The sequence below is a fragment of the Mauremys reevesii genome, linkage group 4, assembly GCF_016161935.1.
Source record: "Mauremys reevesii isolate NIE-2019 linkage group 4, ASM1616193v1, whole genome shotgun sequence".
Lineage (NCBI taxonomy): Eukaryota > Metazoa > Chordata > Testudines > Geoemydidae > Mauremys > Mauremys reevesii.
This window is the reverse complement of record NC_052626.1, coordinates 22,685,216-22,829,394: the sequence shown is the minus strand read 5'-3', so window position 1 is coordinate 22,829,394 and position 144,179 is coordinate 22,685,216. Positions and strand designations below refer to the sequence as shown.

The 144,179-nt window shown below is 42.4% G+C and overlaps 1 long non-coding RNA gene across 1 annotated transcript; it reads right to left on the bottom strand.

Annotated features, from left to right (window-relative positions):
• Positions 1 to 27,826: 27,826 nt before the first annotated feature.
• Positions 27,827 to 129,474, bottom strand: LOC120405234. Its single transcript, XR_005598451.1, has 4 exons — positions 129,142 to 129,474; positions 112,193 to 112,267; positions 29,515 to 29,601; positions 27,827 to 27,861 (listed from the first exon to the last, which is right to left on the bottom strand). It is a non-coding gene; the product is annotated as an uncharacterized LOC120405234 (long non-coding RNA).
• Between the last annotated feature and the right edge of the window lie 14,705 nt (positions 129,475 to 144,179).

The window sequence follows — 144,179 nt, the reverse complement described above, 5'->3', positions numbered from 1 at the left end:
GCATAGAATGGAACACACAGACAGGGGATATTTATACATACAGAGAACATGAAAAGGTGGAAGTATGCTTAATGGTAAGTGTTTGCAGGACTGGGCCTTGATCCTGCAACCCATACTCACACAAGGCGATCCAGGGATTTAAGTGGGGATACGCACATTAGCACTACCAAATATGAGTAAAGATTTCAGGATAAGGTCCTCAATAATGTGGCAGCGTTAGGACCTGGGAGGAAGCTAGTTCCTCAGATTAGCTCATGAAAAAATAAAGCTTACAAAACAGACAATGCTTTTTCATGAGCAGCCACGTTTCCTCTGTTCCATTTTCTACTTCACAAACATGAGTGCACTGAGACACTTGTCACTATGTAGAATTGACAAAATTGAATTACAACCAATAGCGCTTTCCAGATTTTTGAAGTTATGTTTTTTATAGGCTGTACTCAGTAGATCTGACATTCACATGCATTATAGTTATTATTATTATTATATTAGCACCTGCAGCCAAGATTGTGGCCCTATTTTTCTATGCATTGCATAAATCCATAGTAAGAGACAATCCCTGCCGTGAAACACTTACAATCAAGAAAAAAAAACAGACAGTTGGGGCCTCTATGCACTACCATAATTAATAATAAATAATAACTACTTCTTCCATTGGATAGGATCAATGAGATTTGGCCCATTATCTGAACTATGCTAACTGTGTCCCAAATGAATCTTCATGTCCTTTTTAAATTACCTATTTCAGACTCCCTTTAAAAACCATCTGTGCCTGTATTTCCTGAGATAAATATCCTGTCCTGAATGTTCCCTGTATTTCAGAAGAGTAAACTTGAACAAACCAGTTACTCTCAGTGTAAGGAGTTGAGGGATACTAATATCCTGTTGAATATCTGAAACTCACAGCCTTTCATGTCCTACAAGATTGTTATCTGGGAAATTGGCATCCTTGTTATGTCTTTGCTGGGTAGCCAGAGTTACTGTTTATCAGAATTTCAGAACACTGGATGAAAAAGACTGTCTGGATAGAAGATATTGCTAGATTCCTGTTGAAATACTCAAGCTTCTGCTACTCCCACCTGGAGTAATTTTTTGTTTGTTTGTTTGAGTTGGATAAAGATATGTGAGTTCTTTCACATTTAGGAGTTAAGTAAGGTGACCAAAACTTCAGAATTGTTCTGTCATATTATTTGTCTCTTCTGCAGATGATAAATCCTGTTACCTTAAAGACAATTAGAGCCTAGAGTGGCTCTCAAAGACATTCCCACATTTTCCAGCAGTATAGCTGTAATTCAGACTGTATCCAAAGAGAAGGGAGTAGCATTTGATCTTGAAAGCAGCCAGACAGTCTGGAGGAGATACATTTTGATGATTTTATTGATGGCCTTCTGACAAAGGAAGCTATGATCAAACTTTGAAGGCCAATAGGCACTTGGGTTGTGGGGGTTAAATCTAATTTGTATCCAGTGAGTTATTAGCCATAATATTTGAGAAATTGAAATTGCAGTATATTAATGATTACAGCAATCCTAGTTTTCTTATATTTCCCATTCCGAATGATGGCTTCTCACACTTCAACTATTGTTCCCATTTACCTGACAAAGGGAATTATGACTCAACTTTTAGGAAACACTAGACAAAGGCCTTCTGATCAAATGGGCACTGGAGCAAGGGCAAATGTGCCAGAAGGGCAAGGTTCCTGGAACAGGTATTAGTGAATCTGAGAACCTGTGTTATTACTAAGCAGTCTATTCAAACTCAAAGGGCCATACTCTGCCCTGACTCACAACCCATGGTGAAGTTCTACTGTGCTTAGAGCATTCAACGTGCCTTATTTGGATTGGCAGATTTCATCCTTTTTATATATGTACACACACACACACACACACACTAGACTGGTAGAGAATCAGGGAGTTGTAACCAGCTCAGCTCAGCTTCCCCTTCTGCTTCAGTGAACATAAACGTGGGGGAGAAGAAAATATGGCCTTCAGTTTTTACCTTGCCCATACCCAACGGTTGTACAAATGTAGCTAAGCCCTCACCAGGCCCCCTATATCTGGTGAGGTTGCCCACCTACACCACTGGCACTACCTCACACATAGCTTCTACTACATCAGGGCAATCCCTAGTTAGTTAATTACCCTACCAGGAGCCAGTATGTTCTGTTCAAAGTAATGGTATTCAAGCAGTTAAACACCATGACAGTCACCAGTAGGAAAGCTGGAGCCCAATCACAGAGTTCTATTATCTTTTTAAGAACCAATTTTATAATCTATTACAGTTAACTCTATTTCTCACATTGATAACTGCAAACCCAGTAGTTCTCACCAACAGCCTGGCAGTCAGTTCCCAATGATTCAGTAGCAGAATGTGTTATTGAGTCCTCATGTTATGAAAACGTATATGGGCCAGATTCCCTCCTGGTGTAAATTGGCATGGCTGAATTGACATAAGTGGAACTATTCTCATTTACACCTGCTGAGGATCTGCCCCTACCACTTTTGCAATGTAAACTAATGTTTATTTGGTAGGATACTAAAAAAGAGATGGGCCTGAATTGTAAAACAAAGACCTGGCTCTGAATTTCCACAAAGTGTGAGAGAGTGCAAATCCAGGGCTTTGGTTCAGCCTGTTGCAGAAGCTGCGGGCAGCCATAAAGTTGGTATCTTCCCCAACAGTCAAGTCTGTTCAGAGCCATCTCTGACATGAAGCAAATAATCAAAACTAACTGGCACTTGGTTCAGTCCTCCCAACCCCAGGGAGAGCTCAGCTAGCTGTGAAGGTAGTTGGCCTTGATACTTCACTTCCTGCACCTGCAGAACTCCCACTGGTTTCAATAGGAATTTTCAACATTTCAATCTGGACTACAAGACTGGAATGTTGGACCTTTTATCCGGAAGGCTGGAGCCACACTGAACATCAGTGTCTGCAGAAGGCAACACCCAGATGTAAGAGTGATTCATTCCCAGCCATGACATTTGAGGGACAAACAGAATGACTTTAATCAGACATTTCCATTTTGTTAACAATGCTCAGTAAAAACAGATGAGCCTCCTAGATTATAACAGTTGGTATTAATCTAATGAAAATAATGAGCCACTGCCATAGTTAGGAAGACAGAATGCATTGTTTTAGCTAATTTGTTTAGAGAACATAAGGTGGCATTGAAATTAATATTCCTGAGGCTAAACACAAAATAATTGTTTAAATGTTCCTGACTTTTATTAAATAGCAGTCTTTGAAAATACAGAGACACAGAAAATAGTTAGAATGGGTAACATTTTCAAAACTGCCTCAGTCCCACTTGCAAAGTAACTTAAGCACTTAGGAGCCACTCCCATTGACTTTGAAAATGGGAAATAGGTGCTGAAGTCATTTAGATGCTTGTAAAAATGTTCCCTGAAGTCTGTTTATTATGCTGTCAAATTATGAAAAGACACTGTGGCTGAGAATTTTCCAAGCTGCTATTAATTCTAATGGCAATTGGACATTTATGCAGCTTTGAAAATCTCAGTTTATAATGTCAAGATGCTACATAACCATCACCCATAAACTGTACAAACAGCATGATTATAATGTATTGTTTCCATGGCAATTGCATATAAGAGTCCCAAACAGGATCAGAGCCTCATTGTCCAAAGTACTGTATAACCAAGTAAAAAGAGACAATCTCTGTTTCAAAAAAGATCATATACTCCTTCCAGATATTAATATATATCATACTAAGATACACACACACATTCAGAGGCTAGTAAACACACAGGAGATCTCAATATTGCTTTGTCTTTGCTTTCTTTCTTGCTAAGTTCTTCACTTACTTAGTCAATGCTAAACAAATGGAGATGATCAAAGCAGAGGGACCTCAGAGTATCTGTGACACTATCATTTGTATTGTTCATGTCTCCCTCCACTGGCTGGACCAAGCACTACCCAGTCTATTACTACCTCCTGGCCCAAGGAGTTTTCTCTTAGTGGTGAAGGGCTGTGTCTTTGGAGCTGAATATCCCAAATACTGGCCCACATCTTGAAGACTGTGGTGTCAGTATGTGTGTCTAGCTATAGTATGTTTCATGTGGTATATTGTTTATGTGAGAGGTGGGTGACACATGATGCCTCCTACTTATTTTCATAACCAGAGCATAATGAATGTTATTCGGTATTCGGGGGATAATAGGACAGATGGAATTCATCACTGGGAAATGGGAGCAGTACATGAGCTATTTCTTCAGTCAGCTGCTTTCAGTGTTTTAGTGTTTGCTGCACATACACGCACACTCTCTGTCAATCAGAAGCCAGTGGAGTTGCTCCAGGTTTACAATGGTGAGACTTAGAGCAGAATTTGGCCCTCAATGCCTCACTGGCACAGATTTATTTATTTTTTGATTTATTAAAACTTCGTGCTTCATAATCTCTGGGAACATGCACAATCAGTATAAAACAGCAATTAAAACAACCCACAATTGACTAAATCAGCTCAGAAATTCCCTCCTGCTCACAAATAAAAGTCCACCCAAGCAAGCTACCAGCCTCAGACAAAAGCCTCAATGAATAGATAAATCCTTGCAATAGATCCTGAAGGTTAATGACTTTGGATTTGTCTTGAAGTGAATTGTAGTCCCACCCTCTGGAAAGGCCCTCTTACTAGTCATCCTCCTCTTCCATCACAGCATTCAAATCTGAAAACTGTTAGCAAGAATGCTTCTGTTGATCTCAACTGCTGGGAGATTTCTCCCCAGTCCAGTCTTGAGCCCATCTCATACACATGAAAATAAACTTTTGAAGTTAAAGATGCTAAGACTGATGTAAACACATTTCATGCTTCAGGGCATGGACCATTAACCTGCCAACGTCAGGAAGTAACACAAACACCATTGTACAATTGGTGAGGTGTACTTTGGGGTGTGGAATTTGAATGCCTCTAAGAAACATCAAGCATTGGCCATAACCAAATACCGTCTGCATGTCACAATGGACTAGTTATGATGCATTTGGTTTATTTTAAACAGTACCTTTCATTTCAGTCATTCGTAACATCTCAGGAGTCATAGCTATTTGAATCAGCCAGCTCCGTGCATCAGATGGCATTTTTATGGCTCTTCAGCATACCCCTGACTACATAATGTATTGTGATCCCGTTGGGTGCCACAGTTAGGCCTGCAGATTTATCAAGATGGGGAAAATGTCACAAATACCATAATTTTCCTGTTTGTCCGTGACTTGTCTTTTTGTCTGTGATTTTAATAAACTCATCCCATGAGGCTGGTCCGAGCTCCCTGCTCCAGGCATTGCAACCTGGCCCAGGTGATTTAAGTGCTGCTCAGGTTTGACCCATGACTGTTCCATGATTTGTGATTAAAAACTGCTGTGACAAATCTGCAGCCATAAACTTTTAGGGTACAGCTACACTGCACAAAAACAAATAATATGCCATGTCAGCGAGTCTCAGAGCCTGGCTCTACCATCTCAGGTTTGTGCTATGGCACTAAAATTAGCCGTGTATATGCACCTGCTTGGGCTGGAGCTTGGGCTTTGTCATCCATCCCCCCTGCTGGGTTTCAGAGCCCTAGTAGGAACATCTACACTGCTCTTTGTAGTGCCATAGCATGAGCCCCATGAGCCCAAGTCTGTAGACCCGGGCTCTGAGACTTGCTGCCATGGAATGTAGGGGGTTATGGTGTAGACATACCCTTAGCAGTCTGGACACCAGAGGTATAAAATGCTAAGGAGTAGCCACTATACACAGGAGAAACATTTTCTCAAAGCAAGGTGGAGACTTCTTAAAATATAATTCAAGGCTCAATGCTGCATTGCACTCAGCGAGAACACAAAGATCAAATGCACGACTAAAGATCAGTGGGAGCAACCCCCTGACAAGTTAAAAACTTCTCCACATGGTGAATCAGGACCTATTCCTACGTGCCCTGCTGCACAGCACTTAACAGGGTGAGGATTAGACATTCCTGGGGCCACGGACCTGAGCTGTGATCTGTAGTATGGTAATGAGTTGCTCAGTAGCCATTGCTCAGGAAAACCAGTGAGCCCAGCAGGAGCAAGAAAAGTGCTGTCCGCACTGCTCCACTGCCTACCTCCCAGAATGCTAAGCAGCACAGCACTGAACTGAGCACCCCTAGTGACTCTCCTCTCTATTCTCATGTAAGATGGAGCCCTGAATAGATAAAAAGAATAACTGAGCTTCCAGTTAGTTGATCCTGAACTCCTCAAGAATGTTAAGTTGGAGGATATTTTGTAGACTTCTAACTAACATTGGAAAGACCCAAATAACAATCCGATTAATCTCAACACAATAAAGCCTTTAATCTAACATATCAGCAAATTCCTATTTCTCCATTTTCTAACAAAAATAACAACACTTTTGTTGCCAGTGCATTAATAAGATCCTATTTCTGCTCAGGACTGAATCAAACCTTTGTTCTTCACAGCGAAGGATTAAGAAGGTTGCTATTTTGGTAATGAGATGGGGTAGAGGTTCTTACATTGCAGCTGAAAACCAGGCTGGGTGCCTGAGAAGGGAATAAACTCTGTTACCTCAAATGAACTTTATTCTTCTAATCAGTATATCAAACTCCGTTAGTGTGATGCATATAATTAACAATAAAAGAGTGACTGTTCATGAATAATTACAATTTGATAGAGTGTTTAAGCTCATTTGCAAAATGTGCCCTATGTTGTGTAGAAAGTCATGAATACAGATTACATGATGACAAAAAACAGAAGAGAGTTGCTTACTTTCTAGGTAGTTTATTGGTCAGCTTTTTTTTTTCATGCCAAACCTAATTTCTTCAGGATGTCTCACCTCATTAGGCATGTAATGGAAAAATTGTCAGAAGAACAGCACGGAAAAAAAGGGTGGCAGAAAAACAGCACATGGGCAAGGATACTCAGCAAACACTCCAGAAGGAATAGCAAATCATGGAGCATCGAGCCAAATCTTAGGGCACCTCCTAGATGCCCAAACTGATTGAGCAAACTTTGTGAGGCTGGAGAAGAAGGCAGTGACCTGTGAAAATGAAAGCAACTCTATGAAAACATTAGTCATGTCAAAAATATATTGTTTATAGTTATCATAACATTTTTGTGCTTGGTTAAACAAACATATTTGGTATATGAAATTGTTGCAAATAAAACATTTTCCAAAGGGTTGGGGTGCAACCATAGGTATGACAGTGTGGTTGGACGTTGGCACAAATTTAAAATTACATCAGGATTCACTTCTTGCACTTAGAAATGGAAATATTTAGTTGTGGGGTACACACTTCTAACTAAAATGTTGCAACAGAATCTGGGAGAAGCATCTTCTGAAATGACAAAAGCAGACAGGAGCAGATACCAGCCTCAATATTTTACTCATATTCTGCCTCTTGGTGGGCTGTTGTCATTACAACGGGCACTGTAAATACGATAGAAATGCAACAATTTGCTAAACTACATCCCGTATCTAATGGTGCAGTGCATTCTAATCATATTTTTAAAAGCCCTACATAATGAAAAGCAGCAATCCCAGAAATGGGCAGGATGTCAAAAGCAAATCGACCCACTGGTCATTTCTGACATCCGATGGAAGTTTTGCTTTATAGCTGTTGAAGTTCTCCCTCCTCTCTTAATCTGACAAAGTGCTGACCAACAACAAGGATAGGGCACCAAAAATGTTGTTATTTAGGTATCTGTAGCATTACTGGAATTGAGCTGCAGCATTCTTTTCTAAAGGAACCACAGAGTAGGGGAAGTTATGTTTACAAGCTTACAAGTTATGCTTTAGTCAGTCAGAGGATATTTGCCTCAGTACAGAGGTAGGTGGATGAAATGTAATGGCCTGTGATACAAAGAAGATCAGATAAGATGATCTTCTGGTCCCTTCTGTCCTTAAGCACTATGAATCTATAGAATATAGTTGGCACCGTAAGATTAGTACATGCCCATTCCCCATTTTGGTCTCTCTCTATTAAAATCCCTATAAAGGATTACTAAAAATAAAATCCACCTACAGTGTAGAATGCATGAATCTCTCCAGAAAGAGCAGTGTGTCAATGCAAATTTAGCATAAACAGCTTGGAACCACTACAGCATCACAATGTGTGGATGAGGTCTCATGGAAAACATTTCTAAACCCAGTTCTCCTTTTCTTTTCTCTGCAAAGAAAAGCGCGAGGGCATCTCCCTTGATTTTAATAGGTCTTCTACAGAAGCAGAATGCCTCTCAATCACATGAAGGGTAGCACCATCCAGCCCTGAGCATTTTATTATTTTTAAAAGATACAGCTCGAGTTTACATTAACTAAGTTTTTTTTCCCGAAACTTAACAGTATTTTTTCAGCCTTATGAAATAAAATTAGTTTCAAACTCAACTTAAATGTATTTTGATCTCATGCCCCGTACAGTAGGCACACAGTGAACTATGAATGAGGACAGTCCAAGCATCTTTGTGACACTCTCCCATTGTATTATAAATAACGATAACACCACAACCACTGCACAAGTGAGGATCTCAGTGCTTTACAACCATTCAAAGATTGAGCCACCCCATTGGGATGAAACAGTGACGTAAGAATTACAATCCCCATTTTACAGAGGGGCGGGGAGGTAGGGGAATGAGACAGTGTTTAAATAACCAAATTTCTGGATGCCCTACTTTGGCAGTTGAGGCCTGTTTTTAACCCTGAGCATGCACAACGCAGGTTAACATCAACAGGAGCTGCAAGTGCTCAAAACTGCTGAAAACGAAACCAGGGGAGTCTCAAGTTGGACACCCAAAATTAGAGGCCATTCTTAAAAACGGGGGTCCAAGTGGGAGTCAGGATGAGAACCCAGTTTTCCCAATGCTCAGATCTGCACCTTGACTCCAAAAGCCTCATTCCTCTTGCTTCCTATAGTGCTTTGTAGTAAGGTGGAGCCATAAGGGAGGAATTGGCAGCCTTCAGAGGTCCTTTATACTGTGTTAAAAGTATGGCTTCTTTAATGTTTCCTTTTTCAAAAGTGGCAGTATAAACTAACTGAGTGTGCTCTTAGGAGAGCTTTTGGCAGAAGTATCTGACAATCTGGTGCCAAACCTCTTCTTTGGCATGTAGGAAGAAACAGACTTTGGTTCTACATAAAGACAAGACTTTTGGAAAGGGTTTTGAATATTTCTCATAACAAGGAGAGGGGGAGAATTATCTTGAAATTCAGAATACCCTCCAGAATTGCAACCCAAACTGAAAATATCTTAACCTAATTTAATTGTGAACTGAGTTTCTTGATTAAAGTATTAAAAACATTTAAATAGTCAAGGCAGGATATGCCCCGATTCTAAACTATCATCCACATTAAGGTAATAATACATAGCATTTTCATACTACTTCATGTGTTCAGAGCAATGTACAGATATTAATAACTAATACTCAAAACACCCCTGTGTGAGGTACATATATAGGCACATGATTATTATCATATGGAGAAAATGAGAAAGAAAGACAAAGTGATTTGCCCAAGGAATAAGTGGCAGAACCAGAATTAGAACTCAGGACCTCCTGACTCCCCACCTTGTGCTCCTTGAGCATGCTGCCTTCCAACAAGAAACACACTATTCACATGGCTAGGAAAGAAAATTCAGTCCTGTATTTTATTTTTAAGACGAGTCCTTTAATGTTTAATTTAATGTATCATTAAAAAGGAGAAGCTACTCCAGATAATATTGATGATATAGAAGATTCAGGAGGAAATAGCCAGTGATGTGTAAGAGACACCGCAGTTAAAATTTAATGATGCTATCAGTTCTCAACTGCTTAGCAGTTCAGAAAAAGCTACAGCTAAATTCTGAAGTAAGAAGGGTTTCTCGTTGCCCAAAAAAGTGGCCTCTTAACATTGTTTTGGTTTATTAACTCAAACACTGCTGTGGCCTTATAAAATATTTGCATTTGCACAAGCTTAATAAATGACAATGCATTTTAGTTGTTATATATGATCTTCTCTGCCAATGTGCTTATGTGTGACAACATAGAGAGCAAACATCCAAAATGTGTGACTCTGCTTTTCTAATACACACAGAATGATCTGGCATTTACAAATTATAATTAGTATGATTAAAAGAAATTAAATGAATTATGAGAATAATTGTAATATTTTTTTTTGTTTTGGGGAGGGAAGGTGGTTATTCTTTTTCTCTGATTTGTTTTTAGGTTCCTGTTTGGTTTTATCTAACTCCTGATTTTTTTCCCCCCATTGATTCTGTTTCTCTTTAACTCTCTTGTTCTGTTCCCCTCTGGTTTGTTTTTTGTTCCTTTTTGCCTCCTTGCATTTGGCATGTCTTTTTGCCCCACAATGAAGAGAAGTCCTCTGATACCCAGAGTCCTCTGTGGGAGTGTCAGCAGGTTTCAGAGTTAACAACCCAGTAAGATGGATGAGGCAGTTCAAACCTCTCAGAGCTATTGCGTCAGGCTCTTTGATAACTCAGGCAGAAAACACTACAATAGTTACACTCCAGTCACATTTTCAAGTTTTTCTTCATAACCATGAAGACTAGAAACTTTTTTTAATAGAAACCAAAATACTGATATCATCATGTGACTAAAGGAACTAGAGTTTTGAGACTCAGGCTTCTGCCTTAATCCAGCCCTGGACACTAGCAATGTAGTCACTCTGAGAAGGAGGACATACCTCTGCTCAATTACTTGTTCCTCCAGCAAAACTGAATAGTTGAAAATTTTTCAAGAACATCACTGCAATTAACAGTGGTTAAACCCAAAGGGTACAGTATTTCACTAAAGAATGTACCACTATCCAGTTATATAAAGGACCTTGGTTAAAGTATACAGAAACTCCAAGTACTGTTTAGGTTCAGGAGATTGGATGTTTTGGTTTTGAGTTTGGGAATTTGAGTCCCAATCTGATTTTGAGAAAAAACAAAACAAAAACAAAACAAAAAAAGGTCTTGGTGCACTAAAAACTCTGTGCCACATCCTATCATGCCATAAAAGTAAATAGAAGTTATGTGTCTGAATCAAAAGGCAGGTTCTCTGGCCCCCAGTCATCAGTCAGCCATTTTGCTGCATTTCTCCAAATGGTTTTCCCAGCTTAAAATACACTGCAGTCTTTCTCAATGGTTACACCTCATTTTCCAAGTCTAAACCTAACAAGTAATCACAAAAAATAGTATTTCCTATCAAAGTTTCAATGATGTTGCCCAGAAAAGTTAAATCTCCTATTTGCAGGGGTGGGAAATATTTCTGCAAAGTTGGCAGAACACCTGCATAGATAGGATCCTCTACATTCTAGCTCATATACAATACATGAATGGAATGATAGTTCAGGCACAGGAAGCTGCAGAGACAGAGAAGAGATTTGCCAAAGAAGGCTTCATGGACTAAGTGCTCATTTGAAAGGGATTTAAAAGACAAGACAGAGAAATGAGAGGCTGTCCTACTGGTAGGTATAACAAGAAGAAGGCACAAAGCCAGAAGTGGGAGAAGGATGTGCGGGGTGTAGTTAGGAGGTAGAATATTGAGATAACATGGGGTTAAAGAATGAAACAAGTGCTGAGACAGGAGGAGGGGTAAAGCTGTAAAGAGATTGTAAGGTCAGGACAAGCAAACTGAATTTATTGTGGAAAAGGGGAAAGCCATTAAAATACATTCAGAGAGTGAAGCCAATGGAAAGACTCCTATTGACTTCCTGAGCTTTAGATCAGGCCCTAAATTCAGAAGAACTAAAAACAACGATCTAGGGGGAAATCCTGACTCCAATGAAGTTACTAGGAGAATTCTTGTTGTTTTTGGGGAGGCGTTTATGTACATATATAAATACAAACAAAAATGCAAGAGGGTATTTTAAAATCGCTACTTGAGAGGGAGGAGTTGCTTTTTATTAATGCTTCAATTTATGTTGTGACAATTAATTGAACACAACACTGTCATCATAAGCATTAATTTTCTCTATAGAACCACATAAAATACTGTTAGAAACACACAACTAAATATAGCCAACATGTGATTAATTTACATGTTCATGTAGGGGCAACCCTACTGTAAGCAGTGTAAGTGCAAAATGCCCACACTGGAGTATAGCTGGGTGAATCCTGCATTCACTCTAGGGATCCTGTTCTCCTGCGTCTACGTTTAATTTAGCCCACAGTAACATTTGAGTTTCTAATCCCTACACAGACTATTTAAATGGGGTTTGGGTTTTACTAATTTACCAAAGAAGGAACATTCACAATTTTTACAGGAGGAAAAAGGTTTATCCTCTTTTATGTAGACTTATTTTCTTAGCAGGGGATTAAAAACACATTTGAAAAAACTTTTGTCTTCTATTTAAAAAAAAAATCAGCAGATGTTTTTTGGATGAGCTACATTGTTTGTTGTTTTCCTAAGATGTCCAAAACACAAAACTCATTTAACCCCTAGAGAAGTGACATAGAATTGACAATGTTGTATACCACGCATCAAACAAATGGTCACTCCTGCTGCTCTTTAGACATCTGGGGCCTAATTTGCAATTATTTGCATTTGCAGAGCCCAGCTATACAACAGAGATGTGGGCTTTAATGGGAGCACATCTCCTAAGTTGATGCGGAAATAATTTTCAAAGGGTGACATGCACCATAAATCCTATTGCATGATTACTATAAACATACAAACAAAAGGAAGAGAAAGAGCGTTGTCTGCTAATGGATGTGAAGTTATGAATTTCAATTGTTACAACATGTGATTAATTTACATGTTCAAATTAAGTCTTCATTTTTGCATGTTTAATTATGAAGTTTTTGAAAGGGTGGGTGTGCTAGATCAGAAGCAGCAGTTGGGGAAAAGCTTGGCACTTGTAACTTGCTTGTCCTTGTTTAAAAGGTTCTCATTACATCATGGAACAAAAAAGTTAGAGGAAGAAAAGTCTCTTTTCCCAGCTAAACAGTGCGCACAAGTCAAAAACTCTCCTCTTTTTCACATTTCCTATGCACACGTGCATCAGAGGTATCTCTTTGACAAGCAAACTATATGGAAAATCTGTGAGGTCTAGAGTGAGGATTTGGAGAGCCCAAGGCTACACTTACTGTGGTGGTCAATATTTAAACACAGTTTTAGGATTTCTGCCATGAGAATCCTTTCCAACCACTTTCAAAAGACAGCCCCACTATTAGCTAAGGTGCCACTTCAGAATGTATTCATGGGTTTTGTTGATATGCTGCTCAAGAGTACTAATCAATCTGTTATAGTTTCCTCACAGAAAAGCGGCCCCAACTGCAAAAGAGGGACATATTGTTTGACACTAGAAATTGTACACCCATTTCCTTATTAGACAAGAGGTTCTGACTGAAAATCTTCACTTTTATTCAACAGACATGATGCCACAAAAGTAATAGTAAAGAGCTTCTCTTCTCTGTATTAGCAAGGAGGAACGGTTGTGTTTCTGTATAATTTCAGCCCAACCCTTGAGTTGTTTCACCTATCAATTGTGTTGTTCCTGTTCAGTTATGGGATCATCTGAAATCTGCAATATTTTTGACATTTTGGAACATTTCAAGTATTTTCAGATTAGATCTGTGGTGCATCACATGATGTGCAGCTGTGCTAACATATTTTGATTTCGGTTACTCATACATTCTTGCATTCTGGAGTATTATTTATCCACTCTTAAATATGAGGATTACTGATTGATTGATTTATTTTACCACAGAGTTAGAGGTTGTAGGGAAAAAAAGAAGAACTAAATAGGTACAGTGTCTCAACTTTGTTTTTCATGTGTTGCCTGCCAGCAGCAGGATTAGGGAAATAAAGCACGTTTTCTTCTATGAAATTGCAAATAGTCCAGTCACAAGCTCACAAACATGTCCAAGTCAGCTGCTCATTGTCCACACATGTGCTTTACACATCAAGGAAGATGCAAAAAACACATGGCAAAGAGCTCTAAATAGCCTCACTAGTGGACCATCAGGAGGGGCTTCCAAAGGACCTCTCCATCCCTACAGTGCTGAAAAACTTCCAAGAGAAACGTTCCCCTGATGGCCTGATTTTACTCAAGCAAAATTGTACCACTTTCCAGAAATGCTGATAAATACACAGCATAAACTAGACAGGTGATAGATGATAGATACTTCTCTCTGAAGATACATGAGAGCAACACTAAATAAATGAAATATGTTTCTTATATTTGAAACTCTACTGATTGTTATCTCAGCCGATTTGCATGGCCCTCCTCTGATTGATTTTTGTTTTAAAATAATGACATCGACTGAGATGATGTAATGTAATGAAATATGGTATAAATAAACTCTCAGGCAGGATAGATATTACATGAAAAATTGTAACACCGATTTCTTTTAGCATGAATCTGCAATGAGATCTATAAAGGAGACAGAATATACGATAGTAGTTAACTATATTAGGAACTATATCTAAAGTTATATTTGACAGCATATTACATTGGGATTTGTTCATAATGGTTGTTGAAAGTTAATCTTTTAACAAAAACAGGATGAGGGAGTTCGTTGGCTTTGCCTCAGGGGATAGTTCTTCACAGGTTATTTTGAGGAGTTTAGGACACTATCAGTATTGTCGGTTAGATACTCAGCTCACTTAACTTCAGTGAAGCCATGACAAGTTACACCAGCTGAAGCTCTGACCCAATGTGCCCATATCAAAAGATGAACAGGTCCCCTGATGATGATTACATTGCCATGACTGCCTCCCGGCAAAACGGCATCAGCATGACTTCAAAAGAGGAAAATGGCTCCTCTGTAGATGCCTCTCCTTGAAGTCTGGTAGTGTGACACAGGACATGAAGGACATTATTAAATCAAGTACATTTCCCCTGATTAGAAAAAGGAAGTTAGACTAAAATATAATTTCACCGACAAAGTATGTGCCTCTAAGGGGATGCAACATTGACTCTAACTTCAGTAAATCAAAGGGACCACAGAGTAATAAAAAAAATAGGATTGCCCTTTTAAACCAAATCTGAATTAAGAGAGTCATAAACAACACTGCTCCTATGGCCATATCTTCACTGATTTAAAAAAAAGCAAGATAATTTGCTCGATAACTAACCACTGATAACTAACACGTTAGCCATGCCCCTGTAAAAAACATGGTGAAGACAAGGCTTTTTAGTGTTACTGCTTTTTAGTGTTACTGAGGTAAAGTAGGTGAGATCAATCCCGGGGAAGGGGTGTAGTGCTGATTTTGCCTACCTGCCTTGTGGCAAATGCTGTAAGTGCCTTGTCTATACCTAGGATTGTTTTTCCAGCAAGATAACTATCGTGTTTGTTATCTCACTGTAAAAAACAACAAACAACAACAACAAGAAGAAGAAGAAGCCACCATTGTGTCAGTGAAGACAATGACAGAAAGAACTGAGGGTGAGACATCTTTGAGTAACTTCATTATGTCATTTTTCTTTTCTTTAACACTATTCAGATACCATAAGGACCTTGTCTGCTCATTTGTGAGATACTCACAGTAACGACTCTGCATTTTCTTCCATGTTGCCCCCTGAACTACACACCTACTGTACTATATCTCCTCCATACCCACCTCTGCTGTGATGCTGATCAGAAATCAGCCAATCAGGGACGGTTAGTTTGAGGGGTATATGGGGATTCCTGACTGTTGCTTTGTAACAAAATATGTTCAAAAGTATATAAAAGTTGTATATATTTGTTTCCTTCTCTCCACTTTCTCTTTGGTATGGCACTTCTTTTCTTGGATTATGAGCTCTTTGGGGAAGGAGGAGTGTATTCCTCCATTTTGTACAACACCAAGGGGGCCTTGATACCAGTTGTGGCTTCAGGGCACTACTGTAATAATAATAATAATAATAATAATAATGGAGGCATCTAGTAGAGACTCCATTGTAGGGTTGTGTTCTGAGCTCAAAATGGGGGGGAAATCCTGTTTTTCTTTCAAAGTACTTGGTCGATGGATGTAAAATTTCAGAGGTTTAGTTTTTATGGCCCTTGAATTTTCTATGTAGTATTTGTTTTGTTTCTCTTCGTAGATTTTTAAAAAGAAGCCTTTGAATTTGAACTCCAAGCTGAAGTTTCTCCTTGGGAGTCCTGGTATTTCATTGTTGCCCATTATCTCTTAAAAAAAATCTTTGTCTATCTACACAAAACTCAGTAGAGAGGTGGATCCTGCCCAGAACTGGTATAACTGGAAGCTTATTTTTTAATGGAGTTCGGGTACTTTTTGCCCATTATTCATATTATAAATGAAAGTTTATGGGCTGTGTCTGAATGCCTGTCTGGTTGATGGGGGGCCTGAAACACAAAAATGTCTCCATCAGGCTCTGTACTTTCTATCAGATTTTATACTACAACAAAGAAGGATTCATTACACAGCTGATGAGAGAGAAAATATTCTTCATCAGCAGCTGCACTTCTGCCCTTTCCCAAGTCTGACCCCAGTCAAACCTCCCCGCCCAATTAAGCATTAAAAACACCTGTGGAAATGAATACAAAAATGATTTGTTGAGAAGCCAGCAGGGCTGCTACACATGCAGCATGCCACACACAAACCCACCAAAGCAAGGAAATGAAAATGGAAACTACCTCACAGGACATACCCTCTGCTCCTCCACCCACAAGCACACACCTTATGATTAGCACAACTATCACACACCACAGACCATGCACTGGCTCTTTTCCATCTGGGAAATTCCCCTCACATGCTCAGAGAGCTGTTAAATTGACTGTCTGCTTTGCACTGCTCCTAGGGGTGTGAACATGTGAAGGAGACATGGCTGAGGAGTCCCTATGCCCTGGTAATGCCCAGCAGCTGGAAGGAAGAAGATAAAGCAGACCAAAGGCTGCTCTAATTTAGAAATGAACATCAGGGAGCAGAGCTATCAGCAGGACTCACCCTAACAGCAGGTGAGGAGCCAAGAATTGCCAGTGGGAGTGAAGTCATCAGCAGGAGAAGGAAACCAAGCTGCACCTGCTGGAGAGATGAGCAGAGGGGACCAGGCAGCAGAGACGCATGAGCCAGGGAGCAGCGGGAAAGAGGAACAGAACAGATGGGAGGAGATAAAATGAAGAGCAATGCTACAATGTGTGATTAAAAGAGCAATGTGTGATTAGCTTTCGTTCAGAAAGGACAAAACTTTCATACATTAAAGACTGCTAAAACCAACTTGATTTTCTAATATTCTGTCCCATGTTCATCACTGCTGTGGTTGACAAGAGGAAACCATGCAATTGGGAATGTATGGAGCAATCCCAGATGGGAAGGGAGGATGGGCCGTGCAATAGCATATAGGGGTGGGGGTTGTCTACAACATGGCCTTTTCATTTAGATGTGCTTCCCACTAGGAAAGTACATCTCTACCCCAATATAACGTACCCCGATATCACATGAATTCTGATATAACACGGTAAAGCAGCACTCCGGGGGGGGGGGGGTGGCTGCCCACTCTGGTGGATCAAAGCAAGTTCTATATAAAGCGGTTTCACCTATAATGCAGTAAGATTTTTTGGCTCCCGAGGACAGCGTTATATCAGGGTAGAGGTGTATTTGAGAAGCCTGGGCTACAGTATCAAACTGCAATAACTGCTTCTGCCTCTGATATCTAATGACTTCTGTACAGCAATGGACCTGCTGTTGCTACAGTATGTTATATAATATGCAGAAGGCCTTTTTAATCAGTCATCCTCACTTTTAATGAGTCCCTTTACAAATGGTCATCTCTATGATGTAAGAATTAGAATTCGCCGTTAGGACGCCAAAGCAGCATGACAAATGACATTGTGCTAGAACGCATCTAATCCCTTTACACACCATACTCTTGTCAAGTGGGGCCAAGTTACAAAATAGCATCAATAAATATAGGTGCATTATTGCCTGCAAATGACAAAAATGATCCTATGTTACTCATTACATGGCCATCACCAGTTTGTTTTGGATTGAGGAATGGCAACGTGTTAGAGTGAGCAGCCTGGAATAAATTGGTTTGGGTTTCACAGCCCACTACCCTGACTGTAAATTCAAAGTGTTTACAATGCAGTCATGTTTGGCAGTGATATTACCCTATAAAACCTATCTGTGTGCAATCATGTAAACCGCACCAACATTCACCTTCTCCTGCAAATGCAGGATTCATTCTTTCACTTGGAAGTCAAGGATATTAAGTTTTAACCATAGCAAATAAGGAAAGTCAGAACCATAAAGCACCATCTTGTGTTAACAGACTAGTTACACTAGTTCAGAGGCCAAGTACTGAACACTTCCATTGCACTGGAGGAATCAAATATCCAAGTCACAACAGCTGCTGGGGAAACCAGCCAGTACACTGGTAAATATACAGTTGGTGCTACATACTGCCCGAATACTTCTACTATACCACAGCTTCCTGCCTCTGTGCTACACTGTGTGCCCCTAGGAGGCACTAAAGCCATGAAAGTGCACGCCAGTGCATCTGGGACATTTGGAAAAGCAGCCACTCTCATAAATCTTGTCTTTCCATGTTGTTGTTCCTCTGCTCACTGTGGGAAGGTGATTTATGTTTGGAATGATGGCCTGCTAGAAAGAAAGCCTCAAAACATCTTGTCAAGGAGGAGAGTTACATATGTGTTATGTCATCTACTACCCACTGAGAAGGTCCGGTATCTAGAACTGACAGAGACAAGTAGTGTTTGTAAGACAGGCAAAGTACTGACACCCTCTCTGTCATTATGAAGGTCACTGTGGGCTAGGAAATACAGTTCCAACACAGCCTCTCTGTTTAGTTGAAACTTTCCAATGTATTCTTCCTTAGACACATGTTCAGAGGGCTATGATTCTCCACATCAATATTCTTCTTTCTGATCTGGCCCCTTTATGCCACTCGTGGTTTCCAAAGAGCTGGATTCAAGCCACATGAGAACCTTCCCCGCTCCCACTACCCTTCCCCAACACCAGCTCACAAAGCTGGGCTTTGCAGCATGTCCTGAAGGTCAACAAGTTCAGGCTTACTTGGATCGTGCCCAAAACCAAGCAGTTACCATGGCTTATCTCTCTTATCATATTGGGTGATATTAATTACAGGATAATTAAGCGATGAGACTGCCTTGCTTGGACAATTACCCCAACATCAGTTGATAAGCAGAAGGTGTGTATATATTCTGCTCTTCATTAAAGTTGACCAAATAATAGACTTTGAGGGTTGCTGACAATTTTGAAAAAAAAAAATCAAGGGACAAAAATCATGTCAGGTGGAACAAAATGTTTCATATTGATTTCGAGTATTTGTAGTGTTTCTAATTTTTTTTAAATAAAATTAAAGATAATTTCTATATAAATAGTCATTTCAAATCCAAAAATGTGAACTATTTCATTTGGGAAATGGTGCAACAAAACATTGTTTTTTTCCAGAACTTCTTTTAGGGTTTTTAGTTTTCCAAAACAATTCAGTGAAATCTACATGAATTTGCTAAATGTTTCAGTGTTGCCAAATCTGTATTTTTATCAAAAAAGAAGTTTGGGTCCAAGCAATTTTGCTCAGCTCTACTCTACATTGCCACTGAGCTAGTGTTCCTCAATACCCATCATGATAGGGAAAAAGATAACCAAGATCATCGGAATCTGAACCCTATTAATTTATCTTAAGTGGGGCTGGTCAAAAATGTTGCATCAACTTACGTTTTTGATGTAAAATTGGCTATTTGACAAAAATCTAAATTTTTGCCTGCTCCCCTAAACAAAAAAAAACCACTCATTTTTTTTGGTTGGAGAACTAAAAATGTTACAGCTCAAAATGTTCAGTTTTCCAGCAATTTTTGACTGAAATATTTTAAGTTTTTGGCAGTTTTCAAGTGATGACTTCTGGGTATTGATAGTTTTCAGCCAACAATTTTCAGCTTATACTTTTTCAAAAAAGGAATAAAATGTTCTGTGAGAGGGGAAACATTTTCCAAGGCGTTTTAGTGTGTAATACTATATTTTTAAGTTGATTTATGTTTCTTGCTCCATAGTCTTTCATTTGTAGCAGTGATAGGTTTTTATTGCACCAGGTTAGACAGACCACTCGCTAATAGGCTGCTCTCTCTTTCATGAATACTTTGGGTCTTATCAAAACACTGAGGGACAGATTCTGTGCTGTACCTCCTGAGAGGGAAGGCGCTGAAGCCATAATCCTGAGTGGTAGGGACCAAATGGAGCTTTGAGCCACCTCTATGCTGCCTAGATTCTGAACTACTGCAAAGGCTGAAACAGCCTCTGGCATAAATTTCTGCACTCTCCCTGTGCCTTTCCTGCAGCAGGAGTCTCCTCGGCCACTTATGGAACATGTATAGTGTGATAAACTCAGGACAGGCAGCTGCAAGGGAGGGGTAGGAGTCAGTCCCAAAGGGTTAAAAGGCCCTCCTCCTTATCAACTGGGAGGCAACTACAGGTCAATCAGGTTCAGCTGAGAAAGGGTTACCAAGGTAGCAAATTAGAATCAGCTGAGGGGGAGCTACCTGAGGTTAATTAGGATCAGCTGATTCCAACTTTGGGCTGCCTGAGACCTTTTTAAACCCCTTCCTGGGAGGAAGGAAGGGGGGAGAGCAGAGAGAGAAGGAGTCCTGCTGCCAGGAGTGTTGGAGCAGCAAGACAGCGAGTTTCACCAGGAGGAGAGGCAGTACTCTCTCCCACAAGGGAATAAAATACTTTAAACAGGACTGGTAGAGAGACGGGGAGCAGACTTCCCCTGTGTCCTAAGGGGGACCACGTTACCCAAGCCTGTCTCACCAGGGCTAAAAGCAGCAGAGGCTGGGGAGACTGAGACGGTGCCTTGCCACAATAGCTTCTATAAGCCATCAGACTGGGAGCTAGAATCAGTTCCTAAGATTTCCAGATAATAGTGTTTGATGGCTAATTATTGGAAGACTCATCACACCATCAAGTGGCCTAAGTGTAATTCTTTGCAATAAGATAAATCACTGTCCTGAGGCTCTTATTGCAAATAAAATATAAAGATAGCACTAAGGTGTGCAGTGTAATGTGTCTTATGGCTTGTAGTATTAATGAAGAGAAGTGAACAGTCAATACTGGCTGAGAAAGACTGTTCTGAGCTATAATAATGAATACATAGTTTGTTAAGCAACAGGATTAATGGTCTCATCTGTAGTGATTCTACACTAAACACATTTATATGGCAACTTGTTTCAATTTTCATATCAATAGTTATGTTATGCACTTCAAAACATCTTTCTGCCTGGTTTGGTGAATGTAAAGCCATCTTGTCTGTGGAAAGGATCACAAAAACAGATATAGGGACAAAATCAAAAAGGCTAAGGCACAAAATGAGTTACACTTAGCAAGGACATACACAGCAATAAGAAGTTTTATGAATATATTACGAGGAAGAGAAAGATGAAGGAAAGTGTAGGTCCACTACTTTGCAGGGAAGGAGAGCTATAATAATGGATGACATCAAGAAGACTGAGGTGTTTAATGCCTATTTTGCTTCAGTCTTCACTATACAGGTAAATTGTAACCAGATGTTTTACACAATATGAACAAGGGGGGAAGGAACACAAGACAGAATAGGGAAAGAACAGATTAAATAATAATTAGGTAAATTAGATGTTTTTAATCAGAAGGGCGTGGTGAAATTCACCCTAGGAACTTAAGGAACTAGCTGAAGCAATCTTGGAATCACTAGCAATTATTTTTGAGAAGTCATGGAGGGTGGGTGAGGTCCCAGAGGACTGGAGAAGGGCAAACATAGTATTTATCTTTAAAAAGGGAAACAGAGAGAACCCAAGAATTATAGACCAGTCACCCATACTTTAATTTCTGGAAAGATACTGGAAAGAATTATTAAACAATAAATGTGTAAGCACATAGAGAACGATGAAGAGATAAGTAATAATCAACATGGAATTGTGAAGAACAAATCAGGTCAAAGCAACTAAATTTCCTTCTTTGATAGGTTTATTGACCCAGTGGATAAGGGGGGAACCAAAAGATGTGATATATCTTGATTTTAGTAAGGCTTTTGGCACAGTCCTATATGACATTCTCATAAGCAAACTAAGGAAAAATCATTTAGATGAAATCACTACGAGGTGGGTGCACAACTGGGGCTGAAAAACCACACTCAAAGAGTAGCTATGAGTAGTTTGCTGTCAAACTGTGGGGAACATATCTAGTGGGGTCCTGTACAGGTTTGTTCTGGGTCAGAAACTATTCAATAGTTTAATTAATAACTTCAATAATGAAGTGGAGAGTATGCTTTTAAAATTTGTGGATGACACAAAGCTGGGATTGGATGTAAGCACTTTGGAGGACAGGATTAGAATTCAAAATGACCTGGACAAATTACAGAATTGTTCTGAAATCAACAAGAAGAAATTCAGTAAAGACAAGTGCAAAGTACTACACTTAGGAAAGAAAAATCAAATGCACAACTCCAAAATGGGATATAATTGGCTAGGAAGTAGTACTACAGAAAAGGATCTGGGGGTTGGAGTGGATCACAAATTGAATATGAGCCAACAATGTGATGCATTTATTTAAAAAAAGGTACTATTCTGGGGTGTATTAACAGGAGTGTTGTATGTAACACACAAGAGTTAATTTTTCCACTGTAGTTGGCACTGGTGAGGCCTCAGCTGGAGTATTGTGTCCAGTTTTTGGCACCACACTTTAAAAAAAGATGTGGACACTTTATTTAAAAAAAAAAAAAGAAGAGTCCAGAAGAGAGCAACAAAATGATAAAAAGTTTAGAAAACTTGACTTATGAGAAAAAGTTTTTTAAAACGGGCAAGTTTAATTTCGAGGCAAGAAGATTGAGGGGTGGGACCTGAAAGCAGTCTTCTCATATGTTAAGAGCTGTTATAAAGAGGACGGTGATCAACTGTTCTCCATGGTCACTGAAGATAGGACAAAAAGTAATCAGCCTAATCTGCAGTAAGGAAGATTTAGCCTGGATATTAGAAAAACTTTGTAACTATAACAATAGTTAAGTACTTGAATACTTTACCAAAGGAGATTGTAGAATTCCCATCATTGAAGGTTTATAAGAACAGCTTGGACAAACACCTATCAGGGATGGTCTAAGTATACTTGGTCCTGCCTGAGCATAGGGGGCTGAAAGTCCCCTCCAGCCCTACGTTTCTATAATTCTATGATTTATGGATCAGCTTTTGTTTTTCTGAAATTTTAGAGCCCAGTTTTGCAGGAGGTCAAACTAGATTATCATAATAGTCCCTTTTGGCCTTAACATCCAGGACTGTATGATTTTTATTGACCTCCCAATGCCAAACAAAAGTATCGTTGCAAAAAATACTACATATACTTTCTCCCAAAGCTTCTGAAATACACATAACGAAGACAGGCGTGAGCAGCCTGTGCATAGGTATGCAGAATATCATATTGCTGAAGGCATGCTGCCCACACTTTGTTGCATGTAATCTGATCCTCTTAACCGGTGATCCCCAAACTGTGGGGCGGGTCCCCTGGGAAGGGGTATGACGGGACATTCAGGGTGTGTGGCCCAGACTAGCCCCCATGTGGGGGCAGGGAGGGAACACCACACAACCCTGCTCTACACCTAGCTCCACTCTGGCCCTAGCCCCAACCGCAGCTCCAGCCCCACTCCTCACTGTGGCCCCCAGCTCCCGACTGTGGCTCTCACCCTGCTCCCACCTGTGGCTCCCGGAGGGTGGTAGTGGGCGCAGAACAGGTAAGGGGGGGGTGGGACACAACCAAAAAAGGTTGGGAATCAAGGTGGAAGGAATACTCTCAGCAGCAATTTGCACCACCAGACATGGCTAATGTGGCCACGTTGTTTTTCAAAGAAAAGAATCACATATCACTTGGATCCAAGGGTGTTTGTGGCTGGCCATTTGCAGAGGGTTGTTTGCAAGACTGCCATTTCATGTGGGACCTCAGGCACACGTCAGCCAGTCCTTAACTAAGCCAGCAAAGCTAAAAACCCTGCAATGCATTTGGGTGATTTTTTTTTCCTTCGGTGTTAAACAGCTACATGCTGCATGAGGTACTAACTAGCATATTTCCAACCTGACAGTGAAACTGCAATACAGGTGCCCAGGGTATTCGAGTAACTCCATTCTACCATTTCCATCTAAGTACATAATCACTCTGCTCTGTACAGTGCCATTAATACTGAGGATAGTCATATCCATTTCTGCTGTGCCCACTTAATGAAGATTTGCAGTAAGTCATCAAGTATAAACAACCTTAGCATTAAAGGTGAATGTGACTAGGGACCAATCTTGCAAGACTCTGGGTGCCTCCTGCAAGGTGACTGAACATCCCTGCCTCCCAAAACTGGGGTTCATAGGTGTTGTGGCTGCTCGTCATTTTGCAGTATCGGGGTCTGTACTGGGGTTCCCGCTTACCGGTCGATCGTCTCCTTATGTCCAGATTTGGGAAAGCAGCTCTCACAGCAACTAGTGCCCACTTCTGCTCTCTCTGAAATGTTCCCGTAATTCTGAACAAAATGTTATGAACATTCAAAAGTTTACAATAGAACATTGACTTAATACTGCTTTGAAACTTCACTGTGCAGAAGAAAAATGCTGCTTTCCATTTTTTTTAGTAGTTTACATTTAACATAGCACCGTACTGCATTTGCCTTTCTTATTTCTTTTGTCTCTGCTGCTGCCTGATTGTGTACTTTTGGTTCCAAATGAGGTATGTGGTTGACTGGTCAGTCCCTAACTCTGATGTTCATGTATCAGAGGGGTAGCCGTGTTAGTCTGGATCTGTAAAAGAAGCAAAGAGTCCTGTGGCACCTTATAGACTAAACAGATGTATTGGAGCATGAGCTTTCGTGGGTGAATACCCACTTCGTCGGATGCAATCTGATGTTCATAACTCTGAGGATCTACTGTACTTTGGCCACATCCTCAGTTAGTCCACTCCTTCCAGGGTTACAAAGTCCAACAGGACCACTTTCCAAATGCCTTCTCCGGACAGTGTTCAGCCCAGGTCAGGCCTCTGTGACACTACTCTAGTGACTGGCAGGGGAACCCGGGCCCCCTGACTATACCACCTCCAGCCCAGGTCTGCTGAGTCCCCATCCCTGTTTCCCTGGGCCCTTCCCACCAAGCCTTGCTCTCTTCCCTTGCCTGTTTCTGGGTTTACCAGAGAAATCTACTCTACTCCCCATGCCTACTTCACCCCCTCCTTGCCTCTTGCTAGACTCCTTATTCCAGGGCATGATCTCAGGGATTACTCACCCCCTGGACTTCCTCCTTGTCCCCAGGGCCAGTCTTATGGGTGGGCAACATGGGCGACCGCCCAGAGTGCCATGGTCAGAGGGGCATCGTGGTCAAGAGTCAAGGAGCAGAGAGGGCCTGGGGTGCATGGCCTCAGACAGGAGCTTGGGGCAATGCGGGGGGAGACAATGGGGCCCAGGGGTGATGGGCATGGTGGGGAGCCTGGGAAGCAGTGGGGCCAGAAGCAATGGGAGGACAGGTGGGGAACCCAGGGAGGCAGCAGGGGAACTGGGGGAATGGGTGGGAAGCCCAGGGAGGAAGCAGGGGCTGGGGGCAATGGGTGGAAAGGTAGCAAGGGCCAGGGACACCAAAATTCTTTCTGTGTAATTCTCCCTGCATTGCCACAGCAGATGTTCCACTGTTTCTTGGACTTTGCATGTGTCCCACAACCCATCTTTGTGCTTGTTTAGTAAATATAAATTACCATTCAGGACATAGTGACCTGTTAGCATTCTAAATATAGTTACTTTGCTTCTTCTGTCATCGCTATTAAGTATTCCATTATCCTCAAGTTAGGACATATTTCACAGAACCTTCATCCTTTTTTTCTCTTTGGTCCATCATTCTTGCCATTCTTTTTATGTTCTCTCTTAACCAAATTTTTTAAGTCCTCTTTACGCAGAGGAATCTTGATATCAGCATCCCAATTTTTAAGGCATATTTTGCTGTTTTATCTGCCATTTCATTGCCCGGTATCTGGACATGCACTAGAATCCACACTCTTACTGTAGGTATACCTAATTGTACTATCACCATAGTTCAAAACAATATTTCATTGATTAAGTCATTCCTGCTTTCTGACTCTCTTTCTAATTGCCATTATACCCAATAATGAATCAGACAGGATAGCAGCCATAGCAGGCACAGATCTGGATAAGGAATGTCTGCCCAACAGAATGCCCATCGTTTCATCCATCATAATGGCCACAAAATTGGATAGTCTCATAAATCTCCTCATTCCAAATTCAGGGATACAAAAAACTGTTCTCATTCTACCTGTGCTGTCATCTCGAGAGCCTGCAGTATAGATTTGGCAATGCTGACCCCATTTGCCATGTAAAAACTCATAAATCATAATCGTCATATTTGACTGTCCTGCTCTTCTCTTTGTTTTATCGTATAATTCCAAATCCACACTTGGAGAGACAACCATCCAGCTACAGTTCTATTTCTTCCAGACCTTCCTTTTCACCAATCTTTTACCCAGCTTTTGACCCTGCTAGCATGGGGGAATCTGAGGTGCTCAGTTGCTTCTTGTCTATTTAATTCCCAGCAGTCCTCATATATTTGTTTAGTGCTCTTATTTTCACTATTTCCATTAACTGTAGCCCAAAAGGTTAAATCTAACAATTTGGTCCTTAAATTTATAGGCATTTCTCCGGTTGCTACCTGCAGCACACACAACAGAGTTGTAATACTTGCACCACATACAAGTCAACCCCTTTCTGCTTTCAGCGTCCTGGCTTTATCATGCTGTCCCAGCCCCTTCCCAACTGGGCTTCATCTTAATTAACCCTGGTCCTTCATCTCGCAGGGGATGCCAGGTAACATAATTGTCTCTCAGGCCCTTGTTAACCTATCGGGCTTATGTGGGGTGCAGACACCATCACAGGGTCCTTAATTACTGGGGTGTGATTTGAAATTTTGAGTGAGTTCAGGAACCAAAAGTGAAGGATATGCTCATGCAAAGTGAATCCAGAAAGTTAACGTAGCTCTAGTGGATATATGTATCACCTTTTCAACACATGTGTGCGCTAGGGCATCCAGCTGACTCTGGTGTGCGGCTCCCCAGTGTGCACATGCAAACCCCAGCAGGGGTTCACATCTGCAAATATATCTGCATGCATCTGTTTGAAAATTTGGGTCTCCAGAGCCCTCAGGGATAGACTGAGATCAAACTCGTTTAACTGCTTATGTAAATCATAACTGAACCTTGATTTTCTTAGAGGCACAATGCTAGTGAATCAAGCCCTTGTGTTGCCTACTGCAGCCCCTTTATTGTCATGTTTTTAAATGTGGTTTTCTTTAAATTGCAGTTTAACTTCCTGAGATGACTGTTTATTGCTGTTCCTTTTCAGCCCTTATCCATTGAGTAACGCCATTGAAATCAGCTTGTATGATCTTTGCAACACTTGTAATAGTTCATCCTTTAGATGGGGTCTCAAACACATGCCCAGCAGGCCGCATGCAGCGTGCGGAGGTATTTGCTGTGGCCCGCCAAGCTCCCCGCATCTCCCCCCCATTCTCCCGAAGTTATTTCCTGCAGCCCCCCAAGCTCCCCTCACCTGCCCCCCCTCACCCCGGCATGCTGAGTCCCCGCTCCTCTGCCTATCTCCAGCAGCTTCCCGCCACCAGACAGGAGAGGAGAGATGGGAGAGGAGTGGGAAGCTGTGCACTCAGGGGAGGAGGTAGAGAAGAGGCGGGGCAGGGGCGAGGATTTGGGGGTTGAAATAGGGGCAGGGAGGGGGCGGAGCTGGGGTGGGAACTTTGAGGAAGGGGTTGGAATGGGGGTGGGGAAGGGGTAGGGCCTCATGAAAGGGGTGGAGTGGGGGCGGGGCTGGAGGAGGTTGTACCTTTATATGAAAAGGTGTCAGTGGTGTGGCCCTCGAGCCAACGTACTAGTCCTCATGTGGCCCTTGTGGTGATTTGAGTTTGAGATCCTTGCTTTAGATACTGAAATCGAATGAAAGAATGAAAACCTACATAAAAGACCAGCCTTTCCCATGCAGGTAGCCTCATTAGAGTCAATGAAACTACTCACATAACTGAGGTAAGAGCTTTTGGCTCAAACATTTTAGTAGAAGACCACAATGAAAAATAAATATAGCAAACTCTTGCTCAAGTACAAGATCTGAGATAGTTGAATACAATATTATATAACCATTAGAGCTGCAGGAGCAGACCAGTTAATGATATGCTCAAGTTTAATCACAAATTATCGAGCTTGATGCAGTATTACTGGATGAGTGTTATACAGGGATCAGACTAGATGATCACAAAGGTCCCTTCAGATGTCAGTATAGATGAATCTATTAAAATATTATGCCCAATTGTCTTTTTTTATATATATTAACAGCAGTTTGGTGTATTTCCTTTTAACTTCATTTCCCTCAAACTCTTTGTGCCAAATCCTATGTGACTGACTCAGGAAAATCATCCCCACTGATCTTAATGGGGGTAATCAAGGAAATAAGGCAAGCAGGATTTGGCCATTTATACAAGTGTCCATTCCACTTCAGTTTGTAGGAGGAAGGCTACTATAAATCTTGTGCTGACTGAGTTTAGGTTAAATTAGTGATGAAAATCAACTTGCTTTTGTCACAGTAAGTCTGACAGTGAATATTATTTTAACATAGAATTTTGGAATTTCATGGTTTTATATTTTCTCCTGGAAAACTGCTTTCTGTAAGACCATGGAATGATTTATTAATGGTGCTGCTTCTGTAGCAAAAAGAATAATGATTTATCACTGTTCCAAACTTTAGGATGGAGGAGAATACACTTTATTATAGGATATATAGAACCAAGTCTCAGATTAGACTTTTTCCAGTTAAGCAAATTTGGCCTAGAAAAAAATACAGGGAGAGTCAATGATGAGTAATAACCATACTACCTCCTCATTAGACCATGTTTGCAATGTTTTCTGGGATGCTCTACTTTGCTGTATTAGGACAATTTTCTTGCTTTTTTCCAGCTCCAAAACAGAACAATAATGACAGTATTGTCCAAAAAAAAGAGTTTCTTATAATTAACTAAGTTGTGTAACATGTTACCAAGATATCAGGAAAAAGGCCAAAGTATTTCACATTGTAAAACTGGGCATATCATCAGATATAGCAATTTTGATCACATCTTCAGACTAGCCTGATTTTATAAGTTTCCCCAACTCTCTTTCAGCCAAAAGGTTTTGGAATGCCATCTGGTTCTAATGATACAAAACTAAAATATTCAGTCTCCTTTTCACTACACTACATTAAAGTTTTAAAACATCAATAGAACAAAGTCCATTCTTTTTATATCATACCAGTGAAATTTTTATTATTTTGGCTAATTTAAAGTGTTTAATATTTTCTATAAATACTGATGGACATACAATACTTAAACGAGACTGTATTGCATGGCATAGTGGACTTGACCCTCGGCTCAGTTACTCCTGATTCACTGCCTATGGAAATTTATGGGAGTCTTTCCACCGACATCAATGGACTTTGGATCAGGCCCTTACTGTGTGTGAGACAGGAATTTGGCCCATAGAGCATAGTGTGTTAAGGAATTTATAAGATTCCAATACTTATCCCACAGGGGAAAGGTTCAAATTATACTTACAGTAGCTACTATTAACAACGAACAAGATCCAATCTTGCATTCCTTGCATACTCAATATCCAAACAGAAGTTAATTGGAGTTCTGGCTCTGTAAGAAATGCAACATCAAGATTTTGGTAAAGAAATACTTTAAAGTAAATAGGTTTCTATGAAACATACAATCTGTATCCACTACAGCTATCTGTAAATATGCTATTTCGGTACAATTTTCAAAAGTGCCTATATGAGTTAGTCTATGTCTACATGTCCCTGCAATTCAGACTGTGAGGAGGATGTGAATTCCAACACGCACTAGCATGCTGCACTGTAACTCCCCCACGTGTACACTGCATGGGCAAACTAAAAGGTACCTAAGTTTGTGTTAACATAGTCCTCTTTAAACAGGACTACGTTAATGAGAATTGGGTACTTTTTAGTTCATGCCTGCAGCATCCACACGGGGGAGTTAAAGCACAGCATGCTGCAATTCACACCCCCATAGTCTGAACTGCAGGGCCGCGTAGATAAGCCCTTAAGTTTTCCGCAGCAATTGAAAGTCATGGGAGTTGGACACCTAGGTTACCTACCTTTATGGACTTTTTAGAGTCTCATCCTCTAAATATAGTTCACCATTTCTGAACTCAGCAACTACACAGTTTTCAGCTCCTTAAGTTTCTTTGTTGATCTTATAAAGATGGCAGTTCTGCAGGTAGCAAAAGAGGCCAAGATATTAAAAAATGGATAACTAAAGTCAGGCTCTAAAGTCCACAAGTACCTAAATAAGAGGCCAGATTTTCAAAAGTGCTGAGCAACACTGATGTCAAGCCACACATTTAGGTGCATAAACATGGAGTTAGGAGTCCAGCTTTAGGCACCCACATTTGAAAATCTTGGCCAAAGTGCTATGTACTATACTGATATTTATGTAGCTTGCTAGATCATTATTTCAATATTTTATTAAGTATTATTATTATTATTATTATTCATTATGTTAGCTCCAAACAGAATCAGGACCCCATTGTGCTAGGCACTGTGTACACATAAAATAAAAAGTCAATCTCTGCATCAAAGAGCTAAAATGTACAACACCTAAGGAAGAGCAACAGAAAATACAACTTCCTATTTGTAAAAACAAGATTAGTTTTACTCCGGTGGGTGATCATTGCCTTCTGTATATCTACCTTAGTTTTCTCAATCGTTTCTACTGCTATACTGTAGGGGTGAAATCCTGACCCTACTGATATCACTAGCAAGACTCCCATTGGCTTCAAAGGGGCCAGAGGTATTTAAATAAGGTAACTGAGACCCATAAAGTATTCTCCAAAGTTGATTTCACAGTGTATTCTGCTCTGTACCTCCCCCAGGTTCTAAGAGTTCTTGTAGGATAGGTTTGCTTTTGTTTCTTGTTTTGTTTTTCCCCCTCCCTCTGCATGGTAGTTTTCCATCTTACTATTACAAAATGGTTAATATATAGTTACAAATCCTGCATTCCCTACTCAGTCCCTTTCAACAGGAGTTTTGCCTGAGTAAGAAAGGTCCGAGGGAGGACCGCAGGAATTGGCCCACACGGAGTTACATGCTAGCTGCTGTTGTTGTTCTCCAAGAGTGCATTTAAGGTTTTGGGAACAAACAATAAAACGAACAGCTGAACAACTTTAATCATGGCCCAGTTCCTAGTTACAATTATTTTTAAGCTATCCCACCATCAGCTAGTCTCTGAATTTCTTCCCAATGAAAAAAAAAAGCATGCAAAACTTAAAGGAATATTCTTGTTAAATAAATGGTTTTCAAATGTGACCTGCCATGGCATCTGATCTGAATTCAGGAGTAACTACTCCCTGCAATTTATGTGTTAGCTGCACATATACAGCCATAATTTTGAAGTTGTCACATGCTCCACATACTCCTCTGAAAGCAGGTTCTATAGGAAAACATATTTTATTTGGCAAGGAAAAAGAGCTGCCCCTGTACCAGGCTCAACAGTGACTGAATATAAGACTACTCAAATAGCCAACCCACTCAAATGGAGAGAGGTCTGAACACAAACAATTGTTTCTATTCTCATGAAAGGTATACACCATCCAGTCCACATTTCAGAATACTTGTAGTGTGTGGGGGGGGAGTATTCAGATAAGCTCTGAACTTTCCTAGATACCTCTCTGTAACTTGGCATTAAGGCACTACTCACAAAACGAATGATGTGCAGCTGTATGCAACTTAACCAGCATGCCTGCAGAGCTCCCCCGCCTCCCATCCCATTCCTTTCTTCACAACAGGTAAGTGAACACTAGAGATGGGATTGGCCCTAAGATGCTAGGACGTTAGGACAGACTGTGAATCAGGAAAAAAAATATTTTTCTCATAAGACCCCTTCTTCATTCAGGCCCTCATACAAAGCCCATTGAAGTCACTATGAAGACTACTGTGGAGTTTAACACTGATTGTTATTGTTGTTCATTATTTGTATTACACTAGCACCTAGAGGACTCAACCAAGATCATGGCCCATTGCGGTAGGCCCTGTTGTACATTTTAGCTCTTTGATGCAAACACAGGGTATGGGATAGTCCCTACACTAAACAGCTTACAATCTAAAAAGGCAATGCAGACATGGCAGAGGAAATAGAAAAGTGAAGGGACTAGTACAAGGTTGCAAAGCAGTCCAGTGGCAGAGGCAGGAAGAGAACCCAGGTGGGAAGGTATAAAGGATACCATTCTTCTGGCAGTGCTTCTATATCCTGGGAAATTCCCCAAAATCTGGGAATTTGTGAGTAAAATGTTTTGAATTAAAATTCCCAATTTCCCAAGATGAAACATTTTACTCACAAATTCCCAGGTTTTGGGAAATTTCCCATGATATAGAAGTACTGTAAAAAACTTTATCTGGGAATTTTTCACCAGATTTGGGAAATTTTTTGCGCTAGGTTGGGAAAAGTTGGCATCACGATATAGAAGCACTGTCTTCTGGGGTCAGAGGCCTGCAGCTGGATGATTAGCCCAGCCTTTTGCATCTGGGCAAAGAACTGGAACTTAATTGCCTGATCCTCATAAAAGAAGGCAACAGGGGAATGGAGGGAGGGAGATAGCAATAACCTCCGGAAAGCTGAGTGGCCTGTGGCTGTGTGCCTAATGGACTGCTGCTGAAGCAGCTGCAGAGAAGAATTGCTCCAGAACCAAATGGACAGAAAGGAGACTGTGTGAAGTCCTTTTATTATGGAGGCTCTGAGGTAAGAACCAGGGAATTTTGGGCTGCTGAGCTTACTGGTGTGAGGGACAGACTTGGGGAAGGGACTACTCAGCCTGCACAGACTTTAAGGGAAGAATCTGTGTGATTTTGATTTGTTTTGTTAAAGAGGCTTGAAATAAAAACAACTAATCCTGCTGGAAACTGCTTCCCTGTATTCTGTGAGGGAGCTTCAGTCAGAATTGCCCCAGGGAGTGAGCTGGCTCAGTAAGAGCAAAACCTGGTCTGGTAGGAGGAGGGTACTATAAGATAGATCCCAATCCTTTACACCAGGTCTCCTGATTCCTAGTCCAGAGCCCTATCCATCATGGTGCCTGCCAATGGACTCTAGGTCATACCGTCACTGTACAAGATGGATGATGTGTAGCGAATGAAGCCATGGTCCACTCACTGAGCAGTAATGAGCAACTACCTCAGTGATTTCATATCATCCAAACTGCACACCGTGGCTGAGGACCAGAACGAGGCCTATGAACAATTTACATCCTACTTAAGTGCTCACCCTGAATGATGAAGGAGTCCTGCAGAAAAAACAATGTAATCGTGTACATTCTGGCTATAGCAGAATGCAAATGCACCTGAGGGGGCAGATTTAAGGCCATGAGGGCAAACAACTCTGCTATTTCCTGACTTTTGAATGCTTCACTTTTCAATATTTTCCTTTTTAATTTATTCCTTTTATTTTTTTAATCACTGTTTCTTTGGCTAGCACCAACAGTGTGATAGATGCCTTAGAAACAAGTAGGAACATTAGGTCCCTGCTCTCACTGATTTTTTTCCCTTTAATAAAAATTACCTATGTTAAGTCACTGATAGTGGCTACAGAGTCAGTGGTCCTGCCATAAGGATGTATAAGTGTTCTGTGCAGACATCCCAAGATCCACACTTCAGACACAGATCATTGGGCTTCATGTTAGCACCCCTCCTCCATTCCACACCATCTGTCTGGCATATTCTTCAGTGGAATTGTTCCATTCCCCAGTATTTGCAATGCAAGGAGATGATTTACCCTCATGCCATTCTATTATTGGTATCCAAACCTCAACTCTGCACGACCCCCAACTCTTTGGGGTGTGGCGGCTGTGGACTGGTATTGCACTTAATTCATAGATTCATAAAGTTTAAGGCCAGAAGGTACCACTAGATTATCTGTTCTCCTGTATGTCACCTACCAGTTACCCTGGTATTGAGTCTAATAACTTGCATTTGGCTAAAGCATATTTTCCAGAATGGCATCCAATCTTGATTTGTCTACATCAAGAGATGGAAAATCCACCACTTCCCCAGGTATCTTGTTGCAATGGTTGATCATCCTCTCTGCTAAAAAACTGTGCCCAATTTCTACTTTGAATTTGCCTGGCTTCAGCTTCCTGCCATTGCATAGGCCATGGAGTGAGCACTGGGCTATGGCCCAATCACATTTTGGGCAGGCCAAACCTGAACAGGCACAGCGCTACTCACTCACATTTGGAGGGGGTGGGTGTATTGTATGGGCTCATGGGATGAGGAGGAGAAGGGGGCATCTGAGAAGAGAAGCGGAGGGGCAGGTAGAGAGGGGGTGAACAAATCTGTCCCCCCCCCAAACGTTAAATGGTGCTCCACAGCCCCTGCATCAGTTCTTGTTATGCCTTTCTCTGCTAGATGAAACAGCCCTTTTGCCCTGTTATATTCTTCCTCTGAAGATACTTAGGCACTAATCAAGTCACCTCTCAATCTTCTTTTTGATGAGATAAAAGACTGAGCTCTTTAAGGCATTTTCTCTAGCCCTTGAGTTATTTTTGTGGCTCTTTTCTTCAATTCTCCAATTTTTCAACATCCTTTTTAAAATGTTGACAACAAAACTGGATGGACTTTTCCAGAACTGATCTCACCAATCCCATATGCACTGGTAAAATCACTGTACTACCCCTGCTCAGCACTCCCCTGTTTATACATCCAAGGATGGCATTAGCCCTTTTTGTCAAAATATCACACTAAGAGCTTCTGTTGAGTTGCTTGTCCATTCTGATCCATTCTGCTTTCTAAGATACTGTCGCCCATTCAGTAGGTATGGTCTGCATTCCTCGTTCCTAGGCATATAACTAATGCTGAGGCTCTGAGCAGCAATAGCTGCCATGGAAATTTTCACTGGATGTTCTAGGGGACTGCCAGAGCACTCTGCTGCCTTAGGACTCAATCCTGCTCCTATTCTAATCACTGGGAAAACTCCAGTTAATTTCAATGGGAGCTGAATCAGGTCCTAAAACAGAGGCTCCCTCATCCACCATCACTCTCCAGCAGGCCAGAATAATGCAAAGGCCAAATACATACTATTCATGCAGAGAGGCTATTGCTGGCATTGGGCGGGATGTGGAGTTTGTCATGTAAGCTCTGCGGAGGAGTAGCTTTTACACTAGATCAACATGTGGCCAGTATTTGCACATTTTCTACCTTGTGACACAAAAATATTTATGCCCCTCTTATTAATATATCTCTTAGATTTTTAAACGTGAAAGAGTGTGGAACAATTTTAAACACAAGTGATTACAATTGTTTACAACTTTCACTCAGGCTGCTCAATTTTTTGCATTTCACTCAACTTGGAGAGAGAAATCTGACCATTTGGTTTTGCTTTTCTGTTTTTAGGTTGAAATTTTCAAAGCAGTCTAGGAGATATAGACATATCTCACTGTGAAAATTTCAACCAGTCACTACACTGCATAGTAAAGACACAGACGTGTAATATTTAAATAGAAATACCCATTTTCTTTTATTTTTAAATTATTCATAACACAGTTCTGTTCACAATAAGGTTTATAAATCTTTTCCCTACTGCACCTAGACCCCCAAAACTCTCTAATTACTTAATAATGTCCCTTTAACTACAATGTCCCTTTAACTACCTTTTAACTATTTGAAAATAAGAGATCATGAACTAAACTCTGGGCAACAGGACAAGCCCATAAACAATTCAGGCAGTTTCTTTATACAAAGTTTGCTTGGAATATTGAACAAACTGCCAAAAGTTATGCAGCCAACAGTAAAAGTAAGTTGTGTACTTTAATTCAAGAAAGACTTGGATGATGTTTTGGAAAAGAAGGAAATACTGTGTGGTACAGCAGTCACTAGCTCTATTTTGTTGTGATGGTGATGATTAGAGCATTTTAAGTATTTCATTAACACAACAAAATTAGCAAACTTTGTCTTCTCAATGAGTCTAACCCCGGAGAGTGATCCTTATGGGCATAAGAGTCAGACCAGACAAATCTATTTGCAAGACTGTGGCCATGTTTTTGTTCTCTCTCTGTCTCTCTCTCTCACCAGGAAAAACAGATTAGAAAGGTTAGATAATATAGGTAAAACATCTTAATGAATGGATGGATAATTAGATGGCTAATGGTGGAACAGAAATTCCAAGCTGAAGGCAGTTCTCACATGATCACCAACAATCACACACACACAACATGGAGGCTATTGCGGAGGATAAATAGTGAAGGAACGAAACAAAATAAAAAGGAAAGTACAAATTAACTTTGCACAAACAGACACGTGTGCCACAATAAAGCCAATACAAAGTGATTTATCTCAGGGTTGTTCTTGTTCGCAAGAGATACGGAAGGACAAAATGTTCACCCACAACTAAAGGGGAAAGGAGCAAAGAAAATATAATATGCTGAAATCTCAAACATTTCCTGTTTGAAACTGGAGAATCAAGGGGCTTGAGGATTTATGGCAGCAGTAACATTCCATCCCTCAGGTGAGCTGTCTTCCCCTTCTGCCATCATCTTGGTGTTCAGTGCCAAGAACAGAAGCAATGGTGCTGACAAATTTCATCATGCAATCAGAAAGACACTAGCAAATGGCTGTTGCTGTGACAGACAATAGTAGAATCACAGACGTTAGAGACGGGAAAGAGCTATTACCATCCAGTCCATTTCTCTACTGTGGCAGAGCTCTGACCTTGCCCCCGTGGGTCCTGCGCTTCTAGGCAGTTTATGCTAGCCTCAGTGGCTCACTGTGACCCTCCACTTAGCCCTTCTCTCTCTAGGGCCAGGGTTACAGTCTACTGAACCCTTTTCATCATAGGCCTGCAAGGAGGTTGGTGAGAGAACTCCCACAGTCTCTGTTGTCGCTGGGGGCTTATTTTAGAACAGTTTAGCCTCCTGTCCTGACAGGGGCCTGACTTCCCCCCTCCCAGGAGATGTTCCTGTAGTGGTGGGTTGGGGGAAACCCAGGCCTGCCCTCTACTCCGGATTCCAGCCCAGGGACCCTAATGGTAGCAGCTGTTGGCAACCAACCTTTCACTGCCAGAGTTGCTACATTTCCCTGGGCTACTTCCCCACAGGTCTCCTGCCTCTCCCTTCTTCACCCTTACCTTAGGGCTCCCTTACCGATGGTTTGAGGGTATCTTCATTAACCAGCCCTTCAGCCGCACTTCCTCTCCTCTGGATCCCTGGCTCTCTCCTGCCTGACTGGAGTGAGCCCTTTTTATAGTATCAGCGGGGCCTTAATTAGAATCAGGTGGTCACATTAGCTTAATGGCTTCAATTGACTCTTTGCAGGTTAATAAGAGTCAGGTGTTCTCATTAGCCTGGAGCAGCCCCTGCTCTGGTTAGTCAGGGAACAGAAAACTGTTAATCCAGTGGCCAGTATATCTGCCTTCTGCTATTCTGTGGTACCCAACTGGCCTGGGTCTATCACACTACCAATATGCGTTATTTCTCACAGCACATCTTTTTGGTGTTCTGTCCAATCTAGTTTTAAAAGTCTCAAGGGATACAGCTTCCACTACTATCTTTCTTGGGATACTTTTTGATGAAATAATAGAGCAATAGAAATGATATTGGCCAACAGCCAACATGGTTAAGAAGAAGGTGGCATAGCATTATGCATTGCTAACACCTTTGCATGAAAGTCCTCCTTTCCCTCAGAATTCAGTAGTAACTCCTGGGGAAAGAAAGAGGACAAAATTGAAGATGAAGCAAACAGAACTCTTTCCACCAGACCAAATAGCATGCAGTCAGTAGATAAACCAGAACCAGACAAAATCCAATATGCAACTGGACTGCTATATCATCAAATTATATGGCATATCCTGGAGGTAAAAATCATGATGTTTAAACTAAGTCATGAAGTGGATTTACCAGAAGATTTTTTTTCTCGATTCAAGTATTTATCGTCATTTTAGAATTAGGTGCTGAAGGTCATCCTACGTAATGATAAATTATGACTGGGTGACACTGGCCTGGGCTGCCTTTTATTTCACTAATAGCTGCAGTCACTTTATCTTTGAAGGAACAAGATTAAAATCAAATCAAGAAGTGATCTTACTGTGTGGCTTGTAAGAATGCAGGGTTATCATGGAACCAGTGGTTCTCAAACAGGGGTACACAGAGGTCTTCCAGGAGGTACATCAACTCATCTAGATATTTGCCTAGTTTTACAACAGGCTACATAAAAAGCACTAGCAAAGTCAGTACAACCTAAAAGTTCATACAATGACTTGTTTACACTGTTCTATATACTATACACTGAAATGCAAGTACAATATTTCTATTCCAATCGATATATTTTATAATTATATGGTAAAAATGAGAAAGCAAGCAATTTTTCAGTAATAGTGCGCTGTGACACTTTTGTATTTTTATGTCTGATTTTGTAAGTGAGTAGTTTAAGCGAGGTGAAACTTGGGGCATGCAAGACAAATCAGACTCCTGAAAGGGGTATAGTAGTCTGGAAAGGTTGAGAACCACTGCTCTAAACAATGGGCAGTAGAGCACCCCAATAACAACACTCTATACTCTTGGAGGAAAAGGACAAGAGCTATTAGGCCCGAAGGTACCTAAGGTCATACCAAAGGGGCTTGTGATGGGCTGAGGTCTCTGTGCACAAAGGTACCACAGATAACAAACTGAGATTCATGCTGGCTTAAGAATATGCTAATAGACCTTGGAAGTGCCAAGGAGCAAGGACTCAAGATATTATTAAAAGAAGCAGAGACCCAGAGGAAAATGGAGGTCACATATTAAACTGGGGGCAAGGATCACAGAAAGACAGCAAGCACATATAGCAGAAAGGCCCAGAGATAACATCTGTAAGTAGTGCTAGCGATGAGGGACAATGGGAGGAGGATGGTGCCTGCACACATTTATTTTTGCCAAATAGCCTGAAAAGAAAACCAACATCATTGCTATGGTATTTTCTTCACTAGATCTAAGGACGGCAGCAACTGAATCGGCTGTTTGTGTTAAAGTGTCAATAGAGGAAAGAACAAAGTCATGGGAACATCTGCTTTGAGAAGCCACTTGAAAAATAATTATGCAATAGCTTGTGAAAACCATCTGTTAAACATGCTGCTGTCCACCAGTCATGTAGAAAGGAGACAGAAAATAAAAATATAAGCAAGACCAGGCAACCATTGTGCAGGCTTACTTCTAGCAGACCAGCCGTTACCCCAATCTAAGCATGAAGCCAAGTGTACGATGAGCAGGGGAAGCATGTGATAGGAGCAGAAGAAAGCAGTATCATACAGTAAGCAAGTTACCCAATAGAAGGTATAACTACCACTTAATAATCAATAACAACTACACCAGAAACCATGCTTAGCCTGGGTACTCAACCTGAGTACAAACAAATGCTTCCTCTCATTGGGAGAAACAAAAGGTCATGGGGCCTTCTGTTCTAACCTGGCAATTCTATTGTTGCAGCAGACCCCAGTTGGCCACTACTCAGTGGAGTCCCAGATTTGTGTAAATCTCTTCACACAGCTGTATCCAATGCTCTGAGATTATGTGAACTAAGGAAAATACATTGAACCGTTAATATGGAGAATCCATGGCTGAAATCCTGGCTCCATTGACACCAATGGAGCCAGAATTTTACCCCATTACTAGAAGTCTGATCCTGCAAGGCACTGAACTCCTTCATCGCTCAAAGACTCCAGTATTGAGTACTCTCAGCTGCTATTGCCTCCTAGAATTGGGCCCCAAGGGTGTGTAATTATTCACCAAATGCTGCTGTTCATTTCCAGAGAATTTTGAAGTTTCAACCAAGCAACTCACTGATTCTGTATCCCTGTTTGTTTTTATGAACTCTAACTCAGCAATAAACAGTAAATTTCTCCTCTTCAAGCAGCATATTACTGACATCCTCTCTCCCATCTGACCTGGATTCATTGCCTCTAACAATGGGGTTAGCTTAGGGTGTGCTATCAAAGGGTGCTTACCCATGTGTTGTCATGTTTTGCTAAGTTCTCTGGTACTTACACATACATTCTGCATTCTCTTGTGCCCTTCCTTTGCCACTCCTCACATGCTAAGGGCATTGCTTGCACCATGTTACACAAAAGGAACCTTTTTGGTGCAACATTTCACTTTGGATAGGCACAGACAGCTTTTCACAAAGATGCAGAAAGGTGGGGAAGGGTCATTCCTAACTGGATACCTTTACAGTGACATCCTGTGATAAGCATGCATACCATTCAGAGACCATGCAGGGGACAGCATCATTCAGATCATCTTTCTAGAGGAAAGGAGCTTAAAAAAGAAAAAAATGGTTACTAACCTTCTTGTAACTGTTGCTCTTCGAGATATGTTGTTCATATCGATTCCAATCAGGTGTGCGAGCGCCGCATGCACAGTTGTTGGAAAGTTTTCCCTGAGCAACTCCCATCAGATAGGGTGTGGAGCCCCCTGGAGTGGCGACTTCATGGCACTCGATATATGACCTTGCCAACCCGACCCCCCTTCAGTTCCTTCTTTGCCGAGTATTCCAACACAGGGGAAGGAAGGTGGGTATTGGAATGGACATGAACAACACATCTCGAAGAACAACAGTTACGAGAAGGTGAGGAAACATTTTTTCTTCTTCTAGTGCTTGTTCATGTCGGTTTCAATCAGGTGATTCCCAAGCTCTATCCCAGAGGTGAGGTCAGAGTTAAGTAATCGCTGATTGGAGCACAGCTCTGCCGAATGCTACATCATCTTTGGTGTGTTGGGTGATAGCACAGTGAGAGGTAAACATATGTACCGATGACGAAGTTGCTGCTCTGCAGATCTCTTGTATCGGGACCTGGGCCAGGAACACAGCTGACAAAGCTTGTGCCCTTATGGAATGTGCCGTAAGAGTTGGGGCTGGGACCTTGGCCAACTCGTAACATGCAGATGCAGGATGTGATCCAGGAAGATATTCTTTGAGATGAGACTGGGAGTCCTTTCATCTGGTCTGCTACCACCACGAACAGTTGGTTCGACTTCCTGAATGGCTTTGTGCGCTCCATGTAGAATGCTAGCGCTCGCCAAACATCCAGTGAGTGCAGCCTCTGCTCTTGGGTACCAGTGTGAGTCTTAGGGTAGAAGACAGGTAGAAAAATGTCTGGACCAGTGTGGAATTGTGACACTACTTTGGGAAGGAAGGCTGAGTGAGGCCTGAGTTGCATCTTGTCCTTGTGAAAGACCATGTAGGGTGGGCCGGTGGTCAGAGCTTTTAACTCAGACACCCACCTGGCTTTGATGGCCACCTTCCATGACAAATAGAGCAGGGAGCAAGATGCCAGTGGTTCAAAAGGGGGCCCCATGAGCCTGGCAAGGACCAGGTTAAGGTCCCATGCAGGAACCGGTTGTCTAATCTGTGGATATAGACGTTCCAAGCCCTTGAGGAAACATCCTACCATAGGGTTAGCAAATATGGAGCGTAGAGACACTCCCGAGTGGAAGGCCAAGACAGCAGTGAGATGTACCTTGATGGATGCTACTGCTAGGCCCTGCTGTTTGAGATGCAGAAGGTACTCCAGGATAAGTGGTATAGATGCCTGGAGTGGAGTTGTGTGTTGCTGGGCACACCAGCAAGTGAATCTATTCCACTTGGCTAGATAAGTGGTCCTGGTGGATGGTTTCCTGCTGCCAAGTAGAACCTCCCTTACCGGCTCTGAGCATAGGAGCTCTATGGGGTTTAACCACAAAGTTTCCAAGCCATGAGGTTGAGTGACTGGAGGTCTGGGTGGTGGAGGTGACTATGGTCCTGAGTGATCAGATCGGGGTAGAGGGGTAGCATGATCAGGGTGTACACTGACAGCTCCAGAAACATGGTGTACCAATGTTGACAGGGCCACACTGGGGCCAGCAGAATCCCCTCTGCTCTGTCCCTGCAGATTTTGAGCAGCACCTTGTGTACAAGTGGGACCGATGGGAAGGCATATATGAGGTGGCCTCCCCGGGGTAGCAGAAATGCGTCTGTGATTGAACCTGGGCTGTGTTTCTGGAAGGAGCAGAACATTGGGCACTTCCTGTTGCTCTGGATGGTAAATAGGTCGACCTGGAGAAATCCCCACCTTTGGAAGACGGGACGAAGTACATCCGGATGGATGGACCATTTGTGGTTGCACAACGATCTGCTGAGGTGATTTGCTAGTTCGTTCTGTGCTCCTGGGATATAGGACACCTTCAGGTGAATGGAGTGGGCTATGCAGAACTCCCATAGCCGGAGGGTTTCTCGACAGAGAGGGGAGGAAAGGGCTCCACCCTGCTTGTTGATGTAAAACATAGCAGTGGTGTTTTCCGTCATCACTGCCATGCTTTGGCTTTGCAGCCAGGACTGGAAAGTTTGGCATGCCAGTCGCAATGCTCTGAGCTCCCTGATATTGATATGAAGGGAGAGCTCATCCTGCGACCACAGGCCCGGTGTTCGGAGATCTCCCAGATGTGCTCCCCAACCCAGATCTGACGTGTCCGTTACTAGGGACAAGGAGGGTTCTGGGTTGTTGAAGGGAACACCTTTGCATACCATCTGGGGGTTGAGCCACCAATTAGGAACTCGAGTATGTGTCCTGGCACCATCACTACCGAGTCCAGCCTGTCACACCCCGGGCGATATATCTGCGTGAGCCATGCTTGAAGGAGTCTGAGCCTTATTCTGGCATGCCTGACAACATAAGTGCAGGCCATCATGTGTCCGAGGAGACTCAGGCATCCCCTTGCGGTAGTGGCCGGGTATTGCCTGAGGCTTTGAATAATGTCTGTCATGGCCTGGAAACAGGTCTCTGGCAGGAACACCCTTGCTTGTACTGAGTACAGCACCGCTTCAATGAAATCTATTCTTTGGGTCGGTGATAAGGGTGACTTTTCACGTTGAGGAGAAGTCCCAATCTCTCAAAAGTGGATCTGACCAATCTGACATGAGACTCTACCTGCTCCCTGGTACAACCCCTAAGCAGCCAGTCGTCTACGTATGGGTATACCTGCACCTGCCTCTTTCAGAGGAAGGCTTCTACAACCGACATGCACTTGGTGAATACACGGGGGGGCTATCGACAGACCGAATGGCAGAACCATGAACTGATCGGTTTGTGGTCAACCACAAACACTGAGAAAACGTCTGTGCGCAGACCTAATGGCTATGTGAAAGTATGCATCTTTCATGCCAAGGGCAGCGTACCAGTCCCCTGGATCCAGGGAAGGGAGACCATGCAGAACTTCAACTTCACCATGAACTTGTTGAGTCCACGCAGGTCTAGATTGGATCTGAGATTCCACACAGGTCTAGATTGGGACTGAGATTCCTCTTTGCCTTGGGGATTAGGAAATAGTGAGAATAGAATCTCTTGCCCCTTAGCTCCTGAGGAACCTCCTCCACTGCTCCTATGGCGAGGAGTGCCTGCACCTCCTGGATAAGGAGTTGCTCGTGAGAAGAGTCCCTGAAGAGGGACGGGGAAAGGGGGTAGGAGGGAGGGAAGGATCATAATTGGAGAGAATATCCCACTTCTACTGTGCGAAGGACCCAGCAGTCCAATGTTATTTGGGACCAAGCACAGTAGAAGTGGGACAGATGATTTAGAAAACATGGAAAAAGAGCTGGTGGATAGCAGGTGCGCCGTCCTCGGGCATCCCTTCAAAAGGCCTGTTTAGAGCCTGATGAAGGTTTGGACGGCTTGCATCTGCCATTCCTGCTCCTTCATCTATAAAAATCCTGCCCTGGCCAAGGAGGATATGGACGCTATTGGTGAGGTTGGAGCTTGAAGTGCTTGTGTTGGGTTGCCGGTGTGTGCATTCCCAACAACCGCATTGTCACCCTGGAGTCTTTCAAGCTGTGCTTCTTGGAGTCTGTCTGCTCAGAAAACAGCCCCCATGCCCTCAAAAGGAAGGCCCTGTAGGGTTTGCTATAACTTCGGGGGTAGTCTGGATGCCTGAAGCCATGATGTCCTCCTCATCGCTATGCCTGAGGAGAGGGTACAGGTGGCCTAGTCCGCAGAGTCTAGGGAAGCCTGCAAGGAGGCAAAAAGGATGGACCTTTTTGGTAAGAAGGTCTATGCCACTGGGGGTCTTCAGCTGAGGATATCCAAGCTATCTGCAGCAGATATAACTTCAACTCATGGGCATCCATGTTGAAGTTTAAAGAGCTGATCCCTGCAGTCTCTACATCTGAATTCTCTGCCGTTGTTGAGGAAGGGAAGGCGGTGGGATGGATCTCATTGCAGGCTGTCCCTGTCACTTTCTCATTGACCACTGAGAGAACCAAAGAGCATGGTTGCAGATGTGAAAACAGATATTCATAGCCCTTGGAAGGGAAGAAGTATTTTCGTTCCACACCCCCTGGCAGTCGGCGGAATTGAGGCCGGGGTCTGCCATAGATTCTTGATGTTGGTCTGAACTGTCTTGATTAATGGCAGAGCTACCCGCGATGGACCCTCAGGAGTAAGAATGTCCACCATGGGGTCCTCAGCCTTGATCACCTCCTCCATGTTGCGGGCAATCTGCCTCAGAAGGTCCTGATGTGCCCTGTGGTCAATTGGCGGAGGGCCTGAAGCTGAGGTTCCGGCCACAACTTCATCAGGGGATGAGGACAAGGTGGCCAGAGGGGATACAAGTCTTCCTGTCCCTCCAGCTCCCTTACCTCCTCTTGGACAGTGTCTGTCCCTTTGGCGGCAATAGCCGACGCAGCTGAAGTCTGACCCTGTGGATGGTCCTGTGCCGGAGTAGCTTCCGCAGTGGCTTGAGGCTGAGGGGGCAGCTGGGACTGGGTGGCCTCGGATCCCTGAGGCATAGGCCTGCCCCTGGCAGAGTGACATGGTCGGTGTTCCAAGGTAACCGACCGTGAATCACTTGAAAGGGATCCCTGGGCCTGATGGTAAGCCCAGGGAGTTCAAAAGGGCCATCGTGCAGGGAGCTGCCAGGTCGGCTGCACCTCCCTTCACTGCCTGTGAGACCTATGCCGACTATGCCTGGAGTAATATGAGTCACCGTCAGAGTCCGAGGAAGTGGACCCTGAATGCAATGACCACGGTGGAGCCAAACTCCTCCACCCTTGTGGCAAGTTGCTGTGTGGCAAACTCAACGGTCCCGTCCGGGAAGCCGAAGTCAACAGCATGGGCTTGTGCTGTTTTGGCACCAATTCCATTCTGGGGTGCACTTGTGTATCCCCTGATGGTCCTGTGGCTTTTCTAGCCAGTGAGTGCCCCCATCAGTCTTCTTATGATGCTTATATGCCTCCGGTGAAGGGAGCAGTGCCGGGGCGCTGACCCTTGCTGCGGTGCCGGGGAAGCATCAGTGCCAAATGTCTCTTATACTAGAGTCCTTCCTCTGCGCCATGTCATGCACTGAATCCGGAGCGCTCTGTAATGACGCGCTCAGTGCCAAATCCTGGCCGTCTGCAGCAGGTTGGGAGTGCAGAGTGGATTCTATGAGCAGTTGTTTGAGGCAGAAATCTTGCTCCTTCTTGGTTCTCAGATGAAAAGCCCTGCAAATTTTGCACCTCTCAGAATGGTGCACCTCCCCCAGCCACTTTAAGTAAGAGTCGCAGGGGTCACTAATGGGCATGGCCTTGTTGCAAGCAATGCAGGGCTTTAAGCCCTGGGCTTGTGACATGCTCCGAAGCCCGAGATGGGGTTAGGGGTCGGGGAGAGAGCCCTCTCCCAACCCTTGGTATCTAACTATGAAAATTAAAACAGGTAACTGGAGTAAGGAGAGCACTTGCTGAGCAAGTGAACGCTGTTCCAATGGCCATCATGGATGGTAGGGTGACCAGATGTCCCGATTTTGGGGTCTTTTTCTTATATAGGCTCCTGTTACCCCCCACCCCCTGTCCCGATTTTTCACACTTGCTGTCTGGTCACCCTAATGGACGGTAAGAAGGAACTGAAGTGAGGTTGGGTAGGCAGGGTCATATATTGAGCGCCATGAAGGCATCACTCCAGGGGACTCCACAGCTGACCCGACAAGAGCTGCTAAGGGAAAACTTTCTGATGACTTTGCACGCAGTGCACGCACACCTGATTGGAATCAATGTGAACAAGCACTCGAAGAAGTAGTTTTAAATTCCTTTGTTGCAAGGAATTTAATGAATAGCATGTTAGCCACTGCAAAAGAGGGCCTTCATGTAAGGCTGTTTGAGAAAGTAGAGGAATTGCATGGACAAAAGCACACTTCTTGGTCCTTTCAAAGCTATCTAAGAAATATATAAACATTTTTAAATATGAAACTAAACAAACAGCAGGTCTACACAAACAGCAATGGAGCAATAGTCCTCTGGGGATATTTCAAACTGTGTCATCCCAGACCTGAATATTTATTGTAACTAATTCCTTCGGTTTCAATTGCATAAGATATTCTTCACTTCCTGCCAAAGTCTCATCTCTGAAATCAATGAGAGATGTCCCCATAGTCTTCCATGGACTTTAGAAAAGGCCTTTAAAACGTAAATATCATTGCTATGTGCTGCTAAATGGCTGCTGCATTTTGCCCCAGAGGTGGGCATATTTCAGTAGTGAGTGAAGTGATTCCTTTATATGCAGTATAGTTTGCAAAGTGCTTTGAGATCCCTCATGTTGAAGGATGCGATAAGAATTACAAGGATATTATATCCATAAAACAATAATCCAAAAATATTGGTGCTTCAGCTATCAACCGAAGAAATAAAGGAAAAACCAAAAGATTTTAAACAGTTTGAAAATAACTTAAAAGCAGCTTTTTTATTCGCTCTGAATGTCTCCGGAAATTGTCTTTTCAAAACAAAGGCTTGTTATAAGATTCATCTCTATTTCGCCTTTGCTTATTTTTTATAAATAAAGAATTCTTTATGAAACATTTCAGCCCACTGCTAGTCTCAGTTCTTTCCTGAAGTATCAACAGTGACTAATGTGGCTGATTTACCAAATGTTTTCTTTTCTTTGTGTACTTTTAAAGGATCATTTAAATGAGCAAAAAACTCAATCCCAATCATAAGGGTTTGGTAAAAGCCATACTTTGCCTTCTAAAACTGTTTTCAGATGAGAAGCAAAAACCCAAATCTATCAGACTTTATGGAATTTGTAGCAGGGGAGGGAGATGCAGGAGGGGAGGAGGAACATGAGTACGTCCCACATGTCCTCCTAAGGTGTTCCAAAAGAAGATCAGTGAGCCAAATCTTAAACCTTCTGTTGCTATAGCGTGCAGCAAAGCTCTCGCTTCAGCCTCAAGGAAGAAAATATGGCTAGAAGGTGGGAACATTAAAAATATCACAATAAAGGAAGTTCTTTGTACTATCTAGCTGTTCAAAGTGGTATAATGAGAGAGCTCTTCAGAAAATGGCTCCTTTGTGAAGACAGGAAGACATTGAACTACCTGGCTAGCTAAAAATTTTCTCAATTAAGGATTGCAAAATGAGGTCCAAATAACCCATATCTAGAGCTGTGCACCTTTTTCTTTTTTTAAGCAAACAGTTTATTCACCAAATATGCAGTTCCGGTCAACCCAATACTATGCAAATTCATATCGAGTTTGCCAAATGGTGAGGTCTGAATGGAAAGATTTAAACATTTCAGAGAGGTCAAAACAAAATACTTAATATGTTTTGATCCAATGAAAAACTATTCAACTCTGATTCACCAAAATTTTTTCAAAATTTTCATTTCAATTAAACTTTTTTTTTAATTTTCAGAATTGCCAGCGAACTGAAAAATCCATTATTCACCCAGTGCTAATCACTTCTGAATTCCTGTCTCTGAAGTTTGAATGGAGTGAAACCACCACAATGACAACCAAGCTAATGTTTTCACTAAATGAAATACATCTTTTCTGTGTGTGTGTTCAGAACTATCTATAAATCTATAGTATGAAATGGGATTGCAACAGGTTTGTCTCTGGCATCTGGTAAGTGCAGCCATTGGCATGAATATAGAATTTCCCCAACTAATACAGGTCACATAGGTCAGTCTGATTTCTGTGTCAATGGAGACAACTGTTACTTCATGCACATGCAAATGCAATATGGTTACTGCTTGTCTGTAAATGATCTAGTAACCATGTATTACAATGCCTGCCCCTTAATTTAATCACTGGTTAGTTCAGTCATCCATTTAACTTGATCAAAACCTTTGGAACCAAACAATTTATATTAAAACTGATCAATTTTGATTGTGTAACCCCCCTTCATTCCGCCTCCCCCCTGCCATGTTCCACCCTGGGTTACTCGGGAGCAGGTATCACTCACCTGTGTGGCTGGGCACCTGATGTTGCTGAGAGTAAAGGAGATCCTGAGTATTCCAATGGTAATATTGGATAGGTGGGAATGCTCTATCCGCCCCTCTGCTGCAGTCCTGTTATTTGTGAAGGACACTATAACTGGTAGAGCCTCCACCTGGCTAGGCCCTGAACACACTCACTGGCATGCCTTGGGAGCCTCCAGGAACAAACCTGAGCTAATCTAGGCAACAGGTCTAACTAAAAAGTACCAATTATAAACAATCTACACCCAATATACACTTAGATTAGAGTTAACACACCTTTATTTAACCATTTAAGAAAACATGATAAACTGAGATTAATCAACATCACAACCAATTTAAATCAGCAGTTCAATAAATCACATAATAAATTAAGTTTACAGTAGTAAATTAAACTTAACCAACTTGCATTTACACTGCCACCAGTTACCCCACCAGTTTGGACCACTACATCAATTAGTGCGAGCAGCTGAAACCCCTGGGTGAAATCCTGGCCCCAGTAAAGACAATCCTTGAGGAGGCCACTTAGGGATCTGGGGCAAAAAATTGGTCCTGCTAGTGAAGGCAGCGGGCTGGACTCAATGACCTTTCGAGGTCCCTTCCAGTTCTAGGAGATTGGTATAACTCCAATTATTATTATTAATGAGTGCTTTGCCGTTGACTTCAGTGGGGCCAGGATTTCAATCCCTGTATACCTGGTGTAAGGAAGACACTGCCCCCTGCTGTTTTGAAATGTAGAAGACTGACTAGCATAGGGGAACATACCGTAATTCACTTGGGGAACCTGCATCTGCAAATTAAAATAACAGCAGGGGCCACAGTAGGGGGATGTAATAGAAATAAATAAAATATTACATGAATGAGGCCAGATAAGTCAGTGCAGGACAAATGATATCTAGAGAGCTCTGACTCCTACTAGCCTCTGAGTAAAAACATCCCCTGTTAGTTTCCCAGTGTCTGCTTTTAGAAGGTGCAAGGAAGACCAATGGCAAGTTGAAGATAATCAGCCTTCAATTGTTATTATCCATTTCCACTCAAAAATCCTCTAGGAATTTCAAACTTGTCCAATTATCATGTTTTGACCTTTTCCAGCAGAGAGCAAGGAAAGAGCTCCATCAACCCCTTTGCCTGCCAAGAACAAACCCTTTGCCTGCCAAATTTTCATGTTGTGTCCTAGTCACCCAACCAATTTTCAGGCACCACTAAGAATAACTTACATTTCTTACAACTAATTCAACCGATGCAAGGGCAAATGTTGTAGCTCCTCACTTAGGGGAGTGGGCTGCTTATCTGGGGTATTGTAATGATCACTGCAGACAGCCTCCACATAGGTGGTGCTGTATCTTCATCTTAGCGTTACGTTGTCTTGTTCTGATATTATGTTGCTGTCTTGGTTGAGCGTTCTAGGCGGAAGTTAAGTCCTGCCAGTGTGTGCTGGAGTTGCTACTTGCCGTGTTCCAATAATACTTGATTTTCATATGCAAGTGTTACAACCGGTGGCAGCAGCTTCAACATGGCAAAAGCACTTTTGCCTGAGAAGAAATTTACTAGACAGGTAGCTGAGACTGGAATCTGTGAGTACTTGACAGACGTTGAGCTGTTGCTCTCTGTGAATGAGTGGACTGATGAGAAAGCAACACAGAACCTAGGGCAGGGGTCGGCAAACTTTTTGGCCTGAGGGCCACATCTGGGTATGGAAATTGTATGGCAGGCCATGAATGCTCACGAAATCGGAGGGGGTGAGGCCTCCAGCTGGGGGTGCGGGCTCTGGGGTAGAGCCAAAAATGAGGAGTTCAGGGTGTGGGAGGGGGCTCCAGGCTGGGGCAGAGGGGTGAGGGGGGGTGAGGGCTCCGTCTGGGGTGCGGTCTCTGGAGTGAGGCTGGGGATGAGGGGGTGGGGATGCAGGAGGGTGCTCTGGGCTGTGACTGAGGGGTTTGGAGGGTGGGAGGGGGATCTGGGGTGCAGGCTCCGGGTGGCGCTTACCTCAAGCAGCTCCCAGAAGCATTGGCATGTCCCTTCTCCGGCTCCTACGCAGAGGGGCAGTCAGGTGGCTCTGCGCACTGCCTCGTCCATAGGCGCCGCCCCTGCAGCTCCCATTGTCTGCGGTTCCAGGCCAATGCGAGTTGCAGGGGCGGCGCCTGGGGTGGGGGCAGCGTGCGGAGACCCCTGGCTGCCCCTATGCATAGAAGCGGGAGTGAGGACATGCTGTTGCTTCCGGAAGCTGTGCAGAGCCATGGCACGCGCAGAGCGGGGCAAGACCCCGACCCCACTCTCCAGCTGGAGCAGAGCAAGCCCTGGACCCTGATCCCCAGTGGGAGCTCAAGGGCTGGATTAAAACGTCTGAAGGGCTGGATGTGGCCCCTGGGCCATAGTTCACCCACCCCTGACCTAGAGGGTCTTTGGATGGTGATGCCAAAGCCTTTCACAAACAGCTTCTTGGTGTAGAAAGACAGTTGTGCAAAGATTTGTATGTCTGCTATAAGTAGGGATTGGCCTTTTAGAAATACAAGAAATATGTACACCCCATAACACTTCTTATATTTAAAATAATTACAGAATACTAAGATTGAATCCACTAGCACTGAAAATTCCAAGGGAAATCTTAAAAGTCATCTAAGTGCAGTTTTCAAAATTGTGGCATGTTTCACACATGCCATTTAAAAGCATCTTTCCATCACTATATTAGGATGCAAATTATTATTGCTAACTGTTGTTGTGGGCACAGACAAAGAATTTGACTAATAAATTTTGGTTGATTTGTGGCTGTAAACTGATCCCTGCCATTGGAAAAGACAATAACATTAAGACAATACAGTTAAATTGTATCCAGTTCCTGCACAGACAGTTCAACAACACTGATGCCCAAAGAGGCATTCCTCGCAAACTCACCCTCAAACCCCTTTCCTCATCAGTGGGGAATTAACTTGAGTTTTCAGCAACAAAAGTACAGGCCTCTGCCTCTGGACCTAAAGGAATAACTGCATTAATTAACAGAAGCAGCAGGCTCCTATCCTTTATGGACCAGACGATATGGCCCACTTCTCTAAATTCAGAGATTTTTAAGGACAGAAGGATCCATTATGATCATCTAGTCTGACCTCCTGCATATAGGGTGACCAGATGTCCCGATTTTGGGGGCTTTTTCTTATATAGGCTCCTATTACCCCCCACCTCCTGTCCCGATTTTTCACACTTGCTGTCTGGTCACCCTACCTGCATAGCACAGGCTACAGAATTTCACCCAGTAATTTCTGCATCACGCCTATAACTTTTGTTTTAGTTATAGCCTATCTTTTAGAGAACTATCCAGTCTTGATTTAAAGGCTTCAAGTTATGGAAAATCCAGCACTTCCCTAGTTAAGTTTTTCCACTGGTTAATTACTTTCACTGTTAAAATTTACACCTTATTTCTAGTCTGAATTTGTCTAGCTTCAGTTTCTAACCACTGTCTCTCAATATACCTTTTTCTGATAGATTAAGAGCTGATTACTATCAGCAATCTCTTCATGTAGGTACTTGTGGAATGTAATCAAGAGTCACACCTTAACTTTCCCTTGGGTAAACTAAATAGCTAGAGCTCACGGTCACTGGAACAGGGGGAGCCAGGAGGCCATGGCCCCATCACTTTTAAAAGGTAACATGGGAGTAGGGCCTCGGAGGAGGAGGTGGCACATGGGCGGGGCCTATGGAGAAGGGACAGCGTGAGGTCGGGGTCTTGGGGAAAATGGGCGGTGTGGGGATGGGGCTTCAGCCTCAGGAGGAAGAGGTGGCATGAGGGGGGCAGGGCCACGGTTCGGGCGCCAGTGGCTCCCCCACTTTCGAGCTTCCACCACTCCTGATAGACCTTCTTAAGTCTCTCACTGTAAATCACAGGTTTCAGAGTAGCAGCCGTGTTAGTCTGTATCCGCAAAAAGAACAGGAGTACTTGTGGCACCTTAGAGACTAACCCAATTTATTTGAGCATGTAAGGAACTGAGTGTGTGGGGGGGGGGAAATAAACACGGGGAAATAAATATTTCCTTACAGTTCCTTACATCTCCTTGTCAATTGCTGGAAATGGGCCATTTTCATTACCACTACAAACAGTTCTTCTTCTCTCCTGCTGATAATAGCTCACCTTAACTGATCACTCTCATTAGAGTATGTATGGTAACACCCATTGTTTCATGTTCTCTGTGTATATATCTATCTTCCTACTGTATTTTCCACTACATGCATCCAATGAAGTGGGCTGTAGCCCACGAAAGCTTATGCTCAAATAAATTTGTTAGTCTCTAAGGTGCCACAAGTACTCCTTTTCTTTCTACTGTAAATCACGTTTTCCAAACCTCATGTCATTCTTATAGCTCTTTTCTGAATCTCTTCCAACTTTTCAACATCCTTTCTGAAGTGTGGACATCCAGTAATGGTCTTAGCAATACCATATGCAGAGGTAACACCACTTTTCTACTCCTACTTGATATTCCGCTGCTTATACATCCACCAAGGATCATGTTAGCCCTTTTTAGCTATGACATCATACTCATGTTCAACTGCTTACCATTGTCCCTAAGTCCTTTTTAGTGCTAGTGCATTCCATGACACAGTCCCCCATCTTGTCAGTGTAACCGACATTCTTTGTTCCTGGATGTATGACCTCGCCTTCGACTGTGTTAAAATACGTGTTGTTCAAATGACTCCATTTTACTGATTTATCAGTCTGTACACTTGACCTGTTTCCGTCATTTACCACTCCACCTATTTTTGTGCTTTCTGCATATTTTACCAGTAATTATATTAGATCTCCTTCCCAAGCATTGGGCCAAAAATGGATTTCTCTGGGACTCCACTAGAAACACCCATATTCGTCATCTATCAATTAATTCATTTTTATTCCATTTAATAGAGGCTATCTTGATTTTGTATAGTTCTTTTATAAAAAAATCCTAATAGTATGTGGGGCTAAGTTCAATGCCTTACAGAAATCTAATTATGTAAACATTTATCAACCAAATCTAGTGTGCTACACATTCATCCCTTACAAGGCAAGTTCATCCTGAGTATCTGAGGGCCACAGAAATTCAAATTATTCTGTGACCCACCACTTTGTAACAAACCTCCACCACAGGTTGACAGCAGGAATACAACCCTAGATTTTCACTGCCAAAACCACAAGTCTCTGCAATGCGAGCTAAATGACTAGTCTGTACCATGTTTGTTTGTTAGAGAATATCTGCTTTCACTTCTTCATTGTTATAGAGTGTTTATTTGTAGTAAACTAATTTGATTAAGTAAAATATACAGCTGGACCCATGCATTGGGTAGGCTGCAATGAACTTATTCCATCTCATACAGTGCTAAGTCAGTTTTAAGAAGATCATATGGAGGCTATATTGTACAGTGGGTCAGTGACAGAAGTTTGTCTATTAATACCATATATTTGTAATATGTTGTAGGAGATGAGTATCATTTTATTACCCTCTGAATGCCTCTACTATTTTCCCAGTATCTCTCAGCACAGTGATTACCCCCCTACTATCCTGATTACCTCTGACTATACCTTTTTTTGTATTGATATTAAACTAAGATGATTCAAAGCTTTAATGGGATCACAGATAGTGTGGGTGGGCTCCACTAATTCATGTAAAAATGTTTGTCACGTGTAAGAACACCACATGCACAATTAATAAAGAACTCTGAAATGTTTCCCTTAAGTTTTGTGGTATCTGTCTATTTTTCTGAAAATGTATCTACTGTTGATGAGAAAAAGGCAGGCACCAGTGCAGATATTTTTATGAAAGATTTATTTCCCAGACATATTTGTGCCGGCTTCTCTCCTAAACCACTGAAAATAGGCTCAATTTTTATAAAATACCAGCATCCACAACAGTGAAAATGTAATAAGCCAAGGCTGCCCATAATTCTTCAGAGCAGACTCAACCGGCATTTTGCCATTTATAGAACACACACATTAATAAAGTTCTGAATCAAAAAGGTAGTTAAAGTCTGGCCCCAGCCTGCATCTCACATTTATTTTAGGACAACCAAGATTCATTATAGAACCACCTTACCTCACCCCAGAAAAATATGTAAGCAAAGCACTAACCATGGAGGAAACTCGGTCTCCCGTCTTCTAGGGAGAAAGGCTGGGAGCACCATGGATTGGGGGCTCTCATTACAGCAGTAAAGATAGGGGGTGCTTCACATCAATCCACAGTCTTCCTCCAGCTGTTCTGGAAGTGTGTTGATGGACTCTAGGGGGCTGATATCCATCCCTCTTTACCTAATTCAAGGATCTTGAGGATATGGCAGGGGAGATCAAAGGAAAAAGGGGAAGGGGACTTCATCAGCCTTTGAAATGAGCTCACAGAACTTCCTTCTGGGGGCTGAGGAAGTATGTCTTTTCTCACTATATAGAAACAAAAACCCAGATCCTCAAAGGTATTTAGGCATCTAACTTCCACCGATTTAAGTAGAAGTTAGGAGCCTAAATACTTCTGAGGATCTGGACCATTTTGCCTTTATAACTACCTGAACATGCTGAGTCAAATCCAAATCCCTGGCAGAACTGTATTGATTACTTCAGAGATTAATTTTATCCATTTTTTTCCCAGCTTGCTGTAAGAGGAAAAATTAATTTTGATTTTCGCAGCATTCTCTCTCTAAACCACCCCGGGGCTACATGTGGATGAACACAATAAGCAGAGTCCTCCTTGCAAAGGCTTAGGCTGTTAAAAATAAAACAGATTTAGAAGTTGAAGCTGGACGTAAGGGATGGTGAACCTGAACCTGGTTCTCTTCCCTCTTAAACCCACAGGAACAGGATAACTCAACTGATGCCAATGGAATTAAACTAGTGTAAATGAGAAGCAAGTCAGACTGGATCTTTCTTAGAGTTGGACCAGGCCCAGTTCTGATCTCAGTTTAGACGAGTGTAAATGAAGAATAATTCCACTGACTTCAATTAAATTACCCCAGATTTACACTGTTGTAACTGAGAACAGATTCACTCCCAGACAACACATTGAAAGAAAGGTAATCACTTTAAAAATCTTCTGTATCATCTTTTACCAGAGTTAAATTATACTACTGTAGCCAGCTATTTGAATGCAGAATCGCAGACACTATAGTTATTTAGATACAGATCTTTTCATTTCCAGTGCAGGCAACTAATCCAGTTCAAGCCCAGCTAATGAAGTCAACAATCCTGTGACAGCAGTTTGGCATCCCATGTCAAATTATCTGGTAATCTCAGTCCACAGCTGTATGGACAGGTAACCACTATTACAACAGGCAGTCTTACCAGTAGTCCAAATAGATATGCTAATTGTTCAATGGGCTGCAAGACTCTTACCCCCACAGGGTCTCTCCAAGGCAGTGTTGAGAAACTTGGTAAGTTACCATGAAGAAGGTTTCACTTCCAGTACCTTTTCTGTAAATAGGGTGATCAGACAGCAAGTGTGAAAAATCGGGCCACAGGGTGGGGGGTAATAAGAGCCTATATAAGAAAAAGACCCAAAAATAGGGACTAGCCCTATAAAATCAGGACATCTGGTCACCCTATCTGTAAATAAGCAGATTATTTCAGTATCCAGACTTGCTAATCTGATACCTTTCATAGGCAGTAAGGCCCTGATTCTCATTGGCATTTAGGCATTTAACTCCCATTGGGCCTAAATTCTTATTCAGTAGAACCCTTTCTTAGTACCTCCATGAGTTTATCCAGCAGCCATAAGACCATGAGCTGTTTTTGCTAATGAACAGGAAAGAAAAACAGTATTTGTGGGATTTTTAATAAATTGCAGAAGAAAACACATCTGCAAAGTGAACCTAATGCATTGAGCTGTCTGTGTGAGTAACAACTTTTTAATAAAATAAATATGTAGCCATTTCTAAGGTCTACTGACGCGGATCATAAAAAACATTGCATCATTATTGTTATTAACAAATGTGTAAATATACATCATTAAACAATTTACTGTGCATTAGCCTCAGTTGCCCTGCACCAGGGCATGGAAACGCTTTAAACGAAACTCAAAGCGCTTGCAAGGTCCTCCATGCCCAGTTTAAAACCCATGGTGAGGCAGTCCACATCCATATAGGGAAACCTTCACGCCTCCTGTGCACCATAACTAGGGTTTCTACAAGGGTAAAACAGAGGCTGCTTGGGATACTGGGAGAGGCACAGGACTGCAAAATAAGGGTTCTGATATGCCACTGATTCATTGTGTAGCCTTAGGAAAAACATTTAAATTCTTTGCTTCAGTTTTTACATCTGTAAAATGGAGGCAATAAGTGCCTTCCTCACAGGGTTGTTTGTAAAGTGCTATACAAACGATAAGAACTATCAGACTTGAATGTTGATGGGACGAGGGTGGGATGTGTCCATGGGATCCTGATATAATCTGTATAAAGAACCAGCCACTAGAGGGAGTAGGCAGATAGTTAAACAAGGAAATATGTTCCACAGTTGTGTTGTGCATTGTTGGCAACTGTGGAAAGTGTGGGTCTGTGGAGCTACTACCAAGTTGTATGCATGTTGCCTGAATAATACACTAAGAAGTTGGAGTATATCTGGTTTACGCTACAACATAGGGTGACAAGGTGGAGCTGAACTCACAAGAACAAAAAAGAGAAAGAAAGAAATGGGTCTGGGAATTTCTCTGTAAGTAAGGCCTACAAAATTATAAACACAGGGGAAATGGCTGCAACATTTGAGACTATTTCACCATTTAATCTGCAACACCAAACTTGGTAAGAATACCGCAAAATATTATTGTATTTTTTCATTGCTAATAATATTACAGATGAAGGTAAGAAGCACAGCAGCGTAGGGGCCAAGACTTACAGTTTAAAGAGATTAAGGCCATGCTACAAATGGCATCGTCCAGAATCCAGAGTTGGGAAGTGACATTAAGAGCCTGTAAATATACTGTTGTTTACAAAGCTGGTATGAAGTTGGGAAATGAAGACACTTTAAGCCATTTCCTTTACCACAGACATATAAAAAAGACAAAAGTGAAGAGAAAGTGTTCCTAAGCGACTACCTCAATACAGCTCCAGTGACAGCATTACAGGTAAAATCATGGATTGGTAAAAATCCAGTACTCACAAAGGTTAGAGAGTTTGTGCTAAGGGCATAGCCCCATCCCAAAGCTGATCAGGAACTCACACCTTACTATAAGTGACACAGTGAAGTTACTGCACAAGATGGGGGTGTATAATGGGGAGCACTAGTCATCAATCCAAAGCAAGGATGTAAAGTAATAATGGATGAACTCCATCAAACCCACCCAGGAACTATTGAAATGAAAGGGTTAGCCTGGAGTTACATGTGGTGGCCAAAGATAGATACTGATATTGAGAGTAAAATACAGTCCTGTTCTATCTACCAAGAGAGTTGCAAAGCTCTTACTGTGATTCTACTCCATCCTTGGGCATGGCCAAGAAGTATTGGAGGAGAGTACGTAGTGATTATGTTGGACCATTCCTGAGAAAAATGTTTTTAGCGCTTGTAGACGCATATTCAAAATGAGTAGACATCTATCCCATGAGTACATCCACTATTGAAGCCACTACAGAAAAATTAAGGACCAGTTCTAGTATCCATGGTTTAACTGAAATGCAGTATCAGATAATGGAAGTTCTTGTACTAGCATGGAATTCCAAAGGCAGATAGTTAAACAAGCAAATATTTTAAAGCAAAACAGCATCAGCACTTTACCATTCACCATCAAATGGGTTATCTGAATTTGCAATTTAGTCATTTAGATTAAAAGAATACCTGGGGGTACTACAGATAGGAAAATGTCTTATTGCCTTTTTAATTGTCAGATAACACCACAGTCAACTACAGGACTGTCCACAGCAGAGATGTTAATAGGAAGGAAACAAAGGTCAAGGTTAGGCCTTATCTATCCATACTTAATGGGAAAAATATAGCAAAAACAACAGAAGCAAAAGCAGCAACATGACAAACATGTTGACTATTGGAATGCCCAGTTGGGTTCAGCACCAATTTCTGGAAGTCTGGAGAGGCAGCCGCCAGACACAATACCAATTGTTACAGATAGACATCATGGACAGACTGTTCAAGTTGCCACATTGCAGAATGACAGTTTTGAACCAAATTTTGTTCCTGAAAATGCAACATTGCTGGCTGAATTACCTTTGGTAGAGGTTGAATTGAAGCATTTTATATGGGAGAAACGTCCATCTATCTATTGAAAAGATTATACTATGTAACAATAACTGAGGGCCTGTTTATTTTATTTTCATTATTACGTGCAATTTGAAATGCATTACTATTATTGTCGATTCGGAAAAGTGTGTAATTATTTAAAAGGGGGAAATGTTATGTGTATAAGAAACCATCCACTAGGGGGAGTAGGCAGATAGTTAGACATCAAAATGTGTTTCCTGGACATTCCAGGGTTTTGTTGTGCATTGTTGGCAACAGGGGGGGTCTGTGGAGCTACTGCCAAGTTATGTGTGTTGCCTGAATAACAAGACTGTTAATTCTCTAAAAAGTTGGAGTGTCTGGTTTACACTGCAACAGTCCATATTTACATGGTCCAGGTGACCCTTTATTAACTGACCCCCAGGAAACATAAGGAACCTGCTACTACCATTTCCTATGCTGCAAGATTCTCCATTTCTCAGAGAGTGGCTGTGCCCGTGTGAAATATGTATCTTGGGAAATCAAAGAGTTTGTTTCCATTCCACAGCCCACCCTGGCTGTCTCCTCCCTGCTGTGGTTTTCCTAAGGTTTCAAAACGTGTACTTTTTCAGACTGGAGGGAAGAATCAAGACAAACAGGGAAGCCAAGCCAAATTAAGATCACAAATTCATGCAGCCTTTGCAGGGGCTCGTTCATCTCCCAGGAAGCAGGATTTCAGACCTTACTTGGATTTCTTAATAAACAAACTCCCATGAGTTTTCAATGCATAAAGATTGCCAACTTTACTTTTTTAAAATGTTTCTTCAGAAAGGGAGCAGACTGATCCCTTGGAGAGATAGTGCTTTTTATCTACAGGGATTTTGTAAACAAATTGATCCAGATGTTTTGCTTTGGAAATCTCCAGACATAGTTAATTAATCTTCGCTACATCAACACTTCATTTCCTCCTTTGCAGCTAACACATCAAAACAGCCCATTTTTTAAAAGAGAAATAATTGAAATGTTACATTAGCATTAACAAGATCATTCCAAGGTTTTCCTTAATAAAAAATCTCCTTCTTATACATGCATAAATCCAGTGCCATACAACAGTTTCCAGAAAGGATAAAGGTCAAATATATTAAGAATGCATTTGGATTCTTTTTAGTAAGCCACTGAAAAGTTATCAAATAAATGTTCAGATTATCCTTTTTTCCCTTCCTTTATTATATGATTTGAAGCATTTTTTTAAACAACATACATATGGGATTGTAATGGACTCCAAGTTATATGTAAAAAAAACAAAATCTAGTCTGCCATTAAGGTAAAAATAAAAGGAAAGAGAGAGTTAGATGAGGTAGCAAAAAGCACTGGTCCCTACATCCATACATTTAAAAAATTGAGTAAGTAACACCTGAACCTTTCTCCCTGTGTTTATTATTATCATACCCAGTAAGATGGTTCTCAAAACTTAACAGTATGAAAAAGTATATAGTATAATTTTGTTAGCTGAGAGCCAGTGTTGAACAAAAACATCCATTAACTTTAAGGATGTAATGGGTTTTCAGACAGAAGGAGGAGACCGATATAGAGATCTGTAAAAGGAGAAGCCCTTGAGAAATATCATAATAAATTCTAAGTACATATAGTGCATTAAATGACATTTTAGCTGAGTTCAGCTGATTTTCTTTACATTTGTTGATTCCATTTTAAAATGTCATGCCCATAACCTGTCAGTTTCTCAGTGGTATCTAAGTAATCTGTCATAATTATAGGCTTGCTGAGGATCACATGCTGAGAAATATAGCAAAAGGTTTGCTCTCTACATTCCCTGAATTAAAATATGTGCTTTAAAATGAAGTTATCTAATACAGCTGTAGTTTTCCAGTTACTATAAGGACTGTGGGATCAACTGAGTGCACAGCAACAGCTTACAAAGCAGGTGGCTTGAGGCTAACTCTAAATAGTATCCTCATGTAGCTTTGTAAAGTGGGATACAGATAACTCCTCTAATGAGTTTGAAAGACTGTCTGGTCACTTGGTTGTACACAAGGTTTACCAGGTCAGGGTCTAGGATAAGAGCTTTTAATTACAATCTATTAAATAATCTTTAGTTGTTGAAGATGTAACCAGAACACCTACCAGGGCTATTGCATCTAATTATATAACAATTGTGCCCAAACCCTCTCCCTACGACCTGTGAAATCCATGATAAGACACTGCAAGAGGAGAAGAGACAGATGAAAAAGAGGTGAATCTGAGGACACAGTAGAAAAATCGAGGTCATTGTTGTATATCGCATTCCCCGTGTAAAACAAGAATTTGAACCTCTTAGCCTATTGAATCAACTGGCATTTGGCAGCAGCAGTTTTAACATTTAGCTAAACAATTTAGGAGGCAGATTTGGAAAAGGTTTAAATGCAAAATGAACGAATAATGAAATAAACATTTTGATTATTATTTCATGACCTGTATTTGTTGCAAACATGTCTCAGTGAGCAGTTACTCATCCCCTAAAAAACGCTAGTAAAAAAGGGAAAATAACATGACTGAAACCAGTTTGTGCTTTTTATTTCCCTGAAATAGAAGTTCACATAAAAGCCCTTGGGGTGTGGTGATACTGTGCTGTTGCTGACTGCCAGAGCAGGATTTGGAGAGGCACCCACACAGAGACGGGTTTACTGGTGCTCTGGGTACTGCCCTTTGTACTCCATTCTAGGCCACTAGCACAGAGAGCACCTCACAGTTGTGAGTTGCGTTATGACCAGAACTGAGCCAGCAGAGGTCCAAGTGTGTTGTAGGGAGATAACAGGCTCAGGCTCTGGCAGAAAGGCAATGGCCACCCACAAACAGCTTAAAACATCAGTACTGAACCGAGTCATGAGGTTTATGTTTCAGGGCAAGGAATAATAGAATGGGATGCTAAGTACTAAGCTAGCATAAATGGCACAATCCTACTCTGCAGAGTTAAGAGAGGGATTTCTGAGGTACCCTTTAAATATAACCCCAATGTGGTGGAATAACCCCAAGAGGCTTTAAGATTTTTTTCTCCCCACCTGAAGCGCCCCAAAACTCAGGTGCCCTCTGAAGCACAGTCAAACTTTTTGGATCCACAACCGGTTTTGGAGAATGAAAGTCTGTCAGTATCTACAAAAAGAACAGGATTTCTTGTGAGCTTTCTGATACATCTTGCTTGTTTCCAGCCCAAACATTACCTGGGCAACAACTGTTCCTGTAGTATTTTAGCATTGCTGCTTCCAGTCCAACAGGAACCAGGAAATGCATGGCCACAAAAATGCAAAATGAATTAATTAAACTTTTCTGAACCTCAAAAAGATTCAAGTTTTGGGCAAGGGTTTATGGAGAGAGATGATTTTATCTGAACCCAGTTGCCCATGCCTAGCTGACAGACAATTGAAGCATTTTCTTTATTCTCTTGATTTTCACCTGCTGGAACTGAAATTAAGTGATGAGGTTACAGGTACCATAGCCTCCTCCCCACTGCCTTCTTTGCAGGTTGATCATATTTTCAAAGCAACAAGCAAACACTGATCAGGGGTACCACATAGAATTATTTTGGTGGGGGGATAAGGGAAAGTGTGAAGGAAAAGGCTGCCCTCTTCCCGTTGTCACTCCTTTCCCCCTTTCAGGGTGAAAAACAAGGCTACTTTACAGTAAAGAGCAAAGTGAGAGAAAAATATTTTATCTCCATCTAGCTCTTACCCACCTGTCTTCCCACCACCAACACATAGCAGCTCACCTTCACCTTTATTCACTAATTGATTACCACCCAATATGCACAACCTCAGACCCCTACTCCCCATTTCTCAACACAGGCTCAGAAACTCCCCTCCTCCCAAACTTGTCTGTTTGGGGCCTGGTTAAGTAGCAGCAGAGGCCACAGGAAGGGACTGTAGCAGGGAGCATGTGCAAGTGGAAACTATACCCAGTCTCTGTGGAGCAAAAGTAGCCCCACAGACCTCTGTGACTGCTACTGTTACCTAGTCTCTCTACTGCCTGGGGCCACTGTGCGGCAGGGTGTTCAGGGGTGGGAAGCAGCATGGAAGATGTTCCCACTTCCTATTCTCTGGTTCTGTGGGTCTAATCGGAATTAGCCCTATAGAGGCTGGTATTCATGGCAGTGTGTCTGCTGCCTATGTGCTTCAGGTGAGGACTTCTGTTGGGACCAGTACTCCAGTCACACCACAAGTCCCCTGGTGGCAACAGATGCTTCAGTCTGGAGTACATCAGCAACACTGCAGACCCTACATCATCTCTAATGTAGCTACCTGCTGGGGCATGTTGGTGCGACCTAATCCTGTCATCCAGGAATGACCGCTTGACCCTGCTCCCCACTATACCATGTCCTTGTTCTTTCATACCTGAGCAGCTTCATTTTCTGTTCCATAACTCCCTTGTACACCTTTGCACTAAGGGACACAGAGCTGGGTTTGCAATATGCCCACTAACCAAGAACGGAGGTGAAGGGACATGTCAGGAGAAAAATGGAGCTCTTAATCCATTGGTTGTTGCTCACTAATTAGGATTTATGCACTGGAAAAATCCAATTCCCAGCACTGAGGAGTTAATAAAGACATCCTGAGAAATGTCTGGAAAATTGGAAAAACTGGTATAATTGTCCAAGTAAGAAAACTAGGACAGCTGGTCGTTTCCCCAGGGATTGTTATTATACACCACAATCATTTCAGCAGGAGGCAAGCTGGGGAAGAAGGAAGGCAGTAGTAAAATGAAGGAAAGCAGTAGAAGAATAACACTGTTTTCAAGTTCCCAACGTTCTGGTGCTGACTCCTGAGAGAAAGCAGACTCGCTTCAGGGCAGGCTAGACAACTTTACTGTGCACTTCTTAAAAGTGTGATTTATAATGATTAAACTGAGGCTGACTAAATCCACGAAGGCTGCTATAGCTGCAATGCTAAAATATCAGTGCTCTGGTTCTATTTTGCATAGTCATTCACACCAGTGTAAAGTGGATGTAAAATACTACCATTCTGACTTGGTTGCATTTTACACCCGCCTGGCAGTGGAGTACATGGGTACACAAGGTGAGGGCAAGAGAGAATCAGCCTCCAGGACTGCAGTGCATATAACACATAGGTGTACAGAAGAGGAGGATTCCCCAATGTATTTGTGTCACCTAGACAATCTCCAGAGCACACCAGGGAATCGACGAGCCACTTGTCCTCTTTCACTGGCAATTGTATGAGATGTGGAAGAAAAAATTCTCAGCAAGTGAGGTATCCGTTAACATTTGTATTTTGTTTGTTTCATGTTGTGGTTTTTGTTTGTGTATTTTTGCATGGTGATATTTTGTGATGTTGGCATTTGGATAATTTTATGGGGTAGTTTTTGTTTTGTTATGGACAGTGATCGTTCATGACGTTTGGATGCAGCAGTTGTTAACTTGTTGATAATTGATGTTATAGCCTTTCTCATATGCAAAGTGCCTGCAATGATCAGATACACCTCATAACACATCAACTACGGTGTAGTCACATAGGGTGGGCTAGATTCACAAAGGGACTTAAGTGCCTGTCACTTTAGACAGCTAAATCCCTGGATCAGGCACCGGTAGAGTTCACAAAACCCCCATGCAGTTGCTGCTAAACCCTGTAGGTGCCTACATTTCTGCTGTGAAAGTTCCATACACACCTGTGTTTGTGTCTCCAAGCCATTTGTGCTCCACTCTAGGCCTCCAGACACCTAAGCCCCAGTGCAATGGACAAACCAGTGGAAGATAGGCATACCTCTGCCTAACTTGCTTATGGAACCCAATCCAGTAGGCAAGCTCAGAGCCCACTTACTACATTGGGGCGTGGGGAGGGCCCCACAGCATAACTTTCAGCCCAGCAGTTAGAGTATTCACCTAGGATGTCAGAGACACCAATTTGAGACCCCACTCTGCGTGAGAGGGAAGAAGGGACTTGATCAGGGATCATCCACCTCTCCAGTGTGTGCCCTAGCCACGGGGCTATGGTACAGTCTGATATTGGTCTCTCCCCATTGAAGCTGTTCCATTTTGGATTTCATAATTAAAGAGTCATTGGGCCAAAGAGAGAGAGAGAACAAGCCTGTGAATGACTCTAGACTACAGACTGCAGCACTCACCCAGGATGTGGGTGACCCCAGATCCAGTCCTCCTGCTCCAGTGACTCTTCAGTTAGTTACCCAAAGAGGAACAGCTTCAACAGAAGAGAGTGAGAGGGGCCCAATGTCAGGATATCCCATAGCACGGTGGTTAAGGGCAATTACCTCAGAGATGGCAGATCCCTATTCAAAATCCTTCTTCCCTCGCCCATGTGAAGGCGGGGTTTTAACTGGGGGTCTCCTACATAACAGTGGAGTACCCTAATCACTAGGCTAAAAGTTATGAGGCAGGTGGTCCTCCTCCTGGGTTCACAGATCGCAATCCCAAGCAGGAATAGGTGCCTCCTTCCAGTTTAGGCTCTTAACTTCCTGAGAGGGGTGGGGCTTAGGACATCACTCTTTCCTGGATGGCTCTCTGCCTAGTGTGCTGGCTAGCTTTTGTGAATCCCATTTTAGGCTCCTGTTCCCTCTATTCATTGTGTAAGAAGCGCTTTGTGAATTCCAGTGATTTCCTAGGTGTTAGAGCAATCAGAATCACAGCGCCTAAGCTGCTTTGTGAATCTAGCCCACTGTAATTACAGTAATGTTCTAATATTTATATTAATAATTACTACTAAATCATATAACGAGAAGCCTAACTTAATGCTTGAATTAATTAGAACTAACCCCTTGGTCTCAGATTTAATTCAGGTGTTGTTTTTTTTAGAAACCTAGTACATTAACCACATGGTAGTTATACTAGAATTATTCTGAAGTTAAACTATGTGATATATATATATATATATTACTACTAAATCCTGAGATCAAAAACTTACCTATATTGCTGAATTACCATATTTCAACATGAAATCTTGCTGTGTTACTCCTAATTGATCCCTGTACTCACATCTGCAATGGGGCTATATGGCCAAGATATTAAAAAATGACTAGTAACATGAGATGCCTCAGCTTTTGGATGCACAACCTGAGACACCTGCATCTCCCATCTCTTTAGTACTCTGTGAAAAGAAGCAGTGTGAAGGGATAATGCTCTCATTACAGAATCTTTTTAATCCCTCATTTGTGTTACTAATAACAATTTAGATTACAATAACTGGCAGCATTTTAAACATCTAATTCCTCACTCACTTTGGCTAGTGAAAACTGATGAGATATGTTCCACTTTTGCTTACAGACAGAGGCAAATCCTGCTTGCCTGATTCACAGGAGATTAGTAATGCCTAGCACTTTTCATCCATCCATCTCAGTGCACTTGACAAAGGAAAGTAGGTATCATTATCCACATTTTACATATGGTAAAACAGGCTTAAAGAGGTGAGGTGACTCACCGAAGTCACAAAGCAAGTCATTTGCAAAGCTGGGTATATAAACCTTGTCTCCCGGTTCCCAATCCAGTGCCCTATCGACTAAGTTTTCCCTGTCTCCTCTTTTTCTTCTTGTTTTTAACATTAAAAATTCCTGTCTTATCTACCCTAGATGACTCTCTGGTGACTAGTTAGTCAAATGATATCATAACAGTCAAGAGAGTGAAAGCTAAACAATCGAGAGAGAAAAGGATCCATACTCAGGATATTTAAAATCCTTTGCTTTTATTTATTAGGGTTTTTTTGTTTATTTTTAATGCCAATTTTCCTTCAATGACTAAGGAAAGCTTTGAATAAAAACTGTCATTGTTAAAAGATTCAACATCTTCACCCCTTCAATTACGGTGTGAGAAAAATCAACACACATCCTCTGAGATGTGCAGGAAGTCCTCCAAGAAAACTATAACAAAGCAGATTTGGCATTCCTGATATTACTAAACTCAAGCAAAAAATCAAAGTTAAAAAACTGTTACTCATTATTTACATAAAAAAAAACAAGAGTACTTGTGGCACCTTAAAGACTAACAAATTTATTTTAGCATGAGCTAAAACAAGTACTCTTGTTTTTTTTGCGGATACAGACTAACACGGTTGCTACTCTGAAACCTGTTATTATTTACATGTTGTACAACAGCAAAAAGGGGCACTTGGCAAATTAAAAAAAAACTTTGCAAGTCTCCTTTAATGGGGCATCATTAACTTGCAATCTAGTTAGGTTTGTTTGTTTTTGTTCTTTTTAAGGACTAAAAGTACTTGACCTCATGAACAGTTTTGTGGTTTTACATGACATTTAATTGTTGGGGTGGTTTTTTCTTTTGTAAGTTCTTATCTCTTCCCTAGTATCACGAGATGGATTGAATGAATGGACTGTAAGGTGGATAGAAAGCTGGCTAGATCATCAGGCTCAACGGGTAGTGATCAATGGCTCCATGTCTAGTTGGCAGCCGGTATCAAGCTGAGTGCCCCAACGGTCAGTCCTGGGGCCGGTTTTGTTCAATATCTTCATTAATGATCTGGAGGATGGGATGCATTACACCCTCAGCAAGTTCGCGAATGACACGAAGATAGGGGGGAGGTAGATACACTGGATAGGATCCAGACTGACCTAGACAAATTTGAGGATTGGGCCAAAAGAAATCTGATGAGGTTCAACAAGGACAAGTGCAGAGTCCTGCACTTAGGACGGAAGAATCCCATGCATCGCTACAGGCTGGGGACCGACTGGCTTAGCAGCAGTTCTGCAGAAAAGGACCCGGGGATTACAGTGAACGAGAAGCTGGATATGAGTCAACAGTGTGCCCTTGTTGCCAAGAAGGCTAACAGCATATTGGGCTGCATTAGTAGGAGCATTGCCAGCAGATTGAGGGAAATGATTATTCCCCCCCATTCGGCACTGGTGAGGCCAATCTGGAGTATTGCATCCAGTTTTGCACACACCCCCACTACAGAAAGGATGTGAACAAATTGGAGAGTCCAGCAGAGGACAATGAAAATGATCAGGGGGCTGGGGCACATGACTTATGAGGAGAGGCTCAGGGAACTGGGCTTATTTAGTCTGCAGAAGAGACGAGTGAGGGGGTATTTGATAGCAGCCTTCAACTACCTGAAGGGGGGTTGGTTCCAAAGAGGATGGAGCTAGGCTGTTCTCAGTGGTGGCAGATGACAGAACAGGGAGCAATGGTCTCAAGCTGCAGTGGGGGAGGTCTAGATTGGATATTAGGAAACATTATTTCCCTAGGAGGGTGGTGAAGCACTGGAATGAGTTACCTAGGGAGGTGGTGGAAACTCCATCCTTAATGGTTTTTAAGGCCTGGCTTTACAAAGCCCTGGCTGGGATGATTTAGTTGGGGTTGATCCTGGCTTGAGCAGGGGGTGAGACTAGATGACCTCCTGAGGTCCCTTCCAACCCTAATCCTCTATGATTCTATGATCATGTACAAGACCTGCATTATCAACAAGGAAAACCAATGATACAGGGCATATAGTGAAACTCACTGTTCACGCTGGATGTAATTCACTCCTCCCACAAAAAACCCTATGTATGAGGAGTGCTGAGCGGTTGAAGAACTGGAATCCATGCTCAACAGTTGTGCTTATACATTGTGTAGGTGTTAATATGGATCCACAATCCCCCTTGCCCCACACCTCACTACAGTCTTCTGTGCCTGCCTATGTGAGGCTAGCACAGAGAACCCATCAATGACGTGTAGGTGGTGTGCAGATACCCATGTGACCACTCTTTTTGCAGTGCCCAAAATACCCTGCCCCTTCTCTAACACAACCCCTATCCAGGGCTCAAGCAGTGCAGAGGTCACCATACCAAGAGGGAATTTCCCCCAAGTGCAGTTAAATGCATAAAGTAACAAGCTGGGGGGGGGGGGGGGAATCCAAGTATTTGTTTCTTATCTCCTCCCTTTCACTTATCGTTATGCTGGTGTTACAAGCACAGCAGGTAAAACATTTCCAGAAAGAAGTGAGATGTACAAATTGCTCCTGTCCTTTTAGAACTGGCTTATATGCATGTTTACCACTGCCCTCTACTGGACAGAACCAGGCCTGTTTGTGAGTATCAGTTTGTAAATGACTTCTGCTCTGGTTCCTAATAGCGACAGTTAGTAGTAGGGTGACCAGTCAGCAAATGTGAAAAATTGGGCAGGGGTGGGGGGTAATAGGATTCTATATAATAAAAAGACCCTAAAATAGGGACATCTGGTCACCCTAGCTAGTAGGGAACTTGCAGCAATAAGGGCCTGTGTTTTTGACACAGCAGTCTGTGAGTCCAGCACCCTACAATGCGGGGAGGGGAGAGATATTGAGTTCAGTATTAATGGGTTTTTGTTCTTAAAATCCTTAGAAAGAGACAAAGGTTTTTTTGGTGGACTTTTCGAGCCCCTGAAGTGATAGCTGCTAATGTGTGAAGTCTTGGCTTGTTTCACAGTAGGGGAGAGGAGCCCATCTCTTCCTTAGTCTTATTATTTTATAACTTGGTTTGCAGTTTTCTGTACAGCTACCTACAGGAGTCTGAAATGAAGGGCTAACTTGTCCCTGACCCTGGTGTAGGTGTGCATTTGGGAGGGGAAGGTGAAAGGAGCTTTCCCTCTACCCCTTACCTATACTCCCGACACAGGAGCCAATTAGGATCACAGATCACTCTGGAGACCATCAGGGACAGGGAGGAAAGAAGTGGGGCACTAACTCAACCCCCTCTTTCTACATCAGTTCACAGACCTGGCTAGACACACAGGTGTGAACACACTGCACACTCCCTCTGTGCATTGGGAAGCTCAGAGATAGTATGATCAAGCCCCAGAACAACCCCTGGGGCAATGTGATTCAATACTACCCTTCATTCAGGGCTGTATAATTACAATCCCTAGCTTGTATCTAGTACTTTTCATCAGCGGGTCTCAAAGGGCTTTAGGAAGGAAGTCGGTATGTAAAGTACACATTCTAACTGAAGTGTGGAAACCGTCACACCATTGGGTAGAGTCTGAATTGCTGACAGTTTCCAGTAAGATTCCATTTTTTTTTTAAGGATACTAATAAAGCATTTTTCAGCCTAAGGGTCTGAGCCTTCTGGGTGCTGAGCACTCTAAGCCCCCAAAAAAGAAACTCAGCCCCTCTCAGAAGCTGCTTGGGCCCTAAGGTTCTCTCAGTGAAGTGACAAGCTAGGGCAAGCTGTATCATCAGCATTGTTTGTGCTTTCCATACTCAAGGAGGGATCTAACTAAGGGCTTTCCTATACTGCCTCACAGTTCAGACCACAGGGGGTGTAAATTGCAGTGCACACCAATGCGCTGCGCTGTAACTCCCTTGTGTGGATGCTGCGGGCACAAACTAAAAGGTTCCTAGTTCACATTAATGTAGTACATTCATTTATGTAGTACAGCAATTTATAAATCACTCTTCTTTCTGGAAGTGTACTATATTAATGTGAACTAGGAACCTTTCAGTTCGTGCCCACAGCATCCACACGGGGGAGTTACAATGCAGCACTTTGGCGCTCAGTGCTATTCACACCCCAAACTACAAGGCAATGTAGACATAGCCTTAGATGAACACAGTTTGCAAAGAATTAGTTGTTTTCTAACATGCCTGTTTACCCCTCAAGGCCACGAAGAAATTTATGACGCTAATAAAAACTGAGTGAAAATAAATAAAAGAAGCTTTAAATTAAAGGAGCTTAAGTTTTATAAATGTGTTATAAACCAGATAAACATGTACAGGCTTTGCAAGTTCAGGTTTAGGGTATCCTTCTTCCATATTTTACAGTATTCTTAATGTTTTTTTAAATGTAAGCAATCTGTTTTATTCTTAAACATTATGCTCTTTGTTCCACAATTTGGTAAAACAAATTCCCCTTTAAGCCGTTGCTTTTCCTGACCACAAAAAAATAAAGACAGAAAAACCATTAATTTCAGGTTCATGTCCATGCAGTAGTATATGCTGCTGTGCTCTGAACTATAGTATGTCACTGCTTAGCAACCTGCCTGTATATTTTGTACCTGGATGTAGAAATGGGGAAATCCTTAGGGATTTTGCCCTGAAAAACTAAGGTTAAGTAAAGGAGAATGGGGATGACTTGCAGTAATTTATCCGTATCACAAAATCATCACTGTGCCATTTGACACATATCAATAGGACATTTGAAGAGCAAAATACGGCCAGACCCCTTCCCCGTCTTTCATCATCATCCATCTCCTGTCTGGCATTGGCTCCCTTCCCTCTGCATTCAGGCCTTCTGTTGTATCTCCTCTCCTCAAGAAACTATCACTAATGGCACCTGTCTTTCTCTAACTACTGTCCTATCGCCCTTCTTCCTTTCATCTCAGTACCCCTTGGTCATGCTCTTTATTATCAGTGTTTCAGTATCCTCTCCTCTACTTCACTCCTTGATCCCATTCAGTCTGCTGACACCCTCTCCACTTCACCAAATTTGGCTGCACTGAAATAAATATAAACTCCTTGGCATCAATTTGCTCCCCACTCATTCAGTGGAGAGCTTTTATGCACATGTGGGCACATGGTGGATTGGTGCAGAGTTGTTAAACTTGGCTAGGGATGCAGGTATAATTTATTCAGTATAGGCAAAATCCTGAAGTCCATACTGAGACAAAATTCCCATTTGTAGATTTAATTGGAGTTCTGCCTGCATAAGCGAGTGAGTGCTTTAAGATTTGGTGCCATATAATTAAAAGATTGACATCTTCCTAGATTTAGTGCAACGTAACTTGAGCTTCCTGTTTACCTTTGTTCCTGGCATGGTACAAGCTTCTCATTGGCTAAATAACAGGATTGTCTAATCCTAATTGTAATCTGTTCTGTCTCATATTTGTTTATACGTTTTAGCCACGTTGTTTTGGAGGCTCTCTCTTTTAATGCTGTGGTGGCTGCTGCTGTTCATATTATCCCTGCTGTTTTGTAATTTGAAGTCAATGTCTCCTACAGGGCCCACAACATAATAGGCTGGGATTTCATCAAAATGTGTCTCAAAAAGTGTTTTGTAAGCTTTTGTGGGTACGTCTACAGTGAAAAAAAAAGCCACAGCCCATCAACATGCGGGACTTACTTTACAGGGCTAAAAATAGTAGTGGAGCTGTTTCGTCTGCTCAGGGTGGAGCTCAGGCTTGAGACCCACTGCACACACCAGGTTTCAGAGCCCAAACTCCAGGCTGAGCGGGAACATCTACAATGGTATTTTTAGCCCTGGAGAACAAGCCATCTGACACTGAGTCTGTAGACCCAAGTTCTGAGACTCACTGCCCTGGGGTTTTTTGCAGTATAGATACACTCTTTGTATGTTTCTCCAAAAAGTTTAGATCTGAAGATAGCCTCATAAAACTGTTGTGGTGACCTACTTCCTCACACCCTCTCTTGCAGAAGTTGAGGCTGTTTGAGTGCATTCTATTGATGTTCACTGGAATTCTCTCCCAGCTGAGGAGAAGGCAGTGGGTGATATGTGCTTTCTGAAGGACAGCTGCTCAGAAATTGTCTTCTTTGTTGCCCTGAAATTTTTTGAGGTGCTGTGATTTATATTAATTAAATACTACTATTATTAATTATTTGTACTGCTATAGCACAGAGGTGCCTTAGTCATGGACCAGAACCCCATTGTGCTAGGTGCTGCACAAACACAGAACTAAAAGACAGCCCCGATGCAAAGAGGTAGATCTGGGAGTTATCGGCATAGAAATGGTAGTTTAATTCAATGATATACAGGGAATAGCAACTTGTACTTTAGATCTGAATTTTTACAGTTATTTAATATATACAATTCTAAAATTGCCATTATCATTGTTCATTTTCAAATTTGTATTAGTTTCCATCTAGCTGTGGTTTCCAGGAAGATGCAAAGGGGTGAAGTCTGCTGCAAGGAAGGTTTTGTAGACTAGACAGGGACATTTTGATATCCAAAACCAGAGCCTTAGCTGATGTAAATCAGCAGATCTCCACTGACTTGAGTGAAGCACTTCCAATTTATGCCAGACGAGGCGCTGACCCTCAATTTCTTTACATGTTTCCAAATAAATACAGTAATTCTAACATAAAGGTTATCTGGGGTTTGTGCTTTGATCTTTGCAGAATCCATAAAAATTATTGATTTCATGCTTTTCTCCATGCTCAGCAATGTGTGTGGAATCAGATAACCATGTATTATAGACATTTAGCAGACTGCCTGACAGTATGTGGAGAAATGTGGCTGAACTAGAAGCTTACATTTCATTCTTCTTCTCTCCTCCAAATACCTGTCATGTTGTAGAGTAAGATCTAGGGCCTGCTTAAAGCAATATAGAAAATGGGCACAAAATAAAGGGGAAATTAGATTATTTTATCTTTGAATTTCTACTAGTTCTGTAGTGATCAAAAGGTGTTCTATTCTGGAGTAAACTTAAAAAAAACAGTAAGGAAGAAGTTACAGTTCCTGGCTCTACTACTGGTTTCTCCAAGTATCTGTGAAGTCCTCTCAGATTGTTTGGCCTTTTCAGACCTTCATCTTCTGAATGCCTAGCAGAAATTCTCTTAAATGTAGAGTTTGGGACAAAAAGCATGAAAGCGATCCTTGGGCAGTGCATGTATATTGAGTAAAGAAATCTATTTCCCTTCTGTTTCTTTCAGCATTAATATTCTTCTACTCAAATCATCCAACCAAGTCCTGAACTAATTGAGGGGTGTATTCCATTCATTTCCCCAGATACGTGGCCGAGTCCAGAGAACTCCCTGCAGTGTTCACAGTGATTTTTGAAGGAACATGGTTGAATTACATCTCTAGCCAAAAGTAATGTGCTGGCATAGCATCTACGGGATTGAAAATAATAAGAGTAACCAAAAAAAGAAAGTGTATTATAGCACAGATTACCAGGAACTCTACAAACACTATGGACCTGATACTCCAGAGCCCTGCACTTTGTGCAGTCATTTACACCTGTACAAAAAGAATGTCAAGTTTTCCAATCAGACCAGTAGAAATTTACAACCACTTTGCACAAAAGCAAATTACTACACAGGGGTTGGAGGCAGTAGAGAATCAAGCCTCCGTTCTCCAAGTCACCCTACTTGACTGACCAGTTGATGTTTAACGCAGGACACTCTCCCTACAAGTCCACTGCACTTGTAAGAGGACAATATGAAAAACACATTCCCTGATGACATTTTACTTTAAAAGGCTCAAAACAAATAAATCAACTTAGTATGTTATGAAAGAATTTTAAAAAAGTACCAACAGATTTTATTGTTTTCATTACGACTATTTTTTTCCTTATTGGCCTGTTTTATTTGCTTTTTGCCAAAATTAAAGATGGCCCCAGAAAGCAGCACAATAAATCCTCTAATTATTTATGTGAATGATAATTATCATTTCCAAGCAAATGATTGGTGGAGGCCACTTTGCTAATGAACAATCAGAAGCAAAACTCTAATTTTTTTTAAAATAAATATTTCTTTAACAAACATTAAAATTCTTGTTATGATTGTTTAGCCGTTTTTTTAAAAATGAGCAACTTAAAAAGGAAGATTTTATTACCCACTAAGGCTTTGAGGGGCTTCTACTCTATATAAGCTTAGAGAATAGTAAAAGGCTATTTTTAAGTCACTGTGGTGATTTGTTACGCATTTAAGAGCACTCTCAGCACTACCACATATTTTTGGGATAGCTCTGAGTTTGTGTCCCCTGGAGAGGAAACATAGGTTCTGAGTCGCACCTGGAATCATGCCTGTTGAATTCTTATTCTAAAAGCACAAGCCTGGTTGTTTTCTAAAGCCCAGGTCCTACAATGAGCTCTGCATGAGTGGACTTTTGTCCCCACATGGAGCCCCACTGAAGACAACTTGGCTTTACCGCAGGTGCCGAGGTTTGCATGCATAGCACTGATTGCAGGACTAGGTCCTAAACCAGTAGTAAAACAATCTGGAAATACATTGGGTGAAATCCTGGGCCCACTGACGTGGCAAAACTCTTAGTGACTTTAATAGGGTCAGGATTTCATTCATTAAATGATCTCCTCCATAGGGGTGCCACTTTGCTAGAATCACCACTTTTTTGGTAAGCTGTTCCACCTGATTTACCAGCTCAGAATGGCTAATCCATTAGATAGTAGATTAAAGAGGCTTCTGACCTTTTGAATTTTCCTGCACTGAGTAAAATGGGTGCGCAAATTGGTTTTAAAGAAGCAGAAAATGGATTGGCTTGGAACTGCAGAACCAGTATAGTATATTGATGGGAATCTGAATCAGTCAAAGAAATGCACTAGAGTGTTTTTGGATTTGTGTTTTGTTTTTTTTCCACTGAGCAGGCCCACACCGTGCGCCTTTTACAACAGAGTTCCATCAGTGTGTAGTGAAATGTGAACTGTCCGACGGAAATACTAGTTGCAAATACATTTGTACTTTGTTCTCCAATTACACTTCAGTTCATCTCTTGTGTCATTGAGAAAAGACAGCCTTGACATTATAGTTAATATTTTACCCAGGATGACTCTGGTAAACAGAAGGCTGGGTATAATTGTTCCTTTGAGAACAACATCAGAGTTATATTTGTAGTCTAATAAATATACAGTAATCATTTTTCTCAGAACCACAGGAAATTAATTGTTCTTTTTTCCTGGCATACTAGGAGTGCGGATACTACATTTTCTTACTCTGATTAAAGACAAGAGTTGTTGCCCACAGTCAAGTACAAATGAGGATACAAAGAAAAATAAAGTATTATTGGAAAAGGGTAATAGCATGGGTTGATGCATGCGTCTGGTAGCTCATGAGAACAAAATTGAGTCTTTGTACTGGTAAAAACTTATTCCAGGATAATGTTTACATGGGCCAAATTCTTCTTTCATTACCTTGTGTTCCTACTGAGGGTAAAAAATGCTACAGTGGTGTTACTAATAGGGGAAATAGAGCCAGTGTATTAAATCTATAGTTGTAACAGTCTGCCTTTGTGTTTTTATTGTACAGGACGCACAATGATGATTGGATACAAATAAATACATGAAACAGAAGGGAGAATATCCTCAAAAGAAGACCTGCATTTGTTTAACTTGAATATATTTGAGACAGTTCTACAACATAATGCCAATAATATTAAATATGTTTGCTATGCAATAAAAAGATTCATTCATAAAGCAAACCCCTTGTGACAACACATTATGTAGTTACAAACTCACATTTCAAGGGAAAAAATCAATTTTAAAATATCCAACATTTTTTGTTCAGTGTAAGAGTGAAATTAATTGTGTAAAACCAAAGAACTTGGCCAAGCATTGTATCAGTAATGAAATTCAGTTTTCTTTTAGGTGCAACTCCTACTTTGACAAAATAAGTTAAAAAACTCATTGCACTTACTTTCCTACATCAGGAGCTTCTTAGCTTATTCTTCAAATTTTTTAGGTTTTATCCTATTTTATTTTGATTTCTCCCAGAACAGGATCCTAAGATCCTAACTGCTTCTAATACCTAAATTTAATCCAGTTTTTAGTGTTAGCGATCCAAGTCAGATCCAAAACTGGGAAAGGTCTATTTTTCAGTTCTGGTCTGGAGATGAATGAACTTCCATGAAAATGGCAGAAATGGGTATAAAGCACATTGGCCATCACTTCAGAGGAACACATACAGGGAAAGTCATATCATAGATCATAAGCCCAGAAGGGACCATTGTGATCATCTAGTGTGACATCCTGTATAACACAGATCATACATCCCTGAATTAAATCCTGTTTCAAGCCCAAAACCAGTGGTTGAACTAGATTATATCTTTTAAAAAAAATCAAATCTTGATTTTCAAATTGCTAGTGACTGAGAATCCACCTTGGAGAGTTGTTCCAAGAACAATTAGTAGATACTGTTTAGCATCCTCCTGAATTACTGTTGGAATGCAATATATTTCATCAGCACATGTTGACTATATCATGTGGCTTTTACCCAAATACAGAACACAAATATTTATTGAACACTTTTGCCTTTTCTGCATTACAGACAATTCTACCATTTCCACCTCGTAATAGACCAATGCCATTGTTAGGATTATTTTTGTTCCTAATATACTTTTAAAAACCTCTTTTTATTGCCTTTAATGCTGCAGGCCATAAATTGTTGCTTGTGACCTTTTGTTTCCCTTATCTATTTTCTACTATTCCTAGTTTCTGAGTTATATTCATTAATCTCAACTTCCCCTTTCTTCCATCTGTTATATCAATTATGTTTATAGCCACTTTGGTTAATAACCAACCTGCCTGAGAGGGAAAACAAATGTGGCCTTCTTTCTCTATTATGAAGTTATGATGAGTTCCTTCTTGCCCCACCCTTTATGTGTTGTTTATGTGCTTATCTTCTGAGGTCTTCAGACCTAGCACTGTGGGCCTGGTCTACACTACAAAGTTAGTGTAGACCTATCAACCTAGTAGAGCATGTACCTACACTTAATTTGTCTCCCACTGAAGTAAGTGCCCCCTTACACTAATGCAGTAGCACCATCTGCCTGAGTGGCATTGAGCCATGGTCAATGTATTGAGTCAACACAGCGTGACTGTAAAAACTGTGTTGCCTATGTTGACCTCAACAGTCCTCCAGCAGCTTTCCCACAATGCCTAACGCTGACTGCTCTGGTTACAGAACTCCACTGCAAAGGGGTCACAAATATTGGAAGGCCTCCTTCACATTTAAATCCCTGCACATTTTTTACGTGTCTTTTTCTGATTGTCGAGCATGGAGAGCACACCTAGCAGCTCTCCATTGTTGTGTGCAACTGTCCAGCTGATCATGCCACCTACAGACTCCAGACATGCTCCAGCTTGGAGTAGACAGGAGATAGATCTCCTGGGCCTGTGGGGAGCAGATGTTGTGCTAGCACTGCTACAGACCAGCCATAGAAACATAGACATCTACAAGCAGATTGCACAGGGGATGGGGATGGGGTATGCAGGAAAAGGGGTACGACAGGGACCAGCAGCAATGCAACATAAAAGCAAAGGAACTGGAGCAGGCATACCACAAAGACAAGGAGGCCAACAGTCAATCTGGTGCCAAGCTGCAAATCTTTCACTTTTACAAAGAGCTGCATGCCATATTTGAAGGAGACTCCAATGCCACCCTGCAGACCACTGTCGATACCACTGAGAAGTCTGAGCCATAGGCACCTGGCTTGAACAGCGAGGATAAAGAAGAGGTAGAGAAGGATGGGTAACCGGGTCCAGCTATGCCATCAGCCAGCCACCTCTTTGAGACTCCACCGCATCCAGTCAGTCCCAGCAGTTGAGCACGGGTGAGCCTGATGCAGGGGAAGGATCCTCAGGAAAGTGTATAAATTTATTTCCCATTACAGTGACAGTGCCCTCAACTTAACAGGACAGAATTATAGACTTTTCATTAATTTACTTGTTTTAGAAGAGGTAGTGGTGCAACAAGGAGAGGCAGAGATGCTATCAGCTTTTCATTCCACTGTAGATTTAGGCAAGGAAAGCCAGGCGGAGCAATTTGTTTATGTGCAGTGGGATGTCCCTTGAATCCTGATGAGAGATCTCAATGAAACTCTCATGGACGTGCTCTGCAATCCTCTGCTGAAGGTTTCTAGGGATGGGAGCCTCATTTCTTCCTCCGCGCTAGGATATTTCCTGTGCCAGTCAGTGATAACATTGGCAGGCATCATTGCAGTACACAAGCTAGCAGCATACAGGCCCAGGCAGCTTCAGGATGCCAGCAGCAGTTGTGCTTGCTCTGCTTTTGTCTCTGCCTCAGGAGTGAGATACCAGCTAAAATCACCACTGTCTGTGGAAAATGGGGCTGGTTTTCACTGCCATTGCCCTATACTCATAGTTTCATGCAACCGAGCAATTCCCTCCTCATTTCCCTCATCACTGGCAGGCCATACTCACCATGGCGGGTGCTGTGAGTGTCACCGTGCAGAAGCACTCCTAAGCAGACATGTCAATAAGCAGGTCTTGTTTAAAACTTTAGGGGAGCAAGGGAAGGGAGTTCTGAATCATGATTTTCACTTTCTCTTGTGACTGTACTGACCATGGCACCTCAGTGTGTTTTATCTGCACCTGCTGCCATTGCAGCCTGAAGGGATTCCCCCTTCACACCCGCCAAACCCAGAGCCAGATGTGGAGGAGAAAGAAGAGGACTTGGGATGACTTGTTCAATAAAAGCCTTCAGGCCAGTGCTGCATCAGACCATGAGCATGGAACCTGTAGGGTGTATTTGCAAACAATCTCGAGAAGGAAAGAGTGGAGAGGAGAAAAGTGAAGGAAAAGGAGAGTGAGATGCACCAAGACATAGTGGGGCTTCTCCAGAAGCAAACACAGATGCTGAAGACTCTTGTGGACATACAGGCTCAACAATCCCAGGCTCACCTCCCTCTACAGGTCCCTGGAGAACTCCACTTCAGTGCCACCTTACACCCCTCCCCCGCCCCCTCCCATCAGTATTCTACCTGGCATCAGGGTCCTCATCCCTACCACTACCACTCTAGCCCAGGGGACATTAAAAACATCCACAGCTTCACATACTCAGACCTGTGAAAGCCAGGGCTGGTGTATGTGTAGCTAAAATGGACACAAATGTTCTTTACCCTTCATAAGTTCTGTTCTATTCATTTATTACATTTTAATGTATTTGCTTTAAAATTGCACTGATTTTTCTTTTCACTGCTTTCATCACAGAACAAAATTCCATTATTTGGAACATAATTCATCTTTATTAGATCACAACCTATGCTGCAGAGTGCCTAGCAGTTCTGAAAGCAACCAATTACTTGTTACTGTACAATGTCACACAATTTATAAGATCTGTGACAAACACAGTGTAATAATCATACATGTACAGCAAGCACCACAAAATTAATAGGTGCATTGACAGTGTTATAGTCATATATGCACACCAAGCACCACACAATTCTTAACAGGCTCCAAAACAGCCAGGCCAGCCAGAGCACAGTACACAACAATGCATTACTGTGGCTCACTGTTAAAGTGCTCTTTCAAAACCTCCCTGAACTGTATAGCTCCACACTGTTAGACCCTGTGTCTGGCTGTTCAAATTCAGCAGACAGCCACTCCACCTCCACCCCAGCAACTTTTCCCCCTTTGCTTCACAGATCTTATGGGAGGACACAGCAGGCAGCTATAACCATTGGGATATTTTTCTCACTGAGGTCCAATCTTGTGAGTAAACAACGCCAGCGTCCCTTCAATCAACCAAGAGCACGTTCAACTATCATTCTGCTGAGCTGGTAATTGAATCTTTCCTTGATGCTGTTGAGGTGGCCGGTGTACGGTTTCATGAGCCAAGGAATCAAAGGGTAGACTGGTTCCCCTAGGATCACTACTGGCATTTCAATATTGCCAATGGTAATCCGCCAATCAGGAAAGAAAGTCCCTGCTTGCAGCATTCAGAACACTCCTGTGTTCTTAAAGATGTGAGCATCATGCACCTTCCCTTACCAGCCCCCACTAATGTCAGTGAAGCATCCTCAGTGATCCACCAATGCTTGCATAACCACAGAATAGTAGCCCTTTCTCATGATGTGGTCTGGTGCCAAAATAGGGATATGCATGCTGTCTATTGCTCCGCTGTAGAACCCCATTGCTGCAGCTTCATCCGCTATGCCCTGCACAGTGCCCAGAGTTACAGTCCTGCATAGCAGGAGGCAAATAACAGCCCTGCACACTTGCATGACAACAGCCTTTGCAGTGGATTTCCAACTCCAAAATGATTTTCCACCAACTGGCAGCGAACTGACATTGTAAGTTTCCACAGTAGAATCGATACTCACTTCTCCACTGTCAGTGCAGCTCTCATTTTGGTGTCCCTGCTGGGGTGAGCTCAGCACACAGACCCAGGAATGTGCCCTTGAATCATAGAATATCAGGGTTGGAAGGGACCTCAGGAGGGCATCTAGTCCAACCCCCTGCTCAAAGCAGGACTAATCCCCAACTAAATCATCCCAGCCAGGGCTTTGTCAAGCCTGACCTTAAAAACCTCTAAGGAAGGAGATTCCACCACCTCCCTAGGTAACCCATTCCAGTGTTTCACCACACTCCTAGAGAAAAAGTTTATCCTAATATCCAACCTAAACCTCCCCCACTGCAACTTGAGACCATTACTCCTTGTTCTGTCAACTGCTACCACTGAGAACAGTCAAGATCCATCCTCTTTGGAACCCCCTTTCAGGTCGTTGAAAGAAGCTATCAAATCCCCTCTCATTCTTCATTTCTGCAGACTAAACAATCCCAGTTCCCTCAGCCTCGCCTCATAAGTCATGTGCTCCAGCCCCCTAATCATTTTTGTTGCCCTCCGCTGGACTCTTTCCAATTTTTCCACATCCTTCTTGTAGTGTGGGGCCCAAAACTGGACACAGTTCTCCAGATGAGGCCTCACCAGTGCCGAACAGAAGGGAATGATCACGTTCCTCGATCTACATTTTAAAAAGTCATTGGACAGGATAGATATACAAATAATTGGCTAGACATAAAACTGTAGTAGATATGGCTGCATAATGGAAGCCAGCTTTTTCTAGGAAAAAGAAAGCAAAAGTGAGCAATGTAGTGTGTCTCATATACATGCCATTCATTGCAGTCAAGTTCCAGTTCAAAGACTATCAGCATCACTTTCCTCCCCAAGGCTCATCTAGGTCATTATAACCTTTGCTAAGCAGAAGTACTACAGCTTAGATAAAAAGAAGATTACAAGTATATTTGTTGCACAGAGTTTAGAATGAAAGGAATAAAAATTTTCCAGGGCTATAACCATGATTGCAGTTAATTTAATTTATTGTTCAGAGCCATTCTTCTTTGGTCTAGACAGGTGATTTGTATGATTCATACCAAAAACTAAGTTACATTTTGTAGAGACTACACCCATTACATTACAGAATCTGGAACATCAGTCACCCATTTACCAAACTAAAAGTCCTGGGAAAATTGCACCTAATTCTGCAAACTTGTCCTCATTTGACCAAACTTTCTGTGTGACACAATGGATCAATGCACTAGCCCTTCACATATAAAGAGCCTGGTTTAAATCTGGCTTCAGAGACATGAGTTTGATGGTCTAAATTTAGCCTCTAGTAAAAGTCTATCCACATAAAAAAATCCTCAGCACACAATTATGCATTTGTCAATGTAACTGGCAGACTCTGCTCAATAGAACACGAGACTGGAATAACAGGGGTGCTGCAGGTCAGTATGAGGGGAACTGGCAGACTAAAGTGGGAAACATACACAGTGCCTGTACTGTGCCTGCTTCTCACCAGTGTCATCACCCTTCCCTCACTTTCAGAAACACTTACCCCTACATTTTCAAAGCAGTGCATGCGGATTTAGCCTCATAACACCACCTCTGGGTACTCTCTTTGAACAGTGCTGGAGTAACCGCCGTGAAACATTTGTCTGTTCAAACAAAAAAAAAATGCAGCTTATCGTCAACCAAAATTATAAAGCAAAGCATGGGCTTTATCCACTTAATCCAAAGGTCAAAGGATATAGAAAGTACAGGGTGAAAATAATGAGACTGTAAAAGGAGCCTTAGTGTTTGGCTCAATCAAAGATATTGATAACACTTAATTTATGTTACAAAGAGGAAGCCGTGCTAGTTATTGAGAGCTGTGATTTTCAGGTGTCATTACTCATGTTTAGTCATGGTTTATTGTCAGTGTTATTTATGCTCTGAAATACTCTCAGATTTTGCTTGGTCTTCATTCAGGAAAAGCCCATGGATTTCAGTGGAAGTTTTGCCTGCGTAAGGACAGAGTATACACAGAAGGCCATCTTCTGAAAACTTTTCTCACATTGGGTAGCACCACGAGTGGTCCCACTGAAATCAATTTGACTATTCATGGAGTAAAGCGCTCTTCAGAGGGCTGGACCAGCACTTCGCAATGCAGTCCAAGTAAGCAGTAAGCAGAGCTGTCTCAAGAGCAGGGCAGGGACCCAACCGTGATTCAGCATCACAGTTCAGCTCTTGCTTCCCTCTTGTCACATGAGGGAACTAATCTGCCCCAGTCCTTTCCATGGCATAGCCTACTTTCCCATCTACAATAGCTCAGCTCTGCTGGTCAGCAAAGGATGTGGGGATGAGGTGGAGAGAGTCATCATAGCAGCCCACCAACAATTTCTGCCCCCACCACACCGGGTCTAGCAAGGTGGGCAGCCTAGGCTGAGGAGTAAAGGAGTTCCTTATTCCTTTGTGTGGGTATGCGGTGAGGTCACAACTGAGCCTGCAACAAGAAAGGCATTCAGAATCTCATGTCACTGTAATTTCCCAGTTGCATGGTTTCTGTTGTCCATGTCACCCATTTCCAGATGCTGGTGTTACTTATGACACTTCTACGTGCAATTGCCACCAACTCTGTCCATTTCTATCTTTCATTATTTCTATTGTTACTTGCACTTATACTATTTCTCTTGTCCATAAAGATACTCTAGGTTCTGTTATTTTTGCAGTTGGTGTCTATGTCCTCTTTACATTCTGTTGTTTCAAGATACGTCTATCTCTCGGTGCAGTTTCTATTGTCCATGTCAGTATCCTTTCTAGGTTGCATTGTTTCTACTTTAGCTACTATGGCACAGGACTGAAACAATCAAGTTCTGCCTGACACCAGAGAAAAAGATGTAAGAAACCGATAAGTGGGTATAATTTTTCTATCACAAAATGAGGTTTTAACAATAACAAATGTTTTGCAAAGTTTTTATTTTCACCAAAATTTGTCAGTTTGTGATGGTGTGTTAAATGAAAAAAATCCCCAAATAATTTCAAAATTTTCCCTTTTGGAATTGTGAGGAAAATCCCACTTTTCAATATTTTACTTTTCACCCAATAAAGTAGAGGGGGGAGGAGAAGAGAAGGAGAGGGTTTTTTTTTAAAGTGAGAGACAGTGGGATTTTTACCATCAACAGTAAACAAAAAAAACAGAATGTATTTCATTTAGAATTTTTTTCCTTCAAAAAAACAAAAAAGGTCACTAAATATTTCAATTGAAATGAAAAGCTTTTAAAAAATTATGAAACAAATTTACTTTTTTACCTGCTCTACCTAGTGTATCAATGCATAGAAATGTTAATAAGTGTTACATATTACAAGTGGAATAGCATAACAGATTATCAAAATTGCATAGTATATATGCATTTTACTTGGGTGGCAGCCATGTATGTTGAGTATAGGCACAAACATACCGTTAATCCTGAAAGAAAAGATTTATAAAGATATTACCCTTAATACATGTACACACACACTCCTATGTGCACACACAACCTGGAAAGGAGCTATAGAAAAAAGCAGGAGCAGCTTCCAAAGAATTTTGTTCTTTAATCTACTTAAAGAACAATTGTTAAAAAATATGACTGCGTCTCTTTGAAAATAATCAACTGCTGCCAAGGCAAACTGCCAACTCCATAGAATTCAAAATGTGTCCAGGAACAAACGTGATGGAGAGGGGAGTAAAGAATTACTTTTTGCACAGGGAATAATCTGCAGAATCTGCCCCATTTTTGTGGTGACTAGTCAAGTAACAATATATTAAAATATTTTTTTTTCATTAATATACTTATTGTCTGCAAACAGCACGAAGTATTGACTGAAAAAAAGTCATCTACTTACTATATTCCTACACTGGGAAACAATGTTCATTAAAAAAAATTGTGGAGCTAATGATAAACTAGGTCTTCAAAGGAGCATGTGAAGAAGAAATCCATAAATACAGACATAAATTAATTTCAGATTTTTTGACAATATTAGATTTGTGTAAAAGATATTTGCTAATAAATTTTCAGTTCAAAGTTGCGTTACTGAAGCTGTTGCTACATCTTTAAACGCTTGGAGAGAAGTTTGTTCTTGGCTAACAATTTGAATCATACATCATACCAGAGCTTTGCATAAACAATGATCAAAACAGACTGGAGAGTAATCAAGAAATGACTAAACAACAGAAAGAAAGGATAATGATGAAATGTTGATTTGCCCCTGTGTGGCAAGCTTAAGGAACCTGTACAGAGCGGATGTCACATTATTTTTATCAATGCATGTACCAGAATTTGCTTTTGGCAAACATTGCTTAACTGCTGCTGTTTTTTATGAAGTCAATGAAGACTGAGTTAGATAATGAGCTGGCATGCACTTTTGAAATGTTTACTGTGTTCTTTAAAGTAAGGGGACATGCTGGTGCTTAAACTAATTTGGGTTTTTGTTGTTGGCTCCCCCGGCCACTACCCCCCCTTCTCCCTTTTCTTTGGAATAAACAAAAAATATTTTTAAATGTATCAAAAGATTCAGTTATACAATTGTATACTCAGTAGATTCCAAATGGCAGACAATTGGTTCATGTCAATAGCCATATTAATTTCATCTGTTTTCTCTGTAGTTAACACTGAAAGAAAAAATAAAAATAAAATCTGTCTACTCGGGGTAAACATAGCAGAAATATATTGCCGGAACAACAAGAGATTCCACAGACAATGTAGCCTTTTACTTCTGTTTTTTTTTTTTTTTTTGAGGGGGAAAAGATGGTAGCAGCAATTCCTCGTAAAGGGAAGCTGCGCCCACCTTTCTCAATGCAGCGTTCAGGAAGGTTATATATGGGAATTTCCCACCCTTTGTTAACTAGGAATTTGATTTGAAAATGCAGTTTTTAATTAAAATTGGCATTTCCCGGCTTCACGCTGGCATTCACTACCTTGTTAAAGAGTGAGCTCATTTGTGATTCCAGCAGTGTCCAATCGCATTATCAGAGGTGATAAACCAGTTCCCATCCCACTTCCTTTGTGCCAAATCATGCAATCTGTACTCAAGATTTGAGCCTGATCCCTTTGTAGCAAATGGGAGATTTGCCTGTATGAGGACTAAGCAAGGGCTGCAGGAGTTGGCCTTGTTCTGAGAAGAATCTATAGGATTCAATCTTAAATATTTTTAAAGTTTTATTTAGAGATCAAAGTTCCTGTAAAAAATTCTTGCCAAACTCTACTCTTTGTCGCTTGACTTCAATGTATCTACACATGTGAGTATATCAGATAGTATGCCAGAGTATACCAGACAGTGGTAGGCATGGTATGAGAACCTACAATGGTTGCACTTTAAAAATCCATTCTGTTTTTGAAAGGTTCTACCATTTCCTGAGAATATGCTGCTGGAAACAGGAATCGCTCTAACACCAGAATGAGCTTTGTAAGTGCAACCATTGTAGATGGATAGATATACATAGTTAATTAAGCAAGATTTTCCCATGGTATTAACAGATCTTACGTAACTAACAGTGTTGCTTGATTCATTTACTTATACACCCATTATTTTAATAAAAATCCCTTTGAGATATAATTAAGATGCCATTTTATTCCGGTTTGGGGGGTTCAGAGCTAAGCATACACTCAAACTCACATTTAAGAGAATGGTAAAATTCACATTGACTTCATTAGGTGGGAAATCAGACCCTATGGCTGAAAGAGGTTTGCACAATTAGCTCTATTTTGATTTTTTTTTTTCCCTTTTTTTAGGATGGTGCTTTAGAGAAAAGAAAAATCAACAGTTGCTTACAATTCCACATAATCTGATAGCTTTTGTTTAAAAAAAAAGCACTGCTGCCTTTTAAAAATCAACTGAGGTTATGTGCCATGCATGGAATTCTAAATAAGAATTCATTCCATCTGCCAATATAAGTAAGAGAAGATGCAAAACATGTAGAGATTTTGATGAAAATGCTGAATTCAGGTTAATCACTATTTAGCCAATTAAGCAGTTGTTGGCTTTTGAAAGCTAGTGAACAATCAACTTTATCAAAAGGAATTTCACAAGCTACATCTCCAATAAATGGCCAGCCAGGGCCCAAACACAGTAGGATAAATTCATGTATTCATACAAAATAAAATTCTATGTATAAATTAAAAGTAGTTACCAAAGCTAACCCATTTTTTATTAAAAATCTGCTGCATGGGAGTAATCCTAGTGCAGGACTTCAGTACTCCTAAATCATTGCAGTTTGGTGCCTTTTGCAGACTGATGTTTCAGCATCAGTAAATCAGTGTTTCTGGCCTTCTAATGTTATTCCAAGAAATACTTTCTTTCAAAGGCTACATTTAAGGGAATGAAATGTATCTAGAGACAACTGCACTAGGTTGCTGTATTCTGCCTTGTGTCTCCTACTGTCCTGAACAGAACCATGTCACTTCCGCTGTGTTCAAAGCACTCTGTGGCCCTTCTTGGGGCTGAAGGACTTTGTCCTAAGAACAAAACTGAAATACTTCTCTGATGTATTTACTGAGGGACAACCTACCCTAAATTCTCAATTAATGAAGGACAATCTACAATCATTGTTATATTTGCTTTCCAAAAGCTACTCTTAGTATAACCTTTCATGAGTGATGTACCTGAATATTTGGATGCTAATACTTTAACTGTATTGCTGAATCTATTAACTTTATTTGGGGATATTGCAGATTACATACTATATGTATTTTATTACTTTCAAACCAAACTTTGTACTTTTGGATAATTTAAGCATTATACCCAGCATGTACATCTCTCCTTAACTTGTGCATTATATAATTTTGACATTAGCTTTACTAAAAAAAATTAAATCTCAAGTTACTGAGATCTTCTTGAATTCTTCCAAATCTTGATACTGAGGGAAGCAACTCACAGCTTTACTGAGCATATCTACATTGCATGGGTTAACAATACTAGCTAAACTTTGAACGTCTTGTCCCAAGGTACAACAGAACTCAGTGCAAAACCTGGATGCATTCTTTTGGGAGCTGTCTCTTCTTCAGTTTCCCCCAAAGTGCTGGTCAGCAATTTGAAGATGAACTCTTCAAGAAATTACAAGCTTGATTATGGACATTCTTTTTTCAGTGAACTCCTTGCTCATTTGATTAATACTCCAGCTTATTCAGAACTGTACACCTCAATACATTGGACCAGACTTGATTCACCATATGTGCCCTGTTCTGGAGACTTTAAACTGGCTTCTTCCAGTAAAGATTTAGTGTTGATTTTAGAAGATCCTGGTAGTGACTTTAAAGGCAGGTTCATGGATTCATATCCTGCATTACTTCTGTGCTTGGCTCTCACTTCCTCCCTCGGCTCTGAGCAGTTGTTGTTACCCGTTTCATTATTTAACTTCATCTTATAGGAACAGGCCTTTTTAGGATCCTTACTTGTGCTCCTGTACTGGGAAGTCATGCACTAGGATTACTGAAATACCGCAGATTTTAACTCTTTGCCTTCTGATCTCAGGAAATTCGAAAGTCTCTGCTTTCAAGTACGGATTAAGGATTTCTCTCTAGTTTCACACTCCATTAATCCTTTCATTTTGGTCTGTGAGACACTTTGTGTGAACAGCACTATATCAATTTTCATTGCATGGCTCTGTATTTATTAAAAGAAAACATTGGGGCTTCTCGGAATCCCACCACACTACCCTGCACAAGAAGATATCTTACTCAGCTGCTGTTGTCTGCTGTCTTTTACATCTCAGCAAACAAAACATATGTATTGCAAGGGTGAGTGGGGAAACCTGTTAAAATGGAATTAAGATTGAGAAAATGTATCAGAAACTTATAAACACTACAGGGATGTTGTGTTTATCTCCAATTTTCTGGGTTTAATTTAAAAGAAATCCAAACATGTTAAAGTAAGGAAATGTACAGATAAGGAACCCAAATAACATTAATTCCACCCTTTAGTGACACCATGCAATCACCGTACAATTAAGATTAATATTCATAGTCCCAAATTAGATAAATGGATTTATAAAGGCAGTTTTCTTTCATATCCCTCTTCCCCTTAGTGTAACTATACAAAGCATCACAAGCCAAGCATAAAATTAGAGAGGTGCATGCAGCCCATCAGAAGCCATGGAGATCCATATTGCTCAGGGAAAAATTATAACAGATGCTAGACAGGCAATTTCTACTGTGGCATGTTATGCTGGATGATGGGTAGTCTGATCTATAGGCAGTCACAAACTTTCTTGAAACTGGTGAGCATGAGAACCTCCTTTCATTCAGACTACACGACGGAGCAGTTAAATATCCCTCTGTTTAATGACAATTATAGAAACCACAGCTCAACAACAGAAGCCACCATCCAAATCGTGGATTAGCATGGGAAGCCTGGTAGGAGCTGGACCATGCAATCTGAGGGGTTTTCCCTTGGGCCTGAATTCACATGCAGGGGCTGGATAGTGTTTGGTGGAACTGTGTGTGTCTGTGAGTCAGAAGCTACCAGAAGCAAACAGCCAACTGGAAAGCCAATAGGCAACAAGTGAAGCCCTGAGAGAAAGCCAAAAGATCTTTTTGGGCAGAGTGTTGGCTGGAAAGAAGCCTGGAATTGTGAGCAAAGACACTGACTTCTGTTTGATTTCTGCTGTGTTCAGGGAGTCAGGAATTTGTTTTCATTATTTGTAAATGTAGCAGGGTGGACCTGCGGGTTCAATGTCAAGTAACGAATACAGCCAAACCTGGACAATATAAAAGAGTTCTAAGTTACAGTAAACAGCAAACTTTGTGATCCAGAAAGCAGAGGATTCAACCAAAGAAGAAGCCATTGACTGCCATCTCAGGGTAATAGAAGCTTGGTGGATAATTATGATGCAAAATTTCAAATCAACCTACTGAAAAGTAGGTTCATAAAACACAGCAGTACAATGATAGCAGATTTCAACCAAACACCTATTGAACTTTAGGACAAAATTTTAAAACATAACTATGGATTCTGAGTGTTCAACCTGACCCAACTTAAAGGGGCCTGATTCTCAGAGGATCGATGCTTTCTGCAAACCAGGCTCCTCTAAGGTGACCTCAAGGTGGGCACTCACTAGATATTTTTCAGAAGTCTGTCTCTCCTGGGTATTCAGCAAGTGGAGTAGTATTACAATTCCTGAAGGAGGAAGAAGGCTGGAGCGGAGAAGGTAAGTGATTTCTACTAGGTCACTCAACCAGTGGATGACAGACCTAGAAATCGAACCCTGGAGCATGACTGTGGTCTGCTATAACCACTAGTCAACATACCCTCCCATTTAATTTAACATTCTACAGCACCAAGTATATTTTTAAACATTTAATTGTGTGCTGAATAATACTTTCCTCAGATCCAAGCATAATTAATCTTTTGAATATTGGGTCTATCTCTTTCATAAGCTCCTCTTAAGACAGCTGCAAAATATTGCTAATAATTTTGAGTTAATAGTGTGTTTAGAAGGTCATGTAAGGCTATTGCCGGGAGGATTAAAAGATTTTCTTTCATCCAGAGCCCCCTTTGTTGTAAGAAACCAAGGTAATTTAAATCATGGATTTAGTCAGTCGAACTGGGACAAATGAATGGAGTAGGGCTGTGAGAACTTGAAGCAAGAACACATCAGGCCAGCAAGTTTACAAAGAAAAGGTTCTCCAAACTCACCAGGCCACTGAGCCAAAGTTAAGCTGAATGTTTAAAATTCTCCATTCTTTTAAATTAAGGGCAACAGTGGACATCTTGTTTCTTAATTATTGAGCTGGCATTCTCTTATGGATACCCTCCTAAAGCATCATGGGTAAAGTATGGTAGCTGGCAAGTCACTTGAGTCACTAACACCTGTAGGTGTTTGTGACACACACATGCTTGATTTTGTAATTAATAACTAGCCAGATTTTGAGGGGGATGAACGAGAGAGATTTCACATGATTATTGCACAGAAATAGTTGTCCATTGGTATTAAGGACAGAATTAATTCTTCCCTCTAACAAGTGTTTGTTAATTATTTGTGTGTGGGAATACATATGAAAGCCACACAATATGGTTCTCTGTCCTCCTTAGAGCTGAGTGAATAATTGATTTTTCTATTCAGGGACCAAGCCAAAAAAAAATCCCTCCCCCCCAAAAAAATTTGTTTTCGTCTGAACCAAAACTGATTTTTCCCTCTTACCAAAACAATCGAAAAATTGTAAAAATTTCATCTTGGGTTTTTTGTTTTGTTTTGGGTTGCTTTCAGGTGTTTTTCACCCTTTTTGTTTTGTTTTGTTTTTAAACAAATTAGCTAAATTTCACAATGAAAAATCAAAACATTTCGAAACAAAATAGCCAAAATGAACAGTTCTGACATTCTCAAAAAAGTTTCCATTTTTTTCTTTTAGAATTTTTCACTGAATTCAACCCCATTTTGTGAATAGTTTAGGTGCCCTGAAAAATACATTTGTCAGTGAATTTACTATTTACACACACAAAAATGCACCCAGTTCTCCTCTAGTAGCCAGAACAGAGGTTTATGCTGCTGGTTTTGAGCTGACAAAGTTGGGTCTTTTAGCTCAAGCAGTAGGGCCCTACTTACAGAGCCAGAGGTCCTAGCTTCCATTTCTGCTGCCAACAACCCACCCAGAGGTGTCACATTTCAAGAGGTGGCCTGGAGGGAGGATTAAGCTGTGATGGAATTTGAAATTTCTGAAATGTAAGACTCACCCAGGGGCACCACATTATACGTACATGCATAGGGCTTAATCCTGTCCTGGCTGGGTTAGTAAAAGGGACTGAGGATACTGCTCAGTGTGTCCTGTGAACAGGGCAGGCTGGGGAGTATGCACTGTGATGCACCTACGGCTGCTTGCACCTGAGCACAGAATACACACTAACTGCAGATCATGCCCGCTTGGGGAAGAAGTGAATTGGCATGTGTATTAACTGCCTTCTCTCCTAACTCTCTCTCAAGTGCTATGGACAGGTCTTTCCCGGTTTGCTTGGGAAGAAAAGGCTCCCCGCTTGTGCAGCCCATAGCAGGACTTTATATTGCATGATGTGCAGAGTAGAACATATATGCACATTTTAAAACATATATGCAAATTCCAACCAACGTGATAAACATCTCAAGGATTCCTGAACTGAAGTTCTCCTAAATTCATGCAATTACAAGTGACCATAAAAGCCTACTGCGTCAATAATCCACAAACAAGTTTATAATACACCTCATTAGAATCATCATAGCATCCTGTGCTAAAAGCATTGCTAGAATCCTTGTACCAACGATCCGCAGGGACCTCTAGACTTTCAGTTACATTTTTAATCATTGTCTGGAAAAAATGCAAAATAATTTGACATATTAAAGTCTATATTAATGTAAAGTGTGACAATGAGGTTCAATTTAGAGCCCTAGCCCGCAGTCATTCCATGTATTTAATTCCCACTGATATCAGTGAAATGTAAGTGTGAACCGGTTGCTGATCCCAAAATGCTCAACTATTAAGAAGTTCAACATTTAGGTCTCCTATCCATCTTTGTGTCTAGATCACACCCCCATACATTGATCACAAACCCCAGTAGTACCTAAAGACAGTGGATATTATGAAGACTGAAGGGAATCTATTAACCTGGTGTGGCTCTAAGTCAGGTCCTAATTGTTATTTGTGTGTAGTTTGTGTGTTAGTAAGTTACTGCTGTCGGGAATAGTATTAAAGATAACAGGGTGAACTGAATATCAACCAAATGATATTGCCCTTTGAACTAGTCACATTAAAATTAGAATAAGGCAGCATCAACTCTGTGACTGTATATGTTCCAAAGTTCATTGCTAAAAATAAAACTTATATTGGAATAAATCAAAACCTAATAAATCTTGTCCTTAATATAGGCTTCAGTACTGTGACATTTTCCGTTGCTCTCAATCCTTAAAACTGACCTCTAAAATATACAAATTGCAGCTTTTTTTCTGTATGCCCCCCAGTCTAGCAAAGCACTTAAGCATATGAGCAGTCCCATTGAACAAGGATTATTAAAGCTAACTCAGTGGGGTCTTCAAATGCTACAGCAAAATGTCATTTGAACAAGTGAAGTCAATGGGAGTATTCACATGCTTAAACTTAAGTACATACTTAAGTGGTTTGCTGGATCAAGGACTATATATTTAGATCATTTCCAAATGAGTTTGCTTTGCCATAATGAAACTGCTGGAAAAAAACGGAAGCAAATCTCTGTACAGTGCCTATAACCACAGTGAAAGAGATTCAGAAATTGGATCTAGGCAATGTGTGGCTTTACCCTAGTAAACCATAGTGCCAGCTTAGATACTGCAACTTTCTGAACAGATGTTTTGAAGCATCATCAATAGGATTACTGTAGAATTTACTCATCATAAATCAGCATATTGCAGTGGCATTCCTACTGGGCAGCTAATATATCCTGCTCCTAATGTTCAGTCCGTACTGTAGTTCACATGAGGATGAGTGTGCTCACCACTCTTTGACATGACAGTTTGATGCAGCCTTTCAAGGCCACGTTGGCTTAGCCTAATTTGCCCTTGTTCAAGGTCACACACCAACCAGTCCCAGAGAGTTGTGAGTCTTGCATACACGGAACACTGGAACAATCAGAAGACATGTTTGTTAGACACAATTTAAAACCATTTTATCACTTGCATTAAAATAATAATCATTATCTATCAAGTACCAATACTGTGTTCAGTGCGGTGCAGGCATATAAAATGATGCAGTCCCTGCATATATAATGATGGCCTAGATCAGTCATAGACAGAACACCTAAGACATAATACTAACAGAACAAGCTTGAAGTAGTGGGGGGGAATCTCAATGTCAAGATTGTTAGCCAAGTTGTTCTCATTTTTACCCTGTACTGTACTTTAGAGCCTGTTTGGTACCATATACCTCCACTAAGAAATGAGCCTCAGCCATACCAAATCTACTAACATCCACTAGAACAGCTGGCACAAAATGATATTAGATGGGCTCACTAGCAGCGTCTTCCAGAGAGTGGTTATATAACCACAGGTATTGTAAACAAGAAATGCTTCGGAGAGGGAGTGAAGTGGTGAGATGGAAGATAACTGGGTGAATTCCAGCAAACAAAAAAGCATTTGTGTGCATCCACTTCTTATTGTAACTAGTTCCCTGTGGAGAAAGAGCTCTAACTTCAGGTTGAAATTTCCCCTTGGTTATGTAAGCTTTCCCCTTTTCAATCATTCTCCACAGCAGAAATTGTGTCAGTTTACATCAACCAGATATTTCCCAGAAACTCAGAGCAACCAATCTTGATGACCTCTCCATTACAAGGTTTCTTTCTTTCTTTAAATCATAATCATAATCATGAACAGAGAATCCCAAGCCAAGCAACTGTCTGCACACCCTCTGCGACACTGAGGCACTCATGGACAGATTGTCAAAAGAGGTCATCATGTTCTGAGTGCTGAGTGCTTAGGAAAATCTGGCCCATGCCCAGGTTCTTAGAATGGAGTTGTTCTGACTCAATTATAGAAAAGCTTTTTGACTTTCAGTGCAAGAGCTTGAAAATTTGGGGTTCTCTCCCAAAGATCAAGGGCAAGCAAGGTGGATAGGGTGACCAGATGTCCCATTTTTAAAGGGACAGTCCCTTTTTTGGGGACTTTTTCTTATATAGGCGCCTATTACCGCTCACCCCCTGTCCAGTTTTTTCACAGTTGCTGTCTGGTCACCCTAAAGGTGGAAGGGCACCAACATTCCAAACATCTCATCAGGAACCCAGCTGAAGAACCTAGTGGCTTTTTCACTCTCATGGAAAATATGGTCCACTTTGAATTGCATCTGTATGGCACATGGCAGATGTATCTACCTTCTCCATAAATGGGGACTAAGACAAACTCCTATTTGAGACTGGGGAGACAGACTTCAAATTATGGAACGCCTCATCAATCAATGTCCTAAACAATCATATCCTGCAAATATCCTGCCATCTATTCTGTGTCACCTGAAGCAGTTAACTGGATTGCCAGCCTAGACTTGGACATCTGACATTGCTGTTTCTAGGCCACATGAAAGAAGGTGAGTGGGAGCGGAACTCTTCTGAAAAATTTGACCCTTAGTTACAAAGTTCTAATACCCTCGTTATTAAAGGGAATAAATTGTCATGGCTCCACTGAAGTCAACATATCTGACAGTTTACATCAGCTGAGGATCTACCCCCAGATGGCATGCATCTGCACAGGTATACAAAAGAAAGGAGAAGACACAACCTGCCATTCTTTCCAGCACCTTTCTTTCCCTGTGCAGGGACTAGTTACATCTGCAGTCCCATTGCTCTCCTAATTTCAGAGACTGTTCCCTGCTAGTGCCCACTGGGCACTAACCCCCAACAAAAGGAATTCCAGGGACATAGTCCATCGTCCGTGCTGGCTAGATGCACTGGGAAGCAAATACATGCTGTGTCCTGATGAGGGGTAATGTAGCAGGCACATTCCCCAGCATGCTGCGGTGCCTCGCCGAGGGTTTGTGCTTTGTTGAGACACAATGTTGCTAAAAGCCCCTGAGGTGATTGAACACTACCCACACCAAGCAGTATGGTTCAGTTCAGGTAATGTCCCCACAAGTTCACATACTTATAGAAATGTATGGAGGATTCACCCATCCCTTCTTCCCGTTCTATGCACTGATAACTTCTATTCTCTGGATGAAATCAGCAGCTGTGAGAGCCAGAGAAGACAGGAGCAACATTTTTTCTATTGTGAAACTCCCTTCTCTTCATGCCGTTGGGCAGCTGCGAGAATAATACCCCTCTCCATCACCAGTCAGCTTTTGCAGTTGCTGTGTCTTACTCTTTGGAACCACACATTATATACAATGTAAAAGTTAACCAAAGTCTACAAATTCTAAATTAAAGCACTTCAAACAGATGTGTGTACTTAGAAACAGAGCTACAATCATGTACTGTACTTTGTGTGCTTAAATAGTGCACGTAATATAGTTCAGTGTAATAACTACTCAATACTCAGGTTTCTAGCACGTTTAGAGGATATAGACAGGAATTAAATTTCAGTCCTGGAGCTAGTACTGGAATACAGCCAGTCCCATGTGATTCATAAAAATTCCCCTGTCAGAATGATGTGTCCTGCTGTCTTGATGCCTTGACCAAGTTTCCTAAGGTTCTTGTTATTATTAAGGTCCTGAGTGTTAACAAACTTAATCTGAAAGTATTTTAATCTAGCACCATCCATACTGAAGCTCCAATTAGAACCTTTGAAGTTCTTTCTCCATCATGCATATCATTTAATGTCATCTCTGTTTGTATATTTAGTTTTCTGCCATATAAAACTGAATAAGGCAATTTTAAAATAGATAACAGAAAAGTACTAATGTATAGCAGAATGGCAACCATTACCATCCCATCAAATTACACTTGTTAACTGTAACCCATTGTCGAGAACCACAATTGGGTAACTATTATTTTTAGCCTACTTCTAAATAGTCTTCAATTCTACAGTTCTCTAAAAAAAAAAAAAACCACAGTTCTCTACAAATTATATTAACTTCCCTCAATATACATATTCAAGCTTCACTGTTTCCATTCATGTTTCCCAGCTGTCCTTGAAACTGAACTGAGGTCATCCATGTTTGTTCTTATTTATGGATTTGCTGGGTTTTGTGTGTTTGTTTTTTAGTTTCCCCTAGTTATTCTGTGTGGGAGTATCAGAGTGACAATATGTCAGAGCATTTGGAATAAAGACGGTCAGAAAAAGTGGAATTTTTGACTGTTTTGCATTTTCATAAAGTCCCTTCTAATTTTCTAGAGAGCTATTGAAAGAATAAGAAAATTAATCCCTATTATAAAGTAATAAATTTTTTTAGGATTATTAAGTAGCCTCTACACTCTCATGGAAATATTGGTCCCCCTTACTTCAGCCATAAGCTTTAGCCAGCAGATGGTGAATGCACCCCTCACTCAGACAATCTGCAAAGTACATTACACAGCATGGTTCTCCTGTTGCCCCCATATAATATAGTCCTATCCTGGCAGGATTCTTGTGGAAGAGGATGCACCAGGCAGCATCTGTGATTTCCCCTTGCTGCACTGACAGAGCAGGATTTGGTCCAGGAAAAGGGAAACACGTGTTCGGAGACCCTACATACTTAGGGTATGTCTACACTGCACTTAAAGACCCGAGGCTGGCCCGTGTCAGCTGACTCAGGCTTGCGGGGCTCAGGCTACTGGGCTGTTTAATTCTGGTGTAGATGTTTGGGCTCAGGCTGGAGTCCGAGCTCTGGGACTCCATGGTGGGAAAGGGCAGGGGGGAAGTCCCAGAGCCCAGGCTCCAGCCAAAGTCCTAATGTCTACACTGCAATTAAACAGCCCCATAACCCAAACCCCACAAGCCTGAGTCAGCTGACATGGTGTTTATGTGCACTGTAGATATACCCTTTGAGACTGAATGCATCATAGATGTGAGGGCTGATATTTTCAAAGCCAGGGCTGATATTTTCAAAGCCATTCTTAAATTATTTGAATGACTAATTCCCCTTAAAAGCAGTATCAACAGGGTGTACCAATCCCTTAATAAGTGTCCAACCAAACCTGCCCCTCCTATCCCCACCCCATTGGCTAGCACTGCTGGTGCAATTTTTGAGAGGGATATGTTGCAAGAAGAGGGGCACTTACTGGAAGAAGACCAGAACTTAGTGTTGTGTCTCTGCAGTCTGAAATAATTCTAGTTTAAAGGTCAAGTTCTTCAATAAGCTCCAAAGATGTAAAACAGCAATAAAATCACCTTAACCAGTTAAACCAGGTGGATGGCTGTTTTGTGTCTCCAAAGTGGCTCAAAGAAGGCAACTTTACCAATGCATCTGGCCCAAAAAGTCTAGAGAAAAATCCACATTTTCATTAATAAATTTTTTATTTCTCCAAAGCCTCATTTATTGTTTCAGAGACGCAATCATGCTTCACTCTGGCAATAATGTCTTTTACTCAGGCAATAATAAAAATGATCTAATCTGATTTTATGATTGCTCTTTTTTTGATGTATTTAAGCGACACCAAACAACCACACAGACACTATAAAATCAAGCTGTTTTTCCATGGGGTCTTTTATTCCACTTTACAGCTGAATTGACTGAGATACAAGGAAGACAAGTTACTTGCCCTGGACCATGCAGGGCGAGGTTCACATCTGTGCACAGGGGTGAATTCTTAGTGCACATTTGGGACCAGATACTGTACTCCTTGCACAACCAGTTGTCCCACAGACTTCACTGTGTGTTTAACTGGTATGACTTTAGTGGGAGACCTGTGGGCTTTCCAGGAATGAAAGATCAGGTCTTCAAAGACAGACCTCTCTTGCAGCTTTCATTATTAGAAAGCATGCTGCCTCTTGCATAAGCCACTCTTCTTAGGAGTTTAAAAAGTCATACTTGACTGAAATATTGCATTTAAGTTCTCTGTCCTGAAGCCAAATTTTTCATATTTGAATCCTTACTACTATAAAAATAAAAATAATAACATTAAACCAGGGCAAATAAATTAAAATGAACATTTTCCAATGTTTCCTAATGTGGAAAAAGTCCAGTCTTTTCATGCCAAAAATCTGTAATGTGAACCAGAGGATTTGGATGCATTCAGAGAAGGCTGGTGACATGTGCAAGCAGGTAAGTAAAACAGTCATGGGATCGTCAGATCAGACCCAAATCATGGCAGTGGCTGAGGCCATACTGTCTTTTGAGTTACATTCTGTCCGCTGGATGTCATTGGAGGCCATTGGATCTTTTGACCATAAAAACGAATACCTGCCAAGTTATTTTCTTTAGGAAATTCCATCTAGCTTGCTCTTCAAAATTAACTTTGCAGGAGGGTGTTTTAACCTATGAACCTGGGCACAACTGGATGCATTTCAACAATTTGAATTGCAAAGAGTCCTTGAACACTTACTTTCTTGAAAGGCTGTTGTGAAGATCAACTATTATGGCCCAGATTGTAGCCAGCCCTTGTATGGGTGCACGGTGAGGGGGAGGGTGCAATGAACATTCATCCATTGTTATTAATTGCCATTAATGAAGAACAGATTATAGGCTCCCAGGCACAGGGACATCTTGTACAGCACCTAGCACAATGGAGCTAGCCACAGATCCAGACTGCGCCCTCCACAGAGCAAAAAAAGAGACTGCTCCCCTATCAGTCTGTGGAGTGCAAGTGGCCCCAAAAGTGGTGGGGGAGTAGGTATTCCAAGGAGAGCAGAGCCAGCTGGCTGTGGTGGGGAGCACAAGTTGTATCTTCCTAGGGAATTGCACAAGTTCTCTCTGCCCCACATGCCAGGAAGCTCCTGAATGCATAAGGACTGCTAGAATCCCCCCTGGGGTGATGCAACCACATGCTGTGGTCCCTTAATGATATTGCCTGCCCTTAATGGGTTGTGTTTGAACTAAGTCGTAATTTAGGTGCTATCATAAAATACTTATTATCTTGCTTATTACTGGATAACTAAATGAAAGAGTCAGACTGTCAGCTGGTGTAAACGGGCATAGCTCCTGTGAGGACAACTGAGCTGCTCCAATTTGCCCTAGCTGAGAATCTGGCCTAAGTCTCTATAGACTCAATACACAGCACTGGCTCCATAGAAGCCCTTCACAGTCTATTAGATTAGACCTTCTAATATCTGAAGGTGAGATGTTCAAAGGCTCTTAAATTAATTAAGACTTGGGCTCCTAAATCACTTTGGTTCTTTAAAATCACATCTTTATAGGAAATTAAGTCCATATGTCAGTCAATGATTGTAAGATTAAAAAAAATACATATTTGAATAGTCCCTAAAAATGTCTGAACTATATATTTACATAAGAGAATACAGTGGCAGCATATACTTGTCAGATAAAGTATTTATTATGGCTGTTTCATCTCTGATAAATAAAATTTCCATAAAAGAATTGCTTAAATAGTTAAACTAATTTGTTAAGGTCCCATTCAGGAAAGCACTTACACACATGCTTATCTTTAAACATGTGTTTAAATGCCATTTACTTCAGTGGGACTCAAGCAGTTGTTTAACTGTTGTTCTGAACAGAGAGGTTTCCATGAATTGGAAATTCACGGGACTATCTGAAAATAATTTTGGAGAATGAGGCCCTACATACAAGAATATCTGTAAAAGGGAAAAGTATAGCTAATGAGCTGAAAGACAGTCAGCTTTCTTAATGCAGGGATTAATAAAAGAGGAAGATTTTTTTTACAAAAAAGTCCTGGTATAGGACATTTTTGTACATATATATTGTCTGTTTCTTAATAGGGGTCTCAATCCTGCATTCCTTGCACAGCAAAAACTCCCACTGATCTCTTTAGGAGATTTAGCTGCAGTAGTGAGGTAGGACTGGAACTAACGGGGAAAAAATGGTTAGTAGTGTGTTAGAAACATTTTAAGGTTTATTAATGAACACAACACAAACCTCAGAGTCAGAACTAAGTGAACGTTCTGAGAAACTCCTGCTGGGGAGTGGTGTTCTGGTGATGGCATGCAGAAAAAAATATATAGTGCAGGAAATCCTGACCCCAATGAGAGTTTTCCCATTGACTTCAGTGGAGCCAGGATTTCACCCAGCAAGAGGTTTGAAAGCCTGTTCTTGGAAAGGATGGAAGGAAACAGTTCAAGAGAGATATGGAAAGGAAGGGTACAGATGGAGGAAATAAAAGCCAATCGCAAAGGCTTAAGGCAACATTTAAGAAAAGGCAGAATAGGTTGCGATAGAACCGGCTAACAAAATTTTAACACCTCCCAACCAAAAGGCAATGTGCGTATAGGCAGCAGCGAAAGAGTCAGTCAAAATGGCATCGTTCGCAATATTTTCTATTATCTGTGTTTAGCTAAGATAACCTTTTATCTTGTGTCTCGATTACTGCAACATCCTTCTCTCTGGCCTTGACAAATACAAACTTGCCCCACTCATATCCCTTCACAACGTTGCTGCAAAGATCGTTTTCCTAACCTGTCCCTTTGACCACGGCACCCCTCTCTTTGCATCCCTTCACTGGAACCCTTTCTCTATTGCATCAATCATAAGCTACTTGATTCACTTCCAAGGCCCATCATGACTTAGCCCCACCCTACTTATCATTTCTTGTTCAATATCAAAAGGTCGACTCTCACCTCCAATATCCCACCCTCCATCATCCCTTGTTAAATTGTCAAACAGGCACCCTAATATTTTCTCCCATGCCACCCCTTGTGCCTGAGAGAAGCGTCCTGTAAGCATCCTCAAAGCTATCTCAGTGCCCTCCTTCACATCACTCCATAAAACTCTCCTTTGCCGTGAGGTGTACAAAAACTTGACAATAGTTAGGCTGCTGGTGTGCTGATGCCATAGCATGCTAACCAATGCAGTCTCATCACTTCCTTGTACTCCTCCATCCATCTGTCTGTAACCACCTGTTGTCTCTTGTCTTATACTCAGATTGTCAGCAATTTGGGACAGAGAATGTCCTTTTGTTGTGTGTTTGTACAGCTCCTAGCACAATGGGGTCCTGGTCCATGACTAGGGATCCTAGGTGCTACTATAACATAAATAAAGAAGAAGAAGAAGAATGCTCGGTTTGCAGCCCACACTAAGGGCTTGTCTACACTGGCAATTAACAGCGCTGCAACTTTCTCGCTCAGATGTGAAATAACACCCCCCTGAGCGCAGTAAAGCGCCAGTGTAACAGTGCCCCAGCGCTGGGAGCCGCGCTCCCAGTACTCGTAGCTACGCCTCTCGTTGAGGTGGGTTTTTTAGCGCGCGTTAGCATGCCAGTGTAGACTAGCCCTTATGCAACAACCATGTACATTAAATTATCTTAACATTCCCTCAACACACATATGCTAAGGCATAGGCGAGCGCTAGTTTTAGAAGGATTAGCTTTTTATCTGTAAATGTTAGTAGATGTAGATTTCACTGTGTACACACAAACCAATGACAAAATAGAAATTTACAGATAGGCAAGGTAAGAAAAAGGCACTTGAGAACTTACTAGACTCTAGAGTTTAATTTAAGAATAATTGACTTTGTATATTTTGAAACTGAATGTTGACAATTTGTGTTGTAATGGTTATAAAACTTTAATTTTTTGATTCTCAATGTCCACTGTCATTGAATTATTGTCTGAACACCCCTCCCCATAATTCCCTGCAACTGTGAAAATTTAAATTGATAAAAAATGAAAAAATACTTAAAAATAAGCATCAATGTTATCCATTGACATTATAAAAATCTGCTAAACCTAACTGCAGCCATCTCTAAACCAGCTCGGGGTGCCCCTGTGCCAGAGGTCAGCTAGGCCTGTTTTCCCCAGCTGGAGAGGGACAGAGTAGACAATGCATGAGGAATCAGGATCTGGCCCTCAGCATTTTCCACCAGTTACCATGCAGCAACCTGTGAAATTATGCCAGGTTTCTCCCTTAATTAAAACAAGAAATAGTAAGAAAATGTGTGGTAGCTAAACCTGGCTGAGAAATAGCTTTTGTTCCCACAAAAAAACAACAAACATGAAAAAGGTTTTCTTTGGATCAAAATTTTTCTTCAAAAATTTTTAGCCAAAAACTGAACAATTTTCAGTTTTCTTTTGGATAAAAACCTGAAATTGAATTTGAATATTTGACACTTCCTGTGGAAATATCTGTTTTGGCAAAAAGCAATTTTACATGGAAAGATACCAACCAACTCCAGTGACAGTTATTGCCCACAGCTGACTTTTTACTTTGGACCACTCTGCTTTGCTACAAGTTTTTCAGACTGACGTCCTTCTTCACCTTTAATGGTCCCCAGCGAATATGTCACCAGTGCTAGCCCTTCTCCAGTCATGCTCCCACCTTTATCTGATATTGGAGTGGGTCCCCAAATGGACCACTAGGCTGATCCAGTACAGCAATTCCTATTGTATCCTTTTCCCTGTTGCTTCGTAATTGTGTGTTCTGAGCTATTCATCCTTTCTTATCCACCTTTATTAGCATTAGTTGTCCTAGAGCAGAGCATATCTCAAGGATAGGAGTGAAGAATTCTGAAAACCCTCCAAGTTCTCTATTGAACAGTTTTGTATCCAAGGGAACCAAGTACTGAAATTAGAAGTTTAATTTCATTGTGGAGGAAGGGGAGAATGGAAACTACATCATGCATCAGAAACCCAACTTTGACAGTTCTCAATGCAACACTTTATTAGCTAAATACTATATTATTATGACTCATGTCACAATAATCATTATTAAATCTGGGTCAAAAACTAAATGAACCATCTTAAAATTACTTAACTTCAAAATCTCTACAGAAAACAAAATAAGCCAAGATACTTATATTTCAGCAGTCTTGGCCTCTGAAGTATTTTTATGCTTGATTTCCCTTTGCCAACAAGATAATTTTTTGGACCATCTTTTTTCAATACAAGTGTTGATTCACTTCTGCCAGGGAGTGAAGAGGAGAATCTTGCCCTCTTCTTTCCTGTTTTTGCCCTGTTCCTTTCTGATGTTTCCTTCAGCCGTCTCAAATTTAAAGTTTACAAAGAATTATGCAACCAAAGTGGAACTTCTCATGCTTAGTGTTTGATTCCAATTTGTTTTTGAAGGAGGAATGTGACCTCAAAATCTGTAGCGTGTTTATGTTAGGACTTCCATAAACATTTTAGCAAAGCATTGTTTGCTGATATTCTGTAACCCAAAAGTGTTAATTGAGCCTGCAAACACAAGTATATACAGACCTTTATTCACAAGTAGTACCCGTGAAGTTAGTGTCAGACTACTTGTGCAGAAGCATTTGCAGGACTGGGTCCTTACTGGTTACTGGACACCCATGGGAGGGTGAACTTATTACTGAAAGGAAACATCAGAAAGGAACTGGGCAAAAACAGGAAAGAAGAGGGCAAGATTCTCCTCTTCTTTTCCTTTCCCATCCCTTTCTCGCCTCTCCTTCCTACTTTGCCCTTAATTTACTCAAAGATTTATATCATTGACTTGCCAGACAGGAATTCATAAGATCAGTCTACTCTATAGCCACAACTAGTATTACTTCTAGATCAGAAATACGATGGGGTTGCATGGGCTTCTCCCCAGAAAACATTTTGCTCTTATTAATGTGAGCTATCAACTACGGATGAAAGGGCAATTGTATTTTTGTGGGGGAGGGTCTTGGTGGCCTACTGACCTTTGTGTTTTAAACGTAAGCTCTACTTCCCACTCTGAGGTAAACCCCGTGCTACGGTAGCATTGACATTGTTTACTGTCTGGCTGTATAGATGTCTGGCACAGATTGCAAAGTACAGTAGCACAAAAAAAACTGTGTTCTATGCATGCTCCCCTGGTGGATTTCATCATACAATCTGCATCTGAAATTAAAATAATGGCTTTAATGCCTTTTGCACTATTCATGGTTTGCAAGAGGCAGGTAAACAGTGTTACTATCTGAATAAATATCTCATGGTTGATTCTGATCTCACATTAGTATAACTCCACTGGCTACCATGGATTTATTTCACATTTACACCATATATATGAGATTGGAATTTTTTTTCTTTCTACATAGTACATAAAAATTGCCTTACCAGATCAGGGCACTGATCTGTCTAACCCAGCATCCTGTCTCTGACAGCAGGTGCTTCAGCAGCCATGCAAGAAATTCCATAGTGGACTATTATTGAACCATTTCTCCCACATTTTGCAAAAGAACGGCACAGCCATATACATCACACAGAGCTCACAAACACACTAAAAAAAGCAAACATTTATTCTTAACTGAACAAATGTATTGTCAAGTCCAGAGCAATGAGAAAGCGACGTTCCATTAGCTTACTGTCTCTCCAGACAAAAGCAGGGAGATCATTTACTGTTTTTGCTGTAATGGGCTGCACTGCATTTGCTGATGTCAGGAATTTAAGCTATATTTAGTTTAGATAACCTAGTGATATAGAATCACAGTTTAATTACACAAGCTAACAAATCCAGATACGATACAGCACAGAGGGCAAGCTTCAGTGTTACCATTGAGGACATTCCCAGTACAGTGCCAAAGGAATACTACTATTACTCTTGCCATCACATACATAACTAGTGCCCAGTTTGGGTTTTTCTGTAGATTTTAAACCCTGAGCCACCGCCCACTTTGCTGCCAAAGCCAATCAGATAAAGCAAAATAGGTGCAATACAGCAGTAGTAACTACTTCCCTGTGCTACCATTGCAAATGCCACATTATGGCATCCGAGGATCTTTTACAGAAAGACAGACATGTTTCCCAACTTGTTGGAAAGGTGCAAATAATGTCTTTGTGCCTACTCACTGCATACTGACTTAGGTTTTGTGCTAAAAGACTCCTTTCTGCAAACATTTTCTAATCCATTTTTTTACCTACCGGAAAGAACTCAAACTACATTTCCTAGAGCTGCCTCTGCAAACGGAAGGCGTTCTCTCCATGTCCAGCTCCGGAAAGAGCAGCACATGACTGCTCCTACGAGAGTGCCTTAAAGTATGGAAATCCTCATGACAGGCTTTAAACAGAGGGCCATTTCTTCAGCTTGGGTCAATCTGGGTCATGCCATTACAGATAATTACGCTACACCAATTTATAGCAGTTGAATATCTGGCCCAAAGATTAAAGAGAGAGATTGGGAGGGTGTTTAGAATTACTGCAGGCCTCCTCATGCTCAGCTGCACACCGTATACCAGGGTGTGAATGAGAATGTATCTAACACTTCATCATTTGTTTGCCATAAAAGCATTTCAATCTCTGGCCTGCTGACAACAAACATGGTACCTAAAGTTATTTTCTCTTAGATGGTGCAACTGTACCGTAGCAGGTAAATTCTAGAGTAATTTGCTAGAGACAATCTCTGGGCCTATCTTGCGAACACTTACTACCAAGTAGGGTGACCAGATACCAAGTGTGAAAAATCGGGATGGGGGAAGCGGTAACAGTTGCCTATATAAGATAAAGCCGATAATATCGGGACATCTGGTCACCTTACTACCAAATATAGTGCTTACTATCATGAACAGCCCTGCTGGAGTTGCTCACTGTAATAAGCAGAACACTCGGTGAGTATTTGCAGGATCAGATCCTGTAACATTTTGAGCCAGATAATAGCCTTTGCTCCTGCTGAGTAGCACTTTACTCCACAAGTGGCCCCACTGACACTCTCCATCAGGAGTTTTAGAATCTGACCCTAAACAAATAGAGGCACATTGATACCCAAGCTTGTTCAGCTAGGAACCACACAGAAGAGTCTATTGTTAAATTCATTTAGTATGAGCTAGCAAAAGTGCAGTAGCAGGGCTGGTAAAGATCTTTTATCACCTTAAAACACTGGGTGAAGGGTTAAGCAGAGTCACAGACTTGCTGCCAAACAAACGCTATGGTTCTCGTAACAATGAACTTTCTTTGTAACAGGATGGGTAAAAAGTTAATCAACTGTGTATTATGATCATTGCAAGATTAAAATCTCACCATTTAACAGCAATCCATAAAGAACAAACAGATTGACAGGAAACAGCAAAGTTGTGTTAACATTTTTTTTCAAGAGCACATATTTAGGAAATGCCAGACCTCAGTGTAAAATGGACAGTTTGTGGAAACTATAGGATACAATGACCTACAAATACATATTTTCCCCTCCTTGCTGCTCATTGCTCCCTTTGGCTTTTTGATTGAGACCATCCTCTCCTACAACATCAATCTCACTTACTCAGGTGGGCACTTCCTGAAGTCAATGGAACCCTTTCCTGGCGGTAAAAGAAGCCAGATTTAATTCTGGGTGTCACACTGTCTGGAGTGGCTCACGACCATGAGTGTCAACTTCAAGGCAGACTGTCAAAAGGCAGGGCAGAAACCCCAAACTGGTTGTATGTTCTATAATTAGATTTTACCAACCCAGCAACAAGTGTGAACTCCTAAAGCACTAGCACAGTGTTACCATGGAGTCACAGACAGACATTCCCCTTGCACATTCCAGTCTATTGTGCTACCCAGGCAAATTGCATTATGTGATAGATAGTCACTTTATACCAAAAATCACAAATAATATTCAGGTTACTCCCAGTTCCAAAGAATCAGTCACTTACCCCAGGTTAATTGTACTCGGATCTCAAACCAAAGACAGTGGCTGAAGCCAATCCTCTAATTAACTCCTATTTCTTTTCTTAGTTAATAAATCTTTAGTTAGTTTTTTACAAGGTCAAAACAGGAAACATACACACACCAAAATGAGTTACAGTCTTAGATTTTAAAATGTAATATAAGCTTCTATAATAAGCAGCTCTATATGTTCTTTAAGGCTGACCCATGCCAAGCAGCATGTGGACCTTTTGCTTATGTTTAGGAATCTTTACCCCTCAGAGTGTCCAGACAGCGTAAAAGATCCAGTTTCTCCTTGTCAAAGATTTTATCCCCCCCACACCCAGAATCCAAGCTGATGGGACAAGCATTCCTGCATGTAACCTCTTCGTGGTGGGGGGCGGGAGGGGGGCGGGAAGAGCAATCGACAAAGTCTTTGTTCTACAATGGACCATCTGGATTCAATAGTCCTTCCTGATGAGCAGGAGATCACGCCTCTTGGGGTACACTAATATTTCACACTTGGTGATGCTTCTCCCCTGACTGTGGGGAATTTACAGTCTTAAACCTTTTTTCTAGTTACAGAGATAACATTAAACATTATAACATGGGATACAGAGATTATAAGTAGGATTAATACAGGCAGCATCCTGCAAGCATTCCATAAAGCACACCAAACAAATTGTTATAACTCTAATATTTATTCTGATAATGCTAACGCACAGGTAAGCCTGACTCATTTCCATCTATGCATTTGTAAGTGTTCAATGAGGCCTAGGAACCTTTGCATGAGCTGGGACCTGGTCTGCCAGCGTCGCAGTGGGATGCTGCCTCCTGCCTAATAAGAACTACTCTTACACTGAATTAGTAACACCATAGCAAGCAGTAAGGATTGGATCCAAAACCCATTGAAATAAATGAGTCATTCCAATTACTTCAGTGGCTTTGGAATAGGCTCTAAAAGACTATTTGTATGCAGTCCCTGGTGTTTCCCTTGGTTTATTTAAAGAATCATTTCTCTGAAATCCAAACAGCAAAGCTCTATTTTTTTTTAAACATTGTATCAGGATGATAGTTCTGGTTTGGTTCAATGTTCCTGTTAACTAGGGTCAACACATGCCTCAAAATTGCACCTGAGGAGAAATCCATCACAGCGTAAATAATCACTGACACAAGGAAGAAAAGAGAGCAGGAGAATATGGACCCTGGACTTCAGAAAAGCAGACTTTGACTCCCTCAGGGAACTGATGGGCAGATCCCCCGGGAGAACAACATGATGGGGAAAAGTAGTTCAGGAGAGCTGGCTGTATTTTAAAGAATCCTTACTGAGGTTGCAGGAACGAACCATCCCCATGTGCAGAAAGAATAGTAAATATGGCAGGCGACCAGCTTGGCTTAACAGTGAAATCCTTGCTGATCTTAAAAACAAAAAATAAGCTTACAAGAAGTGGAAGATTGGACAAATGACCAGGGAGGAATATAAAAATATTGCTCAGGCATGCAGGAGTGAAATCAGGAAGGCCAAAACACACTTGGAGTTGCAGCTAGCAAGAGATGTTAAGAGTAACAAGAAGGGTTTCTTCAGGTGTGTTAGCAACAAGAAGTCAAGGAAAGTGTGGGCCCCTTACTGAATGAGGGAGGCAACCTAGTGAGAGAGGATGTGGAAAAAGCTAATGTACACAATGCTTTTTTTGCCTCTGTCTTCATGAACAAGGTCAGCTCCCAGAATACTGCACTGGGCAGCAGAGCATGGGGAGGAGGTAACCAGCCCTCTGTGGAGAAAGAAGAGGTTCAGGACTATTTAGAAAAGCTGGACGACAGATGACAGAACAAGGAGTAATGGTCTCAAGTTGCAGTGGGGGTGGTTTAGGTTGGATATTAGGAAACACTTTTTCACTAAGAGGGTGGTGAAGCACTGGAATGGGTTACCTAGGGAGGTGGTGAAATCTCCTTCCTTAGAGGTTTTTAAGGTCAGGCTTGACAAAGCCCTGGCTGGGATGATTTAGTTGGGAATTGGTCCTGCTCTAAGCAGAGGGTTGGACTAGATGACCTCCTGAGGTCCCTTCCAACCCTGATATTCTATGATTCTATGAATAAAAACTCCTAGACTATGGAAGAGTGAGCTGCCAAACCCTTTCAACAGCCAGCACTCTGGCTCTACAATATGTACCTAATAGCTTGTTGCTCCTTTTTGACCTGAGCAATTAGTCAAATTTCAGGGCCCTGGGATGGTCCAGTTGGGAGCAGACATTGGTGACAGGTATTTCTTTGATATGGTTTTATTTACAAAGATATAGAAAATTCTGTGTCTTTGAATGCAGGAGGAACCAAGAACAAAAGGAGAAATTTCTTAGCTTACAGTCCCAAGCCTCTTTAGCCAACACCAGACCTAAAAGCTCACTCTTTAGCTTTTCACAGGGTCTAGGGTGACCAGACAGCAAATGTGAAAAATTGGGACCGGGGGGAGGGGTAATAGGAGCCTATATAAGAAAAACACCCAAAAATCAGGACTGTCCCTATAAAATCAGGACATCTGGTCACCCTGGCAGGGTCACACTGTGTTCATGGGCTACTGCTAGGCTTTCTTGCTTTTAGCCTCTGTGTCTCCCCGTTCTTGACTGTTCTAAGTTTGGGTGTGTTCTCTCAGGGCTTGTCTTCATGTACAGCACTACAACGGCCCGGCTGCACCAGTACCGCTGTGCCACTGTAGTGCTTTAGTGAAGACGCTACTACACCCACAGGAGAGCTTCTCCCATCTGCATAGTTAATCCACCTCCCCAAGAGACGGTAGCTATGTCAATGGTAGGGCAGGGCCAGTGCTACCATTAAGGCAAACTAGGCGGTTGCCTAGGGCGCCAAGATTTGGGGGCGCCAAAAAGCAGTGCCCCTAATTTTTTTTTTTACACCGTTCCTGGGCTGCGCTGGCGGAGGCACGCTGACACGTGCGGCTCAGACTCCCTCTCCCAGCGCAGCATCCACTCCACTTCTCCCGCCTCCCAGGTTTGCGGCGCAAATCAACTGTTTGGCGCCGCAAGCCTGGGAGGGGAGGAGAATTAGAGCAGGGGCGGTGTGCTTGGGGAGGAGGTGGAGCAGAGGTGAGCTGGGGTGGGGAGCTGCCATGGGGGGGGCACCTCAAGGCGGGGAGGGCGAGGAGCTGCCACAGGGCTGTGGGGGGCACAAGGTGGAAGTTTCATCTAGGGCGTGAAACTTCCTTGCACCAGCCCTGGGTAGGGGTGCCAATTAGGGGGAGCAGGGGAGTAGCAGTGGGATGGGAGCCCACCCCCAAGTTTCATACAGGAGGTGTGTGAGCTCCCAGGTGGAGCTCTTAACTACAGCACAGCATTAGTGTGAAATGTAAGTTCTGCAGAGGAGACGTGTCCTTGGGTAGGGAGTCAGTATTTTGTTTACAAACAGAGGCAGAGTGATTTAGATAAGAAAAGGCTGGTGATTAAATTAAGGCTCTGGAAGTCTAGCCTGTAAAACAAGAATCCCTGGGGATGGGGTCGGGGGTTGTTTTAGAGGGAACACAGGGGACTCCGAAAAAAATACAGCCAAGCCCTCTGAGCCAAGGTTACATTCAGAAAAGGGGGAGATTTGGGGGGCATAGGCGAAAAGGGGTCAAAACCAGGGAAATGGATAGCAGTGGTATAGAGAAGCTCCCATTCTACCTGTGGTACTTACGTGGTCCCATCACCATAGTATCTGAGCACCTCACAGGGTCTAACCTATTTCTCCTCATAGCCCCTCGGTGAGGTAGAGCAGTGCTGTTAACCCCATTGTACAGATGGGACACTGAGACACAGAGAGACTAAAGGCCAGATTTTCAAAGGTATTTGGGCACCTAGTAGGATTTTCAAAAGCGCCGAGTTTAGGTGCTTTGTAAACGCCACTAGATGCCTAGCTGCATCCTTGGGTGCCTAAAAAACCTTTGAAACTCTGCCCCTAAGGCACTGGCCTGAGGTCATACACAGGGGAAGAGTAAAACTGGGGACGAGTAGAACATTCCACAGGGGAAGAGTAGAACTGCCAGATCTTTGAGGGCTAGCTCCCTATCCAGCAAATTAGCCTCTCTCTCTGCTGCAGGCTGCAAAAAAAGAGGACTCTGACAGATTGGAGCAAAACCAAGGTGGCCAGTTCTCTGAGACTCCAGCAAACGGTCCCAGGAGGTTGGGATGGATGTCATGGTTGACAGCATGAAAAGCAGCACGGAGGTCAGGAAGGATGGAGAATGAGAGTCAGATGAGAGATCACTTAACTTTCAAGAGGTGGCAGATTTTGCCCCCAGCTCCTGGAGTCAAGCAGATATGTGATAATTTCAGCCTTCATTCTGAAAGGAAAATGAAGTGTCTAGTCCTCATGGCTTTGGGAAAAAGCTTCAAAATGTGACCCCAGTGCACCCTAACGGCTCAAAAAGCAGAAGGCAAATAAAAAGAACACCAAATCTATTATTTTTACATAATCTCATTATTTTAAAGCCAATCTCATAATTTTTCGTGAGCCTGATTCATGATTTTTGAACATTTGGGATTGGCAATACTATGAAAGTGACTGGAAAGTGTCAGTTTTACTTCTGTTTAAAGTCAGTTTCTAGTCTATTATTTGTAGTGAAGTAACACCCCTAGAGCTCCTGCAGGTGCAGTATAAACTCACAGGGCCTTGCCCTCGGAGGATGTTTCCAAAATTAAATGATCTATTCCAAGCTCAGTGAACTGGAAAAATGTGACAGAACATAATCTAGATTTTTCTACAATTGTTTCAATTGCTGCATTCAAGAGTTAGTAACAAAGAATATACATTACAATTTTAAACCTAACCAGTGTACCTTAAGTGACTTGTCACAAGATGTGAGAACATGTTAGTATTAGAACTTAGTGGGTCTAATATTTATTTAATTCTCTTTTTTTATATAGGCATTAGATACAGTGCTCCTATCAGCTAGTTTCTAAATTATTATCTGCAAAATACCCCTAGAGTTTCCAGGTGCCTAAGTAGTCCCTGGAATCACGGTTAAAGTTGCCCCCCGCCCCCCCCAACCAAAATCTGAAATGGCACCCCTGGTCAATGGGAAAAGCCCTCCTGTGAGACATTAACACTGTCTACACTGGGAGTTAGGTTGGTATAACTACATCGCCCAGGGGTATGGATTTTTCATATCCGAGTAACGCAGTTCTACCGATATAAGTCTGTAGACTAGACCTGGCCGTACATATACTCATCTGGCCAACACCTAGTTGAACTCTCTACTCACATGGTGCTAGTTTCTGGGCAAACTCTATGAGGCTTTGAGGTGTGGCCCCTTAACTGTCTCTTGTAAATATCTTAAAGGAAGGGCTTGTTCCCACATCAGTTTGAACAAGGTTTTAACTCTAAAAAGGTTTCCCCCAGCTCATAACAATATATACACACATACACACACTCAGTATTTTCCCTAGTTGTCTATAAATGCATTCAGTTTTGTGGATTGTTTTAGCCTCTAACATAACATAACAAGGTAAAAATATCACCTTGCGTCCTCCCAGCATAGATACAGCTAATTTTACCAGCTCTCTGTATGAAATTGCAGTATTAGCAGGAGGGAGAGTTGTGACTTTTTAAAGTGATGCAGCCTTACTGATCAATTCTCATAGTTTTCCACCCTAACTATAATGATGTTTCACTTGGGTTTGGTGTCTTGTATTCCCTTCCAATTAATGAACATACGTTCCCATGAGACCATAAAATCTGTGAGAAGACAGAAGAGAAGTGTTCTGACAGAAACCAGTTTGACTGTGCTTCTTGAGGAGTGGGAGAAGTGGTGAATAAATGTTAGGCGGGCCATTTACTCATAGACTTTAAGGTCAGAAGGGACCATTATGATCATCTAGTCTGACCTCCTGCACAATGCAGGCCAACAGTGTCATTTCCTTACTCAGGCAAAATTTCTGTTGCTCTCAGGAGGAGTTTCGCCCAAGAGTAACAGATGCTATTCTGCCATTGAACCAAGGACCTCTAAAGCTAAAAGCATGAGCTGCCACGACTTGACCTGAAGAGTCATACACCACTCGGTGGGCCTGCAATAGGCTCATATCCTCAGAGGATCAGGCACAGAGGGAGAGCAATGGCGGTTACAGATTTACTGCAAGATGAGACGTATGTGTGTAAGTGATCTTAGGAGATGTCCTACCTTAGACATGCTGGAAACAAGCAGCCCACATGGAGTACCAAGGAAGACTGTAATTTCAAGATGCAACGATGCCACCTAAAATAAATAAATAAATAATCGTTTCATCACCTTTCATATAATAACCTTTGGACTAATTCATTTCAAATTGAGAAATTGTTTGGGACCTGAAAAAGCAGGAAAGCTAGTTTTTCTTTTCCAGATTATGAACAAATAGGAAAATGAAGGTGAAGACAACTGAGTTAGCTGCACAAGCCAATATTTTAAATTTCTCATGTTGACCTGACTTAGTTAATTTAATTTTTGTTTTGTTTTTTTTAAATATTTCATTTAACTATTTTAGTTAAAAACAATTTTAACAAAAACAACCCGATTTTAAAAAACTTGAATGTTTAACTAAATTAAAAAATTCATATGCTTGTTTTGTTAAAATATTATAGGTTTGCTGTTGAAGAAAAAAATCCAGAATACATAACATTGTTGTTTTAGTTAAATAAAACAATTTAAATGTTTGTCTGGTGATATTCTCTTCTTAATACAGCATGGCAAGAAAATCCTCCAAATATTAATGATTAACCTGTTGAATTGGAGACAGTTCACCTCCCAATGACTTCATAAATATCTGCTTCAATTACCTTTGGTAAATGAAATAACCAAACATCCATTTTCTGATATAGCTGTAAAACTAATCTGAAACGTTTTCAAAATAAATCACTTTAAAAATGTATAGTGTGTACCTTCTAAAAATGAAACCTACATCTATCTGAGAGTTATGAAGAATATGTATTAAGGTTATAACAACCAACAAGAATGTAGAAATCCGTGATTAAATCGAGTCTTCCTGACTAGTGATTAAATCAAATCCACCCTGCAAGCGTGTCACAGTTTTCAAACAGTCACCATTTAAAAAGAATAAATAATGTCCCACAAAAGTTTTTCCTTTTTTTTCTAAAATAAGGATGGGGGCAGAGGGAGGAACAGGTCTTTCAAGTCACACTACACCAAGATCCAGGAGCAGCAACATTCAAAATTAGGCCATAGACAAGTCTGAGAATCAAATCTCCCATGGCTTGCCAGGACTAGAAACCCATACATTAGAATTCTAGGCTTCTCTGCATTCACTGTTACCCATGGCAGGCCACAAGATAGAACATCCTAAACTGGTTACATCCAAGAGATGTTTATTTTATTAAGTTCTCAGTGAAAATTAAGGACTTGAAGCAGGACTCTATTGTGTGGACATTCATATTGCACTAACCAAATTTTTAAAGGCCCATAACCCTGACTGTTTCTTTTGTTCTGTTTCTTTGGGTTTAAAGTCAGATTTGACCAGGAGGTTTTTCCTGCCATCTTCTTGTCTAGTTTCATTTTGAAAACGGACAGCAACCAGGAAGTTTTTAACTGTTTTTATCCACTTCAAACTCATTCGTACTTAGCTAGAGGCATGATTTAATCAGTTACAGGTTTTTTCTCTAGAGAAACTCAGCTTTACCACAGTTTACAATTGCGGCCTACATTACTAAATTCCAATGGCATTTAGCTTTTCAAGGCCCTTCTTTAGAGTGGTAACCCTGTGCTATAGGTGATAGGCAGAGAAGGTTTTAGGACATGCCAGGTGGTGTTTCTGAAAGGATTCATTGATGGACTTCAATACCACTAACGGAAAATTGCAGAATGCTTTTAATCTCCAAATGATGCCAAGAGTTAGGATTTCCCACTACCAATTCATGGAAAATACTTTCATGCTAACTTGGAAGTTCAAGAAAGACCCCAATTAGGGTGACCAGATGTCCTGATTTTATAGGGACAGTCCCGATTTTTGGGTCTTTTTCTTATATGGGCTCCTATTACCCCCCACCCCTGTCCTGATTTTTCACATTTGCTGTCTGGTCACCCTAACTTCAATCCAGCATTGCCAAAACTCCCATTGCTCTCAATTGAAGTTCTGAGATGTGCAAGTGTAACCCTCTATCCAACATACATTTATCATACCCTTCTGCCTGAGCTCAGACTGTCAAAGTCTTATCCTTCAGCGCTGGAGATTCCAAACACTTTTAAACCTCTTAATGTAAGTGGACACCTCAGTCCTGACTAGGAGAGGCATAAAAAAGGCGAAAGCAGCCAAAAAGTATTCCAAAGCATTATCATCAAAAAATCTTATGGAAAAATATTCTGATAGGAGATCTAGATCAATAGTAATCAGTTGTATATCCAGAAACTCCACATACCATTTAGAAACTATTACCTGTGCTAAAAAAATAGCAATCACCACATTTACAACAGCCTTGCAAAATTCTACTGCCTATTCACTCAGGCGGAGTAATTTTCTTTTACGTGTATACAATTGTAATCATCATGGCACACATCAAGCAAGCAGATTTTGTATCGGAGCTAGAAAGTTTTCATAACAATTTGGCAACGCTGCCTTATAGAATACATTAGAGAGAAAAGGTGGGTAAGGTCATATCTTTTATTGGACCAACTTCTGTTGGTATGAAAGACAAGCTTTCAGAAGCTGGGCCAACAAAAGAGATTACCTCACCCCCTCTTCTCTCTAATATCCTAAAACCAATATAGCTACACCACCACTCAGGTAGTACCTGTGAGAACTGTGAGATGGTGAGTCAGAGAAGAACAGGATATTACGTGTGTATTTGCAGCTTGTGTTTGTTTTAAGTGGAGAAACACATTCTGTGAAAAGGTGCCATCTCCTGAAGACTAGGGGCTTGTCTTCACTCCTGGGAGACTGACGCTACTGATGCAGTGGGTGTCGATTTAGCAGGTGTAGTGAAGATCCACTAAATCAATGGCAGAGCACTCTCCAGCCAACTCCAGTTCTCCAGTTCCCAAAGAAGAGTAAGGTAAGTTGACTCGAGAGTGTCCCTCATCGACACAGTCCAGTGAAGACACCGGGGTAAGTCGACCTAAACTATGTCGACTCCAGCTATGTTATTCATGTAGCTGGAGTAGCGTAACTTAGGTCAACTTACCCCGGTAGTGAAGACAAACCCTAAGAAAAAGAAAACATAGCAGGAATTAAGGATACTTACTGCTGAGAAGAAAGAAGCAATGCAATAAAAAGCAACAAATTGCATTATGACCCTGCTGGAGCTGCAGCACCACCTCTCTGTCCAATTAAAGGGCCCATCCCCCAGAAAGGCATACTGAGGAAATGTTCCTGTAAAAAGCTGTAATGGGCTATTAGGATAGTCAATAAGGAAGATGCTTGTGAGAAAGGGGCTGTGGCTGTTTCTTTGCACCATCACTTTGATCATAGATTCTATGGTTGGTAACGCTCTTTTCCTAATTTACTGAAGGTCATTTTACTTTTCTTTTAGCGCTCATGCTCGCTACATTTCAAATATGGGGCTAAATCTAGCTTATCTCCAGGAAGGCCACTGTGCAAGCAGGGCAACCAGATTTTGGCTTTTGATCTTGCTTTCTGCACCATTCTCCAATATAACGGCTAATTAAGGCCCAAATCCGGGAATCCCATATGTGCGCAGTTTTAAGCATATGAGATGTTCAATTGAAGTCAATGGTGCTACTCATATGCTTAAAGTTAAGCACCTATATGTACGTGTTTGCAGGATCAGGGCCTAAAAGTGCTCTCTCAGGTTGCCCAATGCACATACACTCATCATGCACAGCATTTTAGTTGTAACAGGACACTTAGATGCCCAGGTGAAAAGTACCTTTGAAATGCAACAGACAGACAAATAACCCCTCTGCTTTTGCTATGCAGTTATAAAGACAGCTCCAGAGATTAGGAGCGACTCATATTGTGTAGACCAGGGGTCGGCAACCTTTCAGAAGTGCTGTGCCGAGTCTTCATTCATTCACTCTAATTTAAGGTTTCGTGTGCCAGTAATACATTTTAACGTTTTTAGAAAGTCTCTTTCTATAAGTCTATAATATATAACTAAACTATTGTTGTATGTAAAGTAAATAAGGTTTTTTAAATGTTTAAGAAGCTTCATTCAAAATTAAATTAAAATATAGAGCCCCCCGGACCGGTGGCCAGGACCCGGGCAGTGTGAGTGCCACTGAACATCAGCTCGCGTGCCGCCTTTGGCGCCCATGCCATAGGTTGCCTACCCCTGGTGTAGACTGACTTTCTTCTGCCACTGCCCTTATATGCCCTCAAATGATATGTAGGGGTCTAATGTTCACAAACTACATTTCTTTTCTATTGTAAAGAACTTGTACAGATTGCTAAACGAGTATTATTGCAGCATGTAAATTGGTTACAATCTCTGGCGTCTGGGGCACTAAAAGTCTCTAGATTTAAAAAAGAATTAAGCTTCATGTTAAAATCCAAAGCAATGGAATGACTAGGCTTCTGTCTCCATTGGGAACTAAATGCAAGCTGTTACAGAAAAAATAGCTTTTACTGCTGATATATGAATTTTAAAAGAGAGAAGTGTGAGCAAACAAAAGCTGTTTCATCAAATACTGTGATAGGAAAATGCAAGAAAAATACCAGAATGTATGATGTTAAATAGATGCTTTTATTGGTATTTTTTAACCCTTTCATTGTCAGTGAGGTTGAAAACCATCACATTGATTACATTATTCCCATGCAGTGTATATTCTATTTGCTTTGACCTGGACAAACCAAATATTTTAGTCCACTTCAAAGTTTGTTTCAAAACAAAATTCCCCTGGGACACAATTATTTGACCATTTGACTTACATAGCCAAGCAGAAAGATGGCAATGCACATAGTAATCTTCTTGGAGTGACTTTTGCAACTTACAGAGAGAAGGTAGGTAAGGTAATATCTTTTACTGGACCAACTTCTGCTGGTGGAAGGTACAAGCTTTAAAGCTACACAGAGCTCTTCTTCAGGACGGGGGAGGGAAATCAGAGCATCTGAGCTCAATTCTAGTTGGGACAGATTGTTAATCAGAAAGGGTAATGCATGTTGTAGGCAGTCACTTGAAATGAAGTGGGCAGCTGAGGGTTAGATTGTCATGCATGATGCATAAGGGATCTGAAGTGGGGAAATTAAGGAAAGGAGGCAGTGTGGTGTGTTACAAATTGTTGTAATGAGCCATAAAACCAGTGTCCCTGTTGAGTCCCTGGTTTTAGGTCTCTAGCCAGGGAACCGGCTCCAGGTTTTTTGCCTCCCCAAGCAAAAAAAAAAAAAAGGGGGGGGGGGGGCGCGGAGTGCCACTGCCGAAGCAAAGAAAACAAAAAAACGGAGTGCAGCCCCTTGAAAAGTGTTGCCCCCAAAGGAACGGGAGTGCCGCCCCTTGAAAAGTGCCACCCCAAGAACGCTGGTGCCTAGAGCCAGCACTGTGTCTAGCAGAATTATGAATTTTAGTTCCCAGACAGGCCTTTTGAAGGTATTGTGCAGGTTTCCTCTGAGGATGAATGCAGAATGATCAGCTATGGCACTTTGTGAAAAGTGTTTGCTCATGGTGATGGGGTGTTTTTGTCTTTTATCATATTTCTATGTGAATTCATTCAAGAACATAGTGCAGTGGCCCCCAAACTTTGACCTCACACACACCAGCCCCCCATCCCTGTCAGCATCCTCCTCCCGAAGCTGGGCCATGGCTCCGGGAATGGGGGTGCAGACAAGGGTAAGGGGCTGAGGCTGGACCCACAGGTGGGGCTGAGGGTGGGGCCAGGAGTGGAGCCAGCAGCCAGGGCGCCAAGCCGGCAGCCTGGACCCCGGGCACAGGGCTGGGAGCAGAGGAGCCCCAGGCACGGGAATAGCAGCCTGGGCCGGCAGCCAGAGCCAGGAGCAGAGCTGGGTGGCGCTCCCTCCCCACCCCCTTTGGGGGCTGGCCCAGGCCCCAGCCATGCCCCCCCGAATGGTCCTCCATGCCCCCTTAGGGGGTACGCCCCACAGTTTGGGGACCTCTGACATAGTGATTGTCTGGTTTCACCCACATAATTGTTATGAGGCACTTGATGCAGTGGATGAGGTACACCTCATGTTGTGATTCACATGTGTAGGAACCATGGATCTTGCAAGGTGCATTGTGGGGGATACAGATCATTGTAGCAATGAAGATATGTCTGGAGATTTTGCATCCGTTGTTCTGGCAAGGGATTGGTGCCACTGTGAATTGGTGTGTCCTGGTCTGTGGGGAGCTTGCTTTGATGATGAGCTTGGCAAGGTTGGAGGGTTGTTTGATGGTCAGAAGAGGGGATTCAAGACGGATTTCTTGCAGGAAGTGGTCCCCATCAAGTATGAATTGTAAATTGTTTGATGATACCCATATGGGTTCTAATGTGGGGTGATAAGGGTGTGCGGTCAGTGGGAGTTATTTTTCTATATTGAAGCAGGTTCTTCTAGGGCAGACGTGGGCAAACCACGGCCTGCCCTGGCCCCTGAGCTCCCGGCCGGGGAGCCTAGTCCTCTCTCCCTCCCCCGCAGCCACGCGGCCACGCTCCGGCCTGCTGCTCCCACTGGGCAGCGTGGGAAGTGTAGCTGGCTCTGGCTGGGTGTCACTGCTGCGAGCTCCTGCTGCTGGTAAGGGGGCAGGGAGCGGAGGGGTTGGGTAAGAGATCAGGGGGTCTTGGGGGGCAGTTAGGGAGGAGGGGGCAGTTGGATGGGGCGGAGGTTTGGGGGGGGCGGTCAGGGGATGGGGAACAGGGAGGGTTGGGAGTAGGAGTCCCAGGGGGCCTGTTAGGGGGTGAGGATGTGGATAGGTGTTGGGAGGGCAGTCAGGGGACAGGGAGCAGGGAGGGTTGCATAAGGGGGTGGGATACCAGGGGGCAGTTGGAGTGGGAGGTCCGGGGGGGGGTCAGGGGACGAGAAGCAGAGGGTGGTTGGATAGGATGTGGGAGTCCCAGGGGTCTGTCAGGGGGTGGGGATGTGGATAAGGGTCGAGGCAGTCAGGGGACAGGGGAGTTGGATAGGGGGCAGTGGTCCCAGGAGGGGGCGGTCAGGGGACAAGGAGCAGGGGGGTTGGATAGGAGGCAGGGTTCCCAGGACGGGGTGGTCAGGGGACAAGGAGATGAGGGGGTTGGATGGGTTGGGGGTTCTGAGGGGGGCAGTCAAGGGATCAGGGACCAGGCTGTTTGGGGAGACACAGCCTTCCCTACACCGCCCTCCATACAGTTGCAGAACCCCAATGTGACCCTTGGGCCAAAAAGTTTGCCCAGCCCTGTTCTAGGGTATTTGTATGGCCCTTTCCTTGATGCAATCTACAGCTGATATTTTGCAACTGCTGTTATTTACATGCCATGAGCACTTTCATCTGTAGACTTTTTATTGGGTAGTGAGATAAATGGGCTGATTGTGTGTGACAATTAAAGATAAAATGTTGCCAAGAGCCAACCACAAGAATAGGCAGGCAGGGATTTATAGGGAGCGAGGATAGTTAAGCAGAGCTGGCAGAAGGGCAGAAACATATAAACAATTGATACCTGAATGAGACTGAGACACACTGAGTTATTAATTTATATGGCACCTCTCATGATAATCTCACTGTACATGGTTTATATATAGTAAGGCAAGAAACCATTCCCACTCCACAGCCCCAATCAATACTGTGGCTTTACAAGGACAGAGTCTAAAGCGTACAGCCACAAAGAGGATTTAGGTGCAGCATTGCAACACCTCACTTTAAGCACCCGCTGCCTAATGGAATCGACAATTTAGGCACCCAGGATTCCTATACGATGTATGGGAAGAATTAGGCACCTAAGATGGGATATACAAAAGCCAGTGAGCTGAGCAGGGAGCTGCCTAAATTAGCCAATAAGTAATGCTGAAGAGGGGGTGTGGCCCAAGCCTCACCCCTCAAAGGGACATAGGCACCTAAGTCTGTGCTGCAGGGAGCACCGATCGCCTCTCAAGAGTCACAGGCCGGAACCCTCTCCTGGAGTTAGGCACCCGAGCCCTTTCTCAAAAGCGGTATAATAGCAGCAGACTTACACTGGAGCACTCCCCTAGGCTGTAGAGACCCAGGTCCAGTTCCCGCTCTGCCTGAGTTGGAGCAGGGATTTGAACCCACATATTTTAGTTCTCAGGAGAGTGCCCTAACCAGTGAGATATGGGCTATTCTGGGATGGGACCCTCAATCTCTCCTGCTGAAGATGTTCCACTGTATATAATTAAATAACCACTGGAACGAGTGCTTGAACTTGGGCTCCCACATCCCAGGAGAATGCCCCAATCACTGAACTATAGAATATTTCTCTGGCCCAGTGAATATTTAGATACTTATACTAAGTGGGAAAGCTTCAACAGGCCATGGCCCAGTGCTTAGGATGCTCGCCTGAGAAATGGGAAACATGAGTTTAAATCCCTGTTCCAAATCGGGGGGTGGGGATTGCTTACCTTGGGAATTTAGTTGAAGCTCTGATCAAGAAATCAGGGTGGAAAACACATTAAATGTTGCCTTCTAAAATCTAAGGTTTAGAAAACATGCCCTATAGTGATAGACTCAAAGAGCTCGATCTATTTAGCATAACAAATAGAAGGTTAAAGGGTGACTTGATTATTATCTGCAAGTATCTGAATGGGAAACAAATATTTAAGAATGGGCTCTTCAATCGGGCAGAGAAAGATATTACATGATCCAATGGCTGGAAACTGAAGGGAGACAAATTCAGATGGGAAACAAGGCATAATTTTTTATAGTGAAAGTAATTAACCATTGGAACAATTTACCAAGGATTGTGGTGGATTCTCTATCGCAGACAATTTTTAATTCAAGATTGGATTTTTTCTAAAAAAGATGCGCTCTAGGAATTATTTTGGAGAAATTTTATGGCCTGTGTTAGCTCAGACTAGATGATCACAATGGTCTCTTCTGGCCTTGGAATCTATGACTCTCCGGTAACTGTTCCAGCCAGGTCAGAAATACTGCAAAGATATCCTTTATTGTGTCGTTATAGAACTTCTGCGTGGAATCCAGCCCCTTCAAAACAATGAAATATAGAAGAAGCTCAACATTGGGAACTGAGGATTATAAGTTCACGCATTATACAGTGGGGAAGAGAAGAGAAGAGTAAAGAAAACTACAGTGTTCTCAGTACCTCCTCTCAGAGTATCTTGTTGAATGTGTTTATCTTTTAGACTGCAAGCTCCTCAGGGCAAGTACTGTCTTTATTTGTGTTTTGTACAATGCCCAACACATCATAGTCAGAACGCTCTCATTATTGACCCTCAAAGTTGGATATGTTTGTATTTTTTTCTGAACTGGTGCACCCAACCATGTAGCATTTGATGAATCTAGTCAAAAGAATAGCTTGTTTGGTTTAAACATTGGACTGTTGAGAATTGCCTTTAATCCCTTTCTTCTGTTATTGTATCTCTGCTGGTTGGCCTTTAGGTTGGGGGTGGGGAGTGTTTTTAAACTGATTTTAGTTTAGAAGAAGGGATAGTAAAGAGGTATTGGCTTTCTTTTCTATGGCACATCACCCTAGTGCCTCACAAACATTCATTTTCTCTATTGTTTTTACATAAAGGCCCCAGAACAACATTTTACTAGGCACTACACGCATACAAGGAAACACTCCCTGTCCCTTACAGTTTACAGTTGCCACAGTGATGAATTCTTCCTCCTAACACTCCTGTGAGCTGAAGAAACACTACTATTCCTATTTTACAGATGTGAAACGAAGGCACAGAGAAGTTAAGTGATTACCCAAGGTCACACAGGAACCCTGTGTGAGAGCCAGGAAGAGAACTCGGGTGTCTTGAGCCCGAGGCCAATGCCCTAACCACAAGACTGTCTATCCTCTTTTAGGTTACCAGCCATTACAACTTCATCGACTACAAGTCAATGGTTTTCAAACTATAGTCACTGCAGAGCCCTTTCTGGTGGACCACAGAATTAAACATTCTGGGAGCCAAGCAGTAGGAGATAGGAGAGCTGAGGGGAAGAGGCCCAGCAGGAGCAGATTTCTCAGTTACTAGTTAAAGAACCACTGCTGCAAGTGCATTTTAAAGTGCTTGCAAATTAGTATTGCTCCTTAGCTACTACACAACACACATCTGGGCACATTGTATGCTCTTTCCGTGCAGTCTTTGGGTTAGCTATTTTTAAGGTACTTTAGATGAGCTTAGGTTGATTATAAAATTCCTTTCTGAAAATTCTCTTTGATGCTGTGAAATTAGCATGTCTGACACAAATAATACATGGTCAGGCTTTATATTCAGGCGCCATTTAGAAACAGTATATAAAGGGTTAGTCAAAAGTCGTCTTAATAAATGGTTAATCATTTTTTATAGATTGTTACTGAGTCCCACAGGGCAACAGGTTGCTTTTTATCATAACTGATAACCATCTAGGACACCTACTACTGATGTGTTGATCTAACCACCTATAACACATACCGCTTGTTAGTAACAAGCTTACAACTGCTATTAATTATTTATATAAACTGTCGACAAACAGAACCTTGATATAAAACTGGTGACAGGGTACATCTTGTTCTGCAGGTATGAATTAAATGATTTAATCACCGCCCTCCCGAAATGTCTGTCAGCAGGTTGTGCCAAGAGGAGTGATCTCTGCTTATTACGTAAACAATAAAGCTGCTACTTGCACTGGAAAACTCTCATCCACTGAGGTGAAAAGTTGAACCCAGTGAGTTGCACAACAGTGGGATATGCTGGGGAGGTTTCCCACTCCTGACTGGTATAACGATCTATTTGAGGACCAGCCTGAAAAAGTAGGTTGATGAAAAAGTGCTTTCCTTTTCTTAATACCAGAAGCTGCATTCATCCCTGCTGGTGGGAGAGGAATTTCAAAAGCTATGTCCCCTGTGCCACTGCACTCGAGAAGGGATTCACCCCCAGGGAAAGGCAGGTAGTGCTTGCAGAGCTGCTCTCCCATAAAACAGCTGTCAGGTCATGGCTCTACAAGAGCTCCAGCAGCACAGGGTGTCCAGGGATGCACTGAATCAGCACATTCCCTGGACACTTCCCTTCCTAGGCCAGCTGCTCCCACTCTTTGGGCTGCCATGACGGCAAGCCAACGGCAGGGCAGGACAAGGGAATTCTTGCACTCTCATAATCCCATTTCCAGTGGACTTTCGGCTGCTAGGTTCACACATAGAATTTTGTCTAAGAGTTGGGAAAGGGAAGGTGTGAAAATGTTTATTTTCTATTTTATCAAACATTAACTGTAGTCAACATATATCCCCAGTGTCTTATGCTTTTTGCCACATGTTCGCAGCAGGGGTAGATTTTCTGAACTCTGCACAGATACAATGCATCAGGGACATAGGAATCAGGCAGTTTTAATACAGACGGTATTTCCAGAAGCAAATTATGTAGTAATCTTAATCCTTGCAGCCCATTCACAAAATTCAACATGGTCCAGTTAAAAGGTATTAGACTAGGATACCGGAAACTTAGGTTCTGTTTCTGGCTCTGATATTAAGCTGCTGTGTGATGCTGAATAAATCACTTCACCTCTGTGTGCCTCTTCCAATCCTTTGTCTGGCTTGCTTATTTGGACTGTAAATTCTTTGTGGCAGGGAATATCACTCACTATATGTTGATGCAAAACATATAGTGCTATGGGGCCCTGATCTTTACTGGAGCCTCGAATATGAATAATAATACAAATAATAACCATAGTAATTTTCTACCATTCTGAAGGGTTGTAGAAGTCCTGCAGGATCAGAGAATCCATAGAGAAAGGGAAAGCACTGGAAGCAGAGGTATAGACAATTTAGTTGGTGAATTTCTTATCCCACAGAGAAATCTTGGAACCAAATGTTGCACAGGGTTAATTTCCAATACCCTCACTCACACTGACTAGCATCTTATATCATGTGTCACAGTCTGCGCCACATGGCATAAGGGGTTTTCAGGATCACCCCCAAGAACAAAGAAGGAAAACTGGAGGGTGATGTCACTATTGGGGCAGAATTAAGGTTATTTGGGAGCTTTAAATCTACATATACTTACAAATGTTTGAGTTTCTTTTAGCAATAACCTGAACTGTGAATTTCCTCATTTTCTAATGCAATTTTAACAATACAATTACAATGTTTGTGTACATTGTTTGTTTGTGGGGTTCCTTTTGTAGAGAATGTTGTTTTTCTTTCTCATCCCCAAGTTACTATTAGTTCCTTGCAAACTTAACTCCCGTTTAGTTTTTTATCCAGGATTCCTTATAATAAATGTACACTCCACAGCATGTGGGAGGAGCATATTGTTTTCAAATTAAATAAATAAATGAAATACATTTCTCTCTTAATCTTACTTTTCACTATCTCCTTACTACTTTTCATCATTTATCACTTGGCCAAATTGCATCTGCAGTGAGAAATGCTGGGCATACGAAATAAGATATAGTTCAACTGAGACAAGATCCCAGGACATTATTTTCTGTCTGCTGATTGGCTTTCACCAAACTCCTCCTGCCCCTTTTTCCAATCATCTGATGATGTGGGTTTAAGCCCATGAAAGCTTATGCCCAAATAAATTTGTTAGTCTCTAAGATGCCACAAGGACACCTCATTATTTTTGCTGATACAGACTAACACGGCTACCACTCTGAAACCTGTTTCCAATCACAGTCATTCTGATGGCAGCTCACTCTCCCTGCCTTCCATACAGTAGTCTCTCTCTGCTCTCCAAACAACCCTTCCTCCCCCACCTTCTCAATACACTTCTTCCCCTTGCGCTCACACACACACACACTTCCCCTGGTCCCACTCCAACTACCATAATAAAAACAAACATTTACAGAAATCAAATAAATGATCATTAATTAAAAAAAGAAGAGCTAACAAGTAGCATGTCTACCATCACCCTGATCACTTCACTGATGTATAAGATCCCTTTTCCCCTCCTCATACACACACACCCTTTGAGGCAGGGACTGTGTCTTGTCTTCCTACATGTTTGTGCAGCACAAAGCACAATAAGGCCCTGTTTGGGGTTTTCACAATATAAATCATAATTAAATATCTTGTATTTCCCTGTGTGCTACAGACAAGATAATAAAAGAGGAAGAAAATGCCCACTTGGGAATACCGCTTAGAAATTATTTTTACCCAGCATTTCCTTGTCTCCCTACTCCAGCTCAATAATCACTCATTTTTTACCTTACACAAACAAAATATTGCAGCTTTCATTACATCATCTTTGTCTTATTTCTTCAATTATGTGATTAAGAACAACTCTGGAATTGTTTACGTGCCTTAAAATACCCTTTGCCATATGGGTATTTGGCAATATGCAGGACCAACAGCTATATAATGCAGAACTTCTGAGACATTTCTGTATTTAAGTCTGATAGCAAGCAGACTTTCCCCAGCTCAGTGTGCATACATTCACAAATGGTTGTAATATCTGCAGTAAGACTATGCTTAGGTGACAAGTCTAAGAAGAGGTTAATGTTGCCTTAAGCTGATCAGATGAACAAGGTAGTCACTGTAGTGGCTTTAGCCTACTTTTCAAGAGTCCTAGACAAGCATGTGACTCACTTGTAAGTAGAACAGTATTCGTGTATAATTCAGAAGGCATGATTTTCAAGAAATTTCAAACAAACCCAAATAAAAGCCATTAGGGTATTTTCAGGATTTGTTGGTAGATTTTCAAGAATGTGCACTTTTTCTTCTGCTGTAAGTCAAGGTATTTTTGTTGCTCTCTTTGTTATTTACAAAGTGAGGGACTAGAGACACAATTACTATTTGGTTACATTCATTCTTTTCTACTCTTTAAATGCCTTCATATACTTTAACTAATATATTGTTCTTGATATTGTTGGGTTCTTAAACATCTTTAGTAATGGCAAGGTGGAGAGATAAAAGACTTGGTCCAACAAGCCATCCATGACCCTGACTCCCATGGGCTTTGAATCAGGCCCAAGGTGTGAGGAATTCCAATAAAGTCAATCGGAGTTCCACAAATAGACTTGATGGGCTACTCAACCTGCTTCTAGCCTTTTAATTTTCTATGACAGTACAATACTGCTATTCACATTGGGTGAAATCCTACACCCCACAACAATCAATGACAAACTCCCATTGACTTCAGTGGGGGCTAGGATTTCACCCATGAGGGTTTCATCTGATATTGCATAAAAGTTAATTGGACGTGCTTTGTATTAAGATCCAGAATCGAGCTACCTCCAAGAGTCACTGAATGAAGGTTCCCTAAAAAAAAAAAATGTATCAAAAGAAAGAGGTTTGAATGGCAAATGTTGAATTTACCAGCTCAAATGCATAAGCAGTCATTTCCAATTTTTCACATAGCTGATGCAATTTCATTAGCTGTTGAAACACAATTCTAAATTATTAACAGGGCATCTGTCATTTCTTTTCTTCTTCACATCCCCCATTAGGATGCAGCTGCAAATCACTCAGAAATCATTCATCAACTTCCCCTGAGGAAACTTCTATTTTATAAAATGAACATTTATGCTTTGAGACGCCCTCCGTAAACCTTCAACCATTTTCCATAATTGGGTCTTTCCTTACTACTGGTCACTAGTCTGAAAGCATGTTTTAGCCCTTGAAAAGCACTTGTTGTCCCTTTCTAAAATATGCTTTTGTCAATCTGCACTGAAGTGGAAACTATACATTTGTAAATGAAGAAAAGAGCGGGGTTTTATTATTTAAAACAGTAAAGGTAAATCTAATTGCCTGAATCCTAGCATCTTACTGTTGTTGTTCTTTAAAGAAATCTTTATGCCAAAAACAGCAATAAAATAGACCAATTCCTAGTTTCCTATGTTACAGCCAACAAACTGATTACATTAGTGGATAACATCAGCTCTTTGGAATTAGGCTGCTAGCTGAGGTGAAGGCCTTATTATAGTCGTGAGTTCACACCATTATGGTTAGCATTGTCAGCATTTCTATTATAATGGCCTCTTCTGCTCTTTTTTCGCAAAGGGTTACACTGTGCACATAAAATTAACTTCATGCTGAAACACTGATGACATGATTCCAGCCCCAATGTACAGGGTGTTGTTTTTTTGTTTTTTTGATTTGTTGTTGTTGTTGTTTTTAGCACATTTGAGACAAATAGCTTTGGCTGTTTTAAAAATTCATGCTTGATTCTGCATTCCCTGCACACGCAGAACTAAGGAACACCGGACTCAGTCCTATGAGTTTAAAAAGAAATGTCTATTTAAAAATTGTTTTTCGCTTGTATAATTAAAAAGTGGCTTTTAATTCAAATTAAAATGTGATTAATATCATCTACATGTTAGGGTGCAACTGCTTTTGGAATTACACACACCACAATCAAAATGGGCAAGCGTCCTTTACTAAGTGACCACCATTTGCACAGTTAATACATTCTGCAATTGACATAGCACGTTTCCTAAAAGCAGTGCAGTGATCACATTACGTAGTATAAATGTCTAACAAGAGATGAACACAAAGACTTGGGTTAGAATTTGTTTGAACAGAACCAGCAAAATGTGTGAATGCTCGACATGAAGGTTTTTGCACCATGCTCTATCTGGGCCTTGCCACGAAGACTCCATGGAAACCACAAATAGTTAACAGACATATTTGGTAACCATAACTGGCCATCAGAAGTTCGTCACACTTATGCTCTATATTTTCCACTGGTACTATGTCTGATTCCAGATCCTTTGCAAAAGTCTTGTTCAATAGAGAAATAATAAAAAATAAGGAAACAAGGGCCAAGCTACCTCAATCACCACCTCTTCCTCTGAACTCCATTATAGTAGCTCAGCAGGGACTGATGATCCCAAGGGTGAAACTGTACAGAGTCAAGCACAGAGCATTCTCAGCGGAGGGCCCTGAATTGTAGAATACACTGCCACTAGAGGTCAGGAAGAGCCAGAGTCTTGCAATTTGCCAGGCCTGGCTGGTACAAAACTCATCCCACTAAGCAGGGGTGGGCAAACATCTGGGTATGAAAATTGTATGGTGGGCCATGAATGCTCATGGAGTTGGGGTACGGGAGGGGGTGAGGGCTCTGGCTGGGGGTGCAGGTTCTGTGGTGGGGCCAGAAATGAGGAGTTCAGGGTGTGGGAGGGGGCTCCAGCATGGGGTGCGGGTGGGAGAGATGAGGACTCTGCTGGGGATGTGGACTCTGGGGTGCAGGAGAGTGGGACTGAGGAGTTCAGGGGGTGGGGATCAGGGTTGGGACAGAGGAGAGGGTCCAGGAGGCAGGCTCCAAGCAGCGCTACCCTCAAGCAGCTCCCGGAAGCAGCGGCTTGTCCCCTCTCTGGCTCCTAAGTGGAGGTGCAGCCAGGCAGATCTGCGCGCTACCCTGTCCACAGGCACCGTCCCTGCAGCTCCCATTGGCCTTGTTTGCTGGCCAATGGGAGCTGTGGGGGTGGCACTTGGGGCAGGGACAACGTGTGGCGCCCCCTGGCTGCCCCTACACATAGGAGCCGGAGCGGGGACATGCCACAGCTTCCGGGAGCTGCATGGAGCAAGCCCCCGACCACGCTCCCTAGTAGGAGATCGAGGGCTGGATTAAAATGTCTGAAGAGCCAGATGCGGCCCCCGGGCCATAGTTTGCCCACCCCTGCACTAAGGTCTTTCATGCAGCTACAGGGACCAGCACAACAGCCTGGCAAGATTTCCTCCCACTACCCTCCCTGAAAGACAACCACAAAGAATAATATCAATTCAGAACGCAGCTTAGAATGGAGAATGGTTCAGATTTGGACACAAATATAAATGTGACTCTTAATTTTGCATATGGCACCTAAACACGACAGTAAAGTATGAATTTAAAATGCACATACAGAGATAGTTATGCACATTGTACTCAGTACCCAGACATGGTTCCAGCTCTGCTTGTGCCCTAGATAAATTCTCTTTTCTGTCAAGGGGCATCCATGCTTCCAGTCAAGCTCTGGTGTGCCCAGCTAAATCCCCTCTGTGCTCACTAGGCCCCGTAAGGAGGCAGACATCCACCCCAAACCCTGCGCGGCCACTACACATACTGCCCATTCACCTTGCTTTTGCCATCCCTTACCAAATAGCCACTCTGGGCAATCATCTATTTAAAAAGTAAAGCTCACTCTTTTCAGTTGTTCAGCACTGTAGGGCCAGCACAGCCTTGGGAGAGCGAGGCGGATTCTGCGTGGGCTCACCCATCTTCAACCGCCATCATGGCTGAGTGATGGTGCAGAATCCAGAAAGAACCGAGCTTGACTTTCAGATCCCAGGGGGAGCTGGCCGGGTAGGCTGGCAGGGGGAAGAAACCGAACCTCCTCATTACTTCCGAAAGGAGCAGCCTGGCTCTGGAAAGCACTGCCTGGCAGTCACACCAGCGGGCCTTTGGTTTCCAGAGTCCCCAGGCGGAAGCAAATTGCTCGTACATTAGGCGGCAAAAGCAGGGGAGAGCGGGTGCGTTTCCGGGGCAGGTTTGCCGAGTCCGTGCCCCCTGCGCTGCTCTAAAGGGGAATGCACTGGGGTAAATGTAACACGCTGCTGGGGCTGGGGCTGGGGCTGCGGGGGGGGTCCCGTGTCTCCGGCCTCCATCCCGCCGCGGAGCAGAACAAGTCTATGGGGAAGGAGAGCGGCGCGGCCAAGAGGTGCCTCCCGGTCGGTTGACTTGCGGCTCCGCTAATCGGCGGCTGCTGTGGCCCATTGAGAGTCACCTCCCGGCCGAGGCCGCCTCGGCAACATCAGTATTCCGGAGCCATTGGCAGGCAGACTAGAGCGCAGGCTTGGAGCCGCCGCTGTCCTCAGCTGAACCCGGCTCGGCTGCCAGCAGCCGGCGCAGTGCGCGCAAGGCTGGGGCTGGGGCTGGGGCTCCGAGTGCCGGAGGCAGCTAACACCCCTTCTGTAGCGTTCTTAGAGAGCCCCCTGGCCACACACAGTTAGGCGGGGGGGCCTAGATACGCTCCGCAGACAGCCTGGCAAGGTAAGATTCAAAGGGAGGCAGCCACAGGTTGCCGCCAAGACAGAAACAAGGAGGAAGCTGCCGGCGGCAGCCTCAGGAGAGGAGGGAGCAGCGGCGTGGGGAGAGCGCTGTGCCCTGGGAGGGGGGGGATGGCTTTCCTTGCACGGTGCCCAGCTGCCCTGGAGCGCTCGGCGGACCGGCTTCCAGATGTTGCGGGCCTGCAACATCTGGAAGCCTGGAGGGTAGCGTCCAGCAGGGCTCGTTTGTACTGGGCTGTAGCAGCAGAGAGACGGGTGTTAACGGCTGGCAGAGACTCCTTGGCAAGTCAGTTTAACCTCAGCCCTCCCCCCCCCCCCCCCGGAGCCCTCTCCGCTCCGCAAAGTTGACTATTGCTCGCCCAAAACTGCCTGCTTCTATTGGAAGGTAGCGGATAGATACGGGGGGGAGGGGCAGAGAGACACATCCTTAATATTTTGCATGCGGAGGGAAAATAAATAATTCATCTGAATAAAATAATAATGAATAATAATCCGGAAACCCTGTTTAAACCCTGCCCCCCCCGCCCCTTTAAAACCAATAACCCTTTGTACAGTGTGCGTCAGCAAAGAGCCAGAGCCACTTGGGCAAAAGGTGTCTTGTTATCTAAGGAGCTTATCACCTAAAACCTGGAAGCAAATGAAAGGGCGGCAGCGAGGCGCGCCGCAAAATCAGTGAGCCCAGAGGTCCCGGCTAGTTAGCTGTCCTATCTCCTTACCGGGGGCACGGCTGTCTCCTCAGGTGATCATGTCCCTTCCCCTTAAACTCAGGAAGCGCCCTGGTCACTATCCATCCCCACCCCCCGCCCCCGACCAAACATTTCTCGGGTGAACCGAGCAGGGTCAGGATCCGGGGCCGGGGGCGCATTTCATCGCCTCCCCTTACTGATTTCGTTCGTTTCGCCTGCCACTGTTTTCCTGGCAGATGAAACAGGCGAGTTCCTACGGGGCCATTAAACGAAAGAAACACTCGAAATGCCCCCTGCTCCCCGGGGATCCTGCACTGAGCAGAGTCTAAACCTTCCAGGGCCAGAAATTTAACCCCTAGTCAAGTGCCCTCTTCTGCCCCAATGGAAACTTGCCCTCCGCCCCCTTAATGTCTTCCAAAAAAATTTTCTTCTTCATTGATTCCAGTGGGGCCGGGGGGGCGCGGAGCCGCCCCAATTCGAACACCTCCAACTCGAATTAAACGCAGCAGGAGGCCAAAGTTCCCCTTGGGAACGTCTGGAACCGTGTTTCATCCGCTTTAGAGGGGGCGGGAGGGAAGGAAAGAAAAGAGCGCCTGTTCGAGCGTGTGACAATGAGCGTGGGGGTCCTGAAAGCAAACCTATGGGGGGGGGGGTGACTCATTGGGAGGCACAGCAAGCTTGGGGAAATCAGGGGGGCGCCTTTACAATTATTCCTTAAATGAGGGCGGGGGGTGATCTCCTTGGCAGGAGTGAGACTTGGTAGGTCTTTACACGAGTGCTTGCGCGTTGATATTAGAACTAGCCAGGAGTCCTAGAGCAATTTGTACAGCGTGGGGGTGTTGAGAGCCATTGGACTGAACTGTAAACCCTGTATAGGCTAGAACTCACTTCAAGCCGGGGGTTCTGCAGCACCCCGCACCCCTCGTTCCAGCACCTATGTTGTCCCCGCTTCCCAGTCTATTGCAGCTGCATTGATTCCTTCTCTCCTTTCCCTGCTCTCGCTTTATTCCTGGGAGAGACAACACAATCGTTTCATAGCTACCCGTCTATCAGCGGGGCCTTAATAGTCCTGCACACACGCCCCCGCCCCCTGCAGGGAAAGGAAATGGCACGGTACGAAAGCGTTGGCTGATCGCGCCCTCCCGCTCTGGGATGCGCAGCCCCTGGTGAAACGAGCTTGTCCTCAGATGACACCGTCTGCGGCTCCTCCTCCTCCCGTCTCTTCCCGCCCCACGCCGCCTCTCTTCCTCTCGCTTCTCTCGCCGCCCTAATTGGGCTCTTGCTAATATGATTAAAGCCCAGTTAAATGTTTCTTGATAAATCTTGTTAAGGGAGGATTTCTCCCCGACACACACTCGGTTGCTGGTTAAAAGCCCCGGTTACAGACAGGCGATGTTGATCCGGGGCGGGAGAGGAGAGAGTTGGCATTTCACAGTTGCTTCTTTAACGGGGTTGGTTTTGGATCGGTTCCTGCGGCTTGTTCAGCCTCAGGTCAGGCTGGCTGATAAGAACAGCCCTTGGCTTTATGTAACACGTTATTATTTGGTCACGATCCCAGATCAGAATGTTTCCTTCCTTGCTCGAACTGACCATTCGTAGGAGCCGCTGAGTTCCTGGGCTGTGTGGTGCCAATTCCCGCACAGGGTGTGCGCTTCGGATCAATTTAAGCTGGTTTTTTGGTTGTGCCCTTGTAAACGCTGATTGTTAATCATTTATGCGTAAGAATCAGAATACAACAACACGCCGCCTGCAAGGAGAAAACTTTTAGTGATTACGGGTTTAGATCCACTTACAGTGTAAGGTGGAGGTCTATTTCGCTCCTTGTTGATTCTGCGGTTTGTTAATGTCATTTGTTATATACACACACATTAGGGGATGGTACTTAACTCAGACGCTTTGCACGGTCCCCTCCCACTTCACCACTAGCAATTTCAGCAAAACTGATCTTAGGGGCAAGCAGGCTGATTTGTTTTTATTTCCCAGTATAACTTTGCCGGCGTCCGTTTTGACTCAGCAAATGTCAAAATTGGAAAATTGTGATCAAGTGGTGGGGGGGGTTTGTCTATACAGAAAATGGGGCTCTACCCAACCTTTCGATAAAGGATTTGCGTGAGCTGCGGGGGGGGGGGGGTGTTCTGGGTTTACTGACCTGTCTAACGGAATTGGGGGGTGGAGGCGTTGCTTTGGCTTGCTAGCATCTGATTAATGCAAAGGGCTCGGTGGGTGATGGGCGGCCAATGAATTTTCGTCGATAATTTTTCCAGCGCCCCCCGCCCCCGCTGTGCCTGCATATTCGAACTTCCATTATCCTTGCGAATTCCTTACACTGGGACTAAATGGGGACAGTTTGAAGGAGGAGCAGCCGGCTCACTTCCCCCTTAGGCGCAATAGGTTTGTGCTCATTGCACTGCCCAGGTCAATACATTGGTCACTTGTGGAGAACTGTTCCTGGAGGCTCTCGAGCGGGGCATAGGTCACAAGGATATTGAACAACTTGCTGGTTCCTGTTGAAAGCAGAAAGATCCCTTCAATCGAATGCTGCTTGTTCGTTGTAGTTTAGTAGGGACTCATACAGATTTGCTTATTTTCCTCCCTTCTCTTCCCGGCCCCCAACGTTGGGTAATGAATTCCAAAAAAAAAAAATCACAAAAAGAAAGAACAGAACAGGCGTACCTGTGGCACCTTAGCCTCTAACAAAGGTATTTGAGGATAAGCTTTTGTGGGCTATAGCCCACTTCACCGGATGCATAGAATGGAACATATATTTCCTCACTATATATACCCATATGGAAAACATGAAAAAGTGGGAGTTATCTTAGCAACTGTAAGAGGCTAATTAATTAAGATAAAAACTTTTGTAGTGATACTCAAGATAGCCCATTACAGACAGTTTGACACAAGTACTCCAGTTCTTTTTGCGGATACAGACTAACCCAGCTTCTACTCTTTTAAATAATAAAAAAAACACATCACCACTTTTTCCCTTAATGAAATAAAAATAATTTAGACGCCTCCAGCATCTGAAGATTTCAAAGCACTTTACAGAGATGAATGCACTATGCCTCATAACATCTGAGCCGACCCCTGTCCTCACATACCCAGTGTACTTCCTTCTCCTTCCTGTGCCCGGATGACAGCACTTTACAGAGGCTGGTTTTTAATAAACATTGAGATCAATAGACTATGGGAAAGGAGGACAGTGTGTGAAAAATCCCAGTTGGCCAGAAAGAAAGAAAGAAGGGGGGAGGGGAGAGGAGGAGGAGAAGAAGAAAAGAAACGAAAAATAAAGTTGAGTCCAGAAAGAACGATGCCTTTCCGCTGGCGGGAGGGAAGCACAAGCAGAGGTTTAAAACAGATTATTTTGGTCAGTCCAGATCTTCAGCCCCAAAGAGAAGTGGTGAAAGGAGTAGATCTGCGCTCTCTTTGCTGCTCGGGGGCTGGAAATGGGAAAACTAAGAGTCGAGGGAATATAGAAAGTCTAGGGAATAATAAAGGGAAAATAGCAAGGGTGAAATAGACAAGAGGGAAGGGTAGAAACGTAGCATTCTGTCCGGTAACTAGGGGCTCCCCCCCCCCAGGGAATCTCTCCAGGTCTACGCGGCGGATTTGTTTGTTACACTTAGAGCGACCACAAACGAGCCATTGGAGACATTGGCGCTTATTCGCTGCTTGCAGACCAGGCTGGGAGAAGCATGAGGGTGAAATAGATGTTATTCTTTTGAATGTAACCAATAGCAAAAACACCCGGCCCCCTGTGCGGGGAGAGGGCAAGAATGTCAATGGATGAAATTGCAGCTGCAGTGCGAGGGCAGAGCGCGAAGGTAGCCATGGGCAGACTGGAATCCAGTCCGCTGCCTTTCGGTGATAACAGTCAGGCAAAGACAAGGGGCGGGTACAGATTTACAAACCGCGCCCCGGCACTACGCGCCAAAGGAGGAACATCCCCAGGTGGTGTAAATCGGCCCAGAGCTACTGGTTCCAGGGGAGCGACACCGATTTACACCAGCGGAGGGGCTGCAAGCAGCAGCAGCCCTGGGGTCTGGCTTGCTGAACTCCCCTCCCCCTTCTGTCCCTTTCAGCGATTTCTCACCCAAGCCTGCCGGGATCTGCATATCTCGTGCTATGAGCGGGAGCTCACAAGAAGCTCCAGCCATGACCCGCGTCCCCGTACTGCCCATAGGTTGTACGGATAGTTACAAATAAACAACGCAATCGGCTTGAGTTGGAACAGTCGGTTCTTTCGAAGAACGAGGTTTTCCTTAGCTGGATTTTATGATCTGTGTCTCACTATAGCCTACAGCGTTTCTGGCATTTCGCACCACGTGCCTGGCGTGCAGAGAAAAGCCCAAGCTTCGCCTAGGGGAGTTCCCAAAACGAGACATTTCTTCAAATAAAAATAAATAACTAATCATAATAATTTGCACTTCTCTACCATCCGAGGAGTTCATAGCGCTTTGCAAACAGCAACGCATTATGCCTCTTCACATCTTTGCTGGATAGCTCTTAGCCCCGTTTTACCTGGGGCTAACTGGATTGTTCAAAAGTCTCACGGTTAGACCTAGGGATAAATCATGCACTCCTTTCACTCATTCCTGAGTTTTAATCACCGCCCACTGATCCCAACAATCTGAACGATCGTTTTCCGTGTTTTGTCCATGCAATTTAAAAAACAAACAAACACGCTCTGTCAGGCAACTGTTACCTTCGATGATAGTTCTTAGGTTTTAGACTGATTAAAAACACAAAGCTCCATTGGACCTTAATTCACGGTCCATACTGGTTTTAAAGAAATCTGAATGAAGTTTCCAAACTATTTCCTATTAACCCGACACACAAAAATACATCAATTGTTTTCTTTCTGGATGAATGGAGAGACCTGTCTGACATTCAATGTAGACAGAGAATACCAGACTCAAATCAACTGGCTTTTCTTACAAAAAGCTGTTCTTAGGATTAAGAAGGGAAAGTAAACAACAGCTCTTAACTTTTAAGATCATTTTCGTTTTAGAAACAGTTTGTCAAACAAATCTGAAACAGAAACTGTTTACATTTGAAGATCAAATAGAAGTTATCAAGTACAATTTACAAAGGGGGGGGCGGAATACCTTGTTTGAATGTTTAGGAAAAGGATAGCTCTGTTTTCGTTTCAGGGCAGTAACTTTTAAATAATATTTAACAAAATAATTGACCTTGGTGTTTAAACTACAACTCCCTTCACGTCAATAAGCCGACTGGTTTTCATAAAAAAAGTTCAGTATCTGAACTCTAGCATTCATTCTGTTAATCTCATCACACCATTTGTTGCTGTTGCAATTTTGTTTAATGAATTCATCAGTGAAAGAGAAGTAAAGTTGAGAAAGAGCTCCATAACAACTTGTGTTTTAGAGCTCACTTATATTTTCCTTCCCCCTGAGAAACAGAAAATAAAAATATATGTGAAAATAACTTTTCAGATGGAAAGGAACAAGAAAAAGTTGTAGGGCAAATTATGGTCTGCCTGCCTCTTAAACATGCATTCCCACTCTTTAAATGCATGATAATTATTCAGTACAGGAAAGATTTTGTGGAATTTTTCTTCCAGATTCATTAGGGCTTCAGTCTGCTTTCTCTGTGTGAATAAAAAAGAAATAACTCCAAAAGTGTATCATAGTGCGCTACTAAGACTGATTAATTTGCACCATATTCTGCTCTTTATTTGGCTCAGAGATCTCCACCTGCAGAAAGTGGTGCATAGCTACAGAGTCCTACTCACCCCAGTCAAAAATGTTCATTTTTGGCCCATTTCTGTCTTCACTGCACGCTCATCTCTTACATGGGAGTTCGGAGTGTACAGAATCAAGTGTGCTCCATTGCAAAATGATGCATTTTGCTAGCTGTACAGTTTTCATGCATGGAGGAACGCATGTAAACAATCTTACATACCACTTGATTCATGTCCTTTTACATGTGCTGAGGCACTACCTGGGTCCCTCTTGACACATTTTTCTCTCCATCAAGATCCTCCTATCACATAAAGAACCTGATCCGTATCACCGTCAACAAAGCACACATCACTAACTGCAACATTCATCATCCAGTGATCAACAACATTTGAACTCTCAATCCAGCACACAAACAGCTATCTCAACAATCATTGGAGGCCCAGAAACTAAAGTACATGATGGTGTTTCTCAACTGGAGACATGACATTATCTTGCACTCCTGACAGGGTCACATTGATAACGGGATAATGAGAGTTCCATTCAATGTCATGAAGAGCATTGACATAGGTTAGTATCTGTTGTTTCAAATCACAGGCAAATGACAAGAACCGCCTTTAAAAAAAAAAAAAAAAGACTGAACTACAAGGCAACGGAGAGCTTGATGTGACTTCACTTCCCAAGTAATCTGGTAAAGCGTGGAATAGCCATAACCTAAATCCACACTAATCCATATGGAACTGCAGTTTTCTGTGCCATGCAGCTGATACTCAAAAGCATGACACACTCAAAAGCATGACACACACACACTGTCACAGGCTATAGTGGTATGTCATAACATTTCAGACATACTGTGCTGTCATGCCTACATTATCTCCTGTCATTTTGATGGTGGCTTCATAAATATCCCCATTAGTTCTCAGTCTAACAGCAAGATTGTGCACAGCTGTAAATTGGGGGCAGTGCAGAGCCAAACTGCCTTGCATGCTCCACCTCCCAGACTCTTTCAGGGTGATTTACCCTGTGACTGTCCAAAGTCTTTAGGTGAGATGTGCAAGGAGTCCTCCAGAGATTTCCCTACACCCTCCCCCCGCCCCGAACTCTCCCATCATTCCCCCTCCCCGTGGTCAAACCAACCTTGATGAAGAACATAACATGTTGATATATTCTTGGTCTGTGAAGGTTCAAGTGTTGTATCTACATCTGAATAACCCAAAGCACAAACACAGCTACCTACTGAAGAAACTGTCTACACAACCTAAAGGCAGTTCCTGATCTTGTCGATCAAACTTGTCCCTTTTATTGAAATTAGAAAAGATGGATACTAGTGCACCTCTTGCAAAAAGGCTTACAAAGAAGGAAAGTTTCTCACTGTTACAACTGGTAAAAGTGAAGAGCTTGATTTGCCAGATGGATCAGCAAAGCCAATGCTGACAAACTACATGAAAAAGGCTGCAAAACACCAAGCTCTGGACTGCATCCACGTGCAGAATGCCTTATAAGCCAGTCACTGTCAAAGCCAATTTTAGAAGTACTTAATGAGGCTGTTAAGAATGCTGGAGACACAGTTTATGCGAACAAACGTGGCTGTCGCATCATACTTTCTATTTAAGCAAGAGATACCACACAATACAAACTGGAGACCAATGTTCACTGCATTGTCAGCGGTTAATCCTGAAGTTGGACACTGGTTCCAAACAAGACTGGCAAATGCTCACTATCTTTCTGCAAGAAACTTAACTGACTGTTTAGAAGCATGGGTGTAACTCAGCAGTTGAAAAAGCGAAGAACTCTCTCACCACATTGAAAAAATGTGCATACATGGATGATGAATGCACTAATGCAAATAGGCATCAAGTATTAAGTCACTGTGAATGCTATCTTGATGTCAGTGGTAGGCCAGTAGATGCATTTCTAGATATTCGGGTTATAGAAGACATATTGCCTGCAACCCATATCTTAGAACAGTAAATGCTTGTAAATTGGACCTCAAACTGATGGCTGCTTGTGCATCTGTGGAGCTGCAAACTTCTCTGGAAGACATGGTGAAGTATAAGCAAGACAAAAAGTAATTCTTCCTCTCTACTCCGCACTGGAGTATTGTGTCCAGTTTTGGACACCACATTTCAGGAAAGATGTGGACAAATTGGAGAAAGTCCAGAGGAGAGCAACAAAAATTATTAAAGGTGTAGAAAACATGACCTATGAAGAAAGAAAGAATTGGGTTTGTTTAGTCTGGAGATGAGAAGACTGAGGGGGGACATGATGACAGTTTTCAAGTACATAAAAGGTTGTTACAAGGAGGAGGAGGGAGAAAATTTGTCCTATCCTCAGAGGTTAACAAGAACACAGAAGCAATTGCAGCAAGGATGGTTTAAGTTGGACATTAGAAAAAACTTCCTAACTGTCAGGGTAGTTAAGCACTAGAATAAATTGCCTATGGAGGTTGTAGAATCTCTGGCACTGGAGGTCATTAAGAGCAGGTTAGACAAACACCTGCCAAGGATGGTCATAATACTTAGTCCTGCCTTGAGTGCAAGAGATTGGACTAGATCTCCCAGCATCCCTTCCAGTTCTATGATTCTATGATGTATTCAGCCAACACTAGTACAAGCTGCAGAGTCTTCAAAAGATATTAAAAAGCCATACATTTAATGTTTTCATTATACTCTTTTTTCCAACAAGAGTCCAAAAATACTGAACATCCTGCAAAAAAAATACAAGATGCTCTGGGACTGAAGTTCAAATTAGTACAACCTGGGAAAACCTGCTGGCTTTCTCATGAGTGATCTTGGGACGTTGTCTTTAAATTACTGCAACTGTTATTAGGTGGCCATCCAACATCTTGACAGATGAAAGGAGGTGCGACAAAGTTGGTCCGTCACTAGTTCTTAGCAATTGTATGGGAAAAGAGCCCAATGTGCAAGTGGCAAACTTTTCCACAGTGGCTACAGGTCCACTCACCAGATGGAGGACAAAGCACATTCTGCTTCCTGGATCACTTGCGGGCCTCAGCCTGGGATCTCCAGTGGCTCTCCACAGTGACTGCACTAGTCTTAACCCGGCTTCTCCAAACTGAATGATTATGGGCAGGATTTTCCCAGTTGTCTATGGGAATGCTGAATTTCTTGAGGCCTTGCTTGACCTTGTCGCTCTATGGGAGCTTTGGCCTTCTTCTGCGGTTCTTAAGTTGACCATAGAGCTCAGCCTTTGGTAGATGATCTTGAGGCATGCACTCCATGTGTCCTAGCCAGTGAAGCCAGCAAATGTCCAGCATAGTCTACTTAGACCATAGGCTAGTTCTCTCAAGGATCTTGTTACTTGTGATCCGTTGGTCCCAGGTAGGGTGACCAGATAGAAACTGTGAAAAAACGGGATAGAGGGTGGAGGGGTAATAGGCGCCTATATAAGAAAAAGTCCCCCAAAATGGGACTGTCCCTGTAAAAACAGAACATCAGGTCACCTTAGTCCCAAGTAACACCAAGGATTTTTCTGAGACAGTGGAGGTGGAAACTGTTCAATCTCCACTCCTGATTGGAGTACATAGCCCAACTTTCACAAATGTAAAGGAGGGTACTAACGACACAAGCCTGATAAACAGACATCTTTGTGTTCAGAGTTAGCAACTTGTTATTCCATACATGAGGTAAGTTTCCCAAAGGTAACAGAAGCTTTGCCAAATCTAGCATCAAGTTCCCTATCAAGGGTAAGTGAATTGGTAAGTCATTATCACGTAGCTTTTACAGATGCCAGTCTTATAAAATACCGACAGTTGAGTGGAGTGAGGCACTACCAGCAATGAGGCTGGAATGTGATCAGGACAGAATAGAGAATTTGAACACAAAGTGGAATGTCATACAACGAATGACTAAAGATTTGACTTCAACTTCTTTTTTTTAAATCATCATTAGTGGCTTGACCCGATCTTTGTGCTATGTTTCCTGGGATGAAAGAAGTAGGAATTCATCTCATGCTACTCCCAGTCACAACAGCTACAGCTGAGCAATCTTTTTCATCATTGAATAGAATTTTGTGTTCTGAAAGAAGTCGCCTTCCGCCTGATCATGTGAATGAACTAATGAGCATACCAACTGAAGGACTGGAAGTACCGAACACACAAGAAGCCACCAAAGATGAACGCACTGCACTCGAGAAGTTCATTAACAGAGTTGTGCAAAATTACAAGAAACCAAGAAGGATGTAGTGCTTCATAGAAGGCTTGAGTAGCCCACTTTAATTTGTGTGATTATTTTAAAACATGAGTTAAATCTAAAAATGGTTATGAAACATTTTTCAGGTTTTTATTATGGTGCCATACAGCCCACCTTCACCCTCACAATCTCACCCCTCAGCCCTCACCTCCCTGGAAATTTGAACACCCCCCTAATTTCAATTCCTGGGGGAAAATACTGGAGTCCTCCTTTCTCCCTCATTCTACCCTTTATCCCCATTCAGTGGCAGGGACAATTAAGGGGCTCTAAATCCTGTGACCCTCTAGTTGTCTTGTTTTAGCACCATGTTACCTGCTACCTTAAAAATCCCCCTGCAGATTCAGTTGAACACAGTATTTTTTACATTGTCTTCTACATTGTTCCCATGCACTGTTAAACACCACTAAATTTTATCCTGCGTCTCAGTGGTGGGTTAAGTGAGTCTTGTAGAGAGATTGTGTAAGCCTGTTTGTAAAGCTTTTTGGGATCCTTCTGAGAGTAAGGTGTTATGTAAATGCCTATAATTACTGATGTTTTCCTAGGTTTAAATGATCCCTTGCTAGACATATTTCCCTTGCCCTTTTAAAACATTTAACATAGTATCAAGCTAGTAATCATCCCAGGGAAGGTTGAACCCATGATGTGAACTCAATTTGTGTAGAGAAAATTAGGATCAAGACTGATATAGTTCTGTGGCACGTCAAGTCTGCTTGTGACTGGCATGTCCTTCACTTCACTGGGTGATGTGGTGTACGCCAGAAAATAGACCAGTCAGCCTAACTTCGGTACCTCAGAAGCTACTAGAGCAATGTATAAAACGTTCAATTTGCAAATACCTGGAGGATGAAGGGGTGATCAATAGCAGCCAGCATGGATTTTTTAAGAACAAATCATGCCAAACCTGCTTCACTTCCTTCTTTGACATGGTAACTGGTTTGGTGGTTAGGGGGAATGTGGACATAATATACCTGGACTTTAGCAAGGCTTTTGACACAGTGCCATAGGCTTAGTTTGGCTGCTATATTTGGGGGAGTGAGGGAAACATGGGTGCGCATGCTGAAGCCAGTTCCCTTGGTTCACTCCCCCTGCCTGCAGTGGTTCCTGGGCTGCCAGTGCTGGGTCAGACAGGTCAGCTTAATGAGGGGAGCCCCAGCTGCCACTGTGGCAACCTGAGCACTGGCTGCTGCAGCGATGTGGCTGCTCTGGTGCCTCCCTGCGCTGCTGTGGCCACCTCCCTGCTGGGGCTGCTGCGGCCACCGCCAAGAAGACACCACATACTGGGCTCCTGCTTCCCCATTCCCCCACACATATTTGCATATCCCATTCTCTTCCCCATCCCATCCCATCCCCCTTCCCCTCCTCTTCCCCCTGCCATATCCCATCCCCCTTCCCCACTGTGTCTTCCTCCCTTCTCCCAGCCCCCGCTCCATCCCCCTTGCTCTGCCCCCTTCCATGGGCACTCACTGGAAACAGGTGGACACTATGACCCAGGAGGCAGCCTCCAGCTGCAGCAGTAGCAACCCAGAGCAGCTAATCCATCCCACTCCCTGTCTGGACCCGGCTGCCAGGAACAGGGGCCCAGCAACTGTGCGGGGGTGGGGGGGATGGGCGCAACATGGGAAGGACAGAGCCCCTCCCCCCTTCCTTCCCCTCCCTTCCCTTCCCCAGAAGGCCAATGAGCAGAGCAAGCCTTGCAGGGCAGTTCAGCACTCACAAAAAGTGGGGAGTGGCATGTGACCCCACATGCCACCTTCCACGCCTCACCTCTGTTGGGGGTGGGGGAGGCAGTGCCCTCCCTGCACTCCCCAAATTACACCCATGCACAGTCCCATATGAAATTCTGATAAGTAAGATGGAGAAATGTGGGCTTGGCCAAACTACCATTAAGCGGATACATAATTGGTTAAACCGCAAACAATGAGTAACTCTTAATGGAATGATGTCAGAGTGGAAGGAGGTCTTGAGTGGGGTTCCACAGGGATCTGTTTTGGGTCCAGTGTTATTTAACATCTTTATTAATGACCTGGATGTAGGAATAGAGAGGATACTGATCAAATTTGCAGATGACACCAAGTTGGGGGAGTTGCAAACACTTCGGAGGATAGAGCTAAAATTCAAAGGGATCTTGATAAATTGGAGAACTGGGCTATGGCCAACAAAATGAAATTCAACAAAGACAAATGTAAAGTGCTGCACTTAGGGAAGAAAAACCAAATGCACAAATACAGAATGGGGGATAAATAGCTTGGCAGCAGCACTGCTGAGAAGGCTCTGGGAGTTGTGGTGGACCACCACCTCATCAAGCAATGCGATGCTGTTACAAAAAAGCAGCAAATGCAATTTTAGATTGCATTAACAGAGGCATGTCATGGGAGGTGATAGTACCGCTCCACTAGGCCTCAGCTGGAGTACTGTGTCCAATTTTCTAGACATCCACCAATGTATAGAAAGGATGTAGATAAACTGGAAAGGATCCAGAAGCGAGTGACAAAGGTGATCAAAGGGATGGAATGCAGGCCATACGAGCAAAGGCTGAAGGAACTGGGTATGTTTAGTTTGGAAGAAAGGAGATTTTGGGGGGAGGAACGTGATAGCGGTCTTCAAATATTTGAAAGGCCACCATGAAGACCATGGAGAAAAGCTGTTCTCTCTGGCCACAGAGGGCAGGACAAGAGGTAATGGGTTCAAACTACAGCATAGCAGATGTAAATTAAATCTCAGGAAAAACTTCCTAACTGTAAGAACAGTGGGACAATGGAACAGACTGCCTAGGGAGGGTGTGGAAGTGCCTTCACTGGAGGTTTTCAAAAAAGAGGCTAAATAGCCACCTGTCTTGGATGGTTTAGACAACAAATCCTGCATCTTGGCAGAGGGTCAGAAGATGACCCGTGTGGTCCCTTCTAGCCCTATGGTTTTATGATTCTGTGAAAATGTGTCAACCCACTCTCCATCTCCTCAGCATTAATACTGTGGTAAATCAAAGCTAGTCACAGTAAACTAATATGAAAGTTTGACAGGCTCTGCCTAATCCATTCACACAGTCACAATTACACAAAAATTCAATGACATTTCTTACTCTAAGAGTCTGGGGTTGTTTCTTCGGAGCTGAGGTAGGCCCACTTCCACATCAGTGACTGGTTAGCTGCATCCTAGTTAAACCGTAGTCTGACTTTACAATAAGAGCCATTTGTAGCCCCTCGTGTAGCTCTCAGAAAACACCACCAAAAGGCCATCGTAAGTACCCAAACCAGAGTGAATTGCATCAGGCAAGATTGTCACTTTATAAATTGTCTTGATCAGTGGGCTGGGGCATAGCTGCACTGTCCCAGGAGCAGAGTAGAGAGGAAATTCTGATTCTAAGAGTCACAATTATCTACCCTTGCTCAAGGGAGAAAGTAATATGCTACAGGTCTGTACCACCAGTTGCAGATTATTCTTCTGGATCAGCATAGGTGGTGGGGAGGCAAGTAAAAGCTCCACTCATTCTGCCTATCTACACCCCTGATGGAGGCTGATCTCCCCCCCCCCCCCCGCTCTGATATGAAGTCCTCCACACAGGATATCTGCATATCACAGC